Here is a 144,179-nt window from a genome sequence, read left to right on the forward strand (position 1 = left end):
TACTTTGGTTGATGTTGAGACACTAAGAAAGGTAGACTTGAGACCATCTGATCCTATGCCTACCTCTCTTTTTAAAAGTATCTTTGATTCTATATCTATCGATATCCTTGAGATAGTTAATCACTCAACTCCTAGTAATTATAGACCCATCTCAAACCTTACATTTTTAAGTAAAATATTAGAGAAAATAGATTTTTCGAAACTAGAGATGTTTTAGAAAAGATCATAGTACAGAGACCGCTCTTATTAAAGTAGTAAATGATATAAACATAAACCTTGACAGAAATTGGCCTTCAGTTCTGCTGCTTCTTGACTTGAGTGCTGCATTTGATACAATAGATTATTTCAAATAGATTAAGTGACTATGTTGGTCTATCTGGAAAAGTTTTAAATTGTTTTTTATCATATCTCAGTGAAAGAACATTTGTAGTATCCATAATACCTTGTCTGAATATTATAAAGAACCATGTGGTGTTCCACAGGGATCAGTTTTAGGACCACTACTTTTTAATCTATATATGTTACCTCACCTTATGAGGAGGCATGGTATCTCTTTTCATAGTTAGGCAGATGACACATAGTTGTATGTAGCTGTGTCTCCTGAAGGTCCGGTGCAAATTGATTCACTAGCAAATTGCATTAAAGACATAAATGATTGGATGTCACAAAACTTCTTACAACTTAACTGAAGTTTTGCTTATTGGATCAAAAGCACAGAGAGAGAAATTGATCCCTAAACTAAATGTACTCGGATTAAAGCCAAGCCAAGTGGCAAAAAACGTAGGAGTTGATTCTGATTTTAATTTTAAAGCTCATGTACGTATTATTACAAAAACAACATTTTATCATCTCAAGAACATTGCTAAAGTAAGACCATTTCTCTCTCTGAGCAATACAGAAAAATTCATGCATGCATTTATAACTAGCAGGCTTGGCTATTGTAATGCCCTTCTTACTGGTCTACCAAAGAATACAATTAACCAGTTACAATTAATCCAAAACACTGCTGCTCCAATATTGACAAAAGCCAAAAAGAGAGATCATATTACACCAGTATTAAAGTCATTACACTGGTTACCTGTTAGTTTTCGTATTGATTTTAAAAATCTTTTATTAGTTTATAAGGCATTGCACAGATTTGCTCCAGAATAGATCTTCTGATTCTTTTCTTCTAAAGGTACCTCATAGTAGAACTAAAAAATTCGGTGATGTTGCTTTTAGCTGTTATGCTCCTCACCTCTGGAACAACCTTCCAGAGAACATTAGATGTGCTGAAAACATTCATTCATTTGCTTGTATCACCTTCAAATTTTAAACATATATTGATTAGACATATGGCTTTAGTTTGCTTATGTTTCCAGGCCCCTATGTATCTGCCTTTTGCATTTTTCATTTCCATAAACAATTATTATGAAAAAAATAAAAATGATCCATTGTGTTTGAGCTTTTTTTTATCTCTCTATTGGTAATTTCTAGAGTAATTCTGAGTCTTTCAAATGATACCTTGGTTTTGTGTGTAGTCTAGAGGACTTGTTAGCAGCAACCATTTTATTTTGGGTAAGTCATTTTTTCTCCCTGGCCAAAAGTGGGGGTGACATATCTTTTTAGTCTGGCCTTCCTGTAAAATCTTATAAAACCTTTTTATATTTTGTGTTTTGCTTTGTTTGTAATGTTGTATTTTATTTTTCATATTTTGATTTTTATAAATTCTATTCTTATTATGTATCTTAATGGGACTATTTTACTTTTTAATTCTTCTTTTTAATTGTATTAATTGCTGTATCTATTGGTTTCTTGTCAAGCACTTTGAATTGCATTAATTTGTTTAGAAAAGTGCTATATAAATAAAATTTGCTTGCTTGCTTTAAGAAATAGCATGGTAGTATAAAGCTGATAGTTATAGTGGCATTTTGAAGATTTTATATTATTTTATTTTGTAGCTTTAAGAAATACTAGTGGCTACAGATTTCAGATAAAAATGTCCCCACCTTTTTTTTTTTTTTTTTTTTTTTTTGCAAAATATCCTAGCAAACCCTCCCCTAAGAGCTTTACACATCTAAAGTAGCCCTTCTGTCTCCTTACAAAATATGATGTAATGCTTTTAAATGGACTGTATCTTTTATTGGTCTGAACAGTAGATGGCAGCAGAAGTAAAAGCAGAAGTGTTCTCAATTAATATTTGATGCACATATTCATCTGCAATTGTTTAACTGAGATGTTGATAATAGGTCATATACATTTATTATTATTATTATTATTATTTGTTATATTTTATTGTAATTATATATCATTCTCTGATACTTTTTTGTTGCGACCTACTTGTTGAGAACCACCATAACATTTCGTGCCAGTATTTTAGCTTAATGAAGGAAGCAACGAGGAGCATTATCACTCCAACAAGTCTTTACAAAAATGTAAAAGAGTAACAGATCCGTTCCTGACAGTACTCCCAACAGGATGCTATGGTTCCTCTAGGGGGCGGAATCGTGAGGATGAAGAAAATCGTGATTCATTGTTTATATAAACCGTCTAAAAGTATATACAGCTCTGAGCCTGGAAGCCTTTTGGGAGTCCTCTGTGGAATGGGATGGCTTGTGTGGAATATGGATCAATGGATGTTCTGGTGTCAGCTTGTGACTGAATCCCTTGTGAGAGTTCAGCATCAAACAAGAGACTCTTCAAAGAGATGTTTGTACTGTCATCTCCCAAGATGAGACCTCTTTGGTTGGTGAGTAAATGATGACAGAATTTTCATCTTTGGGTGAACAATCCCTTTAATGTGTGGGCTAAACAATGAGTGTCCACACCAATGTAATAAAAAAAAAACTTTGTGATTCTATGAATATCAAACCTGATGAAAGGAAAAAGAATACACCATGTCACAAGTGGCATATGGTTAATGACAATAAAAGAAAAAAGATGAACCCACAGGAGTGCTCTTCCTGCTGGATATTGAGCATATTCATTTCACTGCCCAGCTGTTGCTGAACCGTCTATATCGTCATTATGACATTAGATGCCTCTGAGGGAATATATGAACTGAGATAGCTGGAAAAAAAAGTTGTGAAAATATTAGATTCATTGCAGAGACATCTCTTCTCTGATGGCGTGTTTACTGACATGAGGGCGGGACAACCTGTCACTCATATGACATCACAGCAATAGCAAACCACAAGCATCCAATCAATTCCTGATGGAAAAAATAAAGTCACACCCTACATTTGTTCTTGTTTGAGAAAACGTTTCACTCAGATAAACGTCGCAATATAAGGAAGAAAAGACTGTTACAACTTGTTTCATGTTGATTGTATAATGAGGTCTAATGCTCCTTTTAGAGACTTTCACGTTTTTTCTACAAAATAAATTACAAACAGTCTTACATTAAACATGTCTACGTGCTAGACAAACAAGACAACTTTTTTAAAATACAGTATCTTCATAATTTCTCAAAATCTGAAGACTGTATGTAAGTTTAAGTTTAAATTTAAAAATCTAAAAACTCATTGAAAATTCCAGAAGGAGCCTATAGTGAATATAGCCTGACATCATCACTAAATTAATTATTTATGTTTTGCAGACTTACACTGACATCTAGAGGCATAAATGAAGTATCAGAAATCATATGGACTAGTCATGTGATCTCAATGTATACATAGACTGCGTCCAAAATCGCAATCAATCAATCAATCAATCAATCAATCAATCAATCAATCAATCAATCAATCAATCAATCAATCAATCAATCAATCAATCAATCAATCTTTATTACAGACTCAAGGTCCAGATTTAAAAAAAAAAAAAAAAAAAAAAAAAGACAATAGGACAACATATACAGCCTACAGCATCTACCTCACACAAAGAGTTACAAAATACAACAATACTAATGTCTCCACAGCTTTGACTGATACCGTGTACTACTAACCCTTATATTTGATAGACCCACAATAATCTCATTTTTAGAAGCATTTAGCCGGCAGATAAATCTATACTTAAGATTTGGTAACAGTGCTTTAAAGGCACTCACAAACATCTAGGTTTCTTTAGTAAAATTCTCATTGCATCATTATAAGCTATTTGCAGCTTCTGTAAACTAGATGTTCTATAGTTGAACCACAAATGAGCAGTATAAAGTGTTGTACAATATGCTTTAAACAGTGACACCTTCACCTCATCTGAACAGAAACTAAACTTACATAAAAGTATATTCGCCTACATATACATCATACGGCGTTGCCTTTCGATATCCTCGTCGCCTGTCATGCGTTCAGTGATGAAATGTCCAAGGTATTTTACTTTCGCACACACAGTGAAACTCTTATTGGACAACCTGAAAACTGGAAATTTTATACTTTTATCCTCTTTAGTTCTGCAAATCATAACCACAGTCTTATCAGAATTATATAAAATATCAAGTTCAAGACCATAATCAGAACACATAGTTAAAAGTTGTTGAAGACCAGCACTGCTAGGACTAAACACCACAAGATCATCTGCATATGATTCACTAGAATATTCCCAATCATACACCCAGTTTTACAAGCATTCAAACATTCAGATAGATCATCCATGTAAAGATTAAACAGAACTGGGGACAAAATCCCTCCTTGTCTCATGCCATTACTAACCCCAAAAGGGGTAGAGACTTTATTGCCCCATTTTACTTGCATCATCTGGTGGGCATGCCAATAAGCCAGGATTTTCACAATATATTCTGGCACCCCTCTTTGTCTCATTTTAAAAAATAATGTTGCATAGTTAACCCGATCAAAAGCTTTAGATGCATCAATGAAGCACATAAAGACTGCAGAGTTTTTATCTCTATACTTGTTTACTATTTCAGATGCAAAGATCAGTACTATGTTTAGCCTTAAAACCAAACTGCATTTAACCTATCCAGCAAGAGTTTTTCCAACACTTTAGACAGGATACTAGCTAAAGCTACAGGTCTATAATTATCTAAGTTACCTACCATTCCAGCTTTGTTCTTAATAACTGGCACTAACAAAACAGACAACATTGAATCTGGTAACACACCGTGAATCAAAAGGCCAGTAAAACAGTGAGTAACAGTAAGTAATTAGTAAAAAAGTATGTTTTATGAACATGATGTATATGAATGTAATCTGGATGTGCTACATTTGCCATGTTTCCCTTATCACCTACCAGCATCATTTGCGTCGCTTCACTGCCATTCACAAATCCTCTCCCTTGGCCTCATGGGATAATAAAGTGTTCTCTGAATCTCGCCAGGAGTAGGTCATCTGGGTGCTTTTTGCCTACTCTTTTACAAGTACTGTGAATTCCGACATACTTCTTTTGTCACATAGTGTTTTTCAGCTACTATATAATAGCGAAGCATGCAACTATTGTGTCATCTATGAGGTGACATACTTTTTGATGTACATTTATGACTGGAGTTATTTCTTGAGTTTACACAATTTTTAAACATATGTTTTAAAAGTAAGATTTGTATTAATAAGGCTTAAATATGATTAATGATTGCATTCATTTTTAGCATTTTTTTTGTCCACTGATAACTGAATGCTGTTCAGTTTTACAGAAGCAATGACCCAGCAGGTGGTGCCATGATTGCAAAATGTAATTACAATGTAAGTGTACTTAAACACCAAGAGCTGTGCTCATCTTGAAAATTACACTGATTGTTGATGTAAATTCATGTTGAATGAGTACATACATACACTACCATTCAAAAGTGTGGGGTCAAAGTCTCTTATGCTCACCAAGACTGCATTTATTTGATTAAAATGTGAAATATCATTGCAATTTGAAATAACTGTTTTTTTATTTTAATATATTTTAAAATGTAATTTATTCCTGTGATGCAAAGCTGAATTTTCAGCATCATTACTCCAGTCTTCAGTGTCACATGATCCTTCAGAAATCATTCTAATATGCTGATTTGCTGCTCAAGTGACATTTCTTATTATTATCAATGATAAAAACAATTGTGGTGCTTAATATTTTTGTATTATTTTGATGAATAGAATGTTCAAAAGGAAGTTATTTAAAATAGAAATATTTTGTAACATGATAAAAGTACTGTCACTTTTTATTAACGCAGTCTTGCTGAATAAAAGTACTGATTCATTTTCAAACAAAAAAAAAAAATTCCTACTGAATCCAAATTTTAGGTAGTGTGTCCAGAGACCATAGATATAGAAAGACAGTTCACTCCAATGCACAATATGGTGGAATATGTCCGGCCTTCTAAGTAAAAGAGCCAATCGCTGATTGATGAAGTCATTTCATCATTGCAGCTGCCGTTAGAGGCTCCGGTTCCCATAAAAACCTGAGACTCGCGCTTAGGACTGCACATGCGCGTTGTCTCGTCTAGCCTGATAAATAAGCTTTTTAATGGCTATCTGAGCATAAGAAACAACATCTATGGGACCACTCATGTCAGGTTTTGTTGCTGACTTGAAATATGTGATTTAATTGTGAGTTCACCGAGTAGTTTTTGAGATTTCAGGATTCCCCCATTCAAATAGATAGGACTTGGTCTTGGATGCCCAAAATAGCTAGCCGGAGGTGTTGAAAATATGGCCGCCAAGTGAATAGACTTTCCTTGAAAGGGACTTTGGTGTGTCATGTCGACACTGTGATATGCGATTTCAAAAAAAACCATTTCAGTTGCTATGTGATAGTAATGAGCATATTAGTCATCACACATTCAAATCTCACATCTTCGGCTATCGCTTTAACTGTGCTTGGTCTCTGTATCAAGCCAGTGGTTTAGTTAAAAGCTCCTCTGATGGATCTGATGTCCCAGCCAAGGTAACTGAACGATAATTAACGTGGACATGTTTTGCGGTGGGCCTGGCATCACCTGGCAAACTAGGTGATCATTAGAGAGGACAATATGGCACGGCAGCTGTTTCACCTGTCACAGGGGCTTCAGTCCATTCCAGACTCCCAAACAGCCCTATAAAAGGTGAGAGAAAAATCTCTGACTGGCAGTGAATAAAATGCATTATGGTTGTCTGTCCTCCATAGCTCAGAGCAACAAAAACTAATGAGAATTGAACGATGTGAATTCATTGATATCATTGTGGAGACCCCACTTTATTTATTAAGCCATAATCAACCTCCCCATATGCAGAATTTGATTATCACAAATAACATAAGTGAGTTTCTTTGTTTATGGAGACCAGTGGACTGCATTCATAAGTTAAATCACAGTGCTTTACAAAAGGATCTTTTTAAAATGTTATCTCTTGTTTAGGCGGCTTGCTTGCAAAAATGTTTATGTATTGGCTTATGAAAAGATAATCAAGAATAGGAGAGAACAAAAAAAAGTAATGGATGTAAAAGTATTGTTCGTAAAGTTTTATATGTAAACACATATCATGCATGTATGTATTACAGTATGACATGCATCATGTGATTTACACTGGGAGAAAATAATTACAGTGTTCCAGAAATATTTATTCATGACAGATGACTTCTACCATTCGCCATTTCTATTGAGTGCATTACATTAGTGCATTACAGCTGGTGCTTTGAAAGCTGTATTTATTTGGCAGGGTATGTTCTGTGCATCAATTATATGAATGAGAATGTGTCAGAATATAATGCTTACAGAACGTAAACACCATGTGATATGAGATACAATCTGATGTACAAGTGCATCTCGAGCACAAATCAGTTAAAGAAACTGTCATATGGCCTGTTTATAGAAAGTTTTTGTGTTCCACTCTGCTGCTTTTTAAGGTCAGCACGAAATCAAAAATTATTTTTTTATGGGATATTATTACAGTAATTATTATAAATATTTTATCTGTGCACATTTATATTATATTATATTATATTATATTATATTATATTATATTATATTATATTATATTATATTATATTATATTATATTATATTATATTATATTATATTATATTATATCATATTCATGTGCCCTCATAATCTGTAATCAAAATAACTATCCTTCCCTCTGATGATGTGTTTACTAGCATGGAGATGGGACAACCTGTCACTCATATGACATCACAGTAATAGCAAACCACAATCCAATAAATTCCCCATGGACAAAATCAAGTCCTGCCTATTTTTTCTTATTCAAGAAACCATTTCATTTGGATATACATCACAATAGGAAAGAAAAGACTATCACAACTATCACAAATCTTGTTTTTCTATGTAAATATGTGCTCTTTGACCGTTACGCTGCATATCACTGCTTTTGCATGCTCAGGTTATTAAAAAAGTTCCACTTAAAAAAAATAAATAAAAAAAAATGTATCCATTTCATTATATACTGACAGCCATGATAACTTCCATAGGAATGAAAAGCACTCTGTTTCAGGAGTCAAACTGCAACAAAAAGCGCTTCTCTGCCGTTTCTATTTGTAAGCTTCTCTGACAACGTACATGACAAGCTGCTTCTTCTTCGGCTTTTGCCTTGATACTCAACATTATCGTGCAAATCGCCAGCAAAAGCTATGAAAAGAGTGACTGTTTATCTCACAGAGTAAGATGCAGCTTGCAGAAATTACATTCATGCTTATTGTTCTCACTGGAACTACCTACTGTAGCCAAAGCACAATAAAGTCAGTTAGCCATTTCCAAAGCCCATATTTACAAAATGTAGATTCTGGGAATCAATACTCTGGTCTCATGAGACAAAACCAATCATTTTGGATCGAACAGCATCCAAAATATTCTGGTGTTGCTAGAGGAGGAGTACAGTGAGAAGTGCCTGGTTCCCACAGTAAAGTTCAGTGGTAGTAAAGCTTTTATATAGGGATGTATGAGTGCTGAAGTTGTGAGGGAGTTGTGCTTTATCAATGCTGTCATGAATTCCCACAACACTGTGTAATTTAATACACAAACTTGCATTTTTTCCCCATTAAAGATCAGGGCATTTAAGGAGCTCATCATCAGATCGACAGATTTGACAATTATGTGACAATTATGCGAGCATACTAAGTACTAGAATATTATACATTTGTTGAATTAAATCTAGGGTGTACTCATTTCTGCAAACCTTAATTTAAACAAAATTGGATAATTTACTTATTTTATGGCTATTAATGACATATATATATATATATATATATATATATATATATATATATATATATATATATATATATATATATACAGTACAGTCCAAAAGTTTGAAACCACTAAGATTTTTAATGTTTTTAAAAGAAGTTTCGTCTGCTCACCAAGGCTACATTTATTTATTTAAAAATACAGTAAAAAACAGTAATATTGTGAAATATTATTACAATTTAAAATAACTGTTTTCTATTTGAATATATTTCACAAAGTAATTTATTCCTGTGATGGCAGAATTGAATTTTCAGCATCATTACTCCAGTCTTCAGTGTCACATGATCCTTCAGAAATCATTCTAATATGCTGATCTGCTGCTCAATAAACATTTAATGTGTACAATTGTACAAAATATTTGTGTACAATATTTTTTTTTTCAGGATTATTTGATGAATAGAAAGTTCAAAAGAACAGTGTTTAGCTGAAATCTAATCTTTTGTAACATTATAAATGTCTTTACTGCCACTTTTGATTGATTTAATGCATCCTTGCTGAATAAAAGTATTCATTTCTTTAATTTCTTTTCAAAATTCTTAATGACCCCAAACTTTTGAACGGTAGTGTATAATGCTACAGAAGCTTTGCATTTCAGATAAATGCTGTTCTTTTGAACTTTCTATTCATCAAGGAATCCTGAAAAAAAAAAGTACACAACTGTTTTCAACATTTAAAATAATCATAAATGTTTATTGAGCAGCAAATCAGCATATTAGAATGATTTCTGAAGGATCATGTGACACTGAAGACTGGAGTAAGGATGCTGAAAATTCAGCTTTGCGTCACAGGAATAAATTACTTTGTCAAATATATTTAAATAGTACACAGTTATTTTAAATTGTAATAATATTTCACAATATTACTTTTTTTTACTGTATTTTTAATTAAATAAATGTAGCCTTGGTGAGCAGACGAAACTTCTTTTAAAAACATTAAAAATCTTAGTGGTTCCAAACTTTTGGACTGTACTGTATATAATATATATATATATCAGTGGACTCAACAGTCATCTAGCAACATTTAGCGACCAGTTTTAACTACTTTCAACTCAAAGCAATTGGCAGCACTGCACAAAAGTCCTGAACAGGAAACGATGCAACCTGTTTTACAGAATACAGGAGTTTTTTTGCACATAATAAGGGTGCATTCACGCCACATCGTAATTACTGTAACTACGAGATTCTGGCTTGTAAAAAACGCCCACATCCTCGTAGAGCACGTTATTACAGCTTGTAAGCTGGGAGTTTTCTGAAAGCTCTCAAGTGTACTATGTGGTCCCTGTGCCCCCTGAATACTGCAGATTCATAATTCCCAGTCTGAGGACGTGAACAGCTCTGAATATAACATCACGTGTTGTCATCTCGAGATTACGGTAATTACGCGGCGGCGTGACTGCAGCATAACCCTCATTAAGTTTCAACAGATCCCCTAAAGCAGGGATCTCCAACCCTGCTCCTGGAGAGCTACCATAGACTTCAGTTCCAACCCTGCTCCAACACACCTGTCTGCAATTATCAAGCAACCCTGAACACTTTGATTAGTTGGTTCAGGTGTGTTTGATTGGGGTTGGAGCTGAAATCTGCAGGATGGTAGCTCTCCATGAGCAGTGGAGACCCCTGCCCTAAAGCATGCAGTGGTTTGGGTGAGGGGTAATTGAGAATGAAGGGGAGAAAGTCACGTGAGATGATTGGATATGATTGGTTAGTGCAATAAATCCCGCTTCTTGTTTTCATGCATGATCCGTGTTTGAGAATCAGTCTAAATGAACAAAATTAAGGTGCTAATGGAAAGCCCAATGCTAATGAGGATTAAAAAGTAAGTAAACAACTAAGCCATGTCAGGTTACAATCAAACTTGAAATGGCCTGAAAACATGATGACTGTGGGGGACTGTGCAATCAGCTCGGTGAAATTAAAGGTATCTTCGTGTCTGTAATCAGTGTTTACCAGCTTGAAGACTGATGACTTGAAAATAAGGTGATGTAAGCTGCCTTTAGTTGTTATCTTTTTTTTATTTTGATTTATTTATTTTTGATGTAATGTTATGTTTATTTAACCAGGAAAATGTGGCAACATTAAGTGTAATTGGGACGTGAAATCACATTTGAACTATTAAAAAGTAAAAATATTTAAAAACTTATTCCAAAACACCACTGCACGCCACTGCCTTATGTTCAGCACGAAGATTCAGCGTGATTTTCGCATATGCTGTTCAGACCACTGCGAAAAAAATAAGAAAACAGCAGAAGGGCTGAATGAAAATGCAAATCCACTCTCTGTCAGTAGCAGAAATACCCATTACCCAGGTTGCTCGGAGACCCACATTGAATTCTGCTGTGGCTTTGTTTGTAACTTTCTTTAATATGCAAGTCATTTCAGCTCATTACTATCCAATTCTTTTGTCTTCTCAGGTGAGAATGGCCCATTATTCAGTGGTGATTCACGCCTCCTCGCATACTGTGTTTCTTGGCAAAAAAGTGTCTTACAAAAACTAAATCAATATATTGTTTTATATGAAGGAGTAGGCAGCATAATTTTTACATAATTTTGAAGCAAAAACTCTAGTTTACAACCTCCAATACCCAGAAGTCTTGTAAACACAGATTTACTATACTTTTTTTGGCCTAATTTCAGTGACTTAAGTTTTTTGTTTTTTCAATGACCACGCATAAGTGTTATTCCTTCAAAAACACAAACATGTACATACATGTTCCTCACATATTATGGTAGCCTAGTTTGTGCTGAATACAGTGTAATGACACCTTTTCCATTAATATGTTTATGAACAACTGAAAAAAGCACAAATGTCAGGGCATGTCAAAACTTCTCCAGGCCCCAAATCAGCCTCAAACTCCAGAGGGTTAATTGTCTCACATTATATTGTGTCTAAAACATAAGTTATTCAATATTAACTTTTTGTTTATAGAACTGTTATATAAAGAAATAACACTCGAGATGAAGCAACAGCGGCAGTGAAAGGCAGGAAACACCATCAGGGCTTGTCCAGTCTGGTTAGGCAGATTTTGGACACAAACACCTGAACCATCTGTAGCTCTTCAAGATTAATCAATCCATTGATCTAATTGATGGAGAATTCCAGTGAGAGTGGTGTCACAGAGACCACCGATACCAAATGACAGATGGGCTTGGGTGTCATCAGTTCCAATTTAGAAGACAGAGCCAAAATTAATCACACAACGTGACTCCACAACACAATTTTTTTATGAGGGGGTTTAATTCATGTGAATAAAGCTATCGATTGCAAGCTTCCAAAGATAGAAATTAGTGTGTATCATTGCAAATGCCCCTGCACTCTCATTTTTACAGGGCACCAATTTTCTCCACTAAATGGAGGTTTTTATAGCATTATTTTTTTTTTAAGTTACCCACGACATGAATCTACATAGATTTTAGTTCAATAGTACAAGATGTCTCCTCTTCCATTTATTGTAGAATAAGTAGATTTCTTTACATTTGCTGTGCCCTTGAACAAACTGCTGGGTGGGAATGTTTTCAGATAAATCAGTCTCGCATTATCCGAGTCTTAAAGAGAAGCCATATAACCCAGTTGCTTTTAACGTAATGTCTTGTCATGTCAGGAATGCATTCTAGTAAAATGAAGAAAGATCTCATGATTTTATTAATTTATTGATTTATTAAAGGGTTAGTTCACCCAAAAATGAAAATTCTGTCATTAATTACTCACCCTCATGTCGTTCTACACCTTTAAGAATGAAGATTAAATCTTCATTTCGTGATTAAATGCGATGGCTTAGACAGCAATGGTACTTCCTCTCTTAAGATCCATAAAGGTACTAAAAACATATTTAAAACAGTCCATGTGAGTACAGTGGTTCTACCTTAATATTATAAAGAGATGAGAATATTTTTTGTGTGCCAATAAAACAAAATAATGACTTTTTAACAATATCTAATGATGGCCGATTTCAAAACACTGCTTCAAGAAGCTTTGGAGCTTTATGAATCGAATCAGTGGTTCAAAGCGTCAAAGTCACATGATTTCAGTTTGGTGGTTTGACAAGCGATCTAAATCACTAATATGACTCAAAAGATTCATAACGCTCCGAAGCAGTGATTAGAAATCGGCCATCACTATATATTGTTAAAAAGTCGTTATTTAGTTTTTTTGGTGCACAAAAAATATTCTCGTCACTTTATAATATTAAGATAGTCACATGAACTGATTTAAATATGTTTTAAGTACCTTTATGGATCTTGAGAGAGGAAACACCATTGCTGTCTTTGCAGGCCACGCTGAGCCATCGGATTTAATCAAAAATATCTTAATTTGTGTTCTGAAGTGGTCTGTAGAACATAGCTACTAAGCCTATTGAATATTAATTAACTTGTCACCACATGATTATTCAGTTTTAGAATGAAACCTGTTATATTACACATTAATCACCACCTCATAACACAGCTATATTTTCTTGTGAGATCGGGTAAGATGAAAATGTACAGTTTTCTTGACTGACTATAGAGTTGACACTGTTGTTGCAAATATATATTTTAGTAATTTTAGTCGTCGTTTGGAACTCTAAAAACTCTTAATTTTTTTTTTTTTAATTAGTAAACACTAAAATGTTTTGTGTGTGTGCAGCCCTGCTATATTCCAAACCACACAGTTTATTAGCAATGCCTAACAAGGTATGCATGACTGAACACAAAAATGAACAATCCCTTGAACTGGCATATTCATACTGAACAGAAGTAATTAAATGTGAAGAGTGGTAGATGATGTCATAATGCCCTCATAAATTATTCAGCATTGTAGATGAGTATAAGAAACTAGTGAATGTTTTGAAAAATGGTGTAAGATTCAGAAGCTGCTCTATTGTGTTTCAGAAAGCGTCTGCAGTTCAGTTAATATCCTCCAGACTTGCACAACTATAAAACTGGCGGATATAAAATATATGCAGGCTTTCAGACGAGCCACTCCTGAAGCTGAGCTATGTGAGAGGGATACAGCCCCATTCTTTGTGACTGCTTGCATAAATCTCCTGTATCCATTAAGAAGTGGTCAGTGATGCAGTGCAAAGCACACGTCCCCACATGTCCGCCCACACTGTACCTCACCACTAAACCAAATACATCACATGTGCAAGCGACACTGTGGAACAAATCCCACCCACTTAAAGGACATTAAAGACACAGACGGGTCAGTGCAAGGTGAGCTACAACATTTTTAATGTAGTTTTCGCCTCTCTAAGTCAGCCATTTAAATGAATATATTGATACAGAAGGGTTGCTGTAATTTCTGTGGCGGTTCAATTTTTGTAAGTTATTGTTGGAAAAAGAAAATTTAGTGAGAGAGAGATAGAGATAGCAAGAGAAGAGAGAGCAAGTTTCCATTTTAAGGCCTATTCCTGTCCTACAGATGGAGTTGTTTGATTTGACCATCCATCAAGCTCTGATAAGACCTTTGATTACTCTCTGTCTGGAACATATGTCAGGATCTGAGAGACCAACTGAAATCCCATGATGATGGAGAGAACAGTCTATCTTACGTCAAATTACAGAGTCTTATGAGATAAAACATACATGGGTGTTTATTTCTTTAACTTCTTTAAGCACTTCTGGCCCTGTGGACTTTTAGAAAAATAGTCATTGTTGTCTTCTTTGTATACTCATTAAAATGACCTTTATTAGACTTCATAACACTTTCTTATATTTTTAATTTTTTTTTAATATATAATTAACAATTAACTTTATTTCTTATTAAAAGACCTTGGACCTTGGTGTTTTTGCACTGTAAAACTCGATAAGTTCAGAATACTCAAAACATGACCGATTTCAAAACACTGCTTCATGAAGCATCAGAGCACAAATGAATCAGTGTATCGAAAGATGGTTTAGATTGCGTGTCAAACTGCCCACGGCTGAAATCATGTGACTTTGGCGCTCCGAACAGCAGATTCAATACACTGATTAATTTATGATCCAATGCTTCCTGAAGCAGTGTTTTGAAATCGGCCATCATTAAATAAGTCGTTATTTTGTTTGTTTTTTTGCCGCACCAAAAATATTCTCGTCGCTTTATAATATTAATATTGAACCACTGTACTCACATGAACCGATTTAAATATGTTTTTAGTACCTTTATGGATCTTGAGAGAGGAAGTGTCCATTGCTCCCTATAGAGGCCTCACCGAGCCATCAGATTTCAACTAAAATATTGTGTTCTGAAGATTAACAAAGGTCTTACGGGTGCGGAACGACATGAGGGTGAGTTATTAATGACTGAATTTTCATTTTTGGATGAACTAACCCTTAAGGTTTAAAGCCTGAGCCTGGGACCTTTACTTTAGAACTCCTGTGTTCAATATGAACTTTCATTGGAAAGAATGCATTAAGTATCTTCGAAATGTCTTTGACAGAATTTTCAGTTTTTAAGAGAACTATATTTCTCTGTAGTTGCATTACTAGCCTGCAATTAGAAGATGTTTCATTTATTCAATCCAGTAATGATTCATGCCATGTCATGGGAAATGATTGTCATTACACTGCAGTTAGTCTCTCTGGTTATGTGTGCAGCTCGCTGCTTATTTTGCGCTTATTTTCAACCTCCATTTCGCCCACTGAGAGGAACCTAATTTATTATAATTTACATGTCTTAATTACTGTTATCTGAGCAACATCAGGGGCAGGAATCGAGAGAGATTCCTCTCATCTGGAACCGAGAATAAAGCTGGATCTCAGGCCGGTCGTACCTTCAGACATAGTTTTTTTATGGCGACTGGCCGCCCAATGAAAATTAAACAAATGACCCGTCCAGCGCCCATCTCGAAATGGCCCAGCAGGTGCACCTCATAAACTTCTTCAGCTGCATTTCATTACCTACCATGACTAAACATTATGTAAATGCAGAATATATGCTCTGAAAAAACAATTGCTGTCTGTCGTCTTGCATGTGGATAAAAGGAAGGCAATTTTAGACTGTTTGGATTCATTCTCGTCGTACAAATGAGTTTCTTTGTTTTGCACATAATTTGCAGAACCGAAAGTTATATTACTGTAAGCGATGCTACGGGCCGAGAGATACACTGCTGATGCACTTTAATTAGTGATGGCTTCTCCTTGATTTATCACCAAACCGTGATGAATTTCTCCTCTCCCTCTGAGCTATCTCTTACCCCAAATGCCAGCTCATTGTGTTTCATCTCCAGGGCTGAAATTGAGCTTGTACCGCATGACCCTTCCTGTAAGACATAATGAAAGCAGCTTTGTATTGTCTGCTTTGTAAAACTGAATTTGAAAGGAAGCTCTTTTCCATCACTGAACCATCCCCTGTCAATGGCAGAGCATGTTAATTCAAATGACTCTGTGGTCTGCTGTGAATCCCTTGTGCCATATGGAGATAGACATAATTGCTTTTCACTTAAGGTGCTTATAATCTATATCCAATAGTTCAAGGGTCATCCACAGTTCAGCGGTCTTAAGGGGCAATACTGTGTAAAATAATCAGTAAAAGCTGATCACACTGTACTTGGGGCAGATGGTAGGTGGGCAAACTCTGAGGAAACAAAGGATGATGGATGAGGAATGAATAAGAGGATGGATGGATGGATGGATGGATGGACGGACGTCAGACGATTTTGCCAGATGTTTGTCACTATGCAGCACATCATCAGTGGCCCAGCTTGGAAAAGCATGCTATAAATTCTTCCTTGTAGATTTCACCCACTAGAGAAAGCACTTCACTGATGTATGTACGTATGAGCGCCATTGACCAGCAGAGCGCTACTTATGTCTTAAATATATATTGATTATATATAGAGAGCATGCTCTAAGTGCTCTTCAGTGAACATACAGGTCTTTATTTAGTAGGGCAGCAAAAGATGAATTCTAGAAGAAACTGTAATAGAAATCACAGCAGAGGCTAGACTCTATAAATCAGACTCGCAGTTTGACTACACATTGGTACAATATGTTGCCCCATCTGTAAAGACTTTGGAAGTATTTCACGAAGAATGTTGATGAAGCACATTCTTAATGCTGGGTACACACCACAAGATAATGGGCCAATTTCTCCCCTTCCGACAATCCTAGGTAATGTCCAGATTATCTTGATGGTTCTACAGATTATCTTGTCAGATTTTTCTTTGATGTGCAGGTGTGTTAAGAGTGACTGAATCTGCTCGGAAGAAGGTTGGAGGCGCCCCGATCGTGAATCCTGATGTGTGGGGGGAACCATGAAGACAAATGCGTGCACGTGAAACGATTATTACGTGAAACGAAACATTATCCAATCAGAAATCGAGCTGACAGAAGCGAGCATAACAAACGCAGTCATGGCGCAGCACAAAGTTAAATGGATTTGGACAGCAGAGATAGAGGATGATCAGCTTGTCAGTTTGTGAGAACAGTAAAACAGACCAAAATCATTCCAAACACTATCAACGCAATTTCTTCCTGTCTATCGTCCGTCATGTTTATTCTGAAGTCTCGAGAGATTTTGCGAGATTTTCTTTGTTCTCAGTCTAGACTCTGGTTGAGAATCTGTTCGTGTGTGGTGTGCTGTCCTTGTCACATCAAGGCACACCACACACTATAGGAGTGCTTATGTTCTCACATTTTCAAGTTTTCAAAAATCTTTTAGTGTGTACCTAGCATTAGGTATACAGGAGTGTAGGATATGTGTGTGATTTCTGAGCCACTAACTTCACCAAACAGAACTGCAAAAATAATTACTGTTTTCAGGAACATTCTCCATTTAGTTCTGTTATTGGCTTTCGCACGTTCTTCCATTAATGCGAATGGGCTAATGTGATAAAATGCTCAGCGCTTTCTGAAATACTTATTCAATATGCTGCAACAACGGTAGGCTATACTGAATCTACAGCACGATCAGTTGTAGTCCGATTCATGAATGAATGGCTCTTTTGAGCCGGTTCTTCTTATGCTGGGTACACACCTCAAGATAATTGGGCTGATTTTGGGCCGATTTGTACCCTTCTGATCTTGATGGTTCTACAGATTATCTTATCTGATTTTCCAACGCTATCTCACAACCAATTCGTGCATATTTTACGAGGTGGCTAATTCGTATGAATTCGTATGAGTTTGTACGATTTGTCTAAACCACAGTGACGGGTAGGTTTAAGGGGCGGGGTTTGGGGTAGGTCATTCATATGAATTCATAAGAATTAGACACCTCGTAAAATACGTACGATTTAGCAAAAAACGTATGAATTCGTACGAGTGAGGTCTTATGAATACAAATTAGACACCTCGTAAAATACGTATGAATTGCCGTGAGATGGGGTTGGATTTTCCTGTGGTGAGGTGTGTTAAAGGTAACTGAATCTGAATCTTTACGATCAGAAATCCTGATGTGTGGGTGGGGGGAACCCCGAGGACAAACAGAGTACCTCAGGAATGACATGTTTTTGTAGGCCAACCCGGAAGTTAGCGGCGCGCAGGTTCCCTCGGTTGAAAGCCTATATGCATTTTTCCCATAGACTTTTGGAAAATTGCAGAAAATGAGCTCTGTGTTTAATAAAGGGTTATGACACTTAGACAAAATGTGTATCAAGATAATCTTTACAAGTTAACACAACATTTATACATTTTGAAGCCTAAATAAAGTCGTCAGATATAAAAGGCTAACAGTAGGCTATAAACGGACTACAGCACACCATGGTCGCGGATCAATGTTGTCACCACCAAGCGTCCTCAAACTTTATTTAAAAACATGCTCACTGATTATGATCTGTGCTGTGTATGAATACTTATCCACTTTTTCATGAGAAATGCTGTCCAAATGTCCCGTTTGTCATGATGACGTCTAAAGTCCCAGCCAAAGGAAGTAGTCCCTTTTTGCAACTTGTTAGCAACCGCCGTTTTTAAGACACAATAAATGTTTTTAAAAAATCACAAGCGGGTTATAACTGGTGTGTTGTATGTCATAGATCAAAACGTGAAAGTATTTAGAGGTTTTGTTAACCGCAGATCTTATTTCAGGCGATTTAGCAAAAACCCATTAAAAAAACCCATTGACTTTACGGTGTTGGAACCGGAAGCCCTAAAATGCTAACTCGCTTCCGGGTTTTGCCTACAAAAATGCGTCATCCCTGAGGCACTCTATGCGGGCACACTCTGGAGATTATCATGTGAATCAAAACAATATCCAATCAGAGTGTCACAATGCAGAAAGGACCCAGAAGCGAATGCTGGTTCTTGTAATTTATTAAACAGTCAGTAAAAGGACAAAATAGGCTGTCTGCCGGTCACCGGCCGTGCAAGGCGGACGCAGATCAGGAGAAGGAGAACTCAAAGGAACCAGAGATCAAACAGGCGGAATGCCTGGTACAGGAAGCCTGCAGACAGAGGGTGCCCGCTGGAAACGCCGATCACACAGTCCACTTGGCAGTCACGGCAGTACAGGAGCGCAGACTTGAAGGCAGAAACAAACAGGGTGAAATCCTCGTTCGCCACGCACACACTGTGATACAGGACTAGATGAGCACACAACGACAAGGCGTAAACTGCAGACATGAGTGAACAAACAATAACCCGACAAAGACGAGAGAAGGGCATGAGAATTAAATAGCAAGGTAATCAGGGCAAAGGAGGAACAGGTGAGAGACTGTGCAGAGCGCAACCGCTGATTAAGATAGCGAACAGCTGAGGGAGAGTGAAAGCAATTAGAAGAGAAAGGCAAAAAGGAATCAAACCAAACTCCTGACAGTACCCCTCCCTGACGGGCGCCCCTGGCGCCCCGAGGAAGACTGACGGGAGCGGAGGAAGTCCTCGATGAGCGAGCGGTCCAGCACATCCCTTCCCGGTACCCAGCTTCTCCCTCCGGACCGTATCCCTCCCAATCGACAAGGTACTGATGGCCCCGACCCCCGGGGTCGGACGTCAAGCAGCCTCTTAACCCTAAAGACGGGGGAGTTAGCGAGAACAGCAGGGGGGGGAGAGGGGGGAGAACGAGAGCGAACCGCAGGCTTAATGCATGAGACATGGAAAACGGGGTGGACGCGCTTAAGGGAATGGGGCAACCTGAGCCGTACAACCACTGGACTGATAACTTTAGTGACGGCATAGGGACCAATGAAACGGGGAGCCAATTTCCGAGCGGGCGTCTGAAGGGGTAAGTTGCGTGTGGAGAGCCAAACCCTCTGACCACACACATACCTAGGTGCTTTAGACCGACGACGGTTAGCGGCACGACGGGTGCGTTCCCCTGTTCGGCAAAGAACCGATCTCACTCTTCTCCAAGTGCGACGACAGCGCTGAATGAAAGCCTGGACCGAGGGAACAGCGGCCTCGGTCTCCTGAGAAGGAAACAGAGGCGGCTGGTAGCCCAAGCAGCACGAAAAAGGAGACAGGCCAGTGGACGATGACGGCAACGAATTATGAGCGTATTCCGCCCACGTCAATTGCTCGCACCAGGAGGAGGGGTTATGGGCTGCTAAACAACGAAGCATCCGACTAAGATCCTGATTAGCGCGCTCGGCCTGGCCATTGGTCTGAGGGTGGAACCCTGACGACAGACTGGCAGTAGCCCCAATCTGTCGGCAGAATTCCCTCCAAAAATTAGAGACAAACTGGGGTCCCCTGTCCGAAACCACATTAGTAGGAAGCCCGTGAATCCTAAAGACATGGTCAACGACCGCACGTGCAGTCTCTTTAGCGGACGGAAGCTTAGGGAGAGGAACGAAATGAACTGCCTTAGAAAAGCGGTCAACGACCGTAAGAATCACCGTATTGCCACTGGAGGGGGAAGCCCCCGAGACAAAGTCCAGGGCAATATGGGACCAAGGACGGGACGGAATAGAGAGGGGCCGAAGCAGACCATCGGGAGGCGAATTACCGGACTTTTGCTGAGCACAGACAGAACATGACGCAACAAAGCGACGTATCTCACGTTCCATGGCAGGCCACCAAAATCGCTGGCGAACGACTGCCAGAGTGCGTCCCACCCCCGGATGCGCAGCAAATTTGGAGGCGTGACCCCAACGAAGAACAGCTGGACGAACTGACCTGACGACGAAAAGCCTACCCTCAGGACACCCCTGGGGAACGACAGTGTGAGCCAGCGCCCCTCTCACCAACCGTTCCACACCCCATGTGACGGACCCCACCACGCATCCTTCTGGTAGGATGGTCTCTGTGGAGGAATCGCCCTCAGAGGAAGAGAACTGGCGAGAAAGAGCGTCAGGCTTAACGTTTTTGGACCCAGGTCTAAAAGAGATCGAGAAATCGAAACGCCCAAAAAAAAGAGCCCAGCGAGCCTGCCTAGAGTTAAGTCTCTTAGCAGAGCGGATGTACTCTAGATTACGATGATCCGTCCAGACAATAAATGGAGTGGAGACACCCTCCAGCCAATGGCGCCATTCCTCCAGGGCCAGCCGAATGGCTAGGAGTTCCCGATTACCCACGTCATAATTGCGTTCCGCAGGTGAGAGCCGGCGTGAAAAAAACGCGCACGGGTGAACCCTTTGATCAAGAGCGGAGCGCTGCGAAGCACAGCTCCCACCCCGACATCCGACGCGTCAACCTCAATAATAAATTGTCTCTCTGGATCAGGCGAAATCAGAATGGGAGCGGATGTAAACAATCCTTTAAGACGTTCAAACGCGCATTGAGCCTCCTTAGACCAGACAAAACGGGACTTAGCAGACGTAAGAGCAGTCAAGGGGGCGGCAACCTGACTGAAATTACGTATGAAGCGGCGATAAAAGTTCGCGAACCCTAAAAAACCGCTGAAGTGCCAAGCGCGACTCGGGAACGGGCCAATCCGTGACAGCCTGAACCTTGGAGGGGTCCATGCTAATGCCCTCTGCAGATACGACTGAACCAAGGAAGGTAACCGACTGGACATGGAACGCGCATTTCTCCGCTTTGACATAGAGACGATTCTCTAATAATCGCTGTAATACGCGACGTACGTGTTGGGTGTGTACCTGGAGAGATGGAGAGAAAATGAGGATGTCGTCCAGATACACAAAGACAAATATGTTGAGCATATCTCTCAACACATCGTTTACGAGCGCTTGAAAAACGGCTGGGGCGTTGACCAGCCCGAACGGTAGAACCCGGTATTCAAAATGTCCTAATGGGGTATTAAACGCCGTCTTCCACTCGTCCCCCTCTTTAATGCGCACCAAGTGGTATGCGTTACGGAGATCCAACTTCGTAAAAATCCTTGCCCCCTGCAGGATCTCGAAGGCCGATGACATCAGAGGTAAAGGATACCGGTTCTTAATGGTGATGTCATTCAGCCCACGATAATCAATGCAGGGGCGCAAGGAGCCGTCCTTCTTTTTTACGAAGAAAAATCCCGCACCAGCGGGAGAGGAGGAAGGGACAATAGTACCTGCCGTGAGAGATTCGTCTAGATATCTCTCAAGCGCCTTGCGTTCGGGAGCGGACAGGGAATACAAACGCCCACGGGGAGGAGAGGTACCCGGAAGAAGATCGATACTACAATCATACGGACGATGTGGGGGGAGAGAAGCAGCCCGGGAACGACTAAACACCGCTCGCAGATCGTGGTACTCCTCCGGAACTCCAGATAAATCAATAGACCCCTCCTGAAAAACAGACAAAGATGAAACAGAAGGAACAGCAGAGACAAGACAATCAGTGTGACAAGACAAGCTCCATGATATAATAGAACTATTAGACCAGTTGATCTGGGGATTGTGCTGAATTAACCAAGGATGTCCTAGGACAATAGGGGCCATAGGTGAATGAAATACTAGAAAAGAAATTGTCTCTTGGTGGTTGCCCGATGTGGTGAGACTCACCGGGGCAGTAGTCCACCGAATGTTAGAAAGCACACGACCATCCAAGGCAAAAGCTGTGGGAGTCTCTTTTAATTCAAGAAGGGGAAGCCCGTGTTCAACAGCCCAGGTCTCATCAAGAAAATTTCCCTCCGCCCCAGAGTCAATCAGGGCAGAACAGACAACTGAAGAGGTGCCCCAGCGAAGAATGGCCGAAATCATGGTGCGAGATTTGAAGGATGGGGATAGAGGAGTTGCGCTCGCCAATACTCCCCGATCTACTGGCGAGCTCTCTCTTTTGCTGGACATGCGGCAGCAAAATGTCCAGTGCCACCACAGTAAAGACACAACCTCTCCCGGATGCGGCGTTGACGTTCAGCGGACGAAAGGTGTATTCTACCCAGCTGCATGGGCTCAGGCTCTGGGTGAGCCTCAGCTGGTGCCGATGATGTGAAAGGGGATTCCCGGAATCCCGTGACGTCAGCACGAGCGCGTCTGCGCAGATCAAAACGTTTGTCTAAACGAATGGCTAATTCCACCAACTCATCCAGGTGTGAGGGAAACTCACGGGCAAAAATTTCATCCTTCAGCTCATCATTTAATCCCTCCAAAAAGCGAGCCGTGAGAGCAGCCTCATTCCATTCACAGGTGGCGGATAAAGTCTTAAAGTCAATCGCATAATCAGCTGCAGAACGCCTTCCTTGACGAAGAGCCGCCAGCTGGCGAGAAGCCTCACGCCCAAAAACAGAGAGATCAAATACCCTCAACATCTCTTCCTTAAATGAAATGTACCGATTACAGCAAACAGCCTTAGCCTCCCAGACAGCCGCACCCCAATCCCGGGCCCGGCTCGTGAGAAGGAGGACACGACATACGCAACCTTGGCGCGGTCTGCAGCATACGTGACGGGCTGAAGGGAAAACACCACCTCACACTGGGTGAGAAAAGCCCGGCACTCGGTAGGCTCACCGGAATAACAGGGAGGATTGTTAATACGAGGCTCGGCCGTTTGTCGCGTCCCCGAGAGATGAGGACTGGTCGTGGACGTAAGTGATGTAGCTGGCTGGTCAAATCTGTCACCTGGGCCGTAAGTGTATCCACGGCGTGTCTGGCGGCTGATAACTCCTCGGCATGTCTTCCTAGCATAGCTCCCTGGAGCTCGACCGCTGAGCGGATGGCCGTCTCATTCGCTGGGTCCATAGTGGTCGGGTTATTCTGTCACAATGCAGAAAGGACCCAGAAGCGAATGCTGGTTCTTGTAATTTATTAAACAGTCAGTAAAAGGACAAAATAGGCTGTCTGCCGGTCACCGGCCGTGCAAGGCGGACGCAGATCAGGAGAAGGAGAACTCAAAGGAACCAGAGATCAAACAGGCGGAATGCCTGGTACAGGAAGCCTGCAGACAGAGGGTGCCCGCTGGAAACGCCGATCACACAGTCCACTTGGCAGTCACGGCAGTACAGGAGCGCAGACTTGAAGGCAGAAACAAACAGGGTGAAATCCTCGTTCGCCACGCACACACTGTGATACAGGACTAGATGAGCACACAACGACAAGGCGTAAACTGCAGACATGAGTGAACAAACAATAACCCGACAAAGACGAGAGAAGGGCATGAGAATTAAATAGCAAGGTAATCAGGGCAAAGGAGGAACAGGTGAGAGACTGTGCAGAGCGCAACCGCTGATTAAGATAGCGAACAGCTGAGGGAGAGTGAAAGCAATTAGAAGAGAAAGGCAAAAAAGGAATCAAACCAAACTCCTGACACAGAGAGCGAGCTGACAGAATTTGGAAGCATAACAAACGCATACAGGGCGCAGAGCAAAGTAAAGACCATGTTCACGCTGTCTCCACGACTTCACCCAAACCCTTTTATTTTTTTCCCCTGTGAATTTTCTGTCAAAATCATTCCAAACATTATCATAACAATTTCTTTCTGCCTATTGTCCGCCATGTTTATTCTGAAGTCTCGAGAGATTTTGCGAGATTTCCCGTTTTCACAGTCGGGACTCTGGTTGACAATCTGTTTGTGAGTGTCTTTGTTACATCATGACACACCACACACTATAGGAGCAAAACGGTTAAATCTAGGATTTTTTTGTCATGTTTGTGGTCTCTCACATTTTGAAATACTTTTAGTGTGCACCCTGCATTAATAAATCATAAACGTACATCTTAACGAGTGTAGTCCAATTTCCAAAATATTGCCTCTTATGAGTCTATTCTTTGGCATCATGAATACTGATTTTTCCATATTCCATCTCATTTGACTGCTTTTTACATACTATGTAGCAGGGAAGTAAGCATAAGTATGCACTCACAGACACATTAAGTGTCTGTCACAGGTTAGATGAGCAATTACCTTAATGTCAAATTGAAAAGAAAAAAAAAAAGGCTTGCAGCTGTTCAGATGTTTTGATAATATACGAAGATGAGAAAATGGACATTCGCTCTCCTTAATATCACAAATGAATGGAAGCGGGCTCACTCTCTGATTGTCTAACTTCACACAATTACATGAGTGTTGCATTAAGCTTCATCTGTTAGCTTTCACACTGCAAGGTCAGTCCCTTTTAATTTGACTGGCTGTTTGATCTAGGGTTTCTGCTGAAGGCAGGCTCTAAACCATGTTAGCTATTGCTACAGCATGTACTTTTATGGCTTCTAGTAAATACTGTGTAATTCAGTAGCTTGAATAGCATAAATCCAGAACTCACAGAACATGATTCACTGAGAAAGACTGTGTTCACAGACTTGCTGCAGAGCTCCAGATGTGAAGGAACAATAATAATATTTCCTATAAGAGCATTATGAACGAGTCGTACAATCATACACTCAAATGATTAGATATCGACTGAAACAAGTGTATTCTTTGAAATGTGCGTGTCTGCAAATCTGCTAAGCTATTCCAAAATGGTGTTTATTCATAAGAGTCATTCATCTATAATTTTTTCCTCCATTGTGTCAACTCAACTGCCATTTTTATACTGCCTGTGTGTTTCTAAAGAATAAAGAACTGTTGTACTTAGCTTTCTGTATCTTACTTTTAAAAGAAAACCAAAAAAATCAAAAAGATGACAATTTTGTACCTCTTTTATCAAATGAAAAAGACAGGATTATATTGCATACATAGATAAATATACAATTTAGTACATTCATTAATAGATAGAATTCCATTCATTGTATGTACATTTATGAGATGTTCAAAATATTGCCCAAAAAAAAAAAAAAAAAAGAGGATTTGGGGGCGGGGATTACAATCTTGGCATTGCTGCTAATCAACCCAGTAATGCACGACAAAATACAGAAACAGGCAAAATCCAAGTGGCAGTAACTTTGTATACCTAGTGGATGTTGCAACTGAAATGGGCTGTGCTTCTCCTGTGTTCAGCTGCAGTAGTATTGAAGGCAGGATTTAAACGGTACTCTACTCTTCTGTTTGTAACATGAAGGCATATTCAAGCAGATCTCACCAAGAGAGGAGGGCATTTCACATACTGTGTAAGACTTGTCTAGCTGTCAGGGCGAAGGACCCACAGATGCTTCGATACGGTTTTAGCAGCGTGCACTGCTCAGTCTTCACGGCAGTGTAAGTCGTTTTGTTTTCCCAACTGCCTGTGCATAACTCAGCTATCTGTAGGCGGAAAAAAAAAATGCTCCCTTTCCACATGATTTTATTTACAATCACCAATTTATCTTCACTAAGGCTTAGCTTAATACCTCCGTGCCTCGTACAATACATGTCCATTTTCACTCTTTTGATGCATATCAAAAAAGGGAACTCAACATTTCAACCCTTCGCATCCCAGTTAATCAGTATTCCAAGATATCCGGTCAGAGCAAGGCCACCTGTGCAGTACCGGGTGTACGTCCTCTCAGCACTGCTCTTCTCCCAGAGACTCTGTGTTGTCGCCCTGGTCCACCGGGGCCGGAGGGGATCGCATTTTCCCACGACTGCTCCCATGGCTGCTTCCGTGGCTTGGGTAAACATCTATAGAGCTGGAGATGGACTGGACGGACGTGTCACGGAAGTAATGAAAGGCCTCCGGGTCCAGGAAGGTTTGCTCCTCTCGCAGGCCTTGTTCAAAGAGCTTCCGTTTGTGCCGGAACTCAATCACCGTCTTTGTGTAGGAGTTGAGGGTGGTGACGGAGGCCGCCATGCAACAGGTGAACGAACCCCAGGCCATACTGTGAAACATACATGTATAAAAACATAATGAGATTGATTTGCATTTAGTTTTTGCATAGTGCATTGTCAGATAGGATGGATGGATGGATGGATGGATGGATGGCCAGTCTATTATATCACTCTTTAAATCAGGCTGGCCTTTATAAGGCCAAATCACACTGCATAGAAACCAACAAACACAGACAATTTACGTATAATTTTTCACCTGAAAAGAGGGCGTACATAACGAAAGAGGTTGTGAGTGAAGCCGTGGTTGTTGCGACGGGAAACACTTGGCGCGTACTTGAATTTATGCAGAGAACTCCAGTTGATCTGGACAAACTGTTTCATTAGAAAGATTAAATACCCCAGCTTCGATATTTGTTCACTGATTAAGATCAAATTTGGTTGCAGTGACAGTAATTTCTCAATTTATGTCAGGAGTGCAAAATAATCAATTGGTAACTTATGATATGAAACTCATTCATATTCAATCATGTCTGCAGCGTCCGTAAGGGCTTTTAGTCCAAAAGTGTGCATACTTGGAGAAATACTGATATATTTACACAAGCTACTTTAAAATTTATAAGACGGAATCATAATTTCTATTCATTATCCACTGATTTATGCGATCTGATGACCATTGTCGGCTTCCTGCGCTGTCTGTTTTCACTTCCCAAAGAAATGTTTCTATGCATAAAACATGAAGGTAATAAACACACGATTACGATAGTATATGATTTGTATGTGATTTTCATGAAGTTTGGGGTATTCTCATATCAATAAAAGATGTTTATATTAGAGTACATACATCAGAGTTTGTTGCCGTTTGTTGGAAAATCATATCACACTGCTCAGACATTCCCAGACCTGATAAACGCCAATTGAACATGTTCAGTTGGGAGAAAACAAACTCCAACCAAAGCCAACAGACACCGACATACGTGTTTGTTGGCGTTTGTCTGTGCAGTGTGAATTGGACTATAAATGTACAGTGTAACTAGCTAAACAAGGTAGTGTCACTGAGGTGTAGTGATGGGGATTTTGATTGAACTCAGTGACTCAATTCACCTATTCATTCAATGACTCTTTCTGTAGGTTACATCGTTACACCAGTAGATGGTGACAAATAAGCATCCTTTATGTTTATTATTTATTAATCTTAGAATCATACACTCAAACCATCTGATTTTGACAGAAACAACCTTTTTTATTCTTTCTTTGTGTCTACAAATCTGCTAAGTCATTCATCGATAATTTTTATTTTCATTTTTATCAAGCTATACAAGCTCTAGTTCATTCATGAATGAGATTCAGACTCAAAACACCTACTCAACATCTACTCAGTTGAAAACAAAAAATGACAATTATTACATATCTTATATTCATCTTTATTTTTCTGAATAACTTGTGTTGCAGTTTTTATCTATGTTTGGAAATTTCAACTTTATTTTCATTCATTAGCAGTAAAAAAAAAAAAAAGTACATTCCCCAAAAATTGTCTGCAATTTATAGACTGCAAATTACCTTTGGTTTCCAATAAGAAACCATGAGAGTGCAATTTTTGTGCTTGTGAGCTGGGGAAATTCAACCTTGAAGTTGAAGGGTTTAAAAAAGCTCAAGTTTCAATTACTCTTTGATTTTCAGATACTTACCATTCAGTATAGTAAAGGTAGTACAGAAATAGAGAGTGAAAACAAGAAATTGGCCAGATGGCAGAGGAAAAATGAAGCAATTTTAGCCTAGACTAATGGATGCCAGGCAAGCATCTGTGGTAATTCAGTCAATGTAAATACCACTTTCATGCCTGTCAGAACCCCAATGCATGTCTCTTATATCCAAGTGCCAAAATAACACACATCATTTGTTGGGAGATCCAATACAGACATTCCCTCTCTGGTCTAACAGACAGGCATGGTCCCAAAAAATTAAATGACAGAGACTCACTCCAAAAAATTTACGATAGAGTTGACACGCAAAAAAAAAAAGAAAAAAGTACTTTACATTATTATAAGGCTGTAAAGAACTTCTAACTTTATATTTACTGTCACTGGATTTTCACCAAAAAGACAACATAGTGACTGTTTGCTGACATGACTGACTGTTTTGGATCCAATTTAGCAATCCAACAAGTATTTGACCTTCTCAATTCTCAACACATTTAGTGATATAAAAACGGCAGCATTTCAGAAAATGTAAACAAGACATTTTTTTCTAAATCACAGATAAAGAAATCATATTCCATGATATATAGTACAGCTAATAAATATAGTCTAATAAGAGTGTTAGAGTTATTCTGAGTAAAATATTGGGGTTTTAGCTTCCTACTTCTGCAGGAACCCTTTTGTAAATTATTTGCGCTGTACATACACTTCCACAAAGAAACCTGAAAAAAAAAAAAAAAGTATCACAGTTTCCACAAAAAAATATTAAGCAGCACAACTGTTTTCAATAAGGAATGATTCGGGAACACTGAATGTTCTGAAAGATCATGTAGACTGGAGTAATGATGGTGAATATTCAGCTTTGCCATCACAGGAATAAATTGCATTATACAATATATTAAAATAGAAAACAGTTATTATAAATTGTAATATTTCAATAATATTTTTTATCAAATAAATGTAGCCCTGGTGATCATAAGAGACTTCTTTCAAAAACATTAAAAATCATAAATCTTTGTAATATGAAATGTGTAATATGCTCTAATACAATATTTCACTCTTTCTTTTTGTTCATTTGCCAAATATATGGGTCAACGTGGCCTCAGAGAGTATGGAGAGAAACTGAGGAAACCATTTTGAAGTTTAATTAATTTTTTTTTTTTTTCTAGGTTGTCAGTTCAGTTAGAAAAAGAGCATTTATACTGGAGAAAGTGAACCTGAAATGAGAAGAGTCTGCAAGAGCCAGATTTATTTGTTGCAGAATGAGGACCAGGCACCGGCACATCTGTGACTTCTGAGGATGCCTTGCCTCTTTGCCTTGGTGAATTATATAATACAGGATGGGAGCAAAAACACAGCGAGCTGGGATGGGACGTGGAGCTACTGCTCCAGAGAAATCCATTTAATTATTGATCAGGGACTACTAAGGGTGAAAATATATAGAGTTTGATTTGGTCACAAAACAAATATCGCTACTTCTTCCATGAACTTGAGCAAGTGAATTTGCAATGAAAAACAACATCCACGCAATCATATGACTTCAAAAGACTAAAAAAAACAGCACAGAAATTCTATGAACTACTTTTAAAATGCTTTTATTGTGCTATTTATTATTTTGGAGCTTGAAAACACTGCCATTCGCTTAAAAATGTACACTTTTTGCATTTGTGTTACCAATATTTTTGTGGAAACTGTTATATATATACTGTAATTTATTTATTTTTTTATTTTTTTATTTTATTTTTTCCCAGGATTTTTTTTAATTAAAAAAAAGAACAAAATACTATTTTCTTAATTCATTTTTTTTTTTATTGTCACTTGTCCTTCCTGAATAAAAGTATTAATTTCTTCCTTAAAAAGAAACAAATATTTCTGACCCCAAATGTTTGAACAATAGTGTATGTGATCAACACATTCACTGCTTATCATCCATCAGGTTTTGGCTGATAATGCAAATGTGACTGGAAATATCAGAGATTCTTACCAGAAGGACCAGCCATAGTCCCATGTGTGAGGCCTCCAGTCCTCTGGTCCCAAACTGACTGTGATCTGGAAAACTTGTGTGTACATCATGTGAGCCACCATCCCCAGGAGACCTGATGAGAAACCCACATATGCAGTTGGTGATTTCTCATACTGTTGTTGTTCATTGGATAGAAATATTTTTGTTTTTGTTGTTTACTGTCATTCCGATTCTTGATTCAATGACCAAGCATGGAAAAGAACTCTGAAAACATTAAAAAAAAATTAAATCCCCTTTTGTGTTCCATGTGGGAAAAAGCATTTGGAATGAGGATGAGTAAATTAGGACCGGTTTATGGATGTGTTTTTATATTTATGGAACCATCTACACCAGTGTTTTTTGTTTTTGTTTTGATAAGTAAAAATCAGCAAATCAGTAAAAAAAGAGCACACCACCAAGCACTAAAATAACAAAATTGCAAAATTCTCTGTTCAAACATGCATGGCTTCAAATGGCATATTAACCTGGATATTATATTAAAAGCACTCAAATGTAATGTCAAACTTGAGCTTAAGTCAGGTAGAAACATGACCTCATGATATAAAAGATGAAATGCTATGCACAAGATATTTAAAACAGTATATTGGATACTAGATGAGAAATATCAGACTAAGACTCTTCTCTGTTCAAATACATAAAACATTAGTCTTTATAGACAGGCCTGGTTTCACAGACAGGGTATAGGTTATGCCGAATTAGGACTTCAATTATGACATTTGAGTAGTTTTTATAAACATGCCTTAGAAAAAAAACATCACTGGTGTGCATCTTGAGACAAAACAATGGCACTGACATATTATAAGATACATCAGTGCAAGCAGCTTTCAGTTAAAGCAGTTCAAACAAGCATTTTAGTCTAGGAATAACTTTGTCTGTGAAAAGAAAATCAAACACCAGATCTTTATTTACCCTTGCATTGCACAAAAGCAGAGACGGCTGAGGGATGAATAAGGTAGAGTTGTTATGAAACTGTGTAACTACAAATCCTCACTTGCACTTTTTTAACCTTATGTTTTAACTCGTTAGTCTACTATTTCCTCTAAATATTTTTTGTTAACAGGTTTTGCCTGAGGACCCAGATGATGAAACAGCAACAAAAATGTCTTTCAAATCAAACTTTGTTATCAAATTTGTGCCAAAATACTGTAGTGTGATTGGACGGACAGCATGTGATGTCAACAACTGAAGATATGGGAATATTTTTTCTTCCTCTGAAAAGTTGAAAGCCTATTTATTTTCTCTAAACCCGTGTTTAACCACTGTCAGCTAACCACATGAAGGCTCATCTCTGGATGGGTGATTTCTCTCTCTCTCTCTCTCTGCTGCAGTTGGAATTAAAAAGCATTAAGGCCCCCAAATGAACTGGACTATATTGGGTATTAGTTGAAGGTATTCAAATCAAATAATCAGAAATTCAAAAAGCAGCAGCTGTTCTGGTGTTGTAACTGCTGTATATACACTGCGTTCCAAATTATTATGCATGTGACATATCAGTAAGATTTCAGTAGAATAAACATTCAGATTTTAGTTTTTCTAAGAAAATGTTTGTTTGTTTATTTATCCATGTCTTTTTAGATAACTGGTATCAATCTCAGACAAAATAATTTGCCAGGTCTACTTAGGTCTATGGAAACCCTACTTAGAGGTTGTTCCACATTATTAAGTAAGTCACAGTTCTCATGCAATATGGGGAGGTAGAAAGATCTTTCTGAAGATGAAAAGCATGAAATGGTGCAATGTGGTGCAAAAGGCATGAAAACAACTAATATTGTGTGAAATTGAATGGAGATTATCAAATTATCATAAGATTTGTGAGTGATTTAGAGCACAGCAGAACTCGGTCAGATAAAGGCTTATTAAGGAAAGTTCCTGTCAAAAAAAATTATTGTATTAAAAGGACAGCTATAAAAGAGCCAGTGTTGAGCAGCAAACAGGTATTTGAAGCTGCTGGTGTCTCTGGACTCTCAAGAAACTCTCCATGCAGGCTGGCAGTTGTGCGTAAAGATGAATTTCAGCCACTCCAAACCAAACCTCACAAAGAGAAACATTTACAGTGGGTGTACAAATACATGAAGACTCATTTTTAAATAGTTTTATTTACTGACTAATGCTGTACTACAATGGATGGTCTAAATGGATGGATTTCTGGATGGCTGGTGAATGGCCACCACGTTCCAACAAGACTGCAATGTAAGCAAGGAGCTGGTGGGTGATGATTTGGGCTGGAATATTGGGAAGTGAGATGGAAGGTCCCCTTAGGGTCTCTGAGGGTATTAAAATGACTTTTGCAAGATATGTGGAGATCATAACTGGTCATTTTCAGTTATGGTATAAAGAGGAGGATAGTGCCTTCTGAAATACAATGCACTATGCACTATCCCATGCTGCAAAAAAACACCACAGCAATAAAACTGTCTGAAAATATATTTCTAAACCCACTGTAAATGTTTCTCTTTGTGAGGTTTGATTTGGAGTGGCTGAAATGCATCTTTACGCACAACTGCCAGCCTGCATGGAGAGCTTCTTGAGACTCCAGAGACACCAGCAGCTTCAAATACCTGTTTGCTGCTCAACACTGGCTTTTTTAGCTGCCCTTTTCATACAATTAATTTTTTGACAGTAACTTTACTTAATAAGCCTTTATCTGACCGAGTTCTGCTGTGCTCTAAATCACTCACAGATCTTATGATAGTTGAATTCACGAGTTCATTTCCTCATAAAATCTTTAAGCTAATAAGGTTAAGCGTATGTGGCTTGCTGTCCGCTGTGGAGGGACTCGAGGAAGCAGCTTCAACTCGAGCTTGGATATAACCCCCAGGGACTACTTGTGCATGGAAGAGGAGTACGATAGATGAGATGCTTAATTAATGTGGTGGAGTTGGGGAGGTGGAGGGATATTGAAACAACTGATGCCAGAGCAGGGTGAGTAGCTGCTTATATGCTCTGGATGTAATTGAAAGATTAGGGTTCCCTCCTCTTGAGATTATGTTTGAGTTTGACTAATTGAAAGATTAGATGGGTTCACTCCTCCCAAAATTACGTTGTGAACTACACTAATCTGCATTCAGTTTTCATACAATATTAGTTGTTTTCATGCCTTTTGCACAACATTGCACCATTTCATGCTTTTCATCTTCAGAAAGATCTTTCTTCCTCCTCATATTGCATGAGAACTGTGACTTACTTAATAATGTGGAACAACATCTTTAAGTAGGGTTTTCATAGACCTGGCAAATTATTTTGTCTGAGATTGATACTAGTTATCTAAAAAGACATGGATAAATAAACAAACAAACATTTTCTTAGAAAAACTAAAATCTGAATGTTTATTCTACTGAAATCTTACTGATACGTCACTTGCATAATAATTTGAAACGCAGTGTAAATATATTAAATAAATCCATTATAAATTTATTTCTGTGATGGTAAAGCTGGATTTTCAGCATCATTACTCCAGTCTTCAGTATCACATGATCCTTTAGTAAGCATTCTAATATGCTGATTTGCTGTTCTTATTGCTATCAATGTTGAAAACAGTTGTGCTGCTTAATATTCATTTAAAGAATGGCATTTATTTGAACTTTATTGTCACTTTTGATCAATTTAATGTGTCCTTGCTGAATAAAAGTCTTCTTGACACCAAACTTTTAAACAGTTGCGGATAACTGGAAATTATTTTTTTTAGAACTATAGTCAAGTAAAATTGTAGTAAAACTGTATAATTGTCTAATGTATTCTGTCATCAAAATCACTAAATACAGAATTTGAATGACTACATTTCTGTAGGGACTAACAAAAAAAGCCCAAAACTTTCTATTATTATCATCATCATTTGTGACTGTGGTGAGACCAAACAGGAGAACAAGGCCATGTGTCTTTGTATGGGTGATAAATGTAATGAAGTAATGCGCAATTAGTTTCTCTAAGTGTGAGGTGGGGACAAGGGTGCAAGCCTACCTGACAGCACGGTGAAGACTGCGGCGAAGGCGTTCAGTTTGAGTCCATCGATCACATTACTGGAGTGAAAAAGCTCCAGGCACATCAGACTGAAGCCAACGACCAGCAGCATGATGTATAGCACCTCAGACACAACTGACAGCCAAAGGACACCTGCAATACACACACACGCACACACACTGATGAGCAAAATGCTCTGATGTTGCCCCATAATTCTCTCTGTCATTTCTATTCACAGTCAGATTCAAGTGAAAATTTAACAACTTGTCCCCTGCATATAAAATGGACATGCATTGGACACGTTTCTGCATAGGTCTTCTTTATGCCGAGTTCAGTTTGCAAGGTGCAGATGGGTGTTTTGAGTTCACTAAGTAGAAATCATATTATATGAGCATCTGTCAATAATAACTGCTCCATGTAAGAGCACATTACAAATCTTATTTAAACCTGACAATAGGGTTTTGAAAAATGGGAAACAATATGACTTAAAATGAATACATTTAACAGTGCAATATTTGTAGGCAGGGCTCGATTTGAGGGAGGATAGCATCCCCGTTGTTAAAAAATAATTACAAAACGCATCCCCTCTAAACCATTCCCATTAGATTACCAGTGTTTTGTATTATGTAACACTTGTCATCCAAGTGAAATATTACAGTTCTCTATGTATGATAATTAACAAACTATAAATAACAGCAATTGAACAATCAGAACTCAATATTATAATTTTAGCCTTCATCATTTTTCACCCTTTTCAGAATGGCCAAGGGAACTTTTGATGTTCTTTAAAAAGATGAAAACCTTAGGTATGATAGTTTTAAAAGTGTTTAAGTACATTCCTCTGGCATAACATTAGAAAGAATAATGAACATACCTGAATTGAGTTGATTCATTAAGGGATTGTTGTCAAAGTTGCATTGAATTATTGAATGTGAATGCGATCACTGGCGATTGCAATGATAGACAATGACATTGTGTATCAATGATAGCCAGAGATATTGTCAAAAGCATCAGCTATTGGTGATATCAAGAGGATTTGGCATTTCCAATTTATGTATTATTATATAAATTTATTATTATTATTAGTCTATGTTCATTATTAAATTAATATTACATTTAACTTACCCCTACATAATTTCATAGCGCATTAACGCATTACTGATTTTTTTTTTATATATATATGACCTTCATATAACAAAAAGAAAAAAAGTTGAAATCTAGATTTAATTAGGAAGTGGCTATTTGCACTAAGTGCAATAGATGCTATTTACACTAAGTGAAAATAGCATATTTTCTTAGCGATATGCTATTTGCACTCGAAAATTATCAGTTCTTTGCAGTTAGAGTGAATAGTAATTAGCTATCTACACTTTATAGTGGCAGATACTATTTGCACCTCAGTATTTTTGTACAATAGCAGGATGCAATAATATCGTAGAGTGTAAATGATTACATTTATTACAATTATTAAATGGATGCTGCCTTATTGGGAGAATAAAAACCCTCCCTACACCTTCGCCTAACCCTACCCAATAAACACTTTTAATATTATTTAACATTTGTTTGCAGTTTATTTCCACTTTTAGAACTTTATTTTCATTTTTATTGAAAATAAATGCGAACTTGGCAAAAGGTGGATTCGAACCCGTGTCAATCACGTTAAAAGCTAGGTCTGCGAATCTTATTTGCTACTGCTGCTGTGGCCCAACCAGATATTGTTGGGCGGAGCTAGTGTAAATAGCATTTGCCAACAAGGGATGCTATTTGCACTTATTGTAAATAGACACTCCGATTAAATCAAACCCTGGCACAAAAAAAGTGACTGCTGAATATTTTTTCATAATTTTATATTCATAAAACAGTGGAGAGGTGAGAAGAAAAGAAATGATGGTGAGATGACAAGATTAGGAAATATGGTAACAGGCCACAACTCTATCTGATAACCAATAACTTTACGTTACAAACCGATGGCCATGACATTTTCTCACATTCCCACAAGTTATCCTTGTGACAGTACTTAATATTTCTGAACTGTGATCTTTTTTTTTTCAGGATTCAAGAACAGCATTTACACTTTTCATGTACAATCCAAATCTAAAAAAAAAAAAAAACAATCTTTACTATCACTTGTTTTGATCAATTATACTTATGCATCTATGCTGAATCAAAGTATTACTTTCTTTAATCTGAACCCAAATTTTTGACCACTAGTTTTACCAAATGAAAAATAGAAGCATTTGGACTTTGTAATGGTGCTGTATACTCTAAAGAGGAGTAAACAAATCCGTAAACATTCTTGAGTTCTTACTAGAAGTCGGCTTTCTCATTAGCAGTAATCATCATAAACTTGACATGACAGCAACATCTGCAATTTGAAAAACAAAGCTGCACTCATGTCTCAAAAGGATGTTTAATCTTTATTTATTTTATTTCATTTTTATGTATTTTTGAGAAATTAGGGAGACATCTAGTTGTATCCATCAGACAGACTCAAGGGTGTTTCCATAACAGCAATCAGCTCCTCCTAATTAGCAGAATTCCCAATCGCCCCGGAGCTTCCTCAGAGGAGGATTCGGCAGAGATAGCAGGAGTTGTTTTGGTCTGAGATCATAATGTTATTTTGCTTACACTTTCAATGTTTGGAGCTCACCTTATAGTCCTGTCTGCCGCTACACGTTTTCTACCCATTATCCACTGTGAAATTTGGCTTCGTTTGGGCTTTCCCGACACATTCCCTCACACACATGATAAATAAAAGATGATAGACTTTGAGAGAAACACAGGTGGTGAGTGATTAAAGCATCTTACCTGAAATATGATGGCATTATGCAATATTAATGTCTGAAGTGTTTGTCTTCAAGAGTTCAAACACATCGGGGCACCTTTGAAAGTCCGCCCTACATTTTTCAGAGGAAACTATAAACAGTGTGTCAATTTTCTCGAGGGCTCCTTGAGGCAGTCCCAGAGAAAAGCACTGTTAGAGGGCTTGATATCGTCGGTGTTGTGGCGTCATTGAGAGAGGATAGAGATAGAAGCACTAAACCTGACCTGAGCATATTTAGTAGTCATAAATCAAATTTCTCATTCTAATTTTTGCACAAACAGTTCTTGACAAGCTTCCATACAAGACAGCACTTAGATAGAGGGTTGAATCTGAACACACTTCAATCAAAATGCACTTCCATCCCTCTTCGGCTGATTCCACAAATATCGACAGCTTTGTATCAAACATGATTATCACTGGAGACCTTGAGAGTCAGTCATGACATATAAGATAAAAAACCGGAGTCTAAAGAGAACAGGCAATGGTGTAGTTTGCCTTGCAAATGTTCTCCCCTGAAACTGTGGCAGATGTAATTTGCAAGCAAAATTGCAAGCAAAAATAATATTTTTTGATTGCGGAGTAATATCTCCAGATTTGTTCAAGGCGAGATGTATTATGCAGTAGACCCCTGAACAGAAATAAAATTCCATATTCAAAATCATATTTCCCCTCTGAAATCTTTGCCACCACATAAAAATGTCAACAATTAAAGCCTGCCTTTAAAAACATTTTTAGTAAAGGAACACATCATGTTATCAAATGTAACTTCAAAGAAAAATAAAATGTGTTATCAATATTGGATCGCACTTCTCTTTGTGGGTACTTTTTCAACTACGGACCCTGTGGACATTTAGAAAATAAACTCTCAGTGTTTAATTTGTTCGTTAACAGTGTAATTTCCATCACATCTCAAATTATGTATTGTGTTTACCAGCGTTCTGTGGTAGAAATGTACTTTTTTTTTTTTCTTGAAAAATGGCCAAATTTATGTGTCCTAAATTTTTGCATATTTTTAAAAAAATAAAATTAGTACTATATTGATTGGAAATTCTGCACTAAAAATAGTCTATTAACAAGTGACGTTTCCTTTTACTCTTCTTTGTTTTAAAAAAATCTATAATTGGAGAAGAATAAAAGTATAAATTATAGATAAGCGTTAAGATAGATAAGATTAGTTTAGTTTAAGATAAGTTTTAATATGACCTTCGTATAACAAAAAGAAAAAAAGTTGAAATCTAGATTAAATGAACCCCTGGCACATAAAAGTGGCTGCTGAAGTATCACCCTCACACTCTACCAAAGAGTGACATTGCATCACATTTATTCATAAAACAGAGGAGAGAAGAAAAAAAAATCTATCTATCTATCTATCTATCTATCTATCTATCTATCTATCTATCTATCTATCTATCTATCTATCTATCTATCTATCTATCTATCTATCTATCTATCTATCTATCTATCTATCTATCTATCTATCTATCTATCTATCTATCTATCTAATCATTTTAAAGGCTATTTTTTTCTTAACAATTGGTAAACTTAAAGTACATAACCTGCACTGGCCTGGAGGAAATGAACATTCACTCAAACATGCATACTTTAGCTAATGCACCACAAATGAAGCGTGTGTCAAATAATATCGCAAAGATGCTCCAAGGGGGGGGGGGGGGGGTAAGAGATCTGTCATAGGTTTTGGTGTGTGCTGTCGGACAAGCCTGAACGGCACTCTAATGACAGTCATTACTCACCTCTCTCAGATGCCGGGGCCAGATCAATAAAACTCCTGCATTTCTCACCTGGAAAGACACAAAACAACCGAAGAGTTAACATCTGTGCTCTACAAGCTCTTTTTGTGAACCGAGAGTCATAGGGCTCAACTTCATCTTTACAGTGCTGTTTTCCAGTGATAAGACAGCTTCAGCAGTCTGCTTTCCCCTGGATGAATCCATCACTTTAATTTTTTTTTCTAGTTTTTCTTAGCGTTAACCTCTACGTGTCATTTTGGCATCTGATGTTTTTGATTACACAAACCAAGCATTTTTGCACATTCACTGCTTAATGTCATTTTGCATTTGTAGCATACGGTATGCTTTTCCTGTAATTATAGCGATCATATAAATGTGTAGAAAGTCTGCATATGCCTCGATGAAACGATGAAAACCAATTGTCTGTGGTCTAACCAAAATAACTGTTTTAATTAAGATTGTCCTATGTGTCTCTGGGCTAGAACATAAAAGGTTTTTGGTGCATCCTACTAAATTTGACTTTTAATTAAACTGGTGAGGATAATTTGAGGTTCAAGGCTATTTCTACTTAAAACTTTAGTCTGCAACTTTCAATGATAATCTTGCCTGTGGAGGGGTGAATGAAGATGCTAAGCTGTGCCTAAAGGACAGAGGTCAAATAGAAGTGAGAGATGAGCATGGTAATATGAAGACAACAATTGCATATGGAAATATTGTGATTTTCATATTTGCATTTTCCTTTTCCTTTCCTCTACTTTCTATGTGTGTGTGTGGCTCAAATTTCTCTATCAATGTGCCCCAGTTCAAAAAATACAATAAATATATTGGCTGTGGCACTACTGCACAAGTCTGCAGACACAACACTCATAATTCCAGGCTTGTCAGACTCAGCAAAACTTTATGTTCTTTGTCATCTATATTATAGACCACACAGGCCTTTCAAAGTTTTATTACCTTCAGAAATCAAGGTTTAAAGTAGCATTTAAAACTTGGCTAATGTTCAAAAGCAGTTCAAATTAATGCCAATAAGTTTCACCACCAGAATGAATGAGATTTTTGAAGCTTCAATCATTAAAATATGCCACTAGAGTTGTCAAAAGTACCGATTTCAGTACAGCAATTTTAAAAATGTGATGCATTCAGTGCTGTTGAGCGGATTCATGAACACCTCTGATTGGCCATTGTTCACGGCTCATCAGATATGTCTGCGATTGGCTTCAATGATCAATGCTTGTAAATAGTCATCAATTACACAGATACACTTGGGAGCATTTTAAAGCAGGAGTCCAATCCGCTGATAGACGCCTGCTTTCAAACACTTTTGTGTGCTTTCAAACACTCCCGTGTGTTGATCATTGTAGCCAATCACAGACATACCCGATGAGCATGTGAACACAATGGCCAATCAGAGGTGTTTACGAATCCGCTCAACAGTGTTCAAAGCATCACATTTTTAAAATTTTAGTACCGACTGGTACCGAAGTCAGTACTTTTGACAACTCTATATGCCACGCTCTATAGTGACAGCAGAACTGAAGAAAAAAATCAAACAGACTGGCCATGTACACACTGTAAAGTTTCAGGACTTAGAGTCCTGAGATTCCTAAATTATCTGTCTGTAGGGCTTTTCACACTTGAAATGGTTAACCCTGGGTCATTCTTAACCATGGGTTAACAATTAATTCTGGGTAATCATAAGCTGACGTTTCACATTGTACAATCCTAAACCCCGGGTTAACATTCTTATTTGCGGTGTCAGTGTCATTGATTGGATAAACACACCACGTGACCTGTTTACATAGCTCTAGCATTGTGTATCCTGTAGAGTTGTCAGAAGTACTGACTTGTACCACTCGGTACTGAAATTTAAAAAATGGGAGGCTTTGAGCGCTGCAGATTCGTAAACCTCTGGTTGGCCATTGTGTAGACACGCTCTATTGCGGATTGGTCTGCGATAGACACATGCTTTCAAATGCTCCCGTGTGTATCTGTGTAAGCGCTCAGTGAAGAGTGTCACTGATGACTATTTATAATGTTTTGGAACCGATGATCATTGAAGCCAATTACAGACATATCCGATGAGTGCGTGAATACAATGGCCAATCAGAGGTGCTTACGAATCTGCTCAAAAGTGCACCAATGTGATACCGAAGTCGGTACTTTTGACAATTCTAGTATCCTGTACTGCCGACAGTACTATCAAATTTATACTGAATGAACATTTCAGACTATAAAGGTAAGAATGAAACAGTCTCTTCTTCACTCAAATTGTTGCGTTTTCTATCACTGTAGCCCCTCTAGTTCGCACCTGCCCACTCCAAGTGGGACGCGAACCCAGGCCCATCCGCATGGGAGGTGGGCACTCTAACAATGAGGCTAAAGACCGCAGTCCCTAGCATCAGTCGCTAGAGCACCTCTTGAGTTCAGGGGAGTGAGGTTTACATGCACAGCTCTTTCTAGCCTACATCTGTTACATTTGACATTTTTCCTCTCAAGCGCTGAATTTACTGTTTATATACAATGCGCAGTGTTTCCGTGAACGTCCAAAGCAGGCAAATGTGAGTATGCGATTCTGTTGCTAAGCATCTAGCTGCATTCTAACACTGCATTGTTTCACACTGTACAAGTTTGGCACCGCAATGTGGGGTTAACACCACAAAAGCAGTGCTAACCCTGCTCCAGAGCAGGATTTCATAACCTTAGGTAAAAAGCAGTGCTAACCCCGCTTCTAAATTACAAGTGTGAAACTTTCCTTTACCTGTGGTTAAAAGCGGGATTTAGGTTAAGCGCAGTGTGAAAAGCCCTTGTGTGTACGACTCACTGCTGAAACACCGTAGTAACCATAACAATGATCTGGCATCTCCAGTGTTTGGTATCCGCTATTCTGACCAAACTAATATTACAGTAACAAAAGATGTTATGTTCAGCAATTTTAACTAAAGCACAGTCGACGGAGGCATCGTGTCTTGTTTATGATTAACGCTAGTTGTTCTGGGGTGCGTTTCCTGAACAACGATGTAACTCGCTGCTGAACTACCATAGTACAATGCATCACTGAACAAATCAACTAGCTAGTCACGACCGTTTCCTGAAACCGTATTGTCGTAAACCTGTCGTTCAACCACGTTGGTGAATGACGCCACACAGGTGGTGGAGTAATAACTTCTTTAAATGAATCCGTTTGAGGTCGAATTAATGCTGGAATTTCTGCTATAAATTACGGACATGGCATTAGAGGACTAATTCAGTTATTTTGCTTTATTCCCAGATTAAATCAAACGCTTGTTCTTACGTACTAGATTATGTATACGCACATGTGCACTCTTCAAAAACGGTGCTTTAGATCTCTTGACAAACTAAAATATATAAATGACATTTGTATATATTCGACATAAAATATATACATTATACTTAATGTAAGCTTGCTTATTTTGCTCAAGATAAGGATTTATTAAGTCCACATGTCATAAAAACAAGAAACTATGCTTCTAACAACAGCTCGAGAGCTGTCGTTCCAACCACACAAGTTTGCGATGCAGTTTGCGAATGTTCGTTTGAACTATGGTACGGAAAAACCAAATCGTTATGTAAGTAACGACGGAACTTGCAATGTTAGTTGGCTAGCGATGCCTTTGGGAAACGCACCCCAGTTCGGTTCCGTACACGCTGCATTTGTAAATGCTTTTGTCAGTACCTGCATTTTTCAGGAGATAATTCAATGTAGAATGCGATTGTCACTCCTGTAAATTACTGAAGTGTGTGTGTACAGAACATGATTAAGCTCTAAAAGATGAACTGACAACCGAATTTAGCTGCACTGTGTACGTGGCCAGAAAGTAGTTCAGAGTGTGACTGATCACACATTTGTTTGCCATCGAACATGACAGGGTGTCATATTCTGGATTTCATATTCTGCACCTTCTAAGTGCACTTCTATTCTCATTACGTCTCCCCTGAGCTTTTTTTTCTCAGTAAACAAGGTCCCTGGAGGGAGTTTAATCCTTCTGCCAGGCAGATAAGTGGCCCATGGTAACCTCTCCTCAATTTGAATAACGGAATCTCACTGCACCAGGAGAAATGCATTAACCGATTCCAAAAAAGGCAGATGATGCAAGAACACGGGTAATTGAATTTCTAGTGGATTTTATTTCACCAGTTAGGTGAGGCACTTGTGGTAATCATTTCATTTATATCAATGACATGGAATGTCTACAATGATTCATTCTAGTCCAATTTTTGGATACAGACTTATTTGTATAAACCTACTGGTCACACATGTTTGAATAGAGCTGTTTTAAAGCTTAAAAAGAGAAGTGTTTGAAATAGCATCAATGTTATTTCAAAGATTCATAATTCAAGAAATCTACTGAATCTATGTGATTTTAACAGCTAATCTCGGGCACATTGTGATGCAATTATATCACATACATATTAAGTATGCATTCATTTCGCATTCAATTCATTTCCCAATGCCTTCCCTGGGGAATCAGAATGACATGGGCTCACTCACTCATTATGGATTTAAAAGGTGTAATCATCTTCATTCAGTCCATTTCTGTTCTTCCAATATTCCATATGATTAAAGACCCCTGGCTTTTGATCAGCGTCTAATGTGTTTAATCTGCTATCTGAGGTTGGTTGAGGGTAATTGCATCGGTAATGAGAGTGAATGATTTGATGGCCATTAGCATTATTATGTGGTACTGTACTGATCAGTGGGCAAAGAGAAGAGATCTTTAAGTATGATTTATTAATTAGCACTCTACATTTTCATGCTCTCTATGTGGCTTTGCCACTCCTCCGTCTGAACGACTCAAGTTCTTTGACGTTTCAGTGTTAAATGGGGGCATTGGTCAGAAGGGTTGCTTCATAAATCTTTACAGTTATTGATGGCTCTGCTGTTTATGCAATTAAACTGCTTCTGCATTTTAATGCAAGGAACTCCAACAATCACTACAATGTTAAGGTGCATCTTGTCTTTTGTTTAATTTCTTGCTTTCTTGTGCTTCTGCACTGATAAAAGAGTGACTGTAAGATAATACACGCACAAATATTACAGGTACACATATATAATAGGTATAATGGAATATTATATTATGTTAATGATGACGGTAAATCATTATGCAGATACTGAGCTGAGCTGTTTGTGTGGATGTGTGAAGATGGGTTTACAGCACAAAGCCTGTCTGACACAGTCAGATTAATCATAAATCCCATTGATCATTAGATAGGAAAGGGTGTCAACAACAACGCTGACCAAAAAAAAAAAAAAAAAAAACCTTGAGCCACATAACTTAATCCTCAACAGTGTAACAATGACCTTCCCTCACTCCCCTGACAAAGTCTGTTGGATTAATACAATAATAAACTTTATGTTAGCTGTTGACCATGGTATTAAATATTAAATATTATCATGAAAGCCAATTTTAATTTAAACATGAAAGCAAAAGATAGTTACGAATCATATCTACAAATCATTCTATTTGCAGGATATCCTTTAATCTTGGTGTATTGTCCACTAACCAATAACTCCTGATGTTCTACCGACGAATTTGTGACAAAACTAACTTGTCTGAGATTAAAAAACATTTCAGAGGGAGAGAGAGTATCCTTAAAAAAATAAGGCTGTCCAAGAGCTGCTTATTTCACTGTGTTCCATGGGGAATGTGGTTATCTAACAGTGCCTTTACCAAGTTCCTCAAAACTCATTGAGAGTCAAGTAAATCCTGACAGATGTTTCCAAAGCTGCTGGCGTACAATCATTCCCCGCCAATCCATTGCGCAACACATTCATACTGCTTTACGCACGGCCTGTTGAAGTTTCCCCAAAGTGCAAAAACACTCTCTTATATAATTTCATTATAGTATAATTGATTTGTGATTATATTAATGAATGCTTAATTGACAGATATCATCTAAACCAGCAGGTTTTCTTGCTTAACTTAATATAATGTACTTTACACCTACTACCAGTTTAAAAAAAATAGTAGTCATATAGCTGAAGAGTTCTGACTCTTTCCTATTTTTTTGGCATGTTTTATATTTTTTATGTTTTATATATATGAAGGCTTCAAATGCAAAAGCCTCTAAGTGCCGTCTGGGATTTTCTTCTAAAATAAGCATTTTTTTATCAAGCTTGTATGTTTAGGTTCAGTAATTTCACTTTAATGGCAATATTATTTCCTTTTCATTGACATTAAAGTGAAATAACTGAACATAAACATACAAGCTTGATAAAAAAATGCTTATTTTAGAAGAAAATGTCAGATGGCACTTAGAGGCTTTTGCATCTTAAGTCTTGACACACACACACACACACACACACACACACACACACACACACACACATATATATATATATATATATATATATATATATATATATATATATATATATATATATATATATATGTGTGTGTGTGTGTGTGTGCGCGTGTGTGTGTGCATATATATATATATATATATATACACACACACACACACACACACACACACACACACACACACAGGCCTATATATAGCCTATATATCTGGTGTGTGTTTTCATTTTTGCTTTCTGTTATTAAATCAAACGTTTAATATACCTTTTCAAAATATTAATTTAAAAAATAGGTGTTACAACCCCGGTTGTTAGGTAACAATAACACTCTTTGTAGGCTACTTGCCATTCATTTACACAGTTTAGGGACAAATAAAACTACTTTAACATGTAGCAGACAGACAAATATGGGAATATTTGATCAAAGTTTAAGACATATACAGCCTAGAACCCCAAGTTACAGACAAATATCAAAACAATGGAAACCATCGCCTCATTGAATACAGTTATGATTCGCTTTAAAATTAGGAACTTAACGAACTCTCACCTCCTCCATGGATATTCTCCTCACAGGAGTACCAGATCCCCGTGTGAAAATGCCTAAAGAGAAAGCGATCGTCCCCCGTTTCCCAGCTATAGTGAACTTTACTCGGGTCTGTCTCGTTCACCCCATAGTCAATACAGTTATGCCGTCTTTCCTTACTGCAGTTGGGTTTTGGGACCCTCTGAGTCCCTTCGCACCAATAGGTCGTGATGAACGCCGTCGTTGAGAATAAGAGTGCCAGAAGATTTAACCCCACAGACAGCAGAGCACGGCATTTTCGAGTGGTCTTCATAGTCCTGTAAGAAGTGGCTCACACACTTGACTGAGCTCATTCAAACCGGGCTGAAAAATCTTGATTTTGTGTGAGGAAAGCGCAGCGGTTGCGCTCACCTCACCTCACCTCTGCTCACCGGCCCGAAATGACAGTGACAGGTTCGATCTTCACACATAGAAAATGAGCTTCACTCCTCTGAGGCTCGCAGGTGGATCCATTCGCATGGAAACAGACGTGACTCAAGGAAGAAAGATCCCTGTGGCATCTTTGAGGCAGGCACTTATGCTGCCAACTGTTGTGTTCTCTCTCTCTCTCTTTCTCTCTCTCTCACTCTCTCTTTTTATCTGCGCGCGTACTGTTGCGCGCGACTGTGTGTCACACTCTCTACAATTAATTGTTTTTTTACTTGCCTTTGTACCTAATCTAAAAATATCCTTATGAACTATGATCAATCTATTTTGTAAAACTAATTCTGGATCAATGACGACGTGTGCGAACTGTAAAATTAACTCGCAAGGGGTGTAGACTTTTTAAAGGGACTTTTTTCACAGTCTCTAGCAGAGTTAACTAACCACTTAAGTCTGTAATTTGAGATAATAGGCTATATGTGATGTGGAAATCTAATAAACTGACAATGACAGTTTTGTCGTTTTCCTGTCCGATAGTGAAACGCAATGTACTATAGGCCTACGGACATCATTTTTGGTCTGGCAGGCTGCCGGTCAACACCTGCAAAAACAAGAGAGAACCAATAAAATATTAATAATTGATTATTCTGTAGTCAATGTATGCTCTTTACTGTGAGCTTTTAGTTAGATACCTTATCCAAGTTTAGTAGCTACATAAGCTACAGGTGCTGGTCATATAATTAGAATATCATCAAAGAGTTGATTTATTTCACTAATTCCATTCAAAACGTGAAACTTGTGTATTATATTCATTCACAGACTGATATATTTCAAATGTTTATTTCTTTTCATTTTGATGATTATAACTGACAACTAAGGAAAACCCCAAATTCAGTATCTCAGAAAATTAGAATATTACTTAAGACCAATACAAAGAGAGGATTTTTAGAAATCTTGGCCAACTGAAAAGTATGAACATGAAAAGTATAAGCATGTACAGCACTCAATACTTAGTTGGGGCTCCTTTTGCCTGAATTACTGCAGCAATGCGGCGTGGCATGGAGTCGATCAGTCTGTGGCACTGCTCAGGTGTTATGTGAGCCCAGGTTGCTCTGATAGTGGCCTTCAACTCTTCTGCATTGTTGGGTCTGGCATATCGCATCTTCCTCTTCACAATACCCCATAGATTTTCTATGGAGTTAAGGTCAGGTGAGTTTGCTGGCCAATTAAGAACAGGGATACCATGGTCCTTACCCATGTCTTGCATACGTCTGTGCGTAGTGGTTCTTGAAGCACTGACTCCAGCTGCAGTCCACTCTTTGTGAATCTCCCCCACATTTTTGAATGGGTTTTATATCACAATCCTCTCCAGTGTGCGGTTATCCCTATTGCTTGTACACTTTTTTCTACCACATCTTTTCCTTTCCTTCGCCTCTCTATTAATGTGCTTGGACACAGAGCTCTGTGAACAGCCAGCCTCTTTTGCAATGACCTTTTGTGTCTTGCCCTCCTTGTGCAAGGTGTCAATGGTCATCTTTTGGACAACTGTCAAGTCAGTAGTCTTCCCCATGATTGTGTAGCCTACAGAACTAGACTGAGAGACCATTTAAAGGCCTTTGCAGGTGTTTTGAGTTAATTAGCTGATTAGAGTGTGGCACCAGGTGTCTTCAATATTGAACCTTTTCACAATATTTGAATTTTCTGAGATACTGAATTTGGGATTTTCCTTAGTTGTCAGTTATAATCATCAAAATGAAAAGAAATAAACATTTGAAATATATCAGTCTGTGTGTAATGAATCAATATAATATACAAGTTTCACTTTTTGAATGGGATTAGTGAAATAAATCAACTTTTTGATGATATTCTAATTATATGACCAGCACCTGTATATACATGGCTTGTTTCAACCCATGTTTGGGTAAAATATAGACAAAACCCAGTATTTTTCCACACACTCATATTTAAATGCATACCAAAATGAACGATTAGCAACATTTATAATTACACAAACTGAAGATTTTTAAATTTGATTTTTGAAATTTCTCCTTTTTATCATCTTGCATATTTGTCATTTATTCATAATGATAGCATGATAGCCCATTAAATCATTCAATATTTGTGGCTATTTGGCACTTTTATTTAGTTAATGGCCATTTTATATAGCCTACCCTGTAAGAGCTTTGAATCCTTTGAATGAATTCTTTACAGAATAATTGTGTATAGGGCCAAAATCAGCTTTTATTGATTTAAACACAGACCTCTGTCTCAGACAGACCACTCACAATGAGAATTCATCACATATAATTTTATAGGTCCTCCTTAATCAATAAAATGGTGTATGAGTTGCACTCTGCCAAAGGGTGAAATATCTCATAGGGATTGGGCTTGTCGTATTGTAAACATTATAGCGTTATTTTGTATCTATACAACAAGACTCAAACTTCATATCTGGAAATAAAACTGTCATAACTGTAACTCTTTAAATGGGTGATTTGTATTTATAGACAGAGATGTCAGTAATAAAAATGTTATGTTATGTCACATACAAGACTGTGCGTGTGTGTGTGACATATCAGGACACAAATTTGTATAATGACATGGGTATGACATAGGTATTACAAGGAGAGGGTGACTTATGAGGACATTACCCCATCTCCCCATTTTTGTAAATCATATAGAATGAGTTTTTTTGAAAAAAGTAAAAATGTGCACAGTTTCCTGTGATGGGTAAGTTTAGGGGTAGGGGTAGTGTAGGGGGATAGAAAATACGGATTGTACAGTATAAAAACCATTACGCCTATGAAATTTCCCCACAATTCACAAAAACAAACATGTGTGTGTGTGATTTGTGTTCAGAGATTGGGTTAGAGCTTCTGATATGTCATCCCCATTAGGATGGAGAGTGTGGCCCAGCTGTCAGCTAATGTTTTCTTTGTGGCAGTAGGTTACAAAGCCTGGCCCTGTTGTGCAGTCAACTTGACATTCATGAAAGAATTCTCGTCATCATGAAATATCATTCCCACACACATTTAGCAAAAGACCTGAAATCCATATTTCTGTCATCTTATACCTGAGTGTCCCTTAATCATTGGAATACAACAATAAATTGTGTGTGTCTGTCTTGGGATATCTGAGCACAACAAACTTTACCATATTTATCCTTGTGCTGAGATGAGATGGGAAACAACAAAATAGCCCTTCTTGATAAGCCATAGCAAATTGAGCTTAATGCACTGACAAACAGGCAGGTGGTAGCTTTACTTCTCTGGCTGTCATTTCAAATTAAATTTTGCTCAGTCATGCCTTCAGATCCCACTTTAACACACTCGACATACAAGATCTGCAGCAGCAAGGGATGCTCTGCGTGCTCGTCAAACACTTGATACAATGTGACATTGACATCCACCGTTCTGACCGTGGAACTTGTCAATCAGATTTGACCTCTCTTCTGAACCATTTTTGTGTTGCTGGCTTAATAAAAACAGACTGTGTCTTGTTCTGTGTATTCATTCAAACCCCTCCCTTTTGGTTCTGACGTTTGCTGAGTTAATATTGCCGCAAACCTGTCTGGACTGCAATATTATGTAAGACCATGTCACCATCAGTCCCTTCCATTGCGCCTCGATTTGTGCACAACGGCCAATGAAATGCTGTTTGCTGTGAAAGTAATCTAGGAATCCATTCCACAGTCAGGAGTCATTTTCAAAATACCATTTCCATTAAATTTGTATGGTATAAACTGGAGAAGTCCATTATTTTGAGAAGTTAATGATATTTATGCAAATTGGCATGTGATGGATTTGGACAAAAGGATGATAACCAGGGCTGTGTAGAGTCCTGATCGTTCCAGTTTCAATAAATAAACTTGTACCTGATCTGACCAGATTGTGTTCTGGGTTCGGAGGCAGCCTAAATTTAGCATTTTGGTATATGTTATGATTTCTGCCAACATTTTTTCAGAAGCTTAGCAAACAGAGACTGTGTAACTCAATTTAAATCTTAATTGTGCTACATTATGCATTCCCCATGTGCTATGTATTCAGTTTATTATTAGGTGGGGAAGACTAATTCATATTCTGTTCATACAAATGCAGGCTGTCTCCCCAGGTAGTTCTAAGAATTGCCGTGATTAACCTAACAGCATGATCTTTTCCTCCTCTCATCTCCTCGTTCCTGACCATTAATGCATTAACGGCTCTTGAACTCAGACACAAACTGTTAAGTTCACTCTGTGAGTCTCTATTGATTTCCAAGATAGCTTGGATCCGGTACATCATATGGTTGTAATGATGTTAGCAGTGGTCTATGATACTTGTGATGCATTTTTTATCATTTAGTTTTTCCTCTGAGGTCAACTTTTGTGCCAATTACAGTCACATTTAGGTTTTTCTTGAACATTTTTTGCTAAACACTTTGTTCTTGCCTGTGAGTTTGCTGTAAATATATATATATATATATATATATATATATATATATATATATATATATATATATATATATATATATATATATATTATATATATAAACAGTGACATGGGGCAGTGCAGTCGCCTGTCAATGACGTCAGTTACCTTTGTTACCGCCTTTACTGACGTAGAAACCACATGACAACAGTGCCGTGGACAAATGCGGAAGTAGTGTCTAGCGTCCAGCAAACCACTAGCTTGCTTCAAGCAGTTCCTTATTTACTTCTTGCACGTTTTATGGTGGATGGTGATACTTATTTATGGAACATGATTACTGTTTACCATCTGCCGCTTGTTCTGTCGACAAGGACAGCTCCCGTAAACTCATGACCGGAAAAGCGGAAGCGGCGCCAGCGACTGTGTCATAATAAAAGTCCCGCTGCTCGTGAGGCGTGTGTTGATCAATCGCTCCAGCTCCTCGTTCAGCTCCCGCAGCACTCGCTCCTGCTCTGCTTCATACTACAGTAACGTTAATAATCGCATCCACGAACATGAGTTCTTCCAGACGGCAATCCCTATTCTTTTGCACCGTCCGTTGATATGGAGACCACATGTCCCAAGTTTCCGCTCTAAAACTTGGCGTCATCAAACTACGCCTTAGTTTTGAATAGGCTTCTAGCGACCTCTAGCGGAAAAAAATATCACAAATTGTACCTTTAATATAGATTTGTGTGTACGATTGTTAAATGATTCTGCCAGTGTAAACTTAATAAACATTTACACATATTTGGAAATTGTATAGGCTACACTGCATTTACTAAATGGGCTTAATGCATTCATACTGAAATAAATAGCACAAGTAATATAATGAATTCCAAGGATGAAGAAGTAAACTTAAAAAATATACTCAAATTTAACATTAGATACACTACAACTTCAGGATATTAAATAATGTATTTTTTAAATATACTTTCAGTGCATTGTTACAATGATCATTTTCAGCACACTGTTAAAATATACCTTAAATATATTTTTATAAAGTGCAAATAAATACACTTTTAAAAAATAAACTGAACTTACACTTCAAGTATATTTTCCTAAAATATATTTTTTTAGAAAATATACTAAAGTACAATTATTTTAAAGTGTGTTAAAAGTTGCATTGTGAAAATATGATACTAATATACTTTTTATATATTTAATGATAGTACATTTTTTGTTAGCATATTTGCAGTGTACTATAGAAAAAGGGAATATATTTAAAATACAATAAAGTATACTTTTTTTTCACTAGGGTAACTATTAATTATAAATGCAAGTTTGTAAGTATGGGAAGAAGGAAGAGGGAACCGGCGAACGTTGAACATAAAATAAACAAATACAAAACGAAAATAGTGCTGGCAGACCCTCGGGGACGTCTGCCGGCCACACAAACATAATAAAACATAAAATAATATCCAGGCCTGGTCCTCTCTCGTCCTTTACTGTAGTTGCTCCTCCTTTTATGCTTCCGGAGCTCCTCCGTGAGAGACTCAAGGCCGGTGTGCCTCGCAGGTGGAGCTCATTATCTCTCGTATCACCGGCCTCGCGCCGTTCCCTCAAGGCTCTCGCCCGCCCTGCTCGCCACACTCAATATTAACAACTCAATATTACACACAGTATAGTGTATATCTATATATATATGTATATATATATATATATATATATATATATATATATATATTTATATATATATATATATATATATACAGTACAGTACAGTCCAAAAGTTTGGAACCACTAAGATTTTTAATGTTTTTTAAAGAAGTTTCGTCTGCTCACCAAGGCTACATTTATTTATTTAAAAATACAGTAAAAACAGTAATATCGTGAAATATTATTACAATTTAAAATAACTGTTCCCTTTCAGTCGGTCACGTTCGACGTACGTCAGTAGTGACCGACGAATTGGGATATCGCTTAGAGAGCCCTATCATCTTCGTGTAAACTAAAACAAGCCAATGGAATTGGCGTGCGATATTTGCATAATGCGCACCGCCCCCGACAGGTGTATATAAATAGGAAGCAGATGCAATCGCACGCTGTCTTTCGCTTCGGAGCCATTCACTGGTGTCCTGTTTTAGAAGACTCCTTTCTTCGTTTGTTTTATTCTAAAACATTGCCTCAGAAGAGGATTTACAGCGAGCTTTCAGTGCTGGTGAAAGGGCACGTTCAGCGAGGTCGCGAGTCTCCGAGGAGCTGAGCTATAAGCTCGAAAACTGCTGTTTTCACAGCAACACAAAGAGTGTGTGCGTGTGTAGCGATTTGGGCCGGTTCCTCGGTGTGTCAGGGAGTGGTGTACCTGACACATCGCGTCGCTCCCTGGGTGCTTCAGCACGAGTGAGTTGACTTCCCCTTCTAAAAGAGCTTTACAGACGAACCCTGACAGTATGTCATTTCGTCTGTGCGTTAATGGGTGCGGTCGTTCCCTGGTCCCTGCTGATGGGCACAATCGTTGCATCTCGTGTTTGGGCATTCTGCACGCTGAAGCAGCTTTTGTGGATGGTTCATGTTCCCATTGCGGGAACATGACTATCGCGATGCTGAGGTCGAGACTCTCCTTCCTGAAGTCTCAGGAAGCGGGGGTCCCCTCTCCTATGCCGCGTACGACCGTTTTTTCCGGCCCCGGGAACCGGAATGACGGTACGGCGCTGTATAGGAAGGGTGACCTGAGGATTACGGTCAGGGCTTCCCCGCCGAGCGGAAACGCTCCTCGGGCCCCTGCCGCCTCATCAGCACCGCAACCCATCGTGCCACCGTTGGTTTCCGCTGGGCCCTCTACGGACTGTCCAGCCGTTACCTTTGGTGTGCCGGCGGCGGATCGGATGTCGATCGCTGCATCGGAAGGTGAGCCTGAGTCCTCGGGGAGGATTCGGACGCGCTGCCGCCCGGGACGGTAGCGTTGCCCGAGTCGGATCCCGAGCTCACGGCTGTGCTCTCCCGGGCCGCCTTGTGCGTCGGGCTTGAGTGGAACCCTCCACCCTGTCCCGGCCCATCTCGGTTGGACGATTGGTACTTGGGGGGTCGCGCTGGTCAAATCCAGCGTCCCGCCCCAATGCCTTTCTTCCCGGAAGTACACGATGAGGTGACCAGGTCTTGGCAAGCTCCGCATGGGGCTCGTACAGGGCCTGGTCCCTCGTCCGCCTTCACCTCCCTGGACGGCGGGCTAGCCAGGGGGTACGCGAGGATCCCGCCAGTCGAGCGGTCTGTTGCGACGCAGTTGTGTCCAACGGCCGCTGGCTGGCGCGGTGAGCCGCGTCTCCCGTCCCAGGCCTGTGAATTCTCAGCCGGTCTGACTGAGAAAGCTTACAGTGCCTGTGGGCAGGCTGCCTCTGCCCTGCACGCGATGGCCCTTTTGCTGGTCTATCAGGCAAAAGCACTGTCGCAGATGCCCCAGGAAGGTCCTGACCAACAGCTGCTTGGGGAGCTGCGCGCTGACACTGACCTTGCCCTCCGGGCAACGAAGGTGACAGCGCGTTCTGTTGGCCAGGCGATGTCTACTCTGGTAGCCCAGCAACGCCACCTCTGGCTGACCTTGGCAGACATGAGGGAGACCGACAAACATCGGTTCCTGGATTCCCCCGTGTCTCCGGTCGGCCTTTTCGGCGACGCGGTGGAGAGCTGTGCCCAACAGTTCTCCGCTGCACAGAAGCAGGCTGAGGCTATCAGACATGTCATGCCACGGCGGTCCGCTGCTGCCTCCACCCAGCCGCCCGTGGCTCAGCCTCAGCCCGCTCGTCGCCGAGGGTGCCCGCCTGCGTCTTCCTCCGCCCCTGCTAAGTTGGCAAAGCAGCAGCCTACACCAGCCAAACAGCAGGGTGCCGGTCGCAAACGTGGTGCCCAGCCCGTCTCTGCCAGCCAGGTGGCAAGCGTTCGGGGAAAACTTGGCCCTGAGACGGGCGACCTGGAGCGGAAGGTTCCTGCCCTTTGGGAGAGTATTCCATCTGCTCTCCCACCCCCGGAGGAGGGCCGGGGGGGATTTTGTGGCGGCTGTCCATCTACCGCCGCTGGCTCTCCGGAGTCCAGCGGTACCCACTTTGCCACAAAAAGAGCAGTTTCCTCAAACTCCAGGTCACAACAAGGGGTGTCTGCCAGGGTGCCAGGCTCCGCCTCGCCGCTGACAGCTCCCTCCCCATTCGCCAGCAGGTGGCAGTGTGATGGTGCAGACCGCGTCCCGTGCGCCGTCTCCCATGCACACTGCTGCCTCGCAGAGTCCGACCCCACTCCGGGCCGCCCCCAAGCCGTCCGAGTCGGGTCCCTCTCTGCCTTGCTGCCCCACCCCCGGTGCGTCTGTGGTGCCTTTGGTCACGCTGGCTCAGTGTCTGGAAGCGTGGATCACGCTCCCCAGCCTGTCCAGTTGGCTCATTCGTACTATCAGACTCGGCTATGCGATTCAGTTCGCCCGGCGTCCCCCGGTCTTCAGGGCTGTCCACTTCACTCCGGTGTCGTTGGACAGTGCACCTGTTCTCCGGGTGGAGATTGCTGTCCTCCTGGCGAAGGATACAATCAAGCCGGTCCCTCCAGCCGTTATGAAGTCGGGGTTCTACAGCCCCTACTTCATTGTACCAAAAAAGGGCGGTGGGCTACGGCCAATCCTGGACCGTCCCCAGGATTGGTTTGCAGCAATAGACCTGAAGGACGCGTACTTTCATGTCTCGATTCTGCCTCGACACAGACCCTTCCTAGGTCGGTCTGCGTTCGAGGGTCGGGCATGTCAGTACAAAGTCCTACCCGACATGGTTGTAGCTCCCAGCCGGTTGGGTCTTCAGGTCAACTGGGACAAGAGCAAACTCGCCCCCGGGTAGAGGATCTCTTGTCTCGGTCTCGAGCTAGACTCGGTCGCACGGACTGCGCGTCTCACCGAGGTGCGCGTCCAGTCGGTGTTGAACTGCCTGAGCTCGCTCAAGTGCAGGACAGCGGCTCCACTGAAAGATTTTCAGAGGCTCCTGGGGCATATGGCATCTGCAGCCGCGGTAACGCCGCTCGGATTGCTTCATATGAGACCGCTTCAACACTGGCTCCGCGGCCGGGTCCCGAGATGGGCGTGGCAGTGCGGCACGCTCCATGTCTCCGTGACACCGGGCTGCCGTCGCACCCTTGTCCGGTGGTTGGACCCTTCGTTCCTGTGGGCCGGAGTACCCCTCGAACGAGTGTCCAGGCACGCTGTGGTTTCCACAGATGTCTCTGCCACGGGATGGGGGGCCACGTACAACGGGCATGCAGTGACAGGTCTTTGGACGGGGCCTCAGCTGCATTGGCATACCAATTGCCTCGAGTTGCTAGCGGTTCGTCTTGCGCTGGCCCGCTTCAAGAAGCTGTTGTCAGGCAAGCACGTTCTAGTCCGCTCACAAAGCACTGCGGCCGTTGCGTACACCAACCGTCAAGGTGGTCTACGCTTCCGTCGCATGTCGCAACTCGCCCGCCATCTCTTGTTGTGGAGTCAGAAGGATCTGAGGTCCCTTCGGGCCACTCGTGTCTCAGGTGTGCTCAACCGTGCAGCCGACGAGCTGTCACGGCAGCATCTACTTGCGGGCGAGTGGCGGCTCCACCCCCAGGCGGTCCGGCTGATTTGGCAGCGTTTCGGCGAGGCCCAGGTAGTCCTGTTTGCCTCCCCGGAAACTGCCCTCTGCCAGTGGTTTTATTCCCTGACCGGCGGCACGCTCGGCACGGATGCCCTGGCACACAGCTGGCCCCCGGGTCTGCGCAAACATGCGTTTCCCCCAGTGAGCCTTCTCGCACAACTCATGTGCAAGGTCAAGGAGGACGGGGAGCAGGTTCTGTTAGTGGCTCCGTACTGGCCCACTCGGACCTGGTTCTCAGACCTCATTCTCCTCGCGACAGCACCTCCCTGGCCGATTCCTCTGAGGAAGGACCCCCTGACTCAGAGACGGGGCACCCTGTGGCACCCGTGTCCCGATCTGTGGAACCTCCACGTGTGGTCCCTGGACGGGATGCGGAGGTTCTGAGTGATCTCCCGCAAGCGGTCGTAGACACCATCACTTCCGCTAGAGCTCCTTCCACTAGGAATCTCTATGCGTTGAAGTGGAACCTGTTCGTCGAATGGTGCGCCTCTCGCCGAGAGGACCCCCGATCATGTTCGGTCGGATCCGTGCTTTCCTTTCTGCAAGATGGGTTGGAGCGAAGGCTGTCTCCCTCCACCCTCAAGGTGTATGTTGCCGCTATTGCCGCACATCACCATGCAGTTGAGGGTAAGTCCCTGGGGAAACACGATCTGATTGTCAGATTCCTGAGGGGGGCCAGGAGACTGAATCCTCCTCGCCCTTCCTCCGTACCCTCTTGGGATTTGACCCTGGTTCTCACAGCTCTCCGGGGTCATCCCTTTGAACCTTTGCAATCAGTCGACCTGAAACTAATGTCTCTTAAGACGGTTCTTCTGGTTGCATTGGCTTCCCTGAAGAGGGTAGGGGATCTGCATGCATTTTCGGTCGACGAAACGTGCCTAGAATTCGGGCCCGGTGTTTCTCACGTCATCCTGAGACCCCGGCCTGGATACGTGCCCAAGGTTCCTACCACTCCCTTCAGAGATCAGGTAGTGAACCTGCAAGCGCTGCCCTCGGAGGAGGCAGACCCAGCCCTAGCTTTGCTCTGTCCCGTCCGCGCTCTGCGCGTTTACGTGGACAGAACGCGAAGCTTCAGGACCTCAGATCAGCTCTTCATCTGTTACGGAGGCCAGCAGAAGGGAAAGGCTGTCTCCAAGCAGAGGATGGCCCACTGGATAGTGGATGCCATCGCCTTGGCGTACGAATCCCAGGGCGTGCCTTGCCCGCTCGGGTTGAGAGCCCACTCCACCAGAGGGGTAGCCTCTTCCTGGGCGCTGGCTCATGGCGCCTCGCTGACAGATATCTGTAGAGCTGCGGGCTGGGCGACACCAAACACGTTCGCTAAGTTTTATAGCCTACGTGTAGAGCCGGTATCCTCACGTGTACTCGCATCCACTAGTTGGTAGACGTGTTGTACCCACTCTAAGTGTCGGCTTGCAATGCCATTCCCGCCACTGGCCGGATACGTGCATACTTTCACTCCAGTCGTGTTCCCCGCTTGGCGAACCCTGTCGAGTTCCTCCGCCTCCCCCTTCGGCTCGGACATTGCGGAGTGTCTGATGCCAGGCCTACATCCGTCGCTGACGCTGTCTGTTGGCTGGGGCCCATATGTCGTGACCCCTCTACGTGAGCGGTCCCATATGTGTATTTTCCACGGTTTAAAACTCCCTACGGGCCGAGTCCGTGTCTTTCCCTTAGCAGAGCCAGCTCTGCTGTCACCTGTCAGATGAGTCTCCCCCTACCAGGTGGAGCCATCCCAGGGACTCCATATGCGTACTGCCCCCTGGGCCAGTCCATGTGTGTATTCCCACGTAAACTCCTCCCCCATTGGGTAGGTAGTGGTCTCCGCAGCGTCCCTCACGGGTTCGCTTCCCCAGTGTGTCTAGTTTACTTAGTGGGTAGTGGTTAGACAGCAGTAGACTCTCTCGGTGTAAGCTCGCCCCCTTCACCGCCAGCCGGTGCTATGGGCGGCTGAGCTTGTGCTGGGCACTGGAAGGGGTTTCGTAACTGTGGCGCTTTAGTTGGGATCCCAATTCGTCGGTCACTACTGACGTACGTCGAACGTGACCGACTGAAAGGGAACGTCTCGGTTACGTATGTAACCCTCGTTCCCTGAAGGAGGGAACGGAGACGTACGTCCCGTCGCCACAGTTTCTGTACCCTCGCTGTAGTGCGGACACCAGTTGTCTCCTCAGCGAAAAACAGAGTGCGATTGCATCTGCTTCCTATTTATATACACCTGTCGGGGGCGGTGCGCATTATGCAAATATCGCACGCCAATTCCATTGGCTTGTTTTAGTTTACACGAAGATGATAGGGCTCTCTAAGCGATATCCCAATTCGTCGGTCACTACTGACGTACGTCTCCGTTCCCTCCTTCAGGGAACGAGGGTTACATACGTAACCGAGACGTTTTCTATTTGAATATATTTCACAAAGTAATTTATTCCTGTGATGGCAAAGCTGAATTTTCAGCATCATTACTCCAGCTGCTCAAGAAACATTTAATGTGTACAATTGTACAAAATATTTGTGTACAATATTTTTTTTCAGGATTATTTGATGAATAGAAAGTTCAAAAGAACAGTGTTTATCTGAAATCTAATCTTTTGTAACATTATAAATGTCTTTACTGCCACTTTTGATTGATTTAATGCATCCTTGCTGAATAAAAGTATTAATTTCTTTCATTTCTTTAAAAAAAAATTAAAATAAAAATTCTTACTGACCCCAAACTTTTGAACGGTAGTCTATAATGCTACAGAAGCTTTGCATTTCAGATAAATGCTGTTCTTTTGAACTTTCTATTCATCAAGGAATCCTGAAAAAAACAATGATTTCTGAAGGATCATGTGACACTGAAGACTGGAGTAACGATGCTGAAAATTCAGCTTTGCATCACAGGAATAAATTACTTTGTCAAATATATTTAAATAGTACACAGTTATTTTAAATTGTAATAATATTTCACAATATTACTTTTTTTGTACTGTATTTTTAATTAAATAAATGTAGCCTTTTAAATAAATAAATGTGAGCAAACGAAACTTCTTTTAAAAACATTAAAAATCTTAGTGGTTCCAAACTTTTGGACTGTATATATATATATATATATATATATATATATATATATATATATATATATATATACATATACACTACCCATGTGATATGTGACCCTGGACCACAAAACCAGTCATAAGTCGCACAGGTATATTTGTAGCAATATACATTGTATGAGCAAAATTATTGATATATCAAAAATGTATTTTTGAGTGGATATGCATTGCTAAGGACTTTAATTGATTTTTTCAATGTTTTTTTGCTCCCTCAGATTCCAGATTTTCAAATAGTTGTATCTCAGACAAATATTGTCCTTTGGAAAGCTTATTTATTCAGCTTTCAGATGATGTATAAATCTCAATTTCAAAAAATTGACCCTTATGACTGGTTTTGTGGTCACATATTGTTGTTGTATAGTTTTTAACTTTCTTACACTTAAGAATGTCTTTGCAAAGCCCGAATACCATTAAGTAAGATTCTAGAAAACTATCTGCACTGAAATATGCCATAATACTGTTAAGATTTAAAACTCTTATTGTTAACTCTTCTGGTGTTTAAGAATAAATATCCTCCATTCATGCTTCGATGCAACCTGGCGATTTTGCAGCTTAGTTTCAATAAATTATAAATAAAAGTTTTGAGTCCTGAAAGTTGCAGTATGTTCTCATAAAATATCACCAAAAAATTGTATTTGACTTGTTTTGACCATGACTGGACTTCTTATTGCTCTGATATGAGAGTTGGTTAGCGCCTGAACAGTGGGAGTTTTTAAACTGCCATGGAAACAGCCGTTGACCTGTCTTATCTCATAACCTCTGTAGGGGCAGAGAAAAATGTGTTGACAGATGTTTATGTGTTATCTTTACACCTGTACAGATGCCTAAAGTCAGCAGCTCAAATTCATGTCGTCCCTGGTGCTTCCTTCCTCCTGATTGTGCCTGCCGTTGATTTCATTTTTACATCCGGTTGTTGAAACAGTTTAATCTGTCTTGATTTTAAGTAAGCAACTGAATTAAAAAAAGAAAGAAAAAAGTAAAATGTCTTGGTCTGAATATCACCCATATGGTGAAAGAGATCAGACTATAACATTATCTAAGAACCTACCTCCACAGATGGACCAGAAATTTGTATAGTCTCAGAGAAGAAGACTGCAAACAAACATTGTTTACCCCTCATATTTCTTTTAAAGCATCTGTGAATGTCAACTGCTATGAGCGTGATGACTCAGCTTCATAAACACTTCATATGGGAATCTTATTGGATTCACAGATGAATGTGCATAAATTGTATCCCTTGTGATGTTTCAGCTGCACATGCTGTTCTTCATCTTCCTTTAATTAAAATCTTTTGAAGTTTTGCCATACAAAAGTTCCTCTGGAGGCATTCGTTTGCACAGTGCCTCCCTGACTCGTCAGATGTCCTTGCCCCAGCCATTCTCTGAACCTCTATTTCACAGATGGTACAGCACACAGCAAGAATGATCTTCTGTTGGGCCATGTTCATTTCTGATTTAGGAAGAGAGGGAGCAAACCAAACAAGCTCGGTGGCATCCATCAGCGCTGTGGCCTGAGAGTGGAAAGGTGGTGTAAATCTGAAGCCTCTCTATGGCGAGCGAAACAAGGCTATTACAATATACCTCTCTGATGGATGCCCCCACTTCACTTTGAGTTTTTTTTATCCAGGAACAGGCATATGGAAGATTCAAACATTTTTTTTCTTCCTGGCATCTATGCTGATTAATGTGGGGGATTTATATTATGTAACACGTATTGATTTTCCAATTGGAACACGTGGTTGCTTTCATTAATAAAACAGAAGCGGCAACATTAAATATGTAATATTTTTGTACCCAAATCTTTTTGAGTATTCAGGAAGCCCCTCGGTATGCTTCATTCGATTAATGAATTTATTTATTGGAGCAACCTTACCAGCAGTGTCTGACAAAATATATTTCTGTCACCAATTAGCCTAAACTTCAAAATTTTACTTTATAATGAACAAGGATATCAGCGCAAATCCTAGTCTGGAGGCCTAGTGGATATCTCCGTCACTTTGAATCCCACATGTGCCGGCTTTACTTTGCCATACATTATTTATTATTTTGTCAGGTTGTGGGAGGGGCTCTTGCCTTCTCCTCTCTTGTTTCTGTATGTTTGACTATAAAAGTTATAAACCCACATCTGTATTGTTTTCCACGGGTTACGTCTGTGCCGTGTGGCTAACTTCAAAGAGCATTCTGTTTTAGAAAGAACTTGTATTCTTTCACAAAAAGCACCGGTGATATCTTGCCAGCTTGTCAATTCCAATTATAGTTTTCTCTCCCCAGCTGAGGCTTTGGAGCAGAAATCTTTACGAGCCATCAGATGCCTCCGCTGACTTTTTGAGCAGACCCCTCTTGCCAGACTGGGGGAATGAGAAAAGGATTGTAAAAAGACTGATAGATGGCCGTACGCCTCAGTCTTCTACACGCCGCCTGCTGTCCTGAAGCGTTCCGCCGGCGGCGGAGGGAAATATGACACACCAAAGGACTGTGAAGGATCAATATTTAATCTTTAATGTGCCTCTCCCAAAAACCTGTGACTGAAGACTTTGTTTACAATATATTATCTAACTTAAAGGGTCCTTGTTCCACCTGGGTATTGACAACGTCGGGTACACAAATCACGCTGAGCTTTTATAGCGGTGGTGGGGAATAAGCGAGCTGAATATAGAGAAGAGCAGATGCAGAGTGCCAGAGAGAATGAGACAGTACAAACAGGTTAAGAAGGCCGTTATTAATGACAAGAGAGTGATTAATGGCCAATGGAAACCGCATTAATGAGCTGCCACTTGAATTTTATTATGCTTCCCAAAAGAGTGGTTGATATATTTATTAATATAATACATGTATAATATATGTATCTTGATCTCCAAAGAAGCACAAGAACTCTACAGCCAAAATGTGATTGTAAAAAATATTTTACTTTGTTTTTTCTTCACAAGAAATATACTGAATTCTGGCCCATATACTGCTCCCTTTGGATGAGCATAATGGTAATTCATTGTAATGGGCCTCGCTTAAGGTTCAGTGCTCCATAAATGTTTGACTTGGCCAATGCCTTTTCATTAGAATATTTAGCTCTGGAATGAGCATAGTCTGACCTCTTTCCTTGTTTTTTTTTTTTAACTTGGTAGTACACTGAGACAAATTAATAAAATCAGAAGGCCTCAGAAATGGGCCTAGCTTTGTTGCTTGCAACAATATGACACAATAGAATCTTTAATCCAAAACATGCTGTTCCAATTATTCTTCCCATCAGCTAGGTTTTCACTAAGTTTCTATCCCCTCTAAGTCACGTGAACCATTAAAATTTTGAAACACTTATGACGTAACGAAGCCTTGTTTACTGAAATCATGTGACTTTGGCAGTTTGATACACTTTCCGAACCAATGATTCAAAATAAAAGATTCGTAAAGCTTTGAAGCTTCATGAAGAAGTGTTTTGAAATCCCATCACAAGATATTGTTAAATAAAGTCGTTATTTTGTTTTGTTTTTTGGAGCACAAAATGTATTCTCATCGCTTTATATATGAGGGTTGAACCACTGTAGTCACATGAACTGTTTTCAATACATTTTTAGTAGATTTCTGGGCATCTGAAAGTGTTAATTATCTGGCTGTCAATAGAGGCCTCACTGAGCCATCGGATTTCATCAAAAAAAATCTTAATTTGTGTTCTGAAGATGAACGAAGGTCTTACGGGTGTGGAACGACATGAGGGTGAGTAATTAATGACTGAAATTTCATTTTTGGGTGAACTAACCCTTTAAGAGTTATATAGAAAAAATATTTAGTTTAAGTTTTATAGAAACGTGAATATATTGCATTAATCGGTACAACATAATTTCATTCACTGGGATTATATTGAATGTGTAGATTGATTCAATCTGGTTTGTCCTCTGTGTCCTTTAAAGCAAAAATTATAAATTTCTATAATTTTTCTTTGTTCTTTTCCCATACACTCTTAGAAGAAAAGGTCCTATATAGAACCCTAAACGGTTCTGTCAGGTGCTTCATATTTGGAACCCCTAAAAGGTTCTATATAGAACTCCAATTAACCTTTTTTCTAAGAATCTAGAGAGTGCGATGGCCAGTAAACACATACTGTACATACAGTATGTGTGTACACATATAGACTAAATAATTTAATTAACAGACATGACAATGCAATATTTTTCTGAAATTGGAAAAAACTAACTGTGCTTCATACATGGACTGATTTTGGACACATACTCTTAAAAGAGAAGCTATAAATCCTTAAAGGGTTCTGTCAGGTGCTTCATATAGAGAACCTTTTAGGGATTTCCATCACGGGATCATTATATGGATTTAGTTTTTAATTATTTTTTAAAATACAAAGCTTGTAAACATTTTATCACTAGAAAAAATATAAATAACCAGTTAAACATGAAAGTATTAAGAATTGTCTCATTATATAGAACTTTTTTGGAATAAACTGAGTCAAGAACCCTATAGGGTTGTATACAACTCCAATGAACCCTTTTTTTCTAAGAGTGTATGCATCAACATTTGAAACATTCCTCCAGTATTTACTGAAAAACCTCTTTTCTGCCATAATATCAGTTTCTGCATTAATGATCTCTTTACATTTTCAGTGCATTAAACTCATCGGGGACCCCCGTATATGGTCCCATGGAGCCTCAAGCAGTCTTTTATGTTGTGAATACTGTTGTAATATGTAATATATATTTTAATCTGAGGATTGTAGTTTATCCTCGTTTCTTTCAGTGTAGCACATTTTTTTTTCTCATTTAATGTGCATGTGAGCCCTAATCCTCCGGTTCAATAAAGTGACTGTTTCAAGCAACACGCTCTGCACCAGTCAAACACTTATGAGATTTGATTCCCATGGGTTTACCACATACTTAGTGTACTGCTGTCCTCTGTAATCTTCTGCTCAACAGCAGGGCTTGTGCCCATTAACCACTGTGCTTTTGATGTATATTTATTTTTGTTTTACTTTAATGAATGTAAACTGTTAATGCCTTGTAATTTCCTTAAAAAATAAAGGTTGCCAAGTGATGGCATCTATAAACCATAAACCACAAAATTTAATTACATTGTATGTGAATTACAATTAAATAAAAAGCACATGAAAGGAAACTTCTCTAAAGAATACAAACTTCGTCTGTTGGGTGGCTGTTTTAGTATTGTACTTGACTTTTATCCTAGTTGTGTCTCTTGAAACTGTGATGTGGAACTAAGCTCTTGTTTTTTTAGTGAAAAAGATTTGTGTATGTTTAATACAAAGACAAGGCCAGCATCTTATCAAGAGTCAAGCACATTGCCTCTTGGCTTAGAACAGATCTGCATAAGGAACAGATGTTAATGTGTGTAAGAGCCGTCAACATGATGATCCAGTTCAAAGACCAGCACTTACCCTCTCTAAAGCGTGGGTCCCTCCCTAGAGTGAGTATGTACAGATCAACAGCATGGTTCATGATTCTGGACTTTGGGCAGGAAACAGAACGTAGAAGCCAATGTGGATGTTCGGGCAGATATACAAAAGAGACTAAAAATGAATATTGTGTCAACCTCATGTTGTTCCAAAACAAACTATTTATAGCAGGATCTAAAATCATTTTGTGTTTCATAGAAGAAATACATTCATACAGGTTTTAAATGACACAAATTTGAATAAATGATGATAGAGTTTTCATTTTGGTGTGAAATAAACTTTGAACTAATTTGCATTTTTCATTAGACTACCCAACTCATTTTCTCAACTACGTTTCTTAAAAACACACACACAAGGAATTTTATCTCCGTCTTCAGCCACTTTTAACATTAAAAGTAGATTACTGAGTTTGTTTTATACAAAAATCAAATAAAATCCAAAAAAGGGGCTGCATTCACTTTCTTAAGCTGGCATGAAATCAACATGATTTGTTTATGGAATATTGGAGTATTTATTATAAAAGATTTATCTCTGCACATATTTTTTAATTCCTGTCCCCTTGTAATTTTTAATAAAAAACATTAACTTCCACCTCCCCTCACAACATCTCCTCCCTACATTTTTTCTTATTTGAGAAGCCGTTTCTCTCTAATTTATGTCAAAGGGAAGAAAAATTATCACAACTTCCATTACATGCTGACTTTCTTTTAAAAACTTTTCTTTTAAAATCCTGCCTAAGGGGCCACAAAGAATGTGTTTTTGCATTTAAAAATGCGAGAAGCAGGGCAGTGGAATAAAAAAAAATTGCAGGTCTACATTATAGAGATTTCAAAAGTTGAGAGATGTGTTTTTAGAACTGCGAGTCATGCACAATATACCCTGCAAAAGATGCGAACAGGGTACAAACATGTCCATCTAGGGCAGGGATGGGCAACTCCGGTCCTAGAGGGCCAGTGTCCTGCAGAGTTTATCTCCATCCCTGATAAAGACTCACTTGCCTATAGCTTTCTACTAATCCTGAAGACCTTGATTAGCTGGTTCAGGTGTGCTTGATTAGGGTTGGAGCTAAACTCTGCTGGGCAGTGGCCCTCCAGGACTGAAGTTGCCCATCCCGGATCTAGGGCATGTTTAGAAAAGCAATGCAAAAGTGAATGCAAAAACTTGTTCCCTGTGAACAGCCCTAAAAAATTGTCCAAGACCTTTCTAAAAGCATGCAGCCAACAGAGTAGTCTTTGCTTTCAGTTGATCACCTGTTCACTGTCTAGCAAATGTTGTTTAGGCAAAATCTGTTGCTGGATTCTCCTAGGCTGTACCAGACAGGCCCCATTCTGTGTGACTGAGAGAGTGAGGAGGGCATGATTGCAGCTGGCTGTGAAACTGATGCAAGAAGTTGCAGACAGCGAACACACACTGCGCAGAGTTGCTTGACCTCAAGATGTTTTCCGAAGTTTGCAGTGTGCAGTGTGCGCTTCTACCAGATCATCATTTGCTATTCCGATTGAATAAGCAGCAAGGGGACATTGGCAGAGACACCTCAGGTCCCCTATCCCTGCCCCAGAATGACGTGGGTTGGGACCCGTGTGACGGCATCTGCTGCTCTCCATGCAGAAGGATATCACTTAGTTTTTCATTTTAGGATATGGCTGTATAGCAATATATCTGGAAGAGATGGGTTTTTCCTGGTATGGGACGGACCACCTCCAGGTAACCTCAATAGAGCAGAAAGGAGACTGTCATTCAACACCTTCTACTGACACTGAGATTTAATGAGACACTTACCTTGGTGCTGGCAAGGCCAGTATTAACAGCAGTGAGTCATTCAAGGAGATCATTTCACACAGACTGCAATTCAGCACACACACATAAATGAATACACACTGCATCGTAAAGTTATCCTGACTCCCCCTTGGCAGGAAGCATCTGGCTGGGATAGTGTTGCAGGTGGTGGAGTGTGACACTTGCCACCTGGCACTCCTCTGAAGTGGTCCTCACATACTGGTCGCCATGCTGCCTTTCAGTATTGACCACCTGTTAGATTGGCTCAACCATGGGACGGTCTCCAACTCTATTATTACCTTCGCAGGTATTGTATTGTCATAGGCATCCTAATGTCTTGAGAGCGCTTGTCAATGTTGAAGAAGTATGAGGTATGGTAGCACATTTTAAATCATGTGCAGGGTGTTCGTTTCAGTGAAATTACTGAGAAAAGTGTTTGTTTTCAATTAGTTTGCGTTCTTTTGATCTTGTCAATGAGACGAGAAAAAAGTGGACATGATGATAATAAATTATTTTAATTAAAACATGGCAACTGTTGACAAAAAGAAACAATAACATGGCAAGATTTTTACATAGTATTTGAAGAAGAAAAATTCAAGAAAGAATAGAGTGCAACAGTTGCGATCCAGAAATAAAAATCCTATTCATTTTCTTATAGGGGAACTGATTTATAATGATAATGTACGAACCATTAAAGCCAGAGCTACAAGGTTGTTAACTAATGGTATATGCTTTTGTTGAAGACATCATCATGCATTATTTTGTAACTTATATAACTTATCTTTTAATGCCCGTCCACTCCCATGAAGCACTGCAGTCAGTTTCCCTACACTCTCAAAATACCTTAAATATTTGTTTGCAATAAAAGTAAAATATATTGTTTCTATATATAATCAATCAAATAATCTAATTCTTTAAATAGTTTTATATTTCACCACTGTTTTTAATTTGATTATGTCATTATATATATATATTTTTTTTTATTTTTTTATTTATTTATTTTTTTTATTTATTTGTTCAGGCATAACATTATGAGCACTGAGAGGTGAAGTGATTTTTTGATGCTGTTCAGTTTATTTAAACAATTTATTTTGATTCAACACCATTGTATCAGGTTTCTGGTTTAAATGTGATTGATTCATGTTAAATTGACTTGAAACGATTACTCTTTGACTTAACTTGATGCTTTCATATTGGAATAACATGTTTAAATCAAGTAAACCCAACCAGGACTCAATCAAACAGGATTTTCACTTCCCATCATGCTTTGCAAAGGGGCTGAACTAGGAGTGTAAATCTTGAAATAAAGTGTTATTTTAAGCAGTTTTTAGGAAGATGAGAAAATGGAAAGACTTTTTAATGTTTCCTGTTCTATTATGTTGGTATTTAAAGTTTCTGTTAATTAATAGTTTTAGGGTTACCATCGTGGTGAATTGTTGCACTTGTGCGGATTGAGGACCTGCTAACAATCTTTACAATTACTTTAATAAGAAAGTAATCACTGTGGTTGTGCTCTGGGTTGCATTTCCCAAAAGCATTGTAAGTCTATGTTGATTGTAAAACCATTGCCACCAATGGACTTATGATCAATTTAGGCTTTACAATGTTTTTGGTTAAGGCAATTTTGGATGAATCCAGTATCACATCTAGATTTCTAACACAAAACATCACAAAAGTTATATAAATCACAAAATTGAACAAGAAGAATTAATTGTAAAAATCAATATATATGGAAAAAAATATATTATTTATTTATTTATTGCTTTTTATTTTCCAAAACATTGCAAATTAGTTGGGCTGACACTATTAAATTAAACTGTGCCCAACCATAGTAAATAAGTTGAATCAACCTTAATAAATTAAGTTGACCCAACATAAGTACATTAAATTTGAATAACTGAATTGCATAATGCTGAAATAAAGCAACTTAATCATGTGGAAATCCCTTTTTTTATCCTGATTTTTTTTATGTTTGTTCAAAGAGATTTTTTTTTTTTTTTCTGAGTGTAGTGGGTGGGATATATTAGGCAGCAAGTGAACATTTTGTCCTCAAAGTTGATGTGTTAGAAGTAGGAAAAATGGGCAAGAGTAAGGATTTGAGCAAGTTTGACGACTGGGTCTGAGCATCTCCAAAACTATAGCTCTTGTGGGGTGTTCCTGGTCTGCAGTGGTCAGTGTCTATCAAAAATGGTCCAAGGAAGGAACAGTGGTGAACCGGCGACAGGGTCATGGACCAAGGCTCATTGATGTACATGGGGAGTGAAGGCTGGCCCATGTGGGCCGATCCAACAGACGAGCTACTGCAGCTCAAATTGCTCAAGAAGTTAATGCTGGTTCTGATAGAAAGGTGTCAGAATACACAGTGCATCACAGTTTTTTGCGTTTGGGGCTTCATAGCCGCAGACCAGTCAGGGTGCCCATGCTGACCCCTGTTTGAGGTGTTGACTTGGCCTCCAAATTCCCCAGATCTCAGTCCAATCGAGCATCTGTGGGATGTGCTGAACAAACAAGTCCGATCCATGGAGGCCCCACCTCGCAACTTACAGGACTTAAAGGATCTGCTGCTAACATCTTGTGGCAGATACCACAGCACACCTTCAGGGGTCTAGTGGAGTCCATGCCTTGATGGGTCAGGGCTGTTTTGGCAGCAAAAAGGGTGGGTGGTAAGTCATTACGTTATGCCTGATCGGAGTATATATATATATATATATCCCAATCTTGTGGTCCAACATCAGATCATGACATGGGGTGAGATAAGTTCACTAAAATGAGGTAGAAAGGGAACACCTCCCATGGGCCTTATAAATGGTCTCATAGCTTCCAAACAACAACTGACAGTGAAATCAGATTAGGTTTTTTGTCCACTGACCTCAGGGGATGGATGAGGAGAATCTTGTCTGTATCCTGTGTGGGTGGATGTGAAGCCTCACCACCTGTGTGCCACATGTCTCTAGCCCCTGCCAAACCTTTGCATGCAATTCCACAATATGGACATAAAATGGAAGGAAGGGGACGTGAGAGCATGGGGAATTCTGCTGTGTTTGGGCTGACAGAGGGTTTTTTTAAATATAGTATCATATGCAGACACCACAGGGACAAGATTCAAGATGATGTCAGCGCTCAGAGAGTTCATCCAAGAGAGGCAGGTTTACATCAATACTGCAGAGATAATCAAAATAACAATATAAATAGCGATAGTTCACCAAGAAATTCTGCTATTATTTATTCACTGTCATGTTGTTCCAAACCTTCTGTCAGTTGATGATAAAGTGCACAGTTAGACCAAATTATCAAGCATTTTATATTTAATGTAAACATCTAAAACTACCCTTGTTGTGAAAACCTGTGCTTTAGTGCACTTTTATACGGAAAGAGCCTATTTACAATGTGAGTTACGTTCTGACAAGCACATCATTTACTTCAAGTTCACTTATGCATTTGCATTGTTTTGTGCAGATGTTGATTGTAATATTACGTTTATGTTGTGCATTTTTCATTTATTTTCTAAATGGATTTTAAAAATGTAAAACACTAAAGGGACTTTAGTGCAACATGCAGCTATTCTGAGTTTGTGAAGGTGCCAGAGACCTAACAAATTACCCTCAGTGCTTTGGACATGAGCCTGCCTATTTAACAATCATTGTAACTGGACTGACAAAAACACGCACTTGAGTGTGTTCGCCAGCAACTAAAGTGTTAGGAAAAGAGCTATAGTTTTTGTTATTTTTGTCTTCACTGATGTTCTGTTTTGGAGGAAAAACCTTGTTATTCCAATTAATTCCTTCCGTCATCCCAAACGGACGTGACACTGTGAGTGATGGAGACACGAAAAACACACGCACCTTCTGCCATACCCTCCCTGCAGTCCCATTAGTAGCAAGTGTCTAATCTCAGCCTGAGCCATAATTAAAGAGGCCAAGCAGAAGCATGAGGGAGTGCTTCTCTTGAGCAGTCACAGCTCCTCCTGCGCTGCATTCTGTCCAAACGCTTGGATGAATAGTCTGCATGCTGATGACCAAGGTGCGAAATGTCCCTGGAGTCTGCGACACATCACATTCTCTGGCCCACTCGCTGCTAAAGGCGTGGTTCCTCCTGCTCCGGTTCCGTGAGCAGGTTATGAATACGAGCTGGGGGAGGGCCTGGTCCCACAGTGCTGGGCGTCTGTTTGACTGTAAGGGTGTTGACAGAGCAGGCAGGTGCTTTGATGGATCTGTGTCCTTCATTTGGGTCAGAGCGGGAGTCCTTCAGCATCTCAGGTGCTATTTTCAGCAGGCCTTGTCCCCGTCCCACTGGGAATTTCTTCAGACTTGTTGATATAAGTATACTGAAAAAAAAAAAAAGAAAGAAAAAAGTTGCCTGTATTCTGCTTCTACTATTTATTTATTTATTTTAATATTTATTTATCTATTTATTTATTTTTGCTCAGAGGGTCTATAAAAGTTGCATTGGCTGCACACAGTCTGCGTCACTGGATTCAGTTTGATGATAAACTACCAACGTCAATCATAGCTGGTTGTTCCAAAAATAGTCTGGTTTGGCATACTTTATTGTGTACGAATCGCTGAACCTGGCACGGCTTGCGTCAGAGGTCAGCTTCAATCTCCCAGCTTTATGTAGTGCTGGTTTTAGGCATAATAATTAAAGAAGATGACATCAGTTGTAGACTAATGTTTACTCTGGATTTCAGCAAGGCGCTTTTGACATAATTAGCTCTTCTAAAAATAACAGACAAACCTCACAAGAAAACCATCTCTCTTCCTGATGTTTCGTGGCATCATACATGCGTACATTTCATCTGAGGTGGGAGATCAGGGGTTTAACAGCAAAAGATTCTCCCCTGATCCCTGGTCTGGAAGGAGTCCAGGACTTTGTGTTTTCTTGTGCCATTCATCTGTGTGAAGCTTAGTGATTCGACAAGTAAAATACAGCCCTGGCACAAACAAGCACGAATACAGCAACTGCCATGATGTAACTGAAAAAGACAGAGAGCACGTCTTTAAGGCACGTTGGCTACTTTATACGAATAGGGGACAAAATAGGTTCTGGAAATCTTGAAAATTAGACACAATGTTCTATATATGATTACATTATATGAAGTTTACAATTCTATTCTAAATTCTAAATTCAGTTTTAAACCTTGAATTGTGTCTTGAACAATTGAAATGTTATTGTCTATTGTCTAACTTTGAATTCCAGAAATGTTGGTACGTTGTTTCAATTTGAATAAAATGAAAACTAAAAGACTTTCAAATCACATGAGACAATATTTTATTCACAATAGAACATAGGTAACATAACAAATGTTTAAACGGAGGAATTTTACACGTTTATCCACTAAATGAGCTAATTTCAAATTTGATGCCTGCTACAGGTCTCAAAGTTGGCACGGGGCAACAAATGGCTGAAAAAGCAATACATTTTAAAAAGATTCAGCTGGGAGAACATCTAGCAACTAATTAAGTTAACTGATACCAGGTCTGTAACATGATTAGCTATAAAAGGGATGTCTTAGAAAGGCAGAGTCTCTCAGAAGTAAAGATGGGCAGAGCTGTGAAAGAGTGCATAAAAAGATTGTAGAATACTTTAAAAACAATGGTCCTCAATATCAAATTGCAAAGACTTTCAAAATCTCATCATCTGCAGTGCATAACATCATCAAAAGATTCAGAGAAACTGGAGAAATCTCTGTGCGTAAGGGACAAGGCCGAAGACCTTTATTAGATGCCTGTGGTCTTCTGGCCCTCAGACGACACTGCATCACTCATCGGCATGATTGTGTCAATGACATTACTAAATGGGCCCAGGAACACTTCCAGAAACCACTGTCAGTAAACAAAATCCGCTGTGCCATCTGCAGATGCCAACTAAAGCTCTATCATGCAAAAAGGAAGCCATATATGAACATGGTCCAGAAGCGCCGTCATGTCCCGTGGGCCAAGGTTGATTTAAAATGGACTGTTCCAAAGTGGAAAAGTGTTCTATGGTCAAATGGTTCTTGTTGGAAATCACAGACACCGTGTCCTCTGGGCTAGGAGGTAGACCTTCCAGCATGTTATCAGCGTTCAGTTCAAAAGCCTGCATCTCTGATGGTATGGGGGATGCATAAGTGCATACGGTATGGGCAGCTTGCATGTTTTGGAAGGCACTATGAATGCTGAAAGGTATATAAAGGTTTTAGAGCAACATATGCTCTTCTCCAGACAATGCCTATTTCAGGGAAGGCCTTGTGTATTTCAGCAGGACAATGCCAAACCACATACTGCAGCTATTACAAAAGCATGGCTTCATTGTAGAAGAGTCCGGGTACTGAAATGGCCTGCCTGCAGTCCAGATCTTTCACCTATAGAGAAAAATATGTCAAAGACGACCACAAACTCTTCAGCAGCTGGAAACCTATATCAGGCAAGAATGGGACCATATTCCAACACCAAAACTCCAGAAACTCATAACCGGCTCGATGCATAGACATCTTCAAACTGTTTTGAAAAGAAGAGGAGATGCTACACCATGGTAAACATGAACCTGTCCCAACTATTTTGAGACCTGTAGCTGGCATCAAATTTGAAATGAGCTCATTTTGTGCATAAAATTGTAAAATTTCTCAGTTTAAACATTTGTTATGCTATCTATGTTCCACTGTGAATAAAATATTGGCTTATGTGTCATCTTTATTGTATATACATATATCTTCATTGGACTGATTCCACTCGTGTCTTCATGTGACTTTTTGAATGATTCATTCATTCATTGTCCTTCCCACAAATTGTCTCCATTGACCAGTAGGGTGAACGTGATTTCACCAAGAACAACATGGTCCTGAATCAACATCATTGTAGATCCTGGAACGACATTCCAATCAACCATTCACATTTGAGGGACAAGTTTACAGTTTATGTCAAGTTTTGGCTTACAAACAGGGTTAGGTGCATCTACATCAGTGTTATTCACTTATCATTTCCCTCTGATTTTGGGGATAAGTTATGGGTAGCATTTTTGGACAGGAATGATGTTCCAGGATTAACAAAATATATTGATCCTGGAACATGTCAAAATCAGGTAGGAAACCGAATAATTGCAGCATTTCCGGTTCTTTCATTTCAATTTACAGGTGTGTTCTGAAATAAATTGGTAAATTATGTTTTTTTGCACAAACAAAGCACTCACATCACCTAATAAAATTCAATTTAAGCCACTGGAGTTACATGGTGTAACTCCATATAAAAATACCTTGGAGTGGTAGTTTCATTGGATCTCTATGGAGAGACAGAAAGCCTCAGACTTCATCAAAAAGATCTTAATTTGTATTCCGAAGATGAACGAAGGTCTTACGGGTGTGATTTGTTAATTTTAGATTTGTCTGATGGTTCTGACACCAATTTCTACCATATTCTTATCATAAAACCACATTTAAGAGCTATTCCTACCAAAACAATTCTGAATATCTGCATAGTCCCTTTGAGAGGGGAACAAGATATGAGCTTCTGTAAAATTGAAAACGGCTCAAGCAGAGACTTGTGCTGCTGTCCCTGTGAGTCCCAGCCCCATGAATCTATTACTGCTGCCTCAGATCTGTCTGGGAGTGTGGCTGCTCTCATCGGATCAGCGGACGCTCCTGTGGGCAACCGGCATTTTAATGAAATACCTGAAAAGTCAATTTGCACATCTCTTCTCTGTCCTTTCTCCGTCATTAATTACAGCACCACAGGCAGAGGGGATTTAAAGTACTGTTTTAAAATGGAAATCTTTAAACAAATGGGTTGACAGAAAATTTGGTTGAACTGAAAAATAGGGACTTCTCATGCATAATTGAATACAACAGATTGGCCCTAATTTGCTGTTACATTTTGAGAGGTTAAAGAGAGATGCCTTGTTAAATGTCTCAACTTCATCTTAATGCAGTTCAGATTGCAAATTTCTGATCACATAATTGTATACGAAGCTTCTCTTTTTTTGTCAGAACTTAATACATTTTGAAGGACCTGTAACCTTAGCTACTGAAAGTCTAGTAATTTCATCTTCTATATAATTAGTGTAGTTTTAATGGCAATCATTTAAAATTCTTGTGAATATTAAAGAACATTTTTACCTACTTAGCACATTGTTTCAGGGTCATAATATACTCATTATTATTTCAACAACACAGTCTTACAGAGTGCATGAAAATGCAAAGTGTCATTTGAGCACAAATTTAATGTTCCGATAATCGGTAAAGTAATTTGTTGCTCAGCTCTCCGTCAGCAGGAGTTACTGGCTGCAGTTTGTAATCCAATCCTCAGACCCTTTAAATCTTCTTATGAGAAGAGAGCATGGCGGAGCATCTTGCTCAGGTTTTCCTCAAAACTCATTTCACGTGTGGCTAAAACAGCAAATGGAATTTGTCCACCCTATAAAAGGTGCCACCTCATTTAATTTAATAGTGCCATTCAGTAACCTGATGCTATTTTAGCCTCCCAATCAACCCGTCACATTGGCCTTGTACCCTTGTCAGTCAAGGCCTGAAATTTTCCCTCCATCCACGTTTTTCCAATAAATAAGATTTATCTGCAAAATAAATAAATAAAATAGCAGGGAAAATGCATTCGTGGAAGTCATTTCTTCAGGCATTGTTCATGCAGACCTGTTTGCATCAGCGATGGAGGAGGTGAGTATCACATCCAGTGAGTTCCACAGCCAAAAGGAGGACAGAATCTTAAAAAGGGAACAGACAGCCTGAAGGAAGCCACAGGGAGGAGCAAAGTCTGGTGGGTAACACAGAGCACATATAGAAACTATTTCAACCAATCTAATTTAAAGAAATCTTGGGGTGTTATACCCCTAATAAATGGGATTTATATATTGCCTATATATGTATTGCATCTGTCTCTCTCTATACACACACATATGTGTGTGTGTGTATATATATATATATATATATATATATATATATATATATATATATATATATTAAAATAAATCGACCAAACTGTAAATGAAATGTAACTATAATATATTTACTCTTTCTGCAGGTCACATTGTTACACCAATAGTTGATGACAAGTGTCTATATGAGTGAGTCTTGAATAATACATGCAACTGATTCGTTTGAACCAAACTGATTAATTTAAGAACAACACATTGTGTGTTACTTAGAGACACATTTCATTTGAGCTTGCTTTTACTTTGTTTGAAACTGTTTTTCGTTGTTGGAACAAAAATAGACTAGGCTAAGTAATAGCAGTATTGTGTCTAAATGTATTTTACTCAATATTAACTTCTTGTTTATTATGTTCTTGTAAAAATATTTGCTAAACTTTCTCCACATTTAACACATCTTATAAAAACGACTTCATATAAATCAAATGGCAAATGTTTTAATAATCTGCACTGTCATATGATCAGATACTACAAATTTGCAGTCTGTTTTTTTGACCCCGTTGGCGGGTCGCTTCTCAGATTAAATTATCACATCATCCATAAATGTCTAAGACATTCGGATTCATGGTGCGCTAACAGGAACTATGCCTTGGCGGAGACAGTTTAACAGCACAGCGTTGCATTTTGGCATCTATTTGTCACCTGGCATTTCTCCAAGATATGTTCCAAAAGGGTATGTCACTTTTGTGAAAATGCAATGTCAAAAGCTCAGAAAGAAGCAAAACTTTCTGAGAACTCTAACAATCTCCGAGCATTCAGCATCCAGCTGAATATAGGACATGTGGCACAGCTACATTTATAGTTCTGTTAAACATTATTGCTTATCTCGGTCTGGTTTTGTCCATTTGAAATTAGAAAATCCACAGGTTTTTGGATCACAGGATTTAATTCCCTGTCTCCATCTCTCTCTCTCTTTTTTTTATCAAAGCACATGACAGCAGGCTGAGCCTCCATCACCATCATCTCAAATGGTTATAATCTTTTGACAAGACTGCAAAGACATTCTTGAAGTTGAAAGCTGTGAAAGAAGGGGACCACTTAATCTTCTTTCCATCTCCCTTTTATTCGATTAATCCCCGGCACAGCTGTTTGAAACACTGTAAGATTGTGTAATGTGTCCCATCCCACCCTATGCCATAATTGAAAATAATGATCTCTCTCAGTCAAGTGCAACCAGAGCACTTCTTTAACTCCCACTGAATGTCCAGTGTGGTGTTTCCTATTATTGATTTCACAATTATAAGAATTAACTTTCATGAAATATGCTCTGACATATTGTGATTGAGATTTTTGTCTAAACCTTGACAATAGCACACTGCTTTATCCAGTGTATTAGATATAAAAATCCCTCCAGCATTAAATGTCAACTATGTTATGAAGTGTAATATTTTAATTGTGTGTTGAATTGAACACACCTGTCACTATCAAATCATTATTTTGATTAAGCAATGCTATTTAGTATTTTTTTACTTCCAACACTGGGATTTTTATGATACAATATATTTTTAATTCAATAAATTTGTTTCCACTGTATAAATGAGAAACTGTATGGCTAATATTTTTCCTTTTATTGTGTGGAGTGTTGGTGGAGATTTTGCACAGAATTTTTCTCGTCTTTATGAGTGAGTATTGAGAACGGACTTGTTCAAAACATTGATTAAAGGTGCTAAAGAGGATGTTTTGTTTTATACATTTTTGCAATATTACTTGAAACAGTCTTTACTAAGTGATAAAAGACTATTTATTAGGTGCACTGAAAGTAATGATATTAATATACATCATCTGTGCACGAGGTAGGGCCTTAAAAACATCAGCCAATCGTTTACGCGATCATCATGTAAACGATTGGCCCTCTGGCTTGTCAATCACTGCCGTGACGTTCCTTGTGAGAGATGTGCGTGGCTGCGCGCTCCAGTAACTTTCCACACTCCACAGGCGCCGCATGCAATGTTTTTGTCCGGAGACAGGAGTAACAACTGCAGATTATGAGTTACCTGCGGTGAGTCCGACATAATGAATCCACTAACATGACACAGTGAATGCCGGTGGTAAACACTTGTGTTGCAATACGAGTGTTTATGAGTTTTGGGAGGCGTTCCTTCGAAGGAGGGGGGTTGTTCTTACGCATGCACTCATTTCATAAACTCAGTAACAGTCTTTGGTTTCTCAGTCGACGAAAAGATCCTCTTTAGCACCTTTAATTCAGAAACTAAACAATTGACTGTCAGAGTCTTAATGAATGAGTCATTGAATCATTCACTCAACAGAATCTTTCAAAAACGATTTATTTGCCACCACTTCTGTGTTGCTTTAACTTCCTTAAGATCTGTTTTTGTTAGCGAAGCAAAAATAGACAAAGTAACTTTTAATATTGTATCTAAAATCTAAGTTACTTGATATTAACTTCTTATTTATTGACCAATATCAACATTGCAATCGTGCGCACTGCTGTTTCGGCAATTGGCATAGGTGCCTATTTGAAATAGTTAAAAAGCAGCACTTTGAAATTCTCTTGTAACTTTAATATCTGTTATTTCGCTTGTATTTTGATCTGCCATGTCTGTCTACCATACAATCTTTTCTTTTCATATGAAATCCCTGTCACTATTGTATGTCCCATTAAACATCTGTGCTGTCAGATATTATATAAAAATCCTCAAATGCAAAGAGATATTTGTTGCTGTTTTTAGATAAGGATTTTACGGATCCTTTAAAATGAAAAAACAAAAACAAACAAAAAAAAAAAACAATGAATTCCTGCATGTCAAATCCCATATGTGTAAGGACTTTATTATTCATAGCTTACAGTTATGTAAAGCATATGGCATGACAGATCAAGCTTATAGAATTATCCTCCCCATCATTTTAGTGGTTCTGAGTTAAATATCTGACCTCAGTTCAATGACTGAAAGTAAAACTGTTTTGTGTTTTCTATGAATTTTCTCTTTGAATCCCTTTGTTTTGCTCTTTCATTCTGATTTATTTTTACTTGGACAAAAATAATGCTTTGGTTGCTCTAGAAAATTGAATGCAAATCAAGTTAGGTTGAGTCATGCAGAATAAATGTTTTTGAAGGACAGTGAACAGCATAAACAAGAAAAGCCATATTTATGTTTTCCATTTATTTGTATCCGATTTCTACTTATTAAGGTTCAGCTGTACCCTCTGCCAGTGTCTCAGTGAACAGTAAATGGACCCTTCTTAGTTTCTGTAGGGTCACAGTAAGTCCGTCTGGCACAAAATAGCCTACCAAGAATGGTGCACTTGAAGCACGACTCTAATTTATTGAATTCAACATACTCACAAACCCAGATGCCAGAGATGCTGAATGTTTGCAGACTTTTCTTTAAATAATCCCTTTCCTCTTTCAAATGTATTTGTTAAAATCTAATAATGCTCTTAATTTGGCCTTTTAGGTCGAGGTTATTGCAGTTTGTTGCTTTGATGTTTAACCCGGAAATGAGTTAACATAATTCTTCAGATTTTATCGTCTTGGCAGCGTCTACAGTTGTAAGACCTCCAATATCTTTGGATTAACTTCTCAGTCTCCTAGAGCTTGTTAAATCTTTGGTCAAGATGTGCACTTTGATTGGAACTCAGTCAAGATTAAAGCGTGTCTGTCACTGCTTTTTACTGATGTGTGCCCTCTCTCATGGGGGGTGACTGTACTGACCATGTTACATAAAGATGTCCAAGAAAGACATGAAGCAGAAAAGAAAGAATTAATTAGCATTTATAAAAACATACTTAAGAAATTAGAAAAATGTGGACTTTCCAACTACAGCAAATAACAATTTACCATATCATATCACATATGTTAATATAAAGGTTTAATATTTATTAAACAGAGTGAAATACTGGGAAATACCTTATGGCAGTGATCTCCAACCTTAGGCCTTAGTGGATAAAAAGATGGAGTACCACCTGTTACATATTGTATAAAACAGTGTTGAATTTAAACCCTGTCCAGTAAAAATACTAGAGTACAATATTAATGTGATGTTTACTTTGCACAGAGTAATGCACACTTGCAATGTTTCTGGTATTAATTTATGATATCATGTGCATTGATCTCTCATCTACTTGATAGCTTGATAGTTGAAATCATTACTGCATTGCTGCCATATATCCAGTATGAATCTATTATGGATTTATGACAGTAATTCCAAATGCCCTCAGAGTCAATCCCCAGAGATCTTTCACGCACACATTGCAGTTCACTTAGCTTGCAGTAGGAGGTGCTTTTTTTAGTGCCATGACATTGTCTGAGCACTGGCCTTGAATCAAACGAGAGAGCTCAACAGAAACTAATAAATGTGGAACTTGATCATTCCAGTGCAGTCACTGTCCTTCCCAACTTCTTAAAATCGCCATCTCAATTTTACAATTGAGCTTTTGATTATGCTCTGTAAATGACTGAGAAATCAATAAAAGATGCCCCTTATGGGCATTTTCCCAGAACTAGGAGACTTGCATGACATAAGTGGTCCATGACTCAAGGTTAAAGCAATACCAGTTGTTCAAGCCATATAATGAATAAATGTTGAAAATGGTCAAAATACTTTCCTCTGACCCTGGTTTGAAAGCTTCTTTTTTAAATCAAAAGTCATCAATTAGTATTTCATGAGGCGTATCATATCTAAATTTCCCATGCGTACATGTTTGCAAATGCAATATGTTCACTGCATGTGTTCATACAGCATCTTTAATATATTTCTATTATGTATAAGACTTAACATTTATATGAGTAAATGAAATAAATCTGTAAAAAGACAAAGACCTCAAGTTTTTAAGATGCATTGAGGACAAGGCCTCTGCTTCTGAAAGTATGGTTATTTTGTCTTACATAGCTTTTGTTTCATTGTTCTTTGCATCTCTGAGGAACAGGCATTGTAACATCTCTAGCTAATACTGAAATGCTTTCTGATAAAAACTGATTATCAGTCAGATTTATTACTAAGCCATTTTTAAAGAGATATAGTGCATTTAAAAATGAAAATACCATTATTTACTCAACCTCATTGAAAACCCTAGTCCCCAGCCACTATTATCGAATGGAAAAGAGCAGTGTGAACATTCTTCCTAACATCTCCATTTATGTTCCACAGAAGGGCGTCATACAGAGTTGGAATGACATAAGGGTGAGTAAATGACTGAATTTTCATTTTTGTATGACAGGTGTTTGTTAGCCTGCATGTGTGCTACAGTATGTATAATGCCATAATGTGGATAAGCAACCAAGGAAGATTTGACTTGATACAGTCACACAAGACTTTCAATAACTTTCAGATTCCTTTGCACCAGTGATGGATTACAGTCATGAAAATGAATTTACAGCTCAAGATACTTATGGGAATAAGAGATGAAGATGATTATACAATGTAGGGCTGTTTAACAATTTTTCTGCCCGCCTTTGAGTGAGATGCTTCATAAATCTTCAAAGATGTAAGAGACTTCCTTCTGAGAGTTATGATGCCTCTGTCATCAAGTGTACATTTATTTTTATATTTTGTGCTGATTTTGTCTGTTAGTGTTGTTCTGTTTGGACATAGATGATATAACGGACATAGAAGATGTGGTAACTGGTAACCTAAACTTATTATTTTGAGAAAAAAAGACTAATTCGAGAATTGAACCAAAGCGACTGAGAAAAACTGTAACATATACTCACAGAGAGACACAACATTGTATTTCCTCCTGGTGGTCACACATAAGCATCACAGTCTGTGGTTTGTGGGCCTCGTTCGTGAAACATAAGCAGAATTTTTGTGTAAATCAATTGTAAAACTGCTTACATAAATTGTTTTATTGAATTGAATGCACCAATTTACGTAAGAATGTTTTTATGAATAATTTAAATCGTTTCATAAATGAGGTCCTGTATAGTATATGTAGGGTCACAAAATGATGTATTTGGACACTTTAGACACCTACGAATGAATGTCTATGTGTTATATAATTATATATATATATTTGATTTTTGATCATTTTTGATCTATGCAATGAAAAACATTTATTGTATTTGGCCTTGATGTCCAGCTGACTCTTAGCACTGACTCTTAATTTTATGTGTTTTAATGAGAGGGTACATTTTGAATTATAGTAATAAAGTGCTACAGAAGACCTTATATTACCAAATTGCTGGCCATAAATTATGATATAAACAGTGTCAAATAAAAAATTGACCTCTTGTCTAATGCTGCTTGGTTTTCTTGATTCTTGACTGCAGAAAATCTGTATAAGATAGATAGATAGATAGATAGATAGATAGATAGATAGATAGATAGATAGATAGATAGATAGATAGATAGATAGATAGATAGATAGATAGATAGATAGATAGATAGATAGATAGATAGATAGATAGATAGATAGATAGATAGATAGATAGATAGAAGTTCAAATAAATAATGAAACAAAAAATGTTTTTGGAAGTGCTTCTTCTAAAGGTTTTTGTGATGCTGAGTAAAGAGAATGAGACAAACACAAATATAATGAAAGCTAGTTGACTATTACACAAAATAAACACCACACTATTATGCACAAAGCTAATTATGTCAAAAGTTAGCTAACACACCGAAACTTAGGAGTGAATGCAACAGACTGAATTTATTATAGCTTACATGAGATGGCAAATATGAACCAAGAGATATTAAGCATCTAATTACCATGCTCATCAGATTATAAGCATAAATACACAATGGAAAAACACAATTTATTTTGTTCCTGAAATGTTCTTAGCTTGTACATAATCAATTTATACCTGCATGAGTCATTGATCATTTTGAGAGCTGCAAATACCACATATCACTTCACTGACAGTCATGCATATTTGAATATACTCATACAGACTAATTCCAACTACAGGTTTAAAGTCAGTGAAATGAAATACTCTTGTTCTGAATAACAAATGCGGGTAACACTTTAGATTAGGGTCCAGTTCTCACTATTAAGTAACTATTAACTATGACTTTTGCCTCAATAATCTAATTACAGCTTATTAATAGTTATTAAGGTAAGTTTAGATATTGGATAGGATTAAGGGATGTAGAATATGATCATGCAGAATAAGGCATTAATATGTGCTTTAGAAGTATGAATATAACAGCCAATAATATGCATGCTAATAAGCAACTAGATAATAGCGAGAACTGGACCCTAAACTAAAGTGTCACCCAAATGCATATTTGTTTCTTTTTGATTAGGAGTAATAGAAGGTATTCTAAAAATAAAGTCCCAAGTCAACAGCTGTGTCTATTATTTTTTGCAACAGTAATTATGAGCAGGCTGTCACATTTTAAATTGCTGCTTTCAGATAAACCACATAGAGGGACATTCACCAAGTTCAGCATATTGTTTATTACCTGTTTCCCAGCAACATACAGCAACAAGATGCCAAAAGAGTGAGAAGCTCAAAGAAAGACTGTGAAACGAATCTATATGATAGTCGTTTGCTGTTAAGAGAGACCCAGCTCTACTCGAGCACAGAGCTTTTTAGGAGACAACAGGCGCCTTCTTAATGACCCGTCTGCGCACAGGGTTAGCAGGTGCTGCGCTCGCGCTGGCCCTCTCGGTCTTCAGTTCATCGATAAAGGTTTCCAATGGTCCAAACTTCTCTGTCAGCTCACCAAGATGAGTTTTCAGGGCATTGAACTCTTTGAACAAGTCATCTAGTGCCTCAGAGAGAGGTTGGATCCTGGAAAGAGTTAAAGTGAGAAAGAAATATGAGAGAAGGAACAGTATAGCGCAGTCGCTGGTTGGCATTGAGCATTGAGGAATATGAAGATGACTAGTTTCCAAACCATAAGGAGACAGGAAGTTCCCCATTAAGCACATAAAATATTTTGCAAAGTCTGCAGCATAATGAAATGTTCTGCTCTAAAAAGAACACAGTCCACATTTTGACATAACTGCTGATACCAAAATAACAATGTTGTGTTCCTGCTTTTTTTCTGTCTGTGCAAAGAAAGAATGCCTGAATCTGAGAGCTTGTTGTGAGACATTGAACCTCATGAAAGTCTACCTGGAGTAGTCAGGCAGCAAGGACTGATGGTCGTTCTGCAGGAGTCCTTTAACTTGGTTCAGGATGTCAAACCTCCAGTCATCAAGCACTTGAGTCAGATTTGCAACTCCTCGCATGCTTACTTTCTCAGCTGAGGACCCAAACAGCAATATTGTTTACATTCTTATCAAACAAAACAACAGTAATGTTATCTAGCGTATTTTTTTTAGGTTCATATGAATGAAAAAATGTGAAACCATACTTCAAAGCATAGCAGCCAGAACATATAAATGCAAAAATAAACCAGTATGTGTTTTATTAAACAAAAAAGACATCCGCTCACAGCCGTCACGGTAGTTCCACTCCTCTTTTGCAGGGCGTCTCCTCTGACCACAGACTATGACCACCACGGTCATGGTTAGGAACAACAGGCTCACCCTGAAACTCATCCTAGTTCTTGATGTTTCCTGCACAAGTACAACCAAAAAAACTCCTGAAAGCAAATGTTAAAATCACTGCCCAGGTCTTTTTCTTTACTCTTCTGAGCAGATGATGTATGTTTACTGAGAGATCAATCAATCCCTGTGCTACTAAACTCACAATTAATCTTAATCCTAAAAATAATATTGGTGCATAAACACTATTTGGTTTCAGGGCACAATCTGTGCTGACTTGCCTGATAGCTGTTCATGAAATTTTCTTCAATGGTCTGTAAGACCATGTGCATGTAAAAATAGAAAATATATCTATTCTGTTTTACATGCATGAAGAAACTGATACAAAGAACAAAAACAATCTAGATTCTTGGAATAATAAATAATAGAAGTGTGCAGGTCTAAATACCCATGTTTACATACCAGTCAGAGAGTTTGGGAAGATGTGTGCTCTTTACAAGTGCCCCTGCAGTTCTGTGTCAGAGTTGTTGCTTCAGTCTGTCCCAAGACTGCAGAACACTCCCTCCTGCTTTAAAACATTCCCTCATCACACACATCTTTTCCAAACACTTGGCTTGTATGAGCAAGCCACTATGGTTTGAATGTCAAAACTCGTCCTTGAGATCCAAAGAGTTCTGTGAGGATTTGATTGCTTATTTGTGACTTGTTTGTTTGTTTGTAGCCTGACACGTTATTTTTTAGTATATTAAAGAGATTTATAAAGGCTTTCATTTTAAAACTGCCTGGAATTTGAGAAGTTGGATATAATTGTTTTAGGCTATATATAATGAAGAACTTCACAGCCATATTCCAATATCTTATGGAGAGAAAAAAAATCATAATTTTATTAAGATTAAAGCACAAATAAGATGTCTTTCAGCCAAGCAGAGACCCACTGGAGTAATGATAAAATGATTACGTCACATCCGTTTTGGGGACGGTTGCTTAGCGACAGGATGGTTGCGTCGTGTCTCTGAAAAACAGAAGGTTGCATCTTTAACTTTAATCATTTTGTTTATGTTTGTTTATAGGATAAAGTTACATGTAGCGCTTGTGTTCGATAATGCCGCTAACGACGATTAAAGACGGAGAATACACGGCCACCGTGTACAAAATGGTGAGTTATTAGCTGCAGATGCTAACAGGCTAGCTTAGTTACCACTGGTCTGTTATGCTGGTTGCTTGCATTCACGCTTTTAGCGAAACGTTTGTCGTTTTATAGAAATGATTGGCTTTTTACTAATCCTTATTTCTTTCTTTATAAGATCAAAGAAGGGCGATATGGAGACGCAATTCACATTCTGAGCAAAGAACATCAGAAACATACTAAAGTAAGTTACAGCAGTCAAACTGGTCTCGTTCTTTACACTGAATAAATCAGTAAACGTCTTGCTCTCTGTTGTTAGGGAAAACAACCTAAACCTGCCTATATATATATATATATATATATATATATATATATATATATATATATATATATATATTATAGAGAGAGAGAGAGAGAGATTTTATTTGACAATCTCTCTGTTTCTGTCCAGTCCAGGGCTGCTCTGTCTCTCTTAGGCTACTGCTATTATCACATGCAGGACTTCACTAATGCAGCAGAATGTTATGAACAGCTGACACAGCTTCACCCAGAGGTCGAAGACTACAAACTTTACTATGCCCAGTCTCTATATGGAGCGTGTGCATTCCCAGAGGCCATGAAGGCTACTTTTCTCTTGGACAACACAGCTAGTCATACTAAGGTGGACGCACATATCAACTTTTGTCACATCTGCAAAGAGCCTATATACAATATATATATGTATAATATGTATATATGTATATAATATGTATATATAAAAAAAAAAAAAAAAAAAAAATATATATATATATATATATATATATATATATATATATGTATATATGTAGCTGTGTGTTTTTGTCTGGATAAAAATAGGATTCCTTTTTTTCTTGCATATTTGAATGGTTATTCAGTTGCTTGTAGCATCAAATTTGAAGATTTTTGTTCATTTTATTTATTTATTTATTTTGGTGGCTTATTTTGAGGAGTTTCCCACATATTTTCACAGTTCTGGGGAAGGTAAAACAAGGTATCCTAGATTTTTATGGTAAATTTTGCATTTAGGTAAATGTTAGAAGATCCATGAGTGGCTAAAGTCACACAGAAGCTCAGCATCTGTAAAGATCATTAGGTAACCCTTTATAATACGGTTCATTAGTTAACATGAACTAATAATGAACTGCACTTCTGCAGCATTTATTAATATTTGTTAATGTGAATTTCAATGTTTACTAATACATTGTTTAAAGCTTATTAACATTAGTTAATGCACTGTGAACTAACATGAACACACAATGATCAACTGTATTTTCATTAACTAATGTTAATCAAGATTAGTGAATACAGTAACAAATGTTTTGCTCATGGTTAGTTCATGTTAGTTAATACATTAACTAATGTTTAACTAGTGAACCTTATTGTAAAGTGTTACCGATCATTATTAGACTGCTATTTTAGTAAAATGTTTGTATATTACATCAATTCCTCTACCATTCAAAAGTTATGGGTAAGTTTTTTTTTTTTTTTTTTAAAGAAGTGAATACTTTTATTAATCAAATATGCATTAAATTGATCAATTGATAATTGTTACAAAAATCAAAATAAATGCGTTTAAAAATGTTTTTGTTCATCAAAGAATCCTGAAAAAATGTATCACAGTTTCCACAAAAATATGAAGCAGTACAACTGTTGATAATAATAAATGTTTTTTGAGCAGCAAATCATCATATCAGAATGATTTCTGAAGGATCATGTGACACTGAAGACTGGAGTAATGATGCTGAAAATTCAGCTTTGATCAAAGGAATAAATTACATTTAAATTTATTAAAATAGAAAAGTTACTTTAAATTGTAATAATATTTTTAGAAAAATCGCAGTCTTGAAGGGCATAAGGGATTTCTTTTAAAAACACTTAAAAAAATCTTACTGACCCCAAACTTTTAAACAGTAGTGTCAGTTGAAAGAACAGCTTTTTACTGTTTACTGGGAAGATCCTAACATGTCACATTGTATTCCTTATATTTTAAAAAGAAATATAATTATTTATCCTATCTCTAAACAGATGGTCAAACTGCAAGCTGCAATTAAATATGGAGAGGAAGATTTTTCGGGAGCAAAGGTAAAGGTTTCTTTCTTCCATCATTTTTTCACCCTCATGCCATTCCAAACCCTTTCCTTCTTCCATGGAACACATTTGGAGAGCATGTAGTGGTCCGGAGGAATTTATATATTCATATGTATATGTTTCTAAGTGCAGATTTTGGATAAAAAAAGCTTTTTTGAGTGAACTATCCCTTTAAGTGTCCAAATACTTTTTGTGGCCACAGTATACATGAAATATCAAGTAAGAACTCTGAGGCATGCCACATGTGGAAAATGAATCACCATATGACCACATGAATGACGGTTTGTTTTGTTGGAATATTTGGTTTTGCTTCTCCAGACTCTGGTTGAGCTGTTGCCTCAGGATGATCCAGACTACGATGTGGATCTCGGATGTTTGCTTTATAAGGAGGGCGAGTATGAAGAGGCTTGCAAAAAGTTTATGTCCTCCATGAATGTACTGGGCTACCAGCCAGGTGAGCATGAGCTTCTTTAGCACTGGTTGAGCTGAATTATAACTTTGTGTGTTTGTGGTGTCTACATGCAGAAGCTTAATAGACAAAACAGACAAAAACACAAACTGGTCTTTCCCAGTAAATGTTTTGCCAAGAGTAACAAAACATAACATTGACTGGTTGACCACACCGCGTAAAGGTAGTAATTTTGATTTTTATGGAAATGAATGTGGAAAGGAGACCTTTTGACACACTGTGATGGTTTCTAAAACTAGCTAGATTGTTTTTTCCGTTACAGATCTGGCATACAATATAGCACTCTGCTACTACAGTTTAAAGCAGTACGCTTCAGCACTCAAATATATTGCAGAAATTATTGAACGAGGAATCAGAGAGCATCCAGGTATGTGTAACAGAAAATCTTTTAAGATGTGCGATGTTATACAATTAATTTCAGTTAATGATTCTTATGTCTATAGAACTCAGTATTGGAATGACAACAGAAGGCATTGATGTAAGAAGTGTCGGCAACACCCTCGCCCTGCACGAAACCGCTTTGATTGAAGCCTTTAATCTGAAAGCGGCTATTGAATACCAGCTGAAGAACTGTAAGTATAGATAAACCATCCGACCTGATGTTTCACTTAGGCGCCTTCCTATCATATACTTTTTGATGTGCACTCTATTAATAAACCCCGAATCTGCCTCCCAGGATTACTAATGGCATTTGTATTAAGCATTGAAGTCCGCAGCAGTGTTTTGCTCAGTGGCTTTCTGCAAAATTTAGCATGGAGTTCTGTTTTGACTGCTCAATGTAGTGGTAACTACTGTTGAACGTCAGAGAATGTAATTCAGTGATACTGGCCTGTTATCTCTAAATCTTTTTTGCAGATGCTGCAGCACAAGAAGCACTGACTGACATGCCCCCCAGATCAGAAGAGGTACTAATAATGTCACTTCCCTGGTAACCCCTTGCCCCCTTGACACTTGGCGTTCACATGCATTTTGTGTCCGGATAGTTTCTGTTTAGCAAAATAGCATTTAAGTGTGTCTGTTTGCACTTATCCATTCGTTAGGAAAACAGCACTTTCATATTGCATCAGAGGTTGCATTTACCAAACATTTTCTGCCATTTAACTCATTTTTAAAACAGTAATGGATCACTCAAAATGCTTTCTTTCATTAGGTATCTTGTCTATTGTGATTTTCTGCTTAAAAGTAAAGGATGTTAATAGGGATTCAATCGGAAGAAAAAGGAGAAAAGTACATTTTAATGTGCTCTGCAAAAACAGACCATGAGGGAGACGTGAGAAAGGATTTGGGGAGAGATATGAGAGATTCTAAGTGTAGTTGAGTGAAATAATTCATGGGATATTGTTCATTAAATTGGGCGAGCAGATTGCAAGACATCAGTGTCTGTTGACTTATTCATATTTTGCAAGCAGAATAAAAAGAGAAGAAGCTGCAAAAGCTGTTTAAAGACTGATAAAATGGAGCATGATGGAAAATGCACAACCTAGTCCATCAAAGTGATGGATAATTATTATTTGTAGCGCCACCTCATTATATATTACTTAATCAACGTGATCATTAGATATTGCTTTAATCAAAATGCATTTGCATTTACACCTTGTGGCATTTATACTTGTCAAATACTATCTCTAACCATCTCCGAAGGTGGTTATTCAGTGATGCAAGCACAATCTGATCATGTCGGGTGCATTTACACTTGACTTTAAATGTATTCAAGTGCTGTCCGATTGTAATCTGATCAACAAAAGCACCTGCTAATGTATTTATTGCACTTTTCTATTTATTCAAGTATATTTCCAGGTGATTTAGATAAAAAGATCCAAGTTCTGTTTTCTCATTTCTGAAGCAATTCAGAAAACAAAGGCTGCCAGATAAGATGAGATGCCTGTCAAGAGAATACTTTCTTCATTAGTTATGCTGTTTGATCTGAGCGTGCTCACTCTTGCAGGATAGCTTCTTATGAAGTCATAGGCATGCCAATTCACATGCACACTCGTGGAACTTTTATCCTATATTGACAGACCATGTGAAAGACCATGTCAGTTTGACACTTGAATAGCACAATTTAAGTTGATTTTCCTAAATACTTACAAGATTGTCTCTAGTTATGCACTGGGAATTTTCTGTTTTTGTGATTCCGGTGCAGGTTTAATCCTTTTCTGCAGGGGTTTGTATTGTGAGAGCTGGTAAGCCCACACCTGCTGGCTGGAATGAGGGTGGGCTGCAGAGACATGTTTTTGTGCTAGTTTGTGCTGCACCTAAAAGTTAATGAGTCCAAACAGTGATCCGTCTTACATAAGCACTTATTAAATACACTGTTTCTTCCCGTAGGACAGGTATTTTTAAACACTGCATCAGTAGCTAGGACTATCGCAAGGAATGCACCAGATTTTAAAAAGAATTTCGGGTACTGCACTAAGTAATCTTCACAGGGTTATGTTATTTCCGTGAAAAACATCCTAAATAGAAGGAAAATGTCTTACTTAACTGATTTATGATTGAACTAATAATTATACAGTGCAATTTTACTGTTAAGTTTATATATAGATAACCCTCCATGCTGAAGTCTTTAGTTTATCCAGAGAAGGAATTCTGCATATGTTTTGAGAAATGCACATGCGAACATAGCCATATGCTGCCCTCTAGTGAACCAGAATGTCACTGTGATGATTTACCATAAATGCATTAGACAGTTTAAAGTTTTTATGTCAATAGCAAGTTATCCTTTAGTATATTTCACTCCTTTAGTCTCTTTCTATGTGTAAGAAATGCTTTTAGATTAGAAAGTTGGTCCATATGATGATATAATGATTATGTCCATTGTAAGTATCTCTTTTTTTTTACATTTAGGAGCTGGATCCAGTCACTCTTCACAATCAGGCCCTAATGAACATGGACACCAAGCCCACAGAGGGTTTTGAGAAACTTGCTTTTCTTCTTCAGCAAAACCCCTTTCCTCCTGTCACTTTTGGCAACTTATTATTGCTTTACTGTAAATTTGAGGTGAGTGTACTTCATTAATGAGTGTTCAGTGGCATAGAAATGACACACGTCAGCTTTAAAGAAACTATAAGAAACTGTATTATATTTTTCTTTCAAGAAGTGAGGTTTCTTTGTTTTGTTTTGTTTTGTTTTTTTTGTCTATAGTACTTTGACCTCGCCGCTGATGTCTTGGCCGAAAATGCTCATCTCACTTACAAGTTTCTCACACCGGTAAAGCAGACATTTTATTTCCCATTAGCTCTGCACAGAAAATGCAATCATGTAGAAACAAGTCTCTACTTCTTATTAGCTCAGATAGTTGTTCCAGTAATAGCATCCACATTGATTCCTATTGCCATAAGGCATTTGCAAGTAATAACACACCAGGTGATAATTACAGAACTGCCTCATTCATATTGACATATCGGTCCGAACTCACATCAAAACTATAGGGCTCATTTTTGTTTTTCTTTATAGTATCTCTATGAGTTCCTGGACGCCATGATCACATGCCAGACAGCGCCTGAGGAAGTGAGTGATCTTTTGCAGAATTTTCTGAGTTGGCAAGTATCTAGACAGCATTTGTTTTTTTTAACCAATTTAACTTTGTATGTCATGCAGGCTTTCCGTAAATTTGATGAAATTGCTGGAAAACTGACTGAGCAACTACGCAAGGTTACGAAACAGGTTACAGATTGGCATTTTGCCTTTCAAGAATTCACAGCATTTGCAACACTTATGTCAAATGTTACTCCCTGAATACACCATTAAATCAATGTCTGACACTGAAAAGGCTAATTTAAATTCTCTTTCCTCCAAGGTGCAGGAAGCAAGGCACAATCGGGATGATGAATCCTTAAAAAAATATGTCCAAGACTACGATGAGGTTCTTGAGAGGTAAACTTAAGACTCATTTATTATATTTATGCGTTTAGCAGATGCGACTTTCAAAAGAAGAGATTACTAAAGCTTCATTCTTCGATTTCTGTTCCTTTATTTATGTAAATGCAAGTAAAATGGGCACTGTATGTAAATATTTTTCTTGAACTGTTTTAAGGTACATTCCCGTGCTAATGGCACAGGCCAAAATCTACTGGAACCGTGAGAACTACAGCATGGTGGAAAAGATCTTCCACAAGTCACTGGAGTTCTGCAATGAGCATGATACTTGGAAACTTAATGTTGCTCATGTGCTCTTTATGCAAGATAACAAATATAAAGAAGCCATTGGTTTCTATGAGCCCATCGTTAAAAAGCATTATGAAAATGTAAGTATAATATTGCTGAATACGCTTTTTTTTTTTAGATAAACTTACGAAATAAAAGTCCTCAGAAAGTCTGCACTCTGAAAATCAGAAGGATAGTTTAGTAAGAATCAAGGTTGAAAATAAATTGTGTACATTTTCCTTTTTCAGATATCTTAGTGACTAAGTAAAGAAGTAAATATTGTGTAAAATTAGTGACATTTCATCAGTTCTATGTATATCTGCAGATATCTGTATCTGGAATGGTCATTAAAAATAACCTAAATCAGTCAACCAGTAGTGTTTAGCATAAACAGTGGGATCCTGATGTATTTTTAAAACATTAAAATAAGATAATAGCAGTGAACTTAAATATAATCTGAAGAGATGTAATTTATCTTTGATGACTCATGGATATATTGTGTATAAGATTTCCTGTGATGGTGGGTGATATTTCTATTTCTAATTATATAACAAATCTAAACATTTAAAATCAAAACATGTTTTTTTACTTCTCTGCTTGCTAGCTGGAACAGTGTAACATTCAAGAGTGTCCCTGCAAAACAAAACCCTCGGTAAAATGATCTGTGACTCTAGGAGTCTTGCTGTGTGACTGCATGGAGTTTGCAGCATGATGGGGTTTTTTTTCCCCCTTTTTTTCTTTTTTTGGAAGAGTGTCTGTTATTAGAATCCTTTCAATTGATTGTCACATTTTTTTCTGTAGATCCTTAACGTTAGTGCGATTGTTCTTGCTAACCTGTGCGTGTCATACATCATGACCAGCCAAAATGAAGAGGTAAAAATTTTAATCATATTTAAATATAAATATTGATACCAATAGAGCAGCCTTGTTTCATCATATTTTTCTCTTTCTTTTTTTTATTTTACCCATCTGGTGTGCATCTATGTGTGTACAGGCAGAGGAACTGATGAGGAAGATAGAGAAAGAAGAGGAGCAGATCTCTTATGAAGAGCCAGACAAAAAAGTCTTTCATCTGTGTATTGTCAACCTTGTAATAGGGTACGTACAATATTTTTACATAATTGTGTTGAATCAACTCATGAGAACAATCATCACAAGCATCAAGTTATCACTTTACTTTGACTTTCTGAAATATCACACAAATAATACATCTGAAATATCAATATAACACAAGATGACATTATGAGAGCAGTCTTATGTAAATTACTACACTGTTCAAAAGGTTAGGGTCAGTATCTTTTTTTTTTTTCTAAAGAAATGGATACTTTATACATAATGGATACATTACATTTATTAAAGTGACTGTAAAAAATAAGGATTTCTATTTCAAACTGAACTTTTTATTCATCAAATAATCCTGAAAAACAAAAAAATGGTTTCAACAAAAATATTAAGCTGTTATCAGCATTTAAAAAAATAACAATAAGAAATGTTTCTTGAGCAGCAAATCAGCATATTAGAATGATTATCTGTAATACTTATAATTTCTTCCAGGACTTTGTATTGTGCTAAAGGGAACTATGACTTTGGTATTTCTCGTGTCATAAAGAGTCTTGAGCCATACAACAAAAAGGTAATCAATATATCATTTAATGTTTTTAATAAAAGCCATCTTCAGACAGCGCATGAACTTTCAGATTCCTTGCTTGCTGTATTTCTCTCAGTCTAGCTCAGTTACTATCCTCAACATGTTATTTTTGTGTATTCAAAAAAATGTTGAAGAGGTCTTCACTGTATCCAGCTGCATAAACAGTGTTACTCAAGGAGTTCTCGCTCTCATGACACTGTAGCAGATGTACAGAACTGGATTGCTACTGCAATTCCTTTTGTCTTCTGTCACACATTTACATGAGTCTGTACTGAATATGTAAATTTAAATTATGTTTGATTAGATCAAATCAAAGTCAATTAAAGCATGCCTATGTCAAAATATAGACATGCTTTCTAAACACGTTGAATTTCCTACGGTGGCAAGGTCTTTAGTCTCAAGTTGTTCTGGTTTTACTGATGTGATTTCCATGTGATATTATATAGTAATTTTGAACTTGGCGTGACAATGCCATCTTGTGTTTTCAGCTTGGAACAGACACGTGGTTCTATGCTAAGAGATGTTTTCTCTCATTACTGGAAAACATGGCCAAACACATGATCATGCTCAGGGATTCAGTGGTGCAAGAGTGCATTCAGTTCCTTGAGCACTGTGAATGTAAGTATTTCCTCTAAAGAAATGGTCTGATCCCACAGATAGTAGCTCTAAAACAGGTGCTGTATCCTGTTTCAAATGTAGCAGGACTGTGTCAATGCAAAGCTATAATCCTCCTGTAATACGGAAAGTATCAAAATCTAATCCAGTGATTATGAATTTCCTGTTGTTTTGATTGTTTAATTCAGTGGGGATGAAATCCTGTTTTTTGAAAGTTGATACACTAATTAATTTTCAATCCTGAGATTCTCCATGGGACTAATTACTTTTTTGTAACCCTCCTTTCTAGTGTACGGCAAAGATGTGCCTGCCATCATAGAGCAGCCTCTGGAGGAGGACCGCATGCACATCGGCAAAAACACTGTCACATATGAATCACGCCTGATAAAAGCTCTCTTCCATGAAGTCACAGGATGGAATGAGTAATCCTTAAACATCAAATGTCTATATTAGAACAAGATATTGGGCAAGTATTCATCACAGACCACAATTTTTATAGATGGACTGTGGTTTGACTAATAAGACATCTCAACATGGCAACTTTCTAAGCAGCTTTGGAGAGATCATGCTGTTTCTGGACTCAAGTCAAACATGCATTTTTAAGCATGCATTCTCTTTAATAATGAGCCCACAGGGGTTCACTCCCTCCAAATATGAAAGAGAAAATATTAACCAAAGAAGGGCATTTTTGTTTTTCTTTTAATCTAAGCTGTGGTCATGTTAAAATGATGCTTCTATTTAACCTTTTATGCCCAATGCATTATCATAGAAGGCATTCAAATTGTACAGGCTTGGTTATTTTTCCTCATAATAAAAAATGCATAATTGTAGATTTTCTTTATTATCAAGTATACATTTTCTTTATTTGATTTTAATTTTCCTGTAATTTATCATCAAAACCTGTTTTCCTGGTTATTTGCCCTTCTTTGCATCATGTTGTTTTCACTTATACAGCATTAAATCTACCACACATTCACAGAGAAGTGATCACAGAGGAAAGAACAAATACCAAATTCATCTAAAGCCTGATCTCATTAAGCATGGGCCTTAAATTAAGGGTCTCTTCGTTATGTCCTGCTCTGAAAGGTAATAGTTGAGAAAACCTCCCAATGCGCTCACTGCAACTCCTGTCATATGACTTGAGCAGCCATCTATGAAAAGAAACATATATGAGTTAGTTTCAGACAGTATCATTGTGTGAGGTTAACTAAATAATTCTTCATTTTTATTAACAATTGCATTGTTAAAAGCAAACAAACACCTGTCAGTGTTTTTTCCCTTCTTTTCACCCGTTTGTGGGGTGCATCCAAAAATTCCTCAAAGACCTGGGAGATGTCTTCTGAGGGGGAAATACAATATTGCAACTGACAACTTAAAAGGTCAGGCTTAAAGATTATTTTACATTCATTATGATGAGATTTTTTTCATGTATATTAAACATGATTACTATAATTTTTACTGATTACAATACCTCACCTTCTTTGCCAAAACATCCCACTTCTTGATCTTGCCATGTCAGAATAGACTGTAACCAATCCAGTTTATAGAAGTCTGAGAATCCCACTAAACCACATAAAAGAACTGTAAAATAATATAAAAATATATTATATACACTTTTGTTATAAGATGTGACCAAATTTTTCTCCATTCATTTGTTCACTCTATAGCATATACTAACTGTTTTCTATAAAGATGTCCTGCATTTGGCCAGTAAGACCATTCTTGAAAATATCCTGGTTGCTTTTCATCATGTTGGAGCAGAAGATTCTCTTATAATGTTCCACAGTTATGTTGACACGAGACAATCTCAGGTCCCCATTGAGCATTCTGGAGCACCCTTTCTGAGGACACAAGTGTCAGACTGAAGGCACACAGATTTACTTCAGGCAGAGTACACCAGAAATGTTATACTTTCTCTGTTCTAAAAGGGATAGTTCACCCAAAACAAATGATGAAAATTGTCATCATTTACTCACCCTCCTGTTCGAGTTTCTTCTGTTGAACACAAAAGAAGATATTTTAAAGTATGCTGGTAATCAAACATTTGACAGTAGCCATTGATTTCCATAGTATTTTCTTCCATGGAAGTCAATGGCTAACGTCATCTGGTTACCAACTTTAAAATATCTTCTTTTGTGTTCAACATAAGAAAGAAACTCACACAGGTTTGGAACAACTTGAGGGTGAGTAAGTAATGACAAAATTTTCATTTTTGCGTGAACAATCCCTTTAAAGGTGCTACAGAGGATCTTTTCGTCGACTGAGAAACCAGAGACTGTTACTGAGTTTTTTAAATCAGCGCATGCGTAAGAACAACCCCCCTCCTTCACAGCTCATTTCGAGGGAACGCCTCCCAAAACTTGTGCATGAGTATTGGAACACGAGTGTTTACCACCGGCATTCTCTGTGTCGTGTTAGTGGATTCATTATGTCGGACTCACCGCAGGTAACTCATAATCTGCAGTTGTTACTCCTGTCTCCTGACTAAAACATTGCATGCGGCGCCTGTAGAGTGTGGAAAGTTACTGGAGCGCAGCCGCGCTCGTCTCTCACAAGGAATGTCATGGCAGTGATTTACAAGCCAGAGGGCCAATCGTTTATGTGATGATCGATGATGTTTTTAAGGCCCTATCTCGTGCACAGATGATGTATATTAATATTATTCCTTTCAGTGCACCTAATAAATAGTCTTTTATCAGTTAGTAAAGACAGTTTCAAGTAATATTGCAAAAATGTATAAAACAAAACATCCTCTGTAGCACCTTTTAAAGGGTTAGTTCACCCAAAAATGAAAATTCTGTCATTACTCACCCTCATGTTGTTCCAAACTTGTAAGACCGTTGTTCATCATCAGAACACAAATTAAGATATTTTTGATAAAATCTGATGGCTCAGTGAGGCCTCCACTGACAGCAAGATAATTAACACTTTCAATGCCCAGAAAGCTACTAAAGACATATTTAAATCAGTTCATGTGACTACAGTGGTTCAACCTTAATGTTATGAAGCGACAAGAATACCTTTTGTGCGCCAAAAAAAACAAAATAACGACTTTATTCAACAATATCTAGTGATGGGTGATTTCGAAACACTGATTCATGAGGTTTTAAAGCTTTACAAATCTTTTGTTTCGAATCAGTGGTTCAGAGCATGTATCAAACTGCCAAAGTCACATGATTTCAGTAAACGAGGTTGAACCACTGTAGTCACATGAACTGTTTTAAATATGTCTTTAGTAGCTTTCTGGGCATCTGAAAGTGTTAATTATCTTGCTGTCAATGCAGGCCTAACAGAGCCATCCGATTTTATCAAAAATATCTTAATTTGTGTTCTGAAGATGAACGAAGGTCTTACGGGTGTGAAGGTGAGTAATTAATGAATTTTATTTTTGGGTGAAGGTAAACAATCATTTGCTTATATTTCAGTAAAGATTAATAGAGTGGTTACCATTGTTCCTATCATGAAGTACAGTAGCTGGTGAGACAGGGAATAGTGTGGACATCCAAACTGTGTCATTGTGTCTCTACAAGACTTAGTCACAATACATGGGGTTCCATTGTCTTTCCTTTCAATAAAATAACAGTTACCGTATTGACTTATTTTATCATTTTCTGATTATATATATTTTTATTTTAGTCAACCATTTTCTCACCATGTTCCTAGAAGCAGAGTCATGCACTTGTCACTCAGGTGCTCATCGTAGCACTCCATAGACCTCACTGAGGTATAAACCAGCGAGGAGTCTGTGGAGCTCCATTCTGCAGGCAGGGACCAAAAGGAGCTGTCCAAAATGGGCTCAAACTCTGTTCAGGGGAAACACTTCAGGTTTTCTGTCATTATTAGACTATTTTGAATAGTGTTTCTGTTCGAAGAGTATTACCTTTGAAGTAATTGTGGTCTGTCTCCTGAAGAGCGTGGACGGCAGTAGAAAGGCTCTTGTTCAGTCTCTTCAGCATAGAAACGGCAGCTGCGCGCTGAGAGAGACTCAGAAAATCTGAATGCGGCCAAGTTCGTGTTGCCTCCCGCAGCTGCTCTGAATTATATAAGCAGACATACGCCTAATGGTGAACCAATGATGGATTATTTACTTCAGACCATCAGATTATGGAGGGTTTGAGCCCCTAATAAGCACTGAACCCTCCAAAGAGAGGTCAAAATAAAACGTTGGGGTTAAAAATGTTAACTTTTTTAAATAAATAAATATATATATATAATATTTAAACAACTTTTTCAGACAATGTGTCAGTAAAGGTTACAGAAACCAGAACAGAATCAGTAGCGTTCGCCTGAAGGTGTAACGTAACCATAGCAACACTGTTCGAGCTCCTGGACGGTAAAAAGACAAAACTGTCGTTATCTTCTTTATTAAATTTACATATCACATATATAATCGTGAAAAAGCTTTAGTGTTTTGTTTAAAAGGTCCTTAAGGTAAATGATGGTTAGGCTATAGCTAACAGCGCAAGAGGCACCAAAAGACGATTTTAATTGCGCGAGGAGAACCTGCGCCACAAAACAAATTACTGACAGAAATTCAGTTAGAAATCGACACTCTTTAATCAAACTGTGTTCAATTAATTTTACAACCGAGTTCAGTGTCAAGTAAATCTTTCCATTAAAATAAGACTCTCTAGAAAAGATGAAAAGAAAACATGGGATATCGAACTTTTTGTTCTGCACATTGCAAACGTATCGGCTAATCAATAAAAAAAGTTGAATTATGGCACTCAAACGAGTAAACAAAGTGATTTTTAAAACATAGCCTATTCAACCTGTAACATAGTGGCTTACCTTGAAGTATTATGTATCCAACAACACCGTCCAGGTTGATGTTTCTGCCCTGCATCTCAAAGTATGTGATTCCCTTGAATAAACTCATAAGTATGTTATCAATCACTTCCTGCTTTGATAAATCAACTGTAGACGAGAGAAAAAGAAGTACAAGGAAAGGAAACCACATTTTAAGAGCTTTAAGAAAAGCAAACAAACGGGGAAACCGTTATTGGACGAGCAGTCTACCCAGTAGCCTTTTTTCCCTCTTATTTCAAAGGCGAAGGAAGCTGTTTGGCAAAACAAACCCATCACGTGGCTCAGATTTAGGGCTGTAGAGACCCTGGGGTGCCACATAGTTTGAATATTATTGCTTTTGCTGAAAATATTCCGTTTCGGCTGGTCTTTCTCCTCATTTCGTGGACAGTTTAACCATTTCCCGATTTCTTTCTTTCTTTCTTTCTTTCTTTCTTTCTTTCTTTCTTTCTTTCTTTCTTTCTTTCTTTCTTTCTTTCTTTCTTTCTAAAAAAGATTCTCTGAAATTGTATTTTCTATTTTAGCTAAAACTTAAATAATAATAACAATAATAGCAAGGCGCAAATATTGGTAATATTTTAAAAATGTATTATATTACAGTAGATATGTTTTACCCGTGACCAGTAGGCTCTAATTTGATTTTTTTTTTCCTTTGGATATGGAATTTAATAGGCTAATATTCCTAACTAATATTCCTAATATTTACTTGTTTCTGCCTACATGTGTCGTGAATCTCCTTGCACTTCGTTGTACTATGTGTGCGCGAATGGAAATTCAGAGAATTATTATGACATCCGAAATTATGTCATGATGTTTAATTCATTTATTGGTAGTAACTATATAGGTTTAAGCGACCTTGAAGAATGTTAATGCAACTATAATTAGCTGTATTCGCCTGTGGTTCGTGTCTCTTTAAATTTCCTGTCCTACTTTCAGCCACGTCATATTCAGGAAAACACAATGGCGGATGCCAATGCGGCAGTAGCTGTAGTGACAGTTGCATTGGTTGTTTTAGGGTTATTATCGGGGTTAAGCTTATCGTGGGCTCTTCTGCCAGTCGCTGTAGTGGTGCTTATTTTTGTACTAGCCAGTGGATTAAGGGGACGCGATGAACTTGCACATTTGAACGTTTGCGTGTTGGTGCTGGGAGATATAGGGCGCAGTCCTCGCATGCAGTATCATGCGCTCTCTCTCAGCAGACATGGATACAGTGTCACCTTAATTGGCTTTCTTGGTATATACATTTTAACGCATGCACTTCTCATTGCATCATTACTTGCTTTTATGCATGTTACAAAATGCCCATTAATGTAGCCCCCATGTCTGAATTTAAGGCATGCTAATAAACTGTAAATATGCATTACATATACAGGTCACAGTGCTAGTTTTTAGCACCTCTAACACTAGCATGTTGCTCACGTAGGTACTAAACCTCATCAAGACATTCTTGAAGATGACAGGATAGACATACTTCCAATTTCAGAACTAAAGGGGCTTAGAGGTAATATAAAATATGTTTAAAAAGATTACTGTCAAGCACAGCAGACCAAGCACAGTCATTCTGATATAAAGAACGTGATCTGCATTTTCCTTTCAGTTGGCCCCAAAATTTTCAGGTACATTTCAAAAGTGATACTCCAGTCTTTCCAGCTGTTCTATGTGTTGATGAAGATTGAGGACCAAGGCTATATCCTTATGCAGGTGTCTGTCTCTTGTATTTAGCAAAGTAATTTCTATATCTGATGATCTCTTAAAGTGACATTCTGAGTCACATTTGTGCATTCTGCAGAACCCTCCTGGACTGCCAGCTATAGCAGTGACATGGGTGGCGAGTCGTTTCAGGGGAAACCAGTTCATCATAGACTGGCACAACTATGGATACACCATAATGGCTCTTACTCATGGAGAGAATCATCTAATTGTCAAGGTGGCAAAATGGTACGTAACACATGAAAATATCTCTTAAGGACAGTGTGTTTTAAGCAGTATTTGGGAATCGTCTGAACTATGCTATGTTGTTGGCAGGTATGAGAGGCTCTTTGGCTGTTTCTCAGATCATAACTTATGTGTCACTAAGGCAATGCGCGAAGATCTTCGGAAGAACTGGAATATTGAGTATGCTGAATTAAAATTTTTTATCTAATAATATTTGGTCCTTTATTATTTTTTATTAAATCATAAAAACTTTAATTTCTTTATAAGACAAGGCAGTTAATCAATCTTGCAATTGTAGGGCAACCACATTATATGACAAGCCACCCTCGATATTTAGAGAAACACCTTTGAAACTTCAACATGAGCTGTTTGTCAGAATGGGCAGTGTTTATTCACCATTTAGGCCTAGGTAAGTATTTTCATGTAAAGCCATTTGCTCTCATTCCATTAAGTCGCACAAATAGTATTTAATACAACTCAGCTCTGTTGTCATTTAGGTTTGTCATTTTATTAATATTTTACACATACCACTTTATGATTTCTTAGTTGTGATGTCACTAAGGAGCACATGGAACTGACAGCCTTCACAGAGCGTAACACTCAAACAGGTGCTGTGACGCGCTCTGCTGGACGACCTGCTCTGCTTATCAGCAGCACCAGCTGGACTGGTCAGTGCCGTTTACACTGAGCTCTACGGATATTATCCTTTGTTTGTTTAATTGAAATGTCCTAACATTCATTATTTGTATTCTCTACAGAGGATGAAGACTTCTCAATTCTTTTACAAGCCCTTGAAGGTTATTATTTTTGTTTATTTATCTTTCCATATACAGTACTGTTTTAAGATTTTCTTTAAATGAATACGTTCATTCAGCAAGGATGCATTATATTTTACAAAAAAGAGAAAGAAAATACAAATAAATTGTGTTCTTTTGAAGTTTCTATTCATCAATGAATCAAAAAAGTATTAGTTTCCAAATAGTAATTTACAATATTATTGTTTTTACTGTTTTTTTTTTCGAATAAACTTTTTAATGAAATATTTAAGAAATCTTACTGACATCAGATTTATGAACTATACCCCCGGTTTCACAGACTAGGTTTAGCCTAGTCCCAGACTAAAATGCATTTTTGAGCTGTTTTACCTAAAAACAACTTGCACTGACATATGTTAAAATATGTCACTGCCATTGTTTTGTCTCAGGATGCACACCAGTAATGTTTTTTTCTTTTTCTTTTTCTAAGATACATTTATAAAAGCTACTGAAATGTCCTAATTGAACTAAGGCCTAATCCGGATTTAATCTAAGTCTTGTCTGTGAAACCAGGCCATAGTGTACCACAACCTTTTCTGTAATTTACAGTTGCATTACAGTTAATGTATTCAAACCTATTACACTATGTAATCTCCAACATTTGATTTCTTTCCATCTCTAATAGAGTATGAAAAGTTTGTTGAGGAAGAGGACAAACTTCCATCATTGGTCTGCGTGATTACAGGTACACAACACTAGAGTTGGGTATCATTTGAATTTTAGTGATTTCGATTCCACTTCCGATTCTGCTTATTGATTCCGATTCTTATCAATTCCGATATGATAAAAAAAGTCAAACATGTTAGTCTATTTATGTCATATTTCTGTCTTTTTGCAAGACATTCTTTTGCAGCTGAATACAATGAAAATCAGCAGCCTAAAGAACAAATAACTAATAAACTAGACTAATATAAATTTTAAAACATATATATATATATATATATATATATAAAGACAAGTATACAGTCAGTAATACAATAAGAACAAATTAGCAATACTGCTACAAAGTTAAGAAATTGAAATCAAATGTAAAATAACACTGCATAGTTTTCTTTTTATGAATTATAGATTAATCCTTATTAAAATTACAAACATTATTCAGTCAAGATCTGTGAGTGATTTCCTTTTTCTTTTGTTACTGTTCAACATTAATGACAGATGTCACTTTAAGACCTAATGCACGGATCCATAATGCAGTTAAACATGCGTTTTCTTTCTCAACTGTTTATGTACACTGAAGACATAACCAAATGTTTAAAAGGATATTTTGACATAATTTTTTGTGTATTTGTCCGTTCAAGTGCAAGAATATGTGAAAGAGAACTCAATTCAGTATTAGTACACTATATGAGAGTCGCCTTTTTGTGCACACTGATGTGCCCAGCCCAAAAAAACAGTGCACAAGTGCCTGATTGAGTTCTCTTTCTGTGTTCTTGAATGGTTTAAAACTACATTAAAATGCCCATACAGAATCGATTAGTGGAATCGAAATTTAATTTTATAACAAGTTTCCGATTCCAGAATTGGAATCGATTTTTGATTCCCAACCCTACACAGCACTGAGTCTAGTATGTATAAATGCCCATAAAGTCATCCGTGGACCAATGCCTGTTTGTGTTTTAATACAGGTAAAGGTCCTCAGAAGGAGTATTACAAGAAGCTGATTGACTCTAAAGAATTTCAACATGTCAAGATTTGCACTCCATGGCTGGAAGCAGAGGATTATCCAGTTTTACTTGGTAAGAGGAACTCATTAACAGCAATTTAAAGGTCATGGGTCAGGTGTTCATCTTTGCTAACTGCTGATTGTATTGGCTTAAAAAACATGCATTTACACAAGTGTGCTGTTCTTTGATGTTTTCGACGCAGGTTCGGCTGATCTTGGGGTATGCTTGCACAAATCATCCAGTGGTCTTGACCTTCCAATGAAAGTGGTTGACATGTTTGGATGTTGCCTGCCAGTCTGTGCCATACACTTTCAGTGGTAAGATTGTGAGATTGATCTGTAATGCTAACATATGTTAGGTGTCATGCAGGAAACGATTACATCAGCTCATTCTGTATCATGTTAGCTTGCATGAGTTGGTGAAACATGAGGAAAACGGGCTCATTTTCAAAGACTCCAGCGAGCTGTCTGAACAGTTAAAGGTAAGACTTATGTTAATAAAAACCAGCATGAAATACAAGATCAAGACTTTTTCTTAAACATCTTGAATCCCTTGTGATAAATGTTGATGGCTAATTCTAGTATCTCTGTAGCTTCTGTTTTCAGACTTCCCTGGTGATCAGGGGAAACTGGGCATCTTCAGGAAGAATCTAAGGGAAAGTGGGCAGCAGCGCTGGGATGAGAACTGGGACCATAACGTTCTTCCGCTTATTAAAGAGCACTGCGACTGAACATCTTGGTGATGGGCTCATGTAGCATCCTCTCAAATCCTTTGACTCCCATTCTATGGAAAGTTACTGTCAGGTATTTGCACAGGGTACATATTTTTAAGCTAACAGTCCCCACAATGGGACAATCAGCATTCCAGCAATGCCATTGGGAAAGACTTGAATATGAGAATAAAAAGCACACTTTCCTTGTAAATAATATGTAAATAAACACTTTATTACAAAGAGATTGTTTCTGTCATACATATATTTTGGTCATTTCTATAGTAGAGGATCGGTTGTATGGAAATACTTGAGTAATAGAATCTTTCAAGATGACATGTCTCAGTCCAGCTCTTTCTGTAAATAAAAGAAATTTATCATTCAAATCATTCATTATGAAGAGAATAATGGATATGTTTTAAATTAAAAGTGTAATGGAATAAAATATTAATATGAAACCTACCTAATTCTTTCTTGAAACAGTCATACGTCTGTGGGTTACGTACAGCAGATGCAATGTAAACATCAGGACGGTTTTTTTGAACTTTGTCATTCAGAAGCCTGCTCAGCAGCTTCACCAAACAAGCAATTACATCAGGATCGTACACCACATCTGGTTCAAATAAACAGCAATGTTACTGAAAACTTCAAGCATTATACTTTCATTTCAGAGTACTTCTAATCATTAAATGAGAATAAATCACATTTGAAAATGTGTGTGTACATTTTATGTATGTGTAATCTTGAAAATATCCCTGGGTTTTGTGTCACCTGCAGCAATGATGGTGTTGGCCTGTATTCTTTGCAGCTGCTCGTCAGACACATTTTCCCAGTCCAGTTCCTCCACGCTCACTGAAGCACTGTTGCTGTCAGAGTTAGTTAAGCAGTTTGTGATATTGTCCTTCAGCCTCTGAAGCACAGTTTGATGGCAGTCGCTGAAGATGTATTTGGTTGGGCTGGATGACCGACATACTACAATGCCTGTAAGTCCAATTCCACTGCCCAGCTCTAGCACTGTCCTGCATGTACAGCCCAAATGTAAAGTTATAGCAGCATAAATGTAATAATTTAAACAATTAACTAAACAAAGTCACTTCAATCACTCCTTTATAAGTAGCTTCAGTCACTCTGTTCTTGTTTCTCATACTATATACTACATTACATCATATATACGCTATTGTTCAAATGTTTGGGGTCGGTTAGATTTTTTTAATTTTTTTTTTTATACTGTTTTTGAAAGAAATCTTATGCTCACCAAGGATGCATTTTATTTTATCAAAAATAGAGTAAAAAATTATATTGTAAAATCTTATTACAAATTAGAATAGCTGATTAAATATAGTTTAATATAAACTTTTAATATAAAGTTTAATTTATACCTGTGATGGCAAAGCTGAATTTTCAGCATCATTACTCCAGTCTTCAGTGTTACATGATCCTTCAGAAATCAATCTAATATGATTTGATTTTCTCAATGTTGAAAACAGTTGTGCTGCCTAATATTTTTTATAGAAACCATTTTTTTAAGATTATTTGACTATATCTTTGGCAATATATATAAAGTTCAAAAGAACAGCATTCATTGGAAATACAATTTATTTTAGGTTTTTTGCCTTGACCCATATTCCACTCCAAACTATATGTTAGAATGAGCTCATCCCCAAAATGGCTTAATTATCATAGAGAATTAGAAAGTCATCAGTTATCTTGTTTCTGTACCATTTGGGGTGATCACATCCTGAGCAAATGGTCATCAATTGTAGAACAGGAATAAGTGTGGGATACCGAGAACCATCTGAGACAATGGGAAATCTCAACTTTGTTAACATACAGACCACAGCCGTTACAACAGGAGCAACTTTATATACATGAGGAGTGGTAATCTGTAACAGGATAAAAGGTTTGGGATTTTGATATTCAGGGGTTCATTCCGACTCCATTGAACCCAAGTACTTTGTCACTGCTACACTGCAATAAACTTAAAGATCTTCAATGTCCACATCATTTTATCTTACACAGTGTAGAAGTCAGAGTCATTTTTGATCAATTTAATGTATCAATTCTGAAAAAAAAAAAAAAAAATTCTGACCCGAAACCTTTGAACAGTATATATGTATATATACTATATATGATTAGAAACAATTGTAAATGACTAATTATGTTATCAATAAAATAATGTAAGTGGATTTTTATATCATTGCTATTTTTGTATTTTCTAAATATTACTTAAACATTAAATGGCAGTAATCCCAGATTTTTAGTCTCAGATTTTTGGAGATGTATCCACTGTATCTCATAAAATCATATAATATAAAGAAATAAATGTAGGTATGAAGTGTCAGACTTGCTTGCTTTTGAAGATGTGTGTATTTTCCAGAGCCCATTCAGCCAGGTACAAGGCAGCCTCCCAGGTAACCAGACCGGTGGTGCCCTGAGAGATGAGGGCCACGTTTTCTGCTAGACTAACTGCATCTCCTGTTGGCTTTTGAGATTAAACACTTTCTGATATTAAATTCTGTTATAAGGAATAAGGTACAGGGCTGAAGTGATTTAACTTACCAGTAAGTAGGTTTTGTAGCACAAGTCCTCCTCCTGAGCAAACATGAGTTCTCCTAACGCTTCATACAGTACATCCAGAGGTTCAGCTGCTATCGTCTCATGCTGCAAAAAAAAAAAAAAAAAAAAAAAAAATTAACTAAACAAGCAGTATCCCAAAATCAGTAGAACATGTTTGAAACATGTTTTATGATTGTAAAGAAACAAAGCCAACCCTTTTTATCAATTCTCTTAGGAAGCGTCTTCTGTACTTTAAAGAGGGGGGATTCTTGAGACAAATGGGATGCAAACATGTCTGCGAAAAAAAAAAAAATCTTTAATTTTACTGATTGACTCATTCATTCGCTTTCACAATAGCTTCTTTACCTTCTGAAGAATGTCTATTATGATGTCTGAAGTTTCTGAAGTTGTAAGTTCTTTGTCTAAAAACTACAAAAACATTGCGTTATTCATGAAACAAAAGATGACCTAAAAATACATTGTCGCAAGTAAAATGTGCTACTTACATCCCATGGAAATGCATTTAAAAGACCCATAGCGAAGAAGTTCACTTGAAAGGTGTGTATAACGTCTTTTCTAGTTGTATGGCCCATTTCTTCCTCCTCTTCAACTTTCATTGGAACTAATCTCTTTAAAACACACAAATATGCTTGCTATTAGAGACTGCGGAAGAAGCATGTGTGAACTCTATGGTGAATTTCTTCGTGTGTCTCAGTCCACATATTTTGTGGTTCCAGCGCCACCTGCCGGGTTGGTTGGGCATCAACTTTAAATCATATGGCTGTGTCCGGTAAAATCAGCCAAGTATAGTTTTTGTTCGTTTCTAAAAGTATCTTATTAATGTATTTAACTTGAGTTGAACCATATATTACAAAATGTTCTTCATCTGGCTTGCTCATTTTAAAGCTGCAGTCCGTAAGTTTTGCCTCTGTTTGAAACCTGCAATTGCAGTTATTTGCGGAATTATCATCTTTACGTGGTGGGTTGTGCAGATTAATCTAATGTTTGGTGTCAGTCACCACATCGGTGTGGATACTGTACTTCAGAATCACAGATTCTACATCTTGAAAGTATGACCAAAATAAGAATTTTCACCGAAAAATGCCATCTGAACAAGTAAATAACACGTCTACACTTTTGTTCTGACCAACTGAGAAAAAAACATTAGCCTACAATAAATCATGCTGCCAATGATGATTAAATCTAACAATCGCTTAGCTTGGATCACGTCAAGCTGTGCAAATTATTATTATTGTTATACTAAACATCAGCTTTAGTGTGTATTAGTGTTACCTGTAGATTTCAATTTCTGTAGCCACTCCGCACTCTGAAGTCTTTTGCTATTGACTACAGGTGAATCTCCAGTTGTTACTGATGATTGTCATTTGGACCTTTCTGGATTACAATCCACCATCAAAATAAGTTTAAAGGGTTAGTTCACCCAAAAATGAAAATTCTGTCATTAATTACTCACCCTCATGTCGTTCCAAACCCCTAAGACCTTCGTTCATCTTCAGAACACAAATTAAGATATTTTTGATGAAACCCATTGGCTCAGCGAGGCCTGCATAGACAGCAATGCTACTTCCTCTCTCAAGATCCATTAATGTACTAAAACATATTTAAATCAGTTCATGTGAGTTCAGTGGTTCTACCTTAATATTATAAAGTGACAAGAATATTTTTTGTGCACCAAAAAAAACAAAAAAAAAAACATTTTAACAATATCTAGTATATGGCTGATTTAAAAACACTACTTCAGAGCATTATGAATCTTTTGAGTCGATTCAGTGATTTGGATCGTGTATCAAACCACCAAACTGCTGAAATCACGTGACTTTGGCACTCCGATCCACTATTTTGATCCGAAAAGCTCCAAAGCTTCATGAAGCAGTTTTTTTTTTTTTAATCGGCCCATCACTATTGTTAAAAAGTCATTATTTAGTTTTTTTGGTGCACAAAAAATATTCTCATCGCTTTATAATATCAAGGTAGAACCACTGAACTCACATGAACTGTTTTAAATGTTTTTAGTAGCTTTATGGATCTTGAGAGAAGTACCATTGCTGTCTATGCAGGCCTCGCTGGGCCATCGGATTTAATCAAAAATATCTTAATTTGTGTTCCAAAGATGAACGAAGGTCTTAGGGGTGTAAAACGACATGAGGGTGAGTAAATAATGACATTATTTTTGGGTGAACTATCCTTTTAATTATTGCAGCTGCTGTGAGAAATGATCCGCCATCCTCACATGTGATTTAGCATACTAGCTGGGACTCTTCTTTCTGTTTACAGATGTGAAGTAATGACACAAAGACGAATGGCGGAATGCTCGAATTTCCCGTGGAAACCTACCAGTACCACCCGAATTATAAAACATTATTTTAAGCTTACTGTTGTGAATCCTGCTAAGGTAAGGAGATCGCTTTGAACACTGGCTGGTTATGTACTTGCTCAAAATTTGATTTTGAAGAATTTTAACGAAAAAAAAAAAAAAGATACGAACTGCAGCTTTAAGTATTGGCCTACAATTTATGTAGAAGGCGTTCTTTGCAGATATAACGGGCGTGGTTGGTGTTGGCGTATCTTTGCGTGGGCGTGGCTTGGACGTGCAGGACGCACAGTAGACTCTTCTCCTGAGCATCTTGATGATGATATAATAAAGATGGGCATGCAGCTACTGAGGTTGCTGCTGCCAAAACATTTTATTGCCTGTGCATAACTGTATAAATACTTTCTAAATATTTTCTCTGACTGACCAGATGACAAAACCCAAATCCTGAGATGAGTTATTATTTTTCATTTTCTCAGTTGGACATCTATTTTATTTTATTTTTTAGTTAATCGGTGTTTTCGCTCTATGTGAAAAGGGGCATATACTATTTGTATATGACAATGTTTAAAAATCAATAAAACTATTATCTGTAAAAATTTACTGAATGACATATTGCAGATATTTATTTGGGGGCATTTCCTCAGTTTGCGGTCAGTACTCTTAAGACACATCCTGGAGCCCTATAAAAACATTTTCTTGCCGTCACACTAATAAATAACTTGCTTTCAAAACAAACCTGTTGCTATATGTGCTGAAATTGGTTTTACAGTTCAGATAAATAAGTACCCTAACCGACACAGTCGTGTTAAAATGCTCGTCAGTTTCGCAAAGCAGCGCAAATGGTCAGTACCACACCCTTATGTCAGCTCCAATATTACTAAGTATTCCAGCACTCAGACCACAAATACATCACCTCTGATAACAACTCATCATTACGAATTTTCCTTAAATGATCAATGTATTTTACAACGTGTGACATTTTTCAATACCTTCATAAGCCTGTCATTTTTATTACGTGTTTAATTGTCATGGAAACTGAAGCCAGTTATTTTAATAAAGCATTAATAAGTAGATTAGTTATGGGGTACAAGCGTATAACTACATTAATTATGTTCTGCTCGCAACGTACAGCAGCATTAACTGTGGGTAAAGCTTTGTTTTAATTAGTTAAATGTATTTATAGCGTATTACCAGGGTATGCCTAGAAATAGACTCCATACAGCAACTCCACATAACTCTTTTACGATTGGTCGAGGTTGACTAGACAAAGAAATCCAATTGGGTGAAATAAAGATCGGTCATCTGAAGATCTGAACACTCCTAGCTCGCAGTGGACATAAGAAGCCCTCCACAGCACGCAACTTTTCTCCCAGACACTTGATTTCACTTCACAGTGGGTCTCGAAGGAAGTCAAAATGAACGTGAGTAATTTTAAAAAAAACATCGTCGATACATTATTCCTTTCGTTTTATGTCAAATGGTCTATGTGAGTTGTTTAGAGAGAGCATATGTCACAGTGTATTCTGCATATCATAAGTTACATCAAATGGCTAATATCTTACAGTATGTAGCTACTCGTTGCAGCTGGAGTCAGGTGTTTATGTCTATTGATACTGTTTGTGTGTTTGCTCCATAGTTATGATAGAATCGTGTCTACTGATATGCATTGCTCATGGGTGTGACCTGCTCATATCTGACTGCACTTAAACGGTCACTGTGATTTTGCCAACATGGTGACCCACTTAAACCGTTATACTGCTAAATTGTTAGTTCCATCAGCAGATTCATTTTCTATCATAATGTTGTACTGGTCAGTGACGTTTTTCCCCCTCGTAAATATTAAGAAACGCAATTCATAAAAAAATATTTTACCTCAGATACAAAGAGTACCTAGAAAATTGGAACAAAATAGTTCGAAAGATTTTTCTTACGTAAATTAATACTTTTATTGAGCAATGATGCATTAAATTGACCAAAAGGGACAGTAGAGACTTTTACGTTATATAAAAAAGTAACACTGTTTCCACAAAAATATTAACTGTGATAATAAGAAGAAAAAAATGTGAGCGTCAAATCAGTATATTAGTGCATTTTTGAAATATCACGTGACACTGAAGACTGGAGGGAAGACTTTTCTTTTCTTTTTTTTTTCAGTTTAGAGTCATTGAGTTTAGTTTTATACGTGAGCCTTTTCATTGGAGCAATGCAGCCATAATCAAATAATAGAAAGTGAATTATGATACATTTAAGACAGAGGTTAGCTTTATAGCTTAGGTTATTGGGTTTGCAATGCATGTAGTCTGTAACCCTTTGGAATTTTAGGGTAATTTATCATACTTTAACATGTTTAATCCTCTGGCATTTCTACAGATGAAGCAAGACTGGCCAGTTTGAGCCCAACTATGGTCTAAAACCAGTACCCAGGGGCATTGAAAAGGAGACCTTTAGCTCACTTTCTTTCTTCTTTCTCTCACTTTCTCTCTTCTCTTCTCTTTCTCAGAGGAAGCAGTGTGACTCATTCTTTCTTTGCAAGTATCACCAGCCAGTTTCCCTTTTGCAGTTAAATTAAGCAGTTTAAAAAAATGTTGAGAAAGAAAGAGCGAGACGTAGCGCGCTGCTCTGAGAGTGTCGTTCTACACACCGACTAATGTGGAAAGAATTCACCTCTGTTACACACCTGTTCTTTCGCATTCTCAATCTAAGTGCCCTTTCCCTTCTTTTCCTTCTCCATTCTCTCTTTTGACCATCTTTTCTGTCCACTTTTTCAGCCAGCTGTAGCCAATCTCCTTTGCCATCTTTAATACAGCTGTAAAATCTACTTTCCTTGGCAGCTGTGAATCACAAAAGAGCCTTTGTATAATTTAACTTGTGATTTTGCAGCTGCTGACCCAACTTGGCTTCTCAACTTACCCCAGATCTGCACAGAGATGGCATGGCCACTGGTTTTTACAAGATTGAATGACTAAGTCGTCATGAAACGGAAGTTGAGATTGTCTTTTCTTCCCTATTGTGATGTAGGGATATCTGAGTGAAACGGCTCCTCAAACAAGAACAGATGTAGGGCGGGACTTAATTTTGCCCATTGGGAATTGACCCTTTGCCAGAAGTTTGATTGACAAGCGATCTAACCAATCATAACGCCGAATCTGCCATTTTGTCCGACAGAGCAGTCAGGAGTTAGAAGATTAACCTCGGTGGACTTGAACTTGAAAAATGTACTGACGTCTTTCCGCATTTGAAATAACATTCCTTCTCATGTTCATTCATGTTTATTTGATGCTATAAATGAACTAGTAAGAAGAGATGATCGGTTCACGAGCCACTTGAGCTGAGGCGCTACAGAGTTCTGTCACGACACATTAAAGAACAACAAAAAAAGTTTTTTATTGTTCGAATTTCTTAAAAAATTACACAATTTGAAAGCTGGGACTTTGTTTAATATCATAAGTAACCTGTTCTATCGACGTGTTGTCAGTGTCCTCTTTGCTCCGCAATGTATTTTCCATTGTGTGTCGCGTGACAGCGCCAGGCTTGTTGGACAAAGCAACAGTAACTAAGGGGGGCGGGTCTTTTTGAAGGGTCAATTGATTAGATTGTTGGATGGTTGTGGTTGCTATTGATGTGATGTCATGTGAGGGACAGGTTGTCCCACTCTCGTACCAGTAAACACATCACCAGAGAAGAGAAGAGATGTCACAGCAAAAGGGAGAGGACATGATTTTGATATCTAGTTATTTTGAATTTTATATAAAAACAAAAATGAAAAAAAAAATCATTAAAAAAAAAAGTATTGTCCATATTGATTTCATGCTGACTTTAAGCTATAGCTCTTCTTGTATCCATCTTGTAGCACAGAGGTTTTCCAATAGAGCAACCAAGCCACATCTGCAGTTTTTTGAAGTCTGGCTCTTTGCCTTTTACCATTGGGCCAGGATTTTCCTTTCAATGCATAGGAAAATGTGACTTTTGTGAGGCTGATTCTGTGCACTCCATCATTACAGTTACAATCTCTCTTTGGTCTCTAGGGAAAACCAGGCACAGTGCCCAGCTGTACAAGTCAAATTTAAGTGGATACACATGTTCTGCTATTTATACTAGTAGTGTGTATCCCAAACAAATCAGTCTGTGAGATATACAAAAACCAAATGACTGTAGATAGAATAAAGAGTAACATGAGCTCTCACTCTGTCTAACAGGGTGTGATTGTGCAGAATATGTCCTTCAAGGTGGGACAGACTTTGACTGTTACGGGAATCCCCAAGGCCGATTCTACAAAGTAAGCCTCTGCAAAGTAACTTTTCGAATTCAAGATGTTAACAGCAACAAGAGTTATACTGTATCTCTCATTTGCTCTATTGCAGTTTTGCCATTAACATTGGTCACAGCGCTGATGACATCGCTCTACACTTGAACCCTCGTTTTGACGCCCATGGTGACCACCGCACTATAGTGTGCAATTCATTCCACGGTGGCAACTGGTGCGAGGAGCAGAGAGAGAGCAGCTTTCCATTTAATCAGAATGAGGATTACCAGGCAAGACACAAGACTTTCATATATATCTTAATGAAGCTTAAGCATAAACTTAAAGATAATAATAATAAACGAGCTGTGGGTGAAATATAATGGCCAAGATTTTAAAAAGGAACTATTATGCTTTTTTACATTTTCAGCTTTATTTTGTGTGTAGTGTTACTGTTTGAATATGAAAAAGGTCTGCAAAGTTACAAAGCACAAAGTGACTCCAAAAGGAGTTATTGTCTATATCAGTAAGCTCTGTTTCTGAAGTCTTGAGTTTTGTTTTGGGAACGAACATGTCACAATATTCCTCATTTAAATAATTCCCACCAAAGCATATGCAAAAAAACTCCAGCTTGGTTTGAGAGCAAGAAGGTCCTCTTTAACTAGCATGCTATCTTATTTCTTTTCTTCCTTTAGATAAAAATCACATTCACCAATGAGGATTTCCTGGTGACTCTTCCTGATGGTTGTGAATTTCACTTCCCTAACCGTCAAGGTGCTGAGAAGTACAAGTATATGCACTTTGATGGCGAGGCCAAGGTCTATGGATTTGAAATCAAGTAGACTAATCAAAATAATAAAAAAAGGCTCACTGTTGTATCCTGAATGCTGAATGATTCTTTGCCTTATTTTGTCACTTATCCAGCTCTGTTCTTCCACAGTTTTCACTTACTCAATATGGAGTGTCTCAATCACAATCCTATCATTTGTATGCCAAATCAGCATTATAATTTTGCTGTGGCACTGCCTATCTTAATCACTAGAGGGAGCGCAACTACAAAAAATTGCTGTGAGCTTTAGCGGTAGGACTACATGTAAACCATTATCAGAGGTGGTTGACATTTTCCAACCGGTTTATTTTTCCTACTACTTTTCTTTAATACAGCATCATGTTCTTAAATCTGGTTTATAACTAAAGCAAATTCACACACTATAGCTGTTGGCAGATATAAATAAAAATAAAAACCTGTTTTCACCAATTAACTAAGCCTCTTATTCTTTTTGTCTGTTTAAATGTGTTCAGGCAGAAATGTCTTTTCTTCATGTTATGTTTAAGTTTAGTTATGCTTCGTTTTCATTATAAGACGATAAACAAACTGATGGACAACATTGAGATTGAAATAAAAGCTTTAATTACATCAGGTGCTTATCATACAAACATTGCAGAAATAGGAAGTCCCACTGCCAGTTTAAAATAGGTCATTCATGACATGAATTCAATATTCAGTGCATGAGAAATAAACAGCACAGTTCAAAGGTTTGAACACACACACACACACACACACACACACACACACACACACACACACACACACACACACAGGTTTGTTTTGCTATCAAAGTGACAATGTCTCCATTTCTACATTTTTAATAAAACATTGTTTAGTATGTTTTAAAGCTATTTTAAATATGAGGACTCATGAAATGTCCTCATGTTTCATGTTTACGTCGTAATACCAGTGTAATACCCATGTCATTATACAAATTTGTGCCCTCGTAAATCATGAAAACAAGTGAACACACATATATATATTTATGTGTGTATGTATATAACATCACTTTGATGGTATGATTAAGTATTGGTTGAAAATGTATGATTAGACTGACAGTTCAAGCTCTGCAGTTAATGAGTGCACTGTATTGTAAAATAAAAATATTACATGATGAACTTCCAATGTGTTCGTCATATACTGTAAGTTCAAATGTTGTTTTTTTTTTATCTGTGAAAGAATATCAATGATTTCCATAAGATTCAATTGTTTTTTTGTTCTTTTTTTACCATACAGAGACAATAAATTAACTTGTGTGTGTGTCTTTTGTAGTCCTGCTTCAGAAAGTAAAAACAAACAAACAAACAATAAAAATATTACATGATGAACTTCCAATGTGTTCGTCATATACTGTAAGTTCAAATGTTTTTGTTTTTTTTCCATCTGTGAAAGAATATCAAAGATTTTCATAAGATTCAATTGTTTTTTACCATATAGAGCCAATAAATTAAATTGCATATGTGTCCTTTTTAGTCCTGGCTTCAGAAAAAAAAAAAAAAACTGCACTACTTGGAGAGATTGAGAGAACACTCAACTGATCCATCCAGTTACAATGAAATTGTAAAATGCTTACTGTCTCTTCAAAAGGAAAAAGCAAATGCCCTGCATATTTCCTGTCTGCCAAAGAAATCTTTTAAAATAGACACTTCAGATCTCAACACCTTCTTGGCTTTGGGAGATGAATAGCCAGCATACCTTCACAGAATCTCTTATATAAATTGGACATACTGTATGCCTCAAATTCAGTCTTGGCCAAGGGTAACCTGTTCAGTGCCTTGATTTTAACCTTTGAGGTGTCAACTGTTTTTTTTTTTTGTTTTTTTTTTTCACTAGCATTTTAGACTGCATACAGAAACACACTGAAGTAAGGCTCAAGTATTATTGGAAGTTAAAAGTGTAGTTATACAGTAATAAAAAATAAACATGCACTATTACAAGAATTCACTTTATTTTTTCAATGCCCCAATTATACAAATTGTATCTTTTTTATTAATTAAAGAAACAGAAATTATAATGTACATTAAAATGTACCTTCATTATAATTACTGTTTCTTTAATTAATAAAGATGGGCAACTAGATTATTTTGCATTTAGCAACAACAAGGGGCTCCAATCCTTGTTCTTTCATCTTTTTTCATTCTCTTTGATTTTCGAAACTAATTACATGATATTTGCCTCTAGAAGAAAACATTTAAACTAGAAGAAAACATTTGACCCTGATAAAAAGGCCTATATTAAATACAAATGTTGCAATGAGATGAACATATACCTCGACACAACATAAATCCTAAACATGGTGATGATCAACAAATGTTAATTCAGTAAAAATATGAACTCTGTTCAACAGTGACAACAACAGCAGCAGCATACATTTAGCCAGTAAAAATGCAAAGCAATGATCTTTATTTCCAAGCTGCAATGGATGCTGGGAACAGACACAACATCGTTCAACATAAAATTGTTTGAACTGTAGGCTACAATATGACTCGTGTCTACTGCACCGGTCCGGATGGGAGTAGCGCGACAAACCCATTATAATCAGGGATGTTGTCTACACTGGAAGCGGCGCAGTTTTGCCAAGTCCGCGGTTTTCCAGCGGAATTGGGCTACTTTTACACTGTTGCCGCTGGTGGTTTTTCACGTCCGCGGGTTGAATCGACCCAAAATAACGTGATATTATAGCCCCCGGAACGCGAATTGTACCAGGGAAGCCAACTGAAATGCGATTGGGCTAGTTTTGAGGGGGAGTTTCGTTGTGAAAACCTGGCAACCCTGAAGCGGCGTGACTCGGGCGACAAATCTCCGACAGTAAACTCGTTCTATTTATGACGTTGGCCTGCTGATACGGAGGACAATGCTTTGCAACCGGCGCTCAGTCGCGTCAGTGTACACATCTTGTGTATCTTGCGTATCTACAGTATCTTGCGACGCGAGCGACAACGGTCGCGTCCGGTGTAGACACGGTAACGGCTCGAGCGAACACGACAGCACCTTGACCTCTAGAAATATGCACGTACAGAGCCGTTATATCGTACAATTCAAATATAAACGTCAAGATACCCACTAGTCGCTGACGTTTTCCAACGGCTCTGGCTTAAGTTAAAGGACAGCACACAGTTTTGTACACAATTTGTATTTGCGTTTCTGTAACTCTCACTAAAGAGGAAAGAAAATATGAATAAGATGGATTTGTTTATTGGCAACTAGAAAATGGAGAAGAAGCAGAGATGTTGTTGTTGGTAAGAATTTTTCTAGCTAATATTAGCTTAATCTAGTCGCTTTTGTATGAAAGGCATTAACCCTCTATGGTACGGAGCCTCCAGGCAACATGGTCTATTTTAGTTTGTTTTTAATAAAATAAGGCACCAATTGATTGATCAAACGTATCTCAGGACAGAATAACTCAAATACTAATCAATTAAAGTGCAAAAAAGACCAAAACATGACCAACGGGGGTCCATTTGTGTCTCAGCATGTCACATGACTCCATATTTTCATGAAAAGTGCTTTTTTTACTTGTTTGTATCCATTTAATCACCCACAAAAATATGAGTCACCTTCACGGGCAAGTAAAGAAGTATTTATAAAAACTTTACATTATATATCATCAAATGTTTTAGAGAAAATAACAAAAAACTGTGTGTTGCCTCAAGGCAACATTGTACCATAATGGAATCGCATAAGGCCATACAGCCATAATAGGTTTGAATACAAATGCATCATATTTGTAAGGAAAAGAGTGAGAATTATCTCTAAATAATTGCATGTTCACATGATTTTGTAATGCACTTATAAGAATAGTAATTCACATACTGTATCTGCATATCTGCACATTTTCTATAGCACTTCAAAGAGGTATAAAACACAGGCAGTTGATGAGGGTGATGATGAGGGGTCATACTGTGATGAGGAAGATAAAATCATAGTGACAGTCCTTCAGGGAGAGAGTGAGGGTGAGAGAGAAGATGGAGATGAGGATGAAGATGGATATGATAACTTGATATAATAACATAATAATATGATGGTTTGCTAATACTTGTGTTCCACTATGGTACAATGTTGTTATTTACAATGCAGACAATATATAATAGGTTGATAATTACTAATTCTGGCTGTTAATGTTAATAAAGTACAAGATGTTTTGGATTCTTTTAGTTTCATGTAGCATACATGAGCTGCAAATAGGCCTTCATACACTGTTATGCTTTGTTTTGTTCAGATGCAGCTTTCGTAAACATCATTACAGTATCACTATACATTGTTTTTGTTTTTAGCACTGCTGAACCAGGACAGAAGAGTTCTGTGCTGTTTTACATATTCCTCAACAGAGGTAAGTGTATGGCTTCAATATCATATCTTGACATTGTTAACTCCATGCTCTACCAGTTGAACAACAGGAAGCAACAATATAACCCTTGTTGGTTATAAATAATATATAACCCTTGTTGGTTATAAATAACATGATCACGTTGAATAGAAATATGATTACCTTTTGCTGTTGTCACAGTGTCATATATTTATACCCGTACTTTGGCGTACTCATATTATTTCTAATGATTTCACTCACTTTCCCTGCCTATCTGGATTTTTGTACCATAGGAAACTTAGAACATCTTTAATTTACAAACTGCATGTAAAGGAGAAGAAAGAGTCATTTTTATTTGAATAACTGACCCTATGATTATAATAATGTCACACAATTATTTTTTAATTACTAATTTCTGGAATGTGTGTTTCTCTGCACAGTGAATAGCTTACATTTCCGCTTTACAAAAGTGTTCATTCTGTCACAGTATCATAATAGCAAATTCACAAATGCTGGGCTCCTCTGTCTCTGTTTTTGCATTTCCTTTGATCACTTTGTTGTTCTATTGGATGTTAATTCATTGCCATGGAATGTCTTCTGTCATTGACTGGGCACTTTTAAGGGGTCTGGTTTCCATGGAGAGCTGACATTCTGAGTGTTGAGAGTGGACCTGCATAATCGGGAAGGACAGTCTGTACTGGGCATGTGCGCAGAGAAGTGCAGTGGTTATTAGCATGTTTTAACATTCACAGAGGTCAGACTGTGGCATTTACCCTAAATCATCATCTGCATTGCCAGCCACAGCAGTACAGGCAAGGGGCAAGACAAGTGATTAGCTGTCTGACTGTGTTATCACATAAATTAAATAATACTCACTCTTGTGAAAGAGATACTGTGACGTGCGATGCTTGAAGAATGAAGGTCTTTGTGGTGGAACTAAATAACTCTTTTAAATAGTTATTTTTTAAGTCTTAACAATGGAGTGTATGTCATTCTTAAATGAACTATATAATTTTGACCAGTTGATCAAAGCATATATAAGATTATACTAATTACTATAATTAAGGAGCGGAAAATCAAGTTAATGGGGCAATCAGTGCAATGATTTCTTCATTTTACGGTCTTTTAACTACTGTGATGAATCAGATGGCAGCCAGCTCGAGGAATGGGGTGGCCTTACTACTTACAATTTATTATTTTAGTTTATTTATTGCAGAAGTTATATACATTTCTCTTACAGTATATCCCATAAAAAGTGGAATTTTCTATCTTCACCAGTTCCTTTTTTTCTATTGCCTATGCAGAAAAAGATCATTTAAAGTTGTACATTAAAATTTCTACCTCTCTGACACAAAATACGGTTTCGAAAAAACCACTAAGATGCCACTAGGAAACCAAGAACAAGTAACAATATTGGCATCAATGGTCTTTCTTTTGCTTTTGGCCATTTGTACATGGTGTGACATTCTGTCTCAGGCTGTACCTATTGTAAAGCGTCTTAAGCCTTAGTCAGGTAGATGCCATATTGAATTTTACTCTGCTGAAAATGAGGCTGTGAAGGATGAGGGTTTTCGATGGCATGAATTTTTTAAATGTTCTAGATTACATGTAACTTTCAAAACTCTTTTATGGAGTTTTTGTCTACTAAATGTGACACTGGATCACAGAACCAGCCATAAGGGTAAAAATAAGCTTTCCATTGATGTATGGTTTGTTAGGATAGGACAATATTTGGCTGAGATACAACTATTTGAAAATCTGAAATCTGAGGGTGCAAAAAAAAAAGAGAAAATCGCCTTTAAAGTTGTCCAAATTAAGTTCTTAGCAACGCATATCCATATTTTTGATATATTTATGGTAGGAAATTTACAAAATATCTTCATGGAACATGATCTTTACTTGATTTTTGGCATAAAAGAAAAATCGATAATTTTGACCCAGATAATATATTGTTGGCTATGGCTGCAAATATACCTGTGCGACTTATGACTAGTTTGGTGGTCCAGGGTCACAAATGTTTTTTAGAAAAATGTTTCATTATTGACGTTGAACGTACAATCCATTGAACTCACTGTACTTCTATCTCTCCTAACTGCTTCGTTTCATTCCTGGAAAAATTAAATATGGTCATACCCTTTGCAAAGGTCTGTGCTGTGTACAATCACATTTTCTTTCTCATGCCTTGTCTCATCATCACTGTGGTTTCTGTATCAATCATGTCATGCACCACATAACATAATCTGAAAACTGAGTCTTATTTTATAAAGATCAAATCGTATGACTTGCTCTTTTCTCTTTGTCTGCATTTTTCTTTTTCTCTTCCACAGTCACGCAAAAAGACTGCATATGCATTATCCGTTTAAACGGATGGAGTGACAGTGTAAGAGTCCTGACAGGAAAAACAAATGGAATAAGTAACCAGTGCAGAGAAATGTGTTTAGTGGCAGTGAGAGAGTAAGGTGATAATGGGACCCATCCGTTACGTCGGTGCATGCGTGCTGGGCTGAGTCTAAGTGAGATGGATAACTGTGTGTTCAAACCCCATTGAAGCTCTGAGGTCTAAGTCCTACACAGACCCTCTCAGCCAAGTCTATTGGAGAAGAGTGCGCCTTTACCAAGGCGAGGGCTGTGTTTAGAGGGTTAGTTCACCCAAAAATGAAAATTCTCTCAATTACTCACCCTCATGTCGGCCCAAACCCATAAAACTTTGTTCATCAGTGGAACAGAGTGAATCAGTCTATTCACTCTGACGCTTTAAAACATTCATAAATAGATCATAAAACAAATTCATATCAATTGAGTGGTTCAGTTCAAGTCTTCTGAAGCGACATAATCATCTTACAATGATAAACATATTTAATTTAGGCTTTTACTCTCATATAAACGAACATACATGGAGCACTCAAATATGTTAAACAGGCTGATGCAAATTAAGAAATTAAGATAAATTCATTTGTGTTTTGAAGATGAACAAAAGTCTTATGTCTTTGGAATGACATGAGAGTGAGTGAGTAAGTGATGATATAATTTTCATTTTTGGGTGAACTAACCCTTTAAATTCTTTTGATATCTAAAAATGCATTTCTCAACATACTCAAATTCTGTCCTGTTCATCCATGTTAAATAATAGAGATGTCTGTTATTTTAAGCAGTGGTCAGACTCTGAGGAGTCATCCAGACGCCTGTCTCATGTTACAGCGTATGCAGAGCGGGAGTCCCTTGTTGCCCTTGGCTCTGATCAAAAGCCTGTAATTGACTCATTTATTCAGTGCAAAGCTGGGAGGCAGAAAGAAGAGAGTCCGTGACCTGACATGGTGGTTGCAGCTGCTGGATGCTCAGGCTGCAGCAGTGGGATGGAGAGAGGAATTTTTTCCCTGGGTGGTGCTGCCTTAGGCTCCTAGCATGATGTGTTGCTTTTGCTGGCTGATAAAAAAGAGCTGCTTGTTTCAGTGATACGGGGGGTTGTGTCCATAGTGATTAAGAGCTGCTGGCCTTTCTGGTTCTCTCCTCTCTCCTCATGTTATCATCAACCTTTTTGTGTGCTCCTGAATCACTTTACTATTCCACCCTTTCGGGATCAAACTATCTTTTTTTCAGTGCTTTTTTTTTTTTGCCTCAGTTCCATCCTCTTTCCTCTCTGCATCTCCCTATCGCAGTCCGTCTTTCACGTCCCGCTGCACTTGACTTGGCCTCATCAGATCCTCTTACTCTTGTGTCACTAGACCTCGGTGGCTGTAATTTACTGCAGTATCACCAATGTGTACTGTATGCTTGTATCTGGCTCCTAATCATGTAATCTGATGTAAGATAATGCAATCTCTTGAAAGTCCTTGGATTACGGCTAACAAATGAGAGAGTGGGCAGACAAACAGGACTCATTTGCAACTAAGCAAATACAAGATGCTTTTTTGGGCTTTATATTAAATCCTGACTCGTTTGACAACGACGTACACAGGCTTCCACCAGGTCTACAGTATATCTTGGTTGAGAATTGAACGGCATTAAGAATTTATTCAGTGAGCTGTATGTCCGCTATTTTTCCTGACGTGACCCTGCTGAAAGGACCAGATGAAGTGCAGCCATGTTGTGTTTGAGATGCTGGTCCCCAGCATGCAATAAATGCGATTTTTGGTTCTCCAGCTTGAAATACTGTCCCAGCAGTCTCTTCTCATAACTCAAGAGATGCTACACACATACACAGAGAGACTGCTGTCTGTTACTTTGTGTTGTGTATATGTATGATTACTCATGAGAAACAGTGTGATGGAGACACAGATGGTGTGTGTGTGTGTGTGTGTGAATGGAGGACATGTTCTTTCTCTTGATCTGAGTTTTTGTTTTTACTTGTCTCAGGTGTGTGCATGGCAATCAGCTCACTTGGGTCAGAGGTCATCTCCCTGGAGAAGTGCAGGGTTTTGGATACCATGACGACCAGGTTACTGCCTCCCATGTCACTGCTTTCTTCTCGCTCTCCCTCTCTGACTATGAATCTCTTCCTGTTTTTTTGTTGTCAGTGGTGTAGTGAGTAGTGTAGCTCACACAGAAGTCACTTTCAAACCAAGCAGCTTTCTTGAACTTGTAGAATTCGTAGGCTAAATTCCTGGTCTCATGGATTCCTATTTAAATGACTTTATTTTACCCGTGAAAATTTGTAAAAGAACTGTAAATGTGACCACACCTTTACGATGTGTCATAACTACACGCCATGCAGCAAAGTGACAAGCAAAAGGAGTTATTTCTAAGTAGTTTAATTTTTTTTTCTAACCACCTGCAATAATCGATAGGACTTTTGTCATTCTTGGGGGAGCACAAACGTCTTTGTGGGGGAACGCAGTTTCTCGGAGGAACGCAAATATTTGCGAGAAAGCAAAAGCATGTTCCTCCCATGATCTATTTTTTTTTCAACCACCGTGTCCTCTTAAGGGGCTAAAATCACATTTCATATTAACATAAAGCATTAGATATGTTTTATTTGGTTGTTATTGTGTTACTGGAAACTTAAAAACACACATGGTTAGGACAAAGTGTTAGCAGAGCCATCTATTTTTGAAAACTTAGTCAACATAAAATAAAAATTCACACCTTTTTTCCATGTTATTCGTCTTACTGTGAACAATTCATCCTTGTATACATATACATTTTTTGAACTACTAATTTTTATTTAAAATGTCAACTTAAAATACGTAAAATACTTAAAGTGTCATAACGTAAAATACTTTGAATATTAATATGAGATTGATAGTAATTTAACAATATAGAATATTCAGAGTATCTTCAGATTAGCCGATAGTGATGACTTTATTGTTATATTTGGGTACTGAATTGCGATTTGGTCGTTCTTATGTCTCTTTTAATACTGAATTTTGATTAGCATTGTCCTTTTTTATATATTTAAGTTTCAATTTGACTTTACACTGTGCAGTGACTGCTTGTCTTGATTCTTCTGTGCAGGCGACCGAAAACAAGACAGGCAATATTTCCATAACTAAAGCTAAAACTTAAAGGCATCTTTAACACATTTATATTGCTGTCTTGCAAAGCTCTGTTATTTCTTTCAAGATGTGCATATCTATATTTTTTTCTCTTCCATGGTTCACTTAGTGCATATTACCATGCTAAATTCCTGTGCAGGTGTACGGTACATGCTAGTATAGAGATTGTGTGGGTGTGTGTGTTTGTTGCATCAGTGAGATGATGTTTGTAACCTTGTTTTATACATGTGTCAGACAGAAATTTTCAAACCAGACGACTGTTTTTTTTTTTTTGTGTGTGCGTGTGTGTGTGTGTGGGGGGGGGTCTATGTGTGCGTGTGAACTCCATGAAAGCGCAAAAGCATTGAGTTCAGCAGCCAGATATTTTTATCCCTGTCCTCGAGACCTCTCTCTTCCTTCGCATTTCTCCTCTCTTCCTCGGGCCTGTCCTCAACCCTCCCCACTCTGATATGTGTTTATCTACGTATTTGTGTGTATGTCGTGAGTGACAGCAAGAGAGTGACAATAAGAGTGAGTGATGATTGAATTCATCAGTTGGAGCAGTTGTTTCCAGCATAGCATTTTGTTTGGAAAAGCCCACCTTCCTAATCGTTTTCATTAAGATATGATCAGTGTTATTATTCTCATCAGCTGGACCTCTTAAAAGCTGACCACTCAAACGCTTTCATAAGCTACATTTATAATCAGGTTGATGGCTCAAGTGCACTGAAATGCATTTATATATACACCACAGTTGATCTGATTGAGCTTGATCCAAATGAAATTTCGATCAGATTAAAAAGGGTGTTGTAAACCTGAAATAATTTAATCAGCAGGAAAAAGTGAAGCATGTAAATGCTTGAATCAGACTATTTTCTCAATCGGATTCGAAAATACCTTGCGCACATGCGCAGTGCTGTGATGTGTATGTTTACATGTTTTACTTCTTACAAATGCACTTTTGTTTATTTATGTCTTATAAACTGGTCAGTGGAGGAGACATTATTCTGACATTATGTCAGCTTATGTTTTAGACATGCCACCAATGACGGTAGCTCTGGTGACATTGTGGTGGCTTTTTCTGGTTCTGAACATGCCAACTGGCCACAACGCATGTGCTGAAGTTTTGTTCAACAATACTTATAATGCAATACTTGTAATGCATGTATTAACAAATATGTGAAGCTGAGTGCAACATTTAGCCTTCATATAAACAGAACTTTCAGAATCTGAAATCTAATTGAATAGATTCCGAGTCTGACTGAGGAAAATAAACACATTTTCACAAAGTAGCAGAGGATGCAGAAATGTAAATTGGTTTAAAGGGATTCACCCAAAAATGAAAATTATCCCATGATTTACTCACCCTCAAGCCATCCTAGGTGTATGATCTTCTTTCAGATGAACACAATCATCAGAGGTCACTCTTCCACCGTAATTCGATGCATACGGCTGTTTGCCAGAAGCTAGTTATTATATTTTATAAAGTTTTATATGGATTTATTTTCTTACAAAACCCATCGCTTCACATCAGAAGGCCTTTATTAACCCATGGATTACTTTTATGAAGGATCATGGATGCACTTTTTTGGGCTTCCAAACACAGTGCCCCATTCACTACCATTATGAAGCTTGGAAGAGCCAGGATATTTTTTAATATAACTCTGACTGTGTTCATCTGAAAGAAGGTAGTCATACACCTAGGATGGCTTGAGGGTGAGTAAATCATGGTATAATTTTCATTTTTTGGATGAAGTATCCCTTTAACATTAGCTGAAAGTCATTGTTATTATCTCACATGAACAGGTATATTTAAGGGGGTAATGAAGTCTGAATATTTCATATATTCAAGCAGCACTTGTACTTCCCTTCAATGGTATGTGCTCCTGCCTTATCATTCAACAGATGGCAAAGATTTTGCCATTCCTGTTTGATGGGGCTAGTGTGAGTGTAATCAGGTTAATATGTTTGACAGCAGTGCTGCCACAGTATGTCATTATAGATATTACACCCACCCTTACTAAGAGCAATTTCCCACATCGCTGAATTTAGAGGAGATTACACAGCACAGGAGTGAGCATGCTAGTGAATGTTTGTGTGCTGTAAGAGCTAGAAATGAAGATGTACAACTCTTGTTTATATGTTGTGTACTTGTGTATGCATTTACGTACTATTCAGATATGACTGAAATCTATTTCGTACTTTCTTTGCAGGCCTGTTTGATTGTATTTTTAACAGCCGTAGGTTATTGAGATGTGATTCGAGGTACAGAGAGAGAAAGAGAGGGCGGGTGTGTGAGAAGGAATCTGTGGAAAGGAGTTATTCACCTAGACTTACATAAACCCTAGCTCTATATTTAGACAGCGTGACTTCAGATTTCTGCACCAGAGTGATCGACCACATTGATATGCGTGTGGGCTTCAGTGTTCCTCATGCACAAACTGCAGTCGGAATGCTTCTGCCTGGCTGTATCAGGCTATATGGTGCTTTGTTGTAGATAAATATGTATTGGACTGCTGCTTTGCTGTGTGTTGCTGTGTATGAGTCTGTTGAGCATCTATAATACTGAATGTTAGTATTTATCAGGCTGGTGAAGCTCAGTGCTTTGTTGGTGTTTATCAGACTGCTGCTGCTGTCGGCTGATTGTGAGCGTGTTTTGATTAGGAGCATAGTGTAGAATAGACTGGTGTGTAAAGTGAAAGTGGCATGTGAAGGCCAAGCATGGTAACCCTTACTCGGAATTTGTTCTCTGTATTTAACCCATGCAAGTTAGTGTACGCATTAGGGTTAGGTATTGATTCAGATGTCCCAATTCGATTCGTTTCCGATTCTCAAGGTCTAAATCTGATTCGATTTCGATTTTTTCGATTCTCGATTCGATTTTCAGATTCGATTCTTAAATTTTTATACATAAATTTTCACTGGCCCCACCACACCCTATATTGTAATAAATAAGGTTATGACACACAATATTTTAGATACGAGTGAAATTTAACATTTTCAGGTACATAAATTGAATAATCAAATGTAAAATAACTGCAGAAAAAATCTTCACTGTACACATTAAATAAAGGTTAATCCTTAAAGTAAAAAAACGTTATGTAATGAAGAACAGGGTGTGATTTTCTCTTTTGTTTGATTAACATTGAAACACAGACAGCTGCAGGAATATTCGGTTGTTCTCACTTTAAAATTAATGCACATACAATAATGATACACATGCCTTCTTTCTCTACTGCTTATAATAACTGTAACTGACTATGTTTACCTAGATACTCGCAAAGGTGGGGATTTTGAGATAAATTTGTGTGAATTTGTTTGTTTGTATCACACTTGTATCACATTGGCTTTAAAAACAATGACAGATATTTCAAACTGCTTTTTGCCATTTTGACACGGGGTAGCATTTATATAAAATGCACAGGGTTAGTTCACCTCAAAATGAAAATTCTGTCATTAATTACTCACCCTCATGTAATTCCACACCCATAAGACTTTCCTTCGTCTTCGGAAGACAAATTAAGACGTTTTTGATAACAGAATGCTGTCAGCTTTCCTTCCATTGACTCTCTACCACTTTTGACGCTTCAAAAAGTTCATAAAGAGATTGAAAAACTAATCCATATGAATCAAGTGGTATAGTCCAAATTTTCTGAAGAGAATCGATCGCTTATCATGATGAACAGATTTAATTTAGGCTTTTACTCGCATGTAAACATTAATCAGCGAACGTAAGCAGATGCTCAACCAAGCCAATCAAATAAATCAAGTAAACCTCTTTTGGAAGCTCAAACGTGCTGCGTAACACACAGTTAACTATTGTTATAATGAAACCTTATTGTAAAGTGTTACCATTTTTTTTTACAACCGTGATCCTTTTGAAGGATTCTTTGAATGGAAAGCTCAAAAGAATGTCAATAATAATAATAATAATGAATAATTGTTATTGAATAAATGAATAATTGAATAATAATAATAATAAAAATCTTCTGTTGCATTTAAAAATGACCTTCAGAAAATTCTTTTTCAGAAATAATTCTGAGCCGTATATGTTATTAACAGGTTTGTACTGTAGCTTTTTTATTCTTCTGTTAATTACTAATGTTTTCCCAGTGATAAAACAAAGAAGGTGTCTTGTCTATTATAAAGATTATGAAACTCACAACACAGCACTGGGTAAGACTAAAAGAGCTCTTGCCACAGCAGTTCTTGTGGTGATGAGATGACACTCAAATAGCAAGCATTACAATATTTTACTGACAGATAAAAGTGCAGCATGAAGGAAAATTTACAACCCACTCCATCAAAATGATGGATAATGGTTATTTGTAGCGCAACCTCTGTTCGTGAGTGCACAAAATGCGAATGTGTTTTGTTTGTTTGTTTGTTTGTTTGTTTTTTGCTGAAATTCCACAAATTTAGCATACTCAAGGAAAATAGAGAATCCATACACATTTCTGACCTGATAAGGATGTAACTGTGATGTTTTATGATTTAGTATACCAGTTATCATTTTTTTTATTTTGTATTATCAGTTCAGGAGAATAGAAGTTGTTGATGTTCTCATATCAACAGGGTACCCGCGGGGTCTTAAAAGCATTGAAAAAGTCTTAGATTTGATAATCTAAAATTAAGGCCTTAATAGCCTTGAATTTGGTATACAAAGTCTTGGATTTCGTTACAAAGGTCTTATTTTTATTTATTTTTATTTTTTAACTTTTCCTAGGATTAAGTTCATACCGTAACAAAATGAACTGTTACTAGTGTAGGCTAATTAAAAATTCATGCAGCTTAATGTTGAGTGCGTCGTTTTAAATCACCGAAACGCGTCCGATGCTACCATGTCAAGAAACAGAAGAGTGTACAAATGTATTCAAGGGTTGTATTTGTTCTGTACAGTGTTGTTCAGTGCAAGATTTTAATTTTATTTAAGCTAGCATGAAGTAAAGGAAAACAGCCTACTTCCACTAAATGTTAAAAACTAATAACAATGAGAGATTTTTATTTTTTGGCAAAATGAAGTTGATATATATAGCTTCAGTTTTTTTTATTTTATTATTTATTTTTTAGGGTTCAAAATGTATACAGATTTGACATTTTCCCCTCATACTTTTGTCAGAATGGGTACGAAGTTGGCATTGAATTTCATTTAAAATGGTATTAAAAAGGTCTTAAAAAGCCTTGAATTTCATTTGGAGGATCCTGGGGGTACCCTGACAAAGATAATCAGTGTAATCACATGTGATGTAATCTCTCAGACTGCAAATCCTTATTAATAATAACAATAATATCACTTCTAAAATTTTATAGGCCTAATAACAGTCTTTAGGTCTGAACACAGCACAACAATCAGTCATTGATAAAAATCAAAAGCAGCTTCAAACACTGAGAGAAACACTGTTTGAGAGAATGAATGCACCATGCAGCATCATGGAATAATTGACTGTGGTATGAAACTCATTCACAGGCATAACTCTTGTGCAAAGTATGCAAATTGCATGTGTGATATCCAGGGGCTCGCCTTTTGAGTGAAATATTTCTATGCAATGTGACATTTTTCTGCATCACCAACTCCATCTTTGCTCGTAAAATTATAAAAAAAGATTCCCATGATAATAAGATGAAGTAAATAATTAGGTAAATAAATAAGCTCCTAAGTGCGATAATATTGTGTATCAATCTCACATGCTGATGTCACATGACATATGACGTGGAAGCATATAACCCAACACGGAGTAATGGAAGAAGGTCACCTGGTCCGATGAATCCTGTTTCCCTTTTGTGGGAACTGTCGATGCTGCGTCATGATGCATTGGGAACCTTCTGCATGATTACGTCATTGAAGCACTCTTGTATCTAACCAATCGTGTAGCGAGACGTCAGAGGCAGTTGACGTCACGGACTAGGAAACTATAAAGCATACCGGGATTCAGAGAATGCCAGCTTCTGTTGTCTTCAGCAAGCGCTCTATGTTATCTCGTTTGTCTTATTTGGTGTTGTTTGTCCCGATCTCTTCGTCTGAGGACAAGAGCATCTGTTGCACCACACTCATATATATATAAATAAATATATATATATATATATATATAAATATAAATATAAATATAAATATAAATATTAGGGGTGACCCTGAATAGTCGACGATTCGAATCTTCGATAGGAGGAGCCTGATTCGACTACCAATCTCACAGTCGAATCGTCGCAGAGGTGTTATGAGAAGACGCTCAATATCTGATTTTACATACAATAAAAATACATACAATAGGTTAATATACAGCCTATTATGTTAATACTATAGATAAAAATGTGAAAAGAAAGAAGCTTTTAATAAATATTTTTTAATGTGCGTGAATAAATCCAACCACCACAGTGACCGATTTAGGTTTCACTTCCCTGATCCGTGACCGGCATGATAAGCATCTTAACGGCAGGGATTAAATCTTCAACAATGTCTGGGATCAAGTGTACAATTAGATGCACTTTGAAATGGTAAAAGATGATCAAAAAAAGGTATAAGGTATGATGCAAGTTGTGCCAACAGCTCATATCCTAGAACTCAACAACGACAAACACTGTGGCGCGCTTCTGCCGGCCAGCGAGCTGACTGTAGCGCGCTATTTGAAAAGACTCAAACAGACACAGGCAGATTGCGTGAAAGACTGGATTTTTATCTTTCAATCAGTCTCGAGAGACTGGTTCCCTTAGTAAATTTTCTGGCAGAATGGAAAGTTCTACTGAGCATATCGAAATGGGTTCTGCTTATCAAAGAAAAGGGTTACAGAATTCAGTTTGGGTCTCGCCCGCCCAGATTCAACGGGGTCCTTCCCACAGTGGTGACCCCCGAGCAGTCTCTGGATATGGAACAAGAGGTTATGACGCTCTTGCAAAAAGGAGCTATAGAAAGGGTTTCTCCTCCCAGCAAGCTGTCAGGCTTTTACAGCCGTTACGTAACGGTATACCGGTATGGCGGTTTATCGCGATATTGACATGTGCGATTATCATATCGTCAACATTTGCTTATCCACGGTTTTGGAAAACAATAAATAAATAAAACCAGATCTCACCTGCGCTGCAGTGCATATGCACCTTCATTCCACATGACGGCTTAGACTCTACTCTTACATGTACAGCTGAGAAGATGTCAGAGCCAGAGGCTGCAAATTCTAATCTCTTTTCCCCGCCGAAAAAAAAGTTAAAATCTGCAGTATAGGAATACTTTGGGTATCCGAAAAACGAACGTGGGGTTTTCCTTGAAGATGGATATCCAGTTTGCAAGATGTGTGGACGAAAAGTGGCTGCAAAAGGAAGAAATACGTCTAACATGTTCTCCCATATTCGCGAACACCATCCCTCCGTGAAGATAAATGTATGTTCTGTTTATAACTTAAGGCCGTATTATTTCCGTGATGCAGAGGGAATCCAGTAATGAAAATGGAATTTAGGCCTACAGTAACGCATATGTCACGCACAATGCGAGATTTGATGAATGAATACTAGGGATGTCCAGATCCGATCATGTGATCGGAAATCGGGCCCGATCACGTGGTTTCAGACTCGATCGGAATCGGACGTTACCTCCCGATCAGGACTCGGATGTATTAGGGGTGCAACGGTTCTCGGTAAAAAAAATTGAACCGTACCATATGGTTTGTTTAAAATAGCAACGTGGAAAACAGACAGACAGAGTTCAAATAATGTACGTTTCAGTCGATGGATGCGCAAAACGTTACAACAACGATAATCAGAAAGCGTGGACAAAACAGTCACTCTTTGTAAACTGTTAACTGTGAGTGCCGTCTGCTGCATGTCCAGTCATTTACGCCGTCATCACCCGGGTGTTGATACAGGTGAGACCTGAACAGCACACGTTGCTATCTGTGTTTAAACTAACTCATTTAAGCCTTGCTGATTTAAACCTGATTTAAAGAACAAGACGCGAAAGAGAACTCGCGCACTGTGAGAAGATTTGTGTGCGCTCATCCGAAGCGCGCACACGCTTATTCCAGTCAGCGCGCAAATACTGAGTTCTCTTTCACGTCTTGCGCTTCAGCGGACAAATTCATACAAAAATAATTTAAAAATGCCAGTCCTAGCGAGTATCCTAGCAAACATAGTCTGTTATGTCTTAAGTGAACGTATATTAGTCGAGAAAGACAGCGCATGTGGAACAGTAAAGGTATGTACTGGATTGTGCATGTCTTAAAGGGAAAACAACTATTCCTGTTGCCTGTTTTTAATGTTAAATAAAACAACAAATAACAAAGAAATCACTTACTGCTCTTGACTGAATAGTTTTTGTAACTTCAATAATGATTAATCTTTATTTATTTTATACAGTAAAGATAATATGCAGTGATATTTTATATTTGATTACTTTATCCATTTTCTGTACGTGAAAACGACTGTTAGATACCTGAAAAACCTGAAAAGCACTGTTCCTGGATCTGTTTTTTCGCTCTTCTTTATTCTTTTTCATGTATTATAGAAGTATCGGATCGGGACTCGGTATCGGTAGATACTCAAAATCAAATTACTCGGACTCGGACTCGAGGGCAAAAAAATGTGATCGGGACATCCCTAATGAATACATCAAAATTATAGCTGTGCAATAAATCAAATCTAGATATGCGTGTGTATGAATATACAGCGCAATACTGTACATCTATATTCTGTTTGTTTTGCTTGTCTATGTGTGTGAATGAGCAGCGTCATTTCGTCAAGTACATACTTAAGTACGCGTGACATGTTTAAAGCGTCAGCCGGTTTAATTTAGCAAACAAAAAAGTTGTTACATTTCATCTGATTTCTTTTTCAAGAATATATTTGTATTAAATCATAGAATCCAGACAAATTATATCAGACAACCCAGAAGTTCGGAGGAAATAAAATACATTTCATAGGACTATATTATTCTTAAAAAATAAAAATAATATTAATTATTAATTCATTAATAAAAACATTAAGTATAAAAATAAGTTAAGGTTTTATGAATTCAACTGATTAGACAGATTAGATGTTGTCAGATATTATCTGGTTATATGTACATGTTTTTTGTCATGTTTATAATTCTTTTAATTCTTTAGGGTCAAACTACCTCTTCAAAGACACTTCCTGATCCAGCTCAACCAACTGTCTCACAGTCACTTGCTAAAGGAATCAAGTTAGATCCTACATCCAAACAAGCCAAAGAACTGAATCATGCTGTAGCTTATTTCATTGCTAAAGACATGATGCCCTTTAGAGTAGTGGAAAAGCCTGGCTTTCTCTACCTGATGAAGAAGGCAGTCCCAATGTACAAGGTACCATCAAAAACCTATTTTTCCACCAATGAAATCCCTCGAATGTACAAAGAGGTAAGGGCCAGTGTTGAAGAACAGCTGAAGGAAGCTGTGTGAATTTCACCAACCACAGACCTGTGGACCAGCAGTAGTGGAGGAGGGGAGCCATTTATAAGTTTAACAGTCCACTACCTCTCCTCAGATTGGCAGCTTAAGTGCCACTGTTTGGAGTCTCATTTCTTTCCTGAAGACCACACGTCAGATAACATCTCAGAGATGTTTGAAAATATGCTCCAGGAATGGAAGATTTCAAAAGAATGTCTGTGTGGAATTACCACAGACAATGCAACAAATATGAAGAAAGCCTTTGCAGAGTTCCCATGTGTTTGGCTCACTTGTTTTGGCCACAATTTAAATCTTGCCATTAGCAAAGACTTGAAGATCCAAAGGGTTGAATCTTCTGTCAGGGCATGCAGACACCTGATTCAAGGATTTTCTCGGAGTTGGAAAAGGAAAAGAGAATTGAAAAAAACAAAAAAAACAAGCAGACCTGGAACTCCCTGAGCATGCCCTCATCCATGACGTGGTAACAAGGTGGGGATCAACTTTATGAGATGATCTCCAGGTTCCTGGAGCAACAACAGGCTATCTGTGCAGTCCTGGCTAGTGACAGGAGTACATGGCAGCTCATGCCAAAAGATAATGACATTGCCACACTTGAGAATGTCAACCAGCTCCTTCAACCATTCTATGACCTTACTGATGCCCTGGCATCGGAGAAAAAAGTCACACTGTCCTCACTCACACCGGTACTGGAGCACATTGGTAGTGAAATCCTCTCTGAGCAAACTGAAGACAATTCACTCATCAGACAGATGAAGCAAGTAATGAGAGAAGACTTGCAAGGAAGATACAAAGAGAAGGTGGAACGAGTGCTACAGATCTCCAGCTTTGTGGATGCCCGATTTAAGAGAAGCTTCTGTAAAAACCTGGAAGACACTGTTGAGAAGTTCCTTTTGATAGAGAACATCCTCAAGCAGAAAGAGAAGAAAATTGGACAGGAGAGGGAAGCGGCAGTACCACCACAACTAAAAAGAAAGAAAAAAGTTTTTCTGGTTTGCTACAGCGAATCACTTCATCTAGGCAGAACAAAGCAACCCCAGGAGGAAATGAGAATGTCAGTGATAAGGTGCTGTCTGAAATGAAGATGTACAAGTCTCTTCCAACCATCAGCACAGACACTGACCCACTGGCATGGTGGAAAATGCATGCTGATGAAATGCCTCTTCTAGCAAATGTGGCCAGAAAGTATCTTTTTGTCCCTGCCACGAGTGTGCCTTCAGAGAGGATGTTTAGTATAAGTGGACACATTCTCTCACCACAGCGGTCAAGAATGAGCCCTGAAAATCTCAACATGCTTACATTTCTTCATCATAACCTGGCCTGAAAAAAAGCAAAGACATGCATGCTGCTATGATAATCTCAGGAAAATATTAACAAACATGGCCCTGCACTTTTTGCTCTCCCATTTATGCTGTTCAAGAGCAAGGACAGTTTGGTTTATTCTTGTCTCATTTAAAGAGAAATAACTTATTCTTTATTTTGTTCAAATGGGAGATTATTTTTCTTTCTTTTTTTTTTTTCAAAAGGTAGACTCATACTTCCATAAAGGTTTTTTTTTTTTTTTTCATAAAAATGTTTGCTATAATAAACCATATGTTCAACCAAAAATCCCTATCTGTTTTCATTCATTTAAGGGTAATTTTAGCTGATGATTATAATAATAATGATTGTTTAATACCGTATACCGTGAAACCGTGATATTTTCTGAGACGATTATCATACCGTGAAAATCTCATACCGTTACAACCCTAGATGGAGGACTACGCCCTATCATAGATTTACGTGTGCTAAATCACTCCATACCAAAGCTCAAATTCAAGATGCTTACACTCAAACAGATTATCCCACAGGTCAAGTCCGAGGACTGTGTCCATCCATCCTCATCACAGGAAGTTCCTTAGGTTTTCTTTCGGGGGCGAAGCTTACCAATACAGGTTCTTCCTTTCGGCCTATCATTATCACCCCGCACATTCACGAAGTGCGTGGATGCAGCTCTGGCTCCGTTGAGACTCCAGGGCATCCGCGTACTGAATTATATTGACGATTGGTTGATCCTAGCTCAGTCAGAGCAACGTGTGGCTCAGGACCAGGGGGTTTTCTCCGAGGGGAAATCCTTTTCCCATGATCAAAGTCACGCGGCGATGCCTTCGTGCTCTGGTCATGTAGAAAAATCCCTGGTTCCTGTGCCAGGGACCTGTGCTGGGGACTTCTCGTCGTCGCGTAATGCTTACGACAGATGCTTCCCTCATGGACTGGGGGGCGATCGTGAGTGGTCGCTCAACTCAGGGTATATGGGAGGACCATCAGCGTTACTGGCACATAAATTGGCTGGAAATGATGGCGTCATTTCATGCACTAAAATACTTCCTCCCATACCTGAGGGACCACCATGTGTTGGTCCGTCCGGACAACATGTTGGTGGTCTCATATATAAACCATCAGGGGTCTACGGTCTCGCCAATTTTATTACTTGGCCCGTCGGATCCTCCTGTGGTCTCAGGGGAAGCTTCTCTCTTTGAGAGCAGCTTATATTCCAGGGTATCAAAATGTGGGAGTAGACGCCCTGTGGAGGCAGGGGCTGAGGTCCGGGGAGTGGAGACTCCACCCCGAGGTGGTGGAGCTCATATGGAAAAATTTTGGTCAATCGGAAGTCGACCTGTTTGCTTCAGGAGAGTCAACCCAGTGTCCACTGTGGTGCTCCCTAACACATCCAGCACCTCTGGGTCTGGATGCCATGGTGCAGACGTGGCCGAGTCTACATCTGTATGCATTTCCCCCGTTCACTCTGCTCCCGGGAGTTCTGGAGAAGGTACACCAGGAAGGGGCCAACCTAATACTGGTAGCCTTGTACTGGCCAACCAGAATATGGTTTTCGGACCTAGTGTCCTTCTTAGACGGCTCCCCAATGGAGCTTTCTCTCAGGCAGGACCTCCTGTCTCAAGCGGGTGGCACGATAATACATCCTCGCCCAGAACTATGGAAGCTATGGGCCTGGCCTCTGAGGGGGCCAGATTCATAGATGCTGGTCTCCCAACTGAGGTTGTGGAGACCATCCTTAACTCCAGAGCTCCCTCCACAAGGAAGCTGTATGGAATTTATTTGCTACTTGGTGTAGACAACATAATACGGACCCTGTCCATTCTCCTATTAGCTGCGTGCTACAATTTCTCCAAGAAAAATTTAAAACTTTGAAAAAAATTCAACTTTGAAGGTTTATGTTGCAGCTATCTCAGCCTATCATGCTCCTCTGGGGGATTCCTCGGTAGGTCGAAACCCCCTCATTACACGCTTCCTCCGTGGTATACTGAGGTTGAGGCCTCCAGTGCGTACAAGAACTCCAACCTGGAACCTGGCTGTGGTATTGGAAGGGTTAGCCGAGGCTCCCTTCGAACCACTAGAGGAGGTTCCAGAAAAGTTCCTTACTCTAAAAACTATCTTTCTACTAGCTATCATTTCTCTGAAGAGGATAGGAGATTTGCAAGCACTTTCAGTTGCTCCTTCTTATCTTGAATTTGCACCAGGAATGGTAAAGGCATTCCTAAACACTAGACCAGTCTATGTGCCTAAGGTCCCCACCAACATCCCAGGCCCGATTGTACTACAGGCCTTTCCATTTGAATCTTCGCATCAGGAAAAACTCAATCTGCTCTGCCCAGTGAGGGCTTTAGATGCTTATGTCCACAGAGCTGCCCTGTGGCGTAGGTCAGATCAACTATTTGTCTGTTATGGGTCCCCTAGGAAAGGGGGCCCAGCATCTAAGCAGAGGATGAGCAAGTGGGTGGTTGAGGCCATCTCATTTGCATATGAAGTGGCCGATCAGCCATATCCATTAACTATCCGCGCCCATTCTACCAGGGGTATGGCGGCATCAAAGGCTTTGATGTCAGGAATTTCCATCAATGATATATGTGATGCAGCTGGATGGTCATGCCACCAAACATTTATTAGGTTTTACAACCTTGATGTTGGCTCCACTCTGGGGTCGTCTGTCTTGTCAAGCTAACATAAAGCAAGTACTTGACGTTACGGCATAGTTGGGATTGCGTTCCCAATGCATCATGACGCAGTGTTGACAGTTCCCATGAAAGGGAACGTCTCAGGTTACGTATATAATAGTGATGCTTAGTGATAGATGTCGGCTTTTTTTCCAACCCGCGGGTCCCGCTTTTATGAAATGATTTGGCCCGCCCCAGCCCGCCCCGCACCACTGTATCTATTTTTACAACCCGAAAAACGAGATATTCTCCATTTGTTTTAACCAATACAAAATTGCGACGTTCAGACACGAATTTCTTCTCACGTTTATATTTCATTTAATGCGGGTTCTATGGCGTTGTTATAATGTAAAATGTCGAGAGCGCATTATTGTATCACGAGAGCGCATCAAATGCGCGAGCAGTGTGGGCACCCACCGGCAGAAACATTAATCGGCGCGTATGCCAAGTTTGCCAACAAGTGTAAATCACTATTTACATTTTAATTTACAAATTTATCTGTCTCACGTGCCTCGCATTGTCCCGCAAAATCACATCTACTGTCCTGCAACAGATCAATAGCCAGGTGGTCACCCTACATACTAGGCATTGTAATATAAATGAAAACAGTCTTTATTTCAGCCTGGAAGTGCTTGGAAACATCGCCCTGTAAACAGGCAACAACACACGATTATGAATATGAACCATAAATCAGGTCATATTAATATAATGAAGATAATGATAAACATTTTCAACATAAAGCAGCGTCTGTATTCATCTAACAGGCTAAATTATTTTTTATTTCAGATTTGATTTGGCCAACAGTTTACAGCCTACGCTACATAACCACTGAACTTTTGTTTTATTTAACACACGGAAAATATGTCTTGACATGCTGGAAGTGCTCATTTTGTGGCTCTCGTGTTTGTATATTTTTTCACACGAGTTTCACACGAGTTGCACTTCACATAGTAGCGATAATGTCTCGATTGTCTCTTGCTGCAGCTATTTCTGAGAACCGGTCCCAAACATTAGATTTAGCAGCCTGAATTTTTTTTCTTTTAATTATGTAAATTCCCGACCTCAATTTCTCCCACACCTCCTCTTCCATCTTCACTTTTATTTCTCTGTTTTTGTTGTCGTGGCTGGCGCCGGGAGCTGCTTGGTGTGCCGCTTTCATGACGTGACGCCAAAGGTTTGGGGACATCACGCAAGTTATTGTTACGGCCTTCGTATTGTAACCTTATCAAAGAACCTAATAAAATATGAAAATAGATATTCCCAAATATTTAATATAGGCTATAGGGAATTGCACGCAACAAACATTTATTTATTTATTTATTTTGTTTTTAATGACCCGCCCCAACCTGCCCCGCAAATAAAGCGACAATTTCTTTACGCGCCCCAACCCGACCCGCAGGTTACCCACGGGGTCCGCAGGTTATGAGACGACCCGCGCATCACTAGTAAAAAACCCCTTTTCCCTGAGTAGGGATCGAGACGCTGCGTCGCCTTGCCGTACCCCCAGCATACTTGCAAGCGCTTACTTCAGACTTATTACAGAAGCTGGCATTCTCTGAATCCCGTTATGCTTTATAGTTTCCTGGTCCGTGACATCACCCGCCTCTGACGTCTCGCTACACGATTGGTTAGATACAAGAGTGCTTCAACTACGTAATCACGCAGAAGGTTCCCAATGCGTCATAACGCAGCGTCTCGTTCCCTACTCAGGGAACCAGGGTTACATACGTAACCTGAGATGTTTTTTTTTACATCACGTGGACGTTTAGCTGGGGAAGAGATGGCATCTTCATGCACTGTGGGAGGACGACAAGCTGGTGGAGGGAGTGTGAAGCTCTGGGCAAAGTTCTGCTGGCAAACCTTGGGTCCGGCCATTCATGTGGATGTAAATTTGACAGGTGCCACCTACCTAAACATTATTGCAGACCAGCTACACCCCTTCATGACAATGGAAGTGGCCTCTTTCAGCAGGATAATTCACCCTGCCATACTGCACACATTGTTCAGGAATGGTCTGAGGAACATAATGAAGAGTTTAAGGTGTTGCCCTGGCCGCTAGATTTCCCAGACCTCAATCCAGTTGAGCATATGTGGGATGTGTTGGACCAACAATTTTGATCCACAGATGCTCCACCTTACAACCTACAGGACTTGAAAGATCTGCTGCTAATGTTTTGGTGCCAGATACCACAGGACTCCTTCAGGGGTCTTGTAGAATCTGCTGTTTGGTGCTGTTTTAGGCACTGTTTTGGCAGGACCAACTGCATATCAGACAGGTAGTTACAATGTTTTGGCTCATCCATATATATATGCACAGCATAAATGAGTACACCACCTCTGAACTAATACAAAATATGTATTTTCTTTATGATAACTAATCCAATTCATGGAAAGATGGCAAAACAAAAATATATTAAACATATACACTACCGTTCAAAAGTTTGGGATTCTTCTTATAAAGAAGTTTCGTCTGCTCACCAAGGCTGCATTTATTTAATTAAAATACAGTAAAATCAGTAATATTAATTACAATTTAAAAGAACTGTTTTCTATTTGAAAATATTTGAAAATGTAACTTATTCTTGTGTTGGCAAAGCTGAATTTTCAGCATTGTTACTCCAGTCTTCAGTGTCACATGATCCTTAAGAAATCATTTTAATATTGTCACGATTACGTCTGTTCCTGTCACATCCCGGACTACATTTCCCATGATCCTCCATTGCTCATCACCTGCACTCACTTCACAATCACTCCACTCTAATCACCACACCCAGCTGCCACACATTACCTGGACTATAAAAGACTCATACACACACCACCTCACCGCGAAGTCTTGATTACCCAGTGTGTCATTTCTAAGCGTTTCCTTGTTTCCTTGTTTCCTTGTTTCCTTGTTTCCTTGTTTCCTTGTTTCCTTGTTTCCTTGTTTCCTTGTTTCCTTGTTTCCTTGTTTCCTTGTTTCCTTGTTTCCTTGTTTCCTTGTTTCCTTGTTTCCTTGTTTCCTGTCTGCCTGTGTTTGATCTTGCCTAATTCCTGTTTTACGACCCATTTCTGCCTGCCTCGATCCTTGCCTGTACCCTGACTACGACCCTGCCTGTTCCTTATTGCTCCTGTTTGTTCCTGTTTGACCCTGCCTGTACGACCACGCTCACTTCTAATAAAACGCTGCATTTGGAACCCCTGCCTGAGTCTCCCTTCGTAACAGAAGACTTCGTCGTCCACGATCCAGCAGCTTCCACAATCGTTTCCAGCTTCAGTATGGACCCAGCTATATGTCTCATCCACCTTCGTCAAGGTAATAGTTCCCTGGAGGACCACATTCAGAAGTTTCTGGATATTGCCCACTATGCAGACTGGCCTGACTGTGCTCTTATAGACTTTTTTTGCGATGGCATAAACCAACCCCTTCAGAATAGACTGAGACAAGAGGGACCACGTTCCTCACTTACTTGTTTTTTGGATTATGTGTTACTGACTGTTGGCTCTCCATTTACTGTGGATGTCGCGGAGGATTCCGACACCACAGAGAATCACGTTAAGGCCGCCGCGCCAAGGAACAAGCACAAAATGGCGGCTACCATCACAACAGCAACAGTTCACGTCTCCGCTGATCGCCCAGAGTCACGTCACGTCTCCGCTGATCGCCCAGAGTCACGTCACGTCTCCGCTGATCGCCCAGAGTCACGTCACGTCTCCGCTGATCGCCCAGAGTCACGTCACGTCTCCGCTGATCGCCCAGAGTCACGTCACGTCTCCGCTGATCGCCCAGAGTCACGTCACGTCTCCGCTGATCGCCCAGAGTCACGTCACGTCTCCGCTGATCGCCCAGAGTCACGTCACGTCTCCGCTGATCGCCCAGAGTCACGTCACGTCTCCGCTGATCGCCCAGAGTCACGTCACGTCTCCGCTGATCGCCCAGAGTCACGTCACGTCTCCGCTGATCGCCCAGAGTCACGTCACGTCTCCGCTGATCGCCCAGAGTCACGTCACGTCTCCGCTGATCGCCCAGAGTCACGTCACGTCTCCGCTGATCGCCCAGAGTCACGTCACGTCTCCGCTGATCGCCCAGAGTCACGTCACGTCTCCGCTGATCGCCCAGAGTCACGTCACGTCTCCGCTGATCGCCCAGTGTGTCACTTCTAAGCGTTTCTTTGTTTCCTTGTTTCCTGTCTGCCTGTGTTTGATCTTGCCTGTTCCTGTTTATTGACCCGTTGCTGCCTGCCCTGATCTTTGCCTGTCCATTGACTACGACTCTGCCTGTTCCTCACTGTTCCTGTTTGTTCCTGTTTTGACCCTGCCTGTACGACCACTCTCACTTGTAAATAAATGCTGCACTTGGATCTCCTGCCTGAGTCTGCATTCGTTACAAATATGCTGATTTGCTGCTCAAACATTTATTGTGCACAGGTGTACAAAATATTTGTGTACAATATTTTTTTTCAGGATTCTTCGATGAATAGAAAGTTCAAACGAACAGCGTTTATTTGAAATATAATCTGTTGTTACATTTTAAATGTCTATACTGTCACTTTTGATTGATTTAATGCATCCTTGCTGAAAAAAATATTAATTTCTTTAAATTCTTCTCAAAAAAATGAGAACTCTTACTGACCCCAAACTTTTGAAGGGTAGTCTATAATGTTACAAAAGCTTTGTATTTCAGATAAATGCTGATCTTTTGAACTGTTTTTAACATTGATAATAATAATTATAAATGTTTGTTGAGCAGCAAATCATCATATTAAAATGATTTCTGAAGGATCATGTGACACTGAAGACTGGAGTAATGATGCTGAAAATTCAGCTTTTCCAAAACAGAAATAAATTACATTTTATATTATATTCCAATAGAAAACAGTTATTTTAAATTGTAATAATATTTCACAATATTACTGTTTTTACTGTATTTTTAATTAAATAAATGAGAAATATATGTTAATAGCCATAAAATAAGTAAATTAGCCAATTTTGTTTAAATTAAGGTTTGCAGAAATGAGTACCCTAGATTTAATTCAACAAATGTATAATATTCTAGTACTTAGTATGCTCGCATAATTGTCACATAATTGTCAAATCTGTCCTGTTTAACTCCTGGATGATGAGCTCCTTAAATACCCTGATCTTTAATGGGGAGTTTTGCTCAACTCGTCTCTACAGAATCCCCCACAGGCACTCAAGAGTGTTAAGACTGAGTGCAATACATGTCCACAGAAGGTTTTTCACCTTGAGAGAATGCATGTCCTCATTGTCATGTTGAAAAAGTGCCCAACAATGCAGGGAATGAGAAAAGGGTAACATCTTCTGTTTCAAGTTTGTGTATTAAATTACACAGTGTTGTGGGAATTCATGACAGCATTGATAAAGCACAACTCCCTCACAACTTCAGCACTCATACATCCCTATATAAGAGCTTTACTACCACTGAACTTTACTGTGGGAACCAGGCACTTCTCACTGTACTCCTCCTCTAGCAACACCAGAATATTTTGGATGCTGTTAGATCCAAAATGATTGGTTTGGCCTCATTAGGCCAGAGTATTGATTCCCAGAATCTATATTTTGTAAATATGGGCTTTGGAAATGGCTAACTGACTTTTTTGTGCTTTGGCTACAGTAGGTAGTTCCAGTGAGAACAACAACCATGAATGTCATTTCTGCAGGCTGCATCTTACTCTGTGAGATAAACAGACACTCTTTTCATAGCTTTTGCTGGCTCTGAGACACTTGCTTGGTATTTCTCCTGGTATTTCTCCTGCTCTCAGAAAATGTTTATTTTGTTTTATTTAGTAACTTTTGGGAGGGTGTACTCATTTTTGCTACACAACATTTTATCACCTTGATAAGAAAATCTTATTTTGCTGAATAATTTTGATATGCTTCTTTGGTAATTGATTAAGCAGACTTGTTGGAACATTACATCTCTAAAGAACCCTAACATGTCTTCTAAGTAATTGAATAATTGCTGACTTTCAGAAGTTTCAGAGGGGGTGTACTCATTGCTGTGTACTCATTACTCAGTGCCGTGCACTGTATACCGTGTCTGTTATCTTTAAAATCACCTAGTTTATTTGTGTGTCTGTTCCATTTCTATGTGCATGTTTATGCATTTTTGACCACACTGACCTTCATCCCTAATGGTGCCATTGAGGTGGTGTTAAATGTGTAAAGACGTGCTCCCTGCTGCTGCCACTCTCACTCTCAGTGAGATCACTCCTGCAGCTGTGCATGGAGCCCCTGTTCTAATGTGACCTTCAGCTCTCTCAAACCAGCCCTTACTATTCCCCTTCTGCTCTCCCTTTCAATGTCACACTCATATACGCACAGTGTGAGACTCCATGTAGAACAGCAGACTGTGATTAAATCATTTCCTCTCTATAGGATGCTTGGCCAAGGATCCCAGTAGCCTTTAATATTAATATGCAATGAGATTAGACCTACAACAACTAAAGCTCGTTTAATGTCTCCTGCTGGCATTCCAACTAATCCATTACAGTCCAAATTGAGTGCTGGTGAGTTAAAATGAGCATGCCAATGCAACAAAGCTTTATATTGTATAATGGATGTCTTTTTAAAGCTGAATCTCTTTTAATTTTAAAGCTCTTTATGCTTGCACTCAAGTACCTTACACTGACTGAATAAATGCTTCCTCTGGTAAGGCCATCAGATACCGGATATACTACACAAATACTCTAATTCAGTATCTCTAATGCACAACATAGTTTGTAAATCTTTGTACAACAGCAATAAATTCTCTTAATCTGGCATTAAATATTAGTCTTAATTTCTATTTATAGTGGATTATTCGGGGGCCTACACAGTATGTAACAATATTTCAGCATGCGTCAGTTAGAGAGGTCCTGGTGGTCATGTTCAGTACCAGTTTTTATTGGCTACCAGT

The 144,179-nt window shown here is 38.4% G+C and overlaps 7 protein-coding genes across 13 annotated transcripts; 3 read left to right on the forward strand and 4 right to left on the reverse strand.

The window, feature by feature from the left end:
* Positions 1 to 26,095: 26,095 nt before the first annotated feature.
* On the reverse strand, positions 26,096 to 46,546 carry gsg1l (gsg1-like). Its single transcript, XM_067374104.1, has 5 exons — positions 46,091 to 46,546; positions 39,228 to 39,275; positions 34,653 to 34,805; positions 30,657 to 30,768; positions 26,096 to 27,028 (listed from the first exon to the last, which is right to left on the reverse strand). Exons 1-5 carry the CDS (start codon positions 46,377 to 46,379, stop codon positions 26,716 to 26,718), a joined length of 915 nt encoding a protein of 304 aa, XP_067230205.1. The 5' UTR covers positions 46,380 to 46,546; the 3' UTR covers positions 26,096 to 26,715.
* A 35,766-nt stretch (positions 46,547 to 82,312) lies between these two features.
* On the reverse strand, positions 82,313 to 84,635 carry si:ch211-76l23.4 (uncharacterized). The gene is made up of 4 exons (XM_067374116.1): positions 84,569 to 84,635; positions 84,055 to 84,178; positions 83,733 to 83,862; positions 82,313 to 83,405 (listed from the first exon to the last, which is right to left on the reverse strand). Exons 2-4 carry the CDS (start codon positions 84,158 to 84,160, stop codon positions 83,204 to 83,206), a joined length of 438 nt encoding a protein of 145 aa, XP_067230217.1. The 5' UTR covers positions 84,161 to 84,178; positions 84,569 to 84,635; the 3' UTR covers positions 82,313 to 83,203.
* A 452-nt stretch (positions 84,636 to 85,087) lies between these two features.
* On the forward strand, positions 85,088 to 95,025 carry ift70 (intraflagellar transport 70). 5 transcript variants are annotated; one of them, XM_067374129.1, is made up of 20 exons: positions 85,088 to 85,262; positions 85,411 to 85,476; positions 85,684 to 85,893; positions 87,276 to 87,332; positions 87,657 to 87,792; positions 88,070 to 88,174; positions 88,251 to 88,379; positions 88,663 to 88,712; positions 90,655 to 90,807; positions 90,952 to 91,017; positions 91,264 to 91,317; positions 91,408 to 91,473; positions 91,607 to 91,683; positions 91,844 to 92,054; positions 92,558 to 92,605; positions 92,755 to 92,826; positions 92,948 to 93,051; positions 93,508 to 93,586; positions 94,090 to 94,219; positions 94,506 to 95,024. In XM_067374129.1, exons 1-20 carry the CDS (start codon positions 85,209 to 85,211, stop codon positions 94,640 to 94,642), a joined length of 2,004 nt encoding a protein of 667 aa, XP_067230230.1. In that variant the 5' UTR covers positions 85,088 to 85,208; the 3' UTR covers positions 94,643 to 95,024. The 5 variants fall into 5 exon arrangements, with proteins under 5 accessions (XP_067230230.1, XP_067230239.1, XP_067230249.1 ...); XM_067374138.1 differs by having other exon boundaries at positions 91,613 to 91,683; XM_067374148.1 differs by having other exon boundaries at positions 91,408 to 91,461; positions 91,613 to 91,683.
* Positions 95,026 to 95,175: 150 nt separating this feature from the next.
* Positions 95,176 to 99,212, reverse strand: c3h16orf89 (chromosome 3 C16orf89 homolog). The gene is made up of 8 exons (XM_067374181.1): positions 99,008 to 99,212; positions 98,097 to 98,249; positions 97,869 to 98,019; positions 97,664 to 97,781; positions 95,895 to 96,057; positions 95,693 to 95,797; positions 95,478 to 95,555; positions 95,176 to 95,367 (listed from the first exon to the last, which is right to left on the reverse strand). The coding sequence occupies exons 1-8, from the start codon at positions 99,174 to 99,176 to the stop codon at positions 95,264 to 95,266; spliced, it is 1,041 nt and encodes a 346-aa protein (XP_067230282.1). The 5' UTR covers positions 99,177 to 99,212; the 3' UTR covers positions 95,176 to 95,263.
* Positions 99,213 to 99,967: 755 nt separating this feature from the next.
* Positions 99,968 to 104,193, forward strand: alg1 (ALG1 chitobiosyldiphosphodolichol beta-mannosyltransferase). 2 transcript variants are annotated; one of them, XM_067374191.1, is made up of 13 exons: positions 99,968 to 100,256; positions 100,446 to 100,523; positions 100,620 to 100,723; positions 100,812 to 100,960; positions 101,048 to 101,137; positions 101,256 to 101,366; positions 101,504 to 101,625; positions 101,716 to 101,754; positions 102,398 to 102,457; positions 103,401 to 103,511; positions 103,642 to 103,756; positions 103,845 to 103,920; positions 104,032 to 104,193. In XM_067374191.1, the coding sequence occupies exons 1-13, from the start codon at positions 99,983 to 99,985 to the stop codon at positions 104,167 to 104,169; spliced, it is 1,467 nt and encodes a 488-aa protein (XP_067230292.1). In that variant the 5' UTR covers positions 99,968 to 99,982; the 3' UTR covers positions 104,170 to 104,193. The 2 variants fall into 2 exon arrangements, with proteins under 2 accessions (XP_067230292.1, XP_067230301.1); XM_067374200.1 differs by lacking the exon at positions 100,446 to 100,523.
* Positions 104,194 to 104,314: 121 nt separating this feature from the next.
* Positions 104,315 to 107,399, reverse strand: eef2kmt (eukaryotic elongation factor 2 lysine methyltransferase). Of its 2 annotated transcripts, XM_067374214.1 has the most exons (8): positions 107,211 to 107,399; positions 107,071 to 107,133; positions 106,919 to 106,999; positions 106,708 to 106,809; positions 106,497 to 106,630; positions 104,920 to 105,167; positions 104,612 to 104,761; positions 104,315 to 104,505 (listed from the first exon to the last, which is right to left on the reverse strand). In XM_067374214.1, exons 1-8 carry the CDS (start codon positions 107,319 to 107,321, stop codon positions 104,405 to 104,407), a joined length of 990 nt encoding a protein of 329 aa, XP_067230315.1. In that variant the 5' UTR covers positions 107,322 to 107,399; the 3' UTR covers positions 104,315 to 104,404. The 2 variants fall into 2 exon arrangements, with proteins under 2 accessions (XP_067230315.1, XP_067230323.1); XM_067374222.1 differs by lacking the exon at positions 106,919 to 106,999.
* Positions 107,400 to 110,310: 2,911 nt separating this feature from the next.
* LOC137011399 (beta-galactoside-binding lectin-like) lies at positions 110,311 to 114,839 on the forward strand. Its single transcript, XM_067374232.1, has 4 exons — positions 110,311 to 110,460; positions 113,236 to 113,315; positions 113,401 to 113,572; positions 113,975 to 114,839. Exons 1-4 carry the CDS (start codon positions 110,455 to 110,457, stop codon positions 114,119 to 114,121), a joined length of 405 nt encoding a protein of 134 aa, XP_067230333.1. The 5' UTR covers positions 110,311 to 110,454; the 3' UTR covers positions 114,122 to 114,839.
* Positions 114,840 to 144,179: the final 29,340 nt, after the last annotated feature.

The sequence above is a fragment of the Chanodichthys erythropterus genome, chromosome 3 (genome assembly GCF_024489055.1).
Source record: "Chanodichthys erythropterus isolate Z2021 chromosome 3, ASM2448905v1, whole genome shotgun sequence".
Taxonomy (NCBI): Eukaryota; Metazoa; Chordata; class Actinopteri; order Cypriniformes; family Xenocyprididae; genus Chanodichthys; species Chanodichthys erythropterus.

Coding starts and splice junctions, on each gene's coding strand:
- c3h16orf89 (XM_067374181.1), bottom strand. CDS start 99,176: ATGTGGTTTCCTTTCCTTGTACTTCTTTTTCTCTCGTCTACAGTTGAT. Junction 98,020..98,096: donor AGACCACAATTACTTCAAAG/GTAATACTCTTC, acceptor TCCCCTGAACAG/AGTTTGAGCCCATTTTGGAC. Junction 95,556..95,692: donor GGGATGTTTTGGCAAAGAAG/GTGAGGTATTGT, acceptor TTTCCCCCTCAG/AAGACATCTCCCAGGTCTTT.
- gsg1l (XM_067374104.1), bottom strand. CDS start 46,379: ATGAAGACCACTCGAAAATGCCGTGCTCTGCTGTCTGTGGGGTTAAAT. Junction 34,806..39,227: donor GGCCCCGGCATCTGAGAGAG/GTGAGTAATGAC, acceptor TGTGTATTGCAG/GTGTCCTTTGGCTGTCAGTT. Junction 30,769..34,652: donor AGTCTTCACCGTGCTGTCAG/GTAGGCTTGCAC, acceptor GTTTCTCATCAG/GTCTCCTGGGGATGGTGGCT.
- si:ch211-76l23.4 (XM_067374116.1), bottom strand. CDS start 84,160: ATGAGTTTCAGGGTGAGCCTGTTGTTCCTAACCATGACCGTGGTGGTC. Junction 83,863..84,054: donor GTGGAACTACCGTGACGGCT/GTGAGCGGATGT, acceptor TTGGGTCCTCAG/CTGAGAAAGTAAGCATGCGA. Junction 83,406..83,732: donor TTGCTGCCTGACTACTCCAG/GTAGACTTTCAT, acceptor AACTCTTTCCAG/GATCCAACCTCTCTCTGAGG.
- LOC137011399 (XM_067374232.1), top strand. Junction 113,316..113,400: donor CCCAAGGCCGATTCTACAAA/GTAAGCCTCTGC, acceptor GCTCTATTGCAG/TTTTGCCATTAACATTGGTC. Junction 113,573..113,974: donor ATCAGAATGAGGATTACCAG/GCAAGACACAAG, acceptor TTCTTCCTTTAG/ATAAAAATCACATTCACCAA.
- alg1 (XM_067374191.1), top strand. CDS start 99,983: ATGGCGGATGCCAATGCGGCAGTAGCTGTAGTGACAGTTGCATTGGTT. Junction 100,961..101,047: donor ATTGTCAAGGTGGCAAAATG/GTACGTAACACA, acceptor TGTTGTTGGCAG/GTATGAGAGGCTCTTTGGCT. Junction 101,626..101,715: donor CAGCAGCACCAGCTGGACTG/GTCAGTGCCGTT, acceptor TATTCTCTACAG/AGGATGAAGACTTCTCAATT.
- eef2kmt (XM_067374214.1), bottom strand. CDS start 107,321: ATGAAAGTTGAAGAGGAGGAAGAAATGGGCCATACAACTAGAAAAGAC. Junction 107,000..107,070: donor TAATAGACATTCTTCAGAAG/GTAAAGAAGCTA, acceptor TTTTTTTCGCAG/ACATGTTTGCATCCCATTTG. Junction 106,810..106,918: donor TAAGAGAATTGATAAAAAGG/GTTGGCTTTGTT, acceptor TTTTTTTTGCAG/CATGAGACGATAGCAGCTGA.
- ift70 (XM_067374129.1), top strand. CDS start 85,209: ATGCCGCTAACGACGATTAAAGACGGAGAATACACGGCCACCGTGTAC. Junction 88,175..88,250: donor AGGAATCAGAGAGCATCCAG/GTATGTGTAACA, acceptor TTATGTCTATAG/AACTCAGTATTGGAATGACA. Junction 92,055..92,557: donor TTAAAAAGCATTATGAAAAT/GTAAGTATAATA, acceptor TCTGCTTGCTAG/CTGGAACAGTGTAACATTCA.